The following is a 125,340-nucleotide window of genomic DNA, read 5'->3' on the forward strand; positions in this document are numbered from 1 at the left end:
TTTACTCAATTCTCTGTAATCATTGATACGAGGCACGGATCAGGACATCAACATTATATTCCAGAAATTCCTCTCCCAAATATACAAAAGAAAGAAGAAAGAAGAAAGAAGAAAGAGAAAAGGTCTTCCATACAAGCAAACTCTTGAAGGGGGAGGTCTAATGGAGAACTACATTCAGCAAGAACTCAATTTTCTTTGAGTTCTTTTTTATTTTATTATACCAGCTGTGCTCTTAATGAGGGTAAAAATATAGTAATACAGTGTTTATGCTTCTGAAAATAAACTACTCTTATGTATTTTTCAGCAATAGTACTCATGTTTTTACTCAATTCTCTGAAATCATTGATACGAGGCACGGATCGGGACATCAACATTATATTCCAGAAATTCCTCTCCCAAATATACAGAAGAAAGAAGAAAGAAGAAAGAGAAAAGGTCTTCCATACAAGCAAACTCTTGAAGGGGGAGGTCTAATGGAGAACTACATTCAGCAAGAACTCAATTTTCTTTGAGTTCTTTTTCATTTTATTATACCAGCTGTGCTCTTAATGAGGGTAAAAAATACAGTAATACGGTGTTTAAGCTTCTGAAAATAAACTACTCTTATAACGTTGATGTCCGTCTGAGGTGAAGAAGGGTATCTCTTCCAGAAAAGTAACATGGCGTGATATCCTAAGACGACGAGCATAAGTGTCATAACAACGATAACCTTTATGCTCAGGACTATATCCTAGAAAGATGCATTTAGCTGCTCGAGGGGATAACTTGTTACGTTCACCGGGAGGAAGAAGAACAAAGCACGTGCACCCAAAGATACGCAGATGACCATAGGATGGTGAAGTACCATGGAGACGCTCGTACGGGGTCACACCATCAAAGACTGAAGATGGAGTTCGATTGATTAGATAGAGAGCAGTAAGAAGAGCCTCAGCCCAATAAGAACGAGGAACAGAAGCCTCAAAGAGAAGAGCACGAGTGGTCTCAAGAAGATGACGATGCTTTCGTTCGACAACACCATTCTGAGCAGGGGTATAGGGACACGACTGCTGAGGTAGGGTGCCGGCAGAAGCATGAATAGAACGAAATTCAGAGGAAAGGTACTCCCGAGCACCGTCAGATCGGAAAATTTTAATGGATCGATCAAACTGAGTACGAACCATGGAAGAGAAATCACGATAGATTTGACATACTTCAGAGCGCTGACGCATGAGGTAAACCCAAGTGAAACGAGAGAAATCATCAATAAAACACACATAGTAGAGGAAACCAAGACCCGAAGACAACGGAGCTGGGCCCCAAATATCAGAGTGCACAATGTGAAAAGGGGAATCAGAGATATTTGCACTAAGAGGGAAAGGAAGGGCCCGGTGTTTTGCCAACCTGCAGCCAGTACAAGGGGACAAACAAGAAAAATGACTATTGCCTAAGCATCCAGACCGGGACAAGGTCTTGAGACGCTAACTCGATACATGACCTAGACGCCGATGCCACAGGTCTGAAAGAGGGAGAGGAGTGACTGGACAAGCACTGGGGCGAGGTGATGGCAAATGAAGCTGATCCAGGTAGTAAAGCCCGTGGATCCGACTACCGATCCCAATCCTCTGGCCTGTAGACGGGTCCTGCACAACACAAGAAGTAGAAGAGAAGGATACAGTATAACCAGAGTCAGAAAGCTGAGTAATAGAAATAAGACTCATGGTTAGGCGAGGAACAAGCCAAACATCAGATAAAGTAAGATGACTCGTGGGATCCGTGGTAGGGGTAATGTAGCCAATGTGAGAGATGGGATAATGGGTCCCATCAGCTGTGTGAACATGAGGAAGGGTCATAGGGGCAGGCGTGAGGCTAGTAAAGATGGAAGAGTCACCAGTCATATGATGTGAGGCGCCAGAATCAAAAATCCAGGGTTTGGTCATACCAGAAATAGCAGAGGCAGAAGTAGAGGCACCAGTGAAGCTGAAAGCTCCATGAATGAGTTGTTGAATCTGCTGGAGTTGCGCACTGCTGAAGGTGGGATTGCTGGAGTGATCAGATAAGCTCGTGCTTGGTACAGCGATCGAGGAAGGGCATTTAGGAAATCCATCAGATGATCCTCGTCACGGTGGCACCGAGCAGACACCGAGTCAGAGGGACAGAAAGTAGGCTCCATTGAGGTAAGCTCACGCCATATGTCAGTCATGCGGGCGTAAAAGTCCTGAATAGAGAGCTGACCCTGTCTGACCTCCTAAGCCTCGCGACGGAGCTGAAAGCGACGCATCAGACTCGACTGAACAAATCGGCGACTAAGATGGGCCCACATGGCCTGAGCAGAAGACAAGGTCTGAAGTTGAGGTCGAAACGATCGATCAACCTGCAAGATGAGGTAGGTGCAAACCTCCATGTCACGCAGGGCCCACTCATCATACTCCAGAGACGGAACCTCCGACTGAATAGCCTTGGGTGTATCAGATTCAGTAGAAGCTACAGTGGTGGCCTGGATGATAGTGCGAGAGGGAGCACACCCCGTAGAGATGTCATCGATGTGCCCGAGAAGACGTCGACCGCGGAGAACCGTCTCAATGGAAGAGGCCCATGTGGTCCAATCCCGCTGAGTCACAAGTAGAAAACCGACTAATGATACACTCTCACGATCGACCGGGACATAAGACGCCATTAGAAGGGACGACAATCTATCAAACACCTTGAAAGCGATTCAAGATTTCCAACTTGACCCCACTCAAGCCTTATGTCGAACACTTGGTGAGCATGACTTTTGAATAGTGCAGCAGAGAAAAAAAGAAGAAGGAAGGGGAGCTGTGGATACAATAAACCTTCACGTGGTGGGTACTAGTTAAGAAAATGCTGCTGTTGCAGAATCGAAAAACTGCAAAAGAAGAGGGCTGTGGAGACAAGGACTTTCGTCGAACACCTGGTGGGCACTAGCCCAAGAGAAAAAATTTTCTGCTGCTGCTTCTGGATTGAAGAAATAGTGGTCGAACTGCTGCTACTGCTGCTGAACACAGCGCTGCTGCTGCTGCTTAACGAAGAAGATGGTGAGAAGGCCGAAAAAAAAAAATACGTTATGCTGCTGTTGAAAACAGTGGCTGATTGCTGCTGCTGCGTCTGCAGCTGTGGTGGAGGCTGCGGCAGTGGCTACTGCAGCAGCAGACGAGCTCGAGGAGTGAGGGGGGCAGCTCTCGAGATCGAAAATGGTGAAAGAAAGAAGAAGAAGAAGAAGAAGAAGAAGAAGAAGAAGAAGAAGAAGAAGAAGAAGACACAATCGAAGAGGGAGATGGAGAGGGACTGTTGGAGAATGAGAGATCCAACAAGTGTCTCTAGAGATCGAGATTGCTCTGATACCATGTAACGTTATTAGGCTTGACCCTCGATTGGGTTGAGGGAGAAGAGAGAAGGAGAAGAGAAGAGTTGGGAGAAAAATGTTTTGTATTTTCCTATTGATGAAAGAGAGAGCCAAGACCCTATTTATACAAGGTCATGATAAAATAAGATAAATGAATAATATATAAATCTAATAACTCTAATACCAGAAATTCCTCTCCCAAATATACAGAAGAAAGAAGAAAGAAGAAAGAGAAAAGGTCTTCCATACAAGCAAACTCTTGAAGGGGGAGGTCTAATGGAGAACTACATTCAGCAAGAACTCAATTTTCTTTGGCTTTAAATAGTGTCTTGTATTGATCTTTAAGCTATTTTCTTTGTCAATCAAGAGTGGACAAAGGAAGTGGCCTTGGATCTTCTAAAGCAGCAGGCTGTACATATTTCCATGTCAGAAATTTTTGAGTTCTTTTTCATTTTATTATACCAGCTGTGCTCTTAACGAGGGTAAAAATACAGTAATACAATGTTTAAGCTTCTGAAAATAAACTACTCTTTTATATTTTTCAGCAATGGTACACAACAGGCTCACATTTTTCCTTTGTAAATTGTATCAGTGCCCTTCAGAAGTTTATATAATCTCAATGAATATTTTTTTATTATCTTGTGCTGGTATTTAGTCTGTGTCTGATTCTCAGAGAATATAAAGTGGTTCACATCATACCTCTCCAACTAAGAGATTTAATTATTTCTTCTAAAGTTAATTACACTCACTAGCCCATTTTATAAACCTCTTCTTTAATTTATTTTATTACACTTTGACCCCCACAGCTATATAATATTTATCATCTCTCTTAGTATAAATAGTAGAAACAAACAAATGAAAAAAAGAAAAGGAAGTTTTCAGAGTTTTTGACCAAACTTGCTTGTTTCAATTTATTTTCACTGAAATAGAATATCCCTCAAACTTATTATCAAATAGTTTTTAATTTACTGCGGCCCTAATAAAAATTCTAAGCTAATTAATGTTTTATCTCTAAGTAAAAATATTAATTAGTTTAGCGATTTTATTTGGTCCTAAAATACTGATTAGTTTAGCATTTTATATATATAAATCTTTTAACTTAATCTTTCAACGGTTAAAAAAAAAATTATCTAATAATAAAAACGCCAAACTGATTAACATTCTTAAAAACATTGATTAATATAATATTTTTATTAGGACTACTGTAAATTAGACTCTATTTAGTAATAAGTTTGAGATATAATTTATTTCGATAAAAAATAAAAAATAAAAAAATTCTAGTTTGGTCAAAAACTCAAGTCTTGAAGACAAGCATATTTCAAATAATAATAATAATAATAATAATAATAATAATAATAATAATAATAATAATAATAATAATAATACCAACAAAGTGGGGTTCAAAATGGAGGAGATACTAATGTGCCCCACATCCCAATGATGCACCTTCCTAAGATTCCATCCAGATTCCCTGCATAATTCTTTTTCTGGCTTTCTCCTTCACCAACCTTATCCAAAATATAAATAACTTAAGGTCATCTCGTAAATTGTACCAACTTCGAGGCCTTTTGCGTAGTGGCTTTCCATTCCGTAAGCAGGAATAAATAACGCGTTCGACCCCACCAATTGGGCGCTTCGCTTTAGTTTCCACTACTCCCCTGTTCCTCCCCAATTCTCCCCGGAACTCTCAGAATTACGTGCGAGCGAGAGAGAAGAGGAGGATGGCGTCGTGGAATTCTCTCTACTTGGAGGTCACGTACCAAGTCCTGGGATGGATCGCCTTCTTCTCCTGGTCCTTTAGCTTCTACCCGCAGGTCCTCCTCAATTACAGGAGGAAAAGGTACGGGCTTTCCTAAGTTTCCTTGGTCATGGAGCGGCTCCGATGTGAGGAAAGATTCGATTTTGATTGGATTTTCTGGGGTTTTATGGGATTTTGGTGTCTGGGTATCTTTTGGTTTGACTCGATTCATTTTGTGGTTTGAAGCGTGGTGGGTTTAAATTTTGATTTCTTGGTGCTCAACATGACGAAGCACTCATCGTATCTCATATACAACGCGGCGCTATTCTTTAGCCCCACGATTCAGAGGCAGTATCATGAGAAATATGGATTTGGAGAGGTTAGTTACCTTTTTTGGGGTTTAATTTCTTTTACAGTTTTAATTCTTTCCCTTTTATTAAGGTAGTTTGGGATGTTTTATATTTAATTTATTGAGGTAAGGTATTACCAAGTTCAGTTTGATGTTTATAGTACTAAGTACAAACAGGGCCCAAATTGGGGCCCTTCGCAGAAAATGTCAAGAGGGGTCATTTAAAATCATGTTTTCGTTTTCCTCTTTTTTTGATCTCTCACCCCCATGTACTAGATCCATTTCGTAGAGTAGTATCTTTGAAAAATCATATTGCAGGTAAGTTGTAAGATCAAAGAGAAAACATCAAGATTGGCGATATGTGGATATGCAATTGCGGAGGTTAAAGCTCATCTGATATAAATCAATGGAGAGGGCCTAAAAGAAGATACTTTAATTCTCTTTCGAATCTTCATAAGATAACCCGCATTTTTTTCTCCCTTATTTCGTTTTTCCTTTTCTTGGTTACCAGGTAACTTGTCTAAGACATGGTTGTGAAGGTACACATGCCTTGATAGTGTAATAATTATATGAAGTCTACCAGAACTTCGCCATTTCCAGACAGACCTGTTCATGCTATGTTTCTTTGTTAAAACAATGTGACCATGTTTAGTAACATGACAATATAGGTATCATTGGAGCGTTTTAGGTGTTTCTGAATTTCTTGCTCATTTTTGTGACTTTAATACAATATTCAAGACTAAAATCCTGTGCTGACATCCTGATAGGTGTTTCTGGCATCAGTTTAAATAATTTAGTTGTTTGAACTGCTTACCTATATTTTTCATGTCATAAAGTGGGGCTGTTGATGTAGATATTTTGTCAATATACTTAATGAGTGCTTGTTTTGGCAGATGATTCCTGTAGCTGCAAATGATGTTGCCTTTTCAATTCATGCTGTTGCATTAACGGCATTTACACTATACCAAGTATTGATATACGAAGTGAGTATTCCATCTTGTATCATGTGAAACCTCTTTATTTTCTGATTTGTACTATCTTATGCAACCCTTCTCCATCCCCTTAGGTGAACTTACATTTTATGGTTTCCTCTTAATTCTAATATACAGCGTGGCAGTCAGAAGGTCTCTAAGACTTGCATTGGAATCACCACAATAGCTTGGGCCTCTGCTATTGTTTGCGTGATTATAGCCTGGCCAAGTCATTCCTGGCTTTGGCTCATCTCTGCATTCAAGTAAGCCTTCCACGTTTTGAGTATAGTGAAAGCTCCAGCCTAATGATACTTACGGGAAGTAATCTTTTTGTCTTAATCTAATTATGAAGCATCTCAACGGGAAGAAAAATTAATCCCAAAGATATTTTTCTTTTATTAAATGGTTCACCTCTTGCAACTTCTTGTAATGTGGTTAACTTTTCCTTGTTGCTGTACATTTCAGCACAATTCAAGTTATTATGACAGCAATCAAGTACATCCCACAGGTAGGGATACTTCTTGTCTTTATAATGTTTATTTTTTATCCTTAGTTGATTTAAAATGTCAAAGAAATGCACATTCTGTATACAATTTTGTGCACGTGATGAGGATATATCTTTTACCTTGAAGTTATTGATAAAATACATAGTGTCAGTTTATCTAGTTGAACTTTGTACCAAAATTGTGGCGAGACATAAGAAGTTAAGGTTCTCTTTTCATATTGACAATGATACTGTCACATATACTGAAGCCCCTGAAATATCTTCCCCATTTGCATATTTCAGTATCTAAACACTAATAAATAATTTTGATATTCTCAATTTTCATACTGCTTGTATAAAACTCTTTCCAATACTCCAAAGACATAAGAAGTTTTTCTTCTAATCCCTGCATTGATAGCATAGTGAACCGTAACTTTGCTTAAGATGGAATATGGAAAATAGGAGGATGTCACTCGTAATTAGAATGAGACAGAATGGTGGTTCTCTAGAACAGAATCAAAATTGAATAGTTTTCTGCAAATCGTAGATCATGTAAAGATTCATTCTTTGCTGGGCAAAATGGAAGAAAAGGTAATTGTGAGGTTTTGTCCTATACTATAGGAACTGTATGTTTATTTCTTGAAAATGATTAACTGGAAAGATACTAGATAAAATGAAACTACATGCAGCTTAGGGTTTGGGACCAATTTGTAGAGCATTAGTGTCCCAAACTGTAAAATTCTCTATTGTTTGGATTTCTTTGATATGGATTGTCCTCTAGTTAACCTAATATTGTTTGGAGGATTGGACACGGTTTAAGCATTCATGTTATAATGATCTGATTGAGATCTGAGAAGTAATATTTAGAATTGTAAACCAAATGTAAACAATTACTACAGTTGAAATATACTAAGGATGGAGATTTCTTGGCATCATATAACCTTGATCCATTGATCCATAACCCCAAAGTACTTGTGCTGACAACAATCTTGATGCCTAGTCAACACCCTTGTATTGGACGCACATTGCTGTCACAAAAGATCTGGTCACACTACAACTCCATGCATAAGAACAATAATAGTAGACAGAGATCCCTGGTTTTCTGATTGTAGTGTTTTTAGAGAGTCAGCTGTCATGGATATCACAAATTTGAGGAAAAAAGATATTTCGTTGAACTTATAGAGCTTATGGAGTATGCTGTGGTGTTCATTGGGATTTGAATTTGTTTAATATGCCTTTGAATCTATTTGTCATCACTGCAATCTTGCTTTATGACTCATGTCCTCAATGAGAAGTCATGTGAAAACTAGTCGAACAAGTTGATTAAAGACAAATAGTTTATGAAATTTTATCTAAAGACTGATTAAAGGCAATTGAAAGGCTGGAAAAGCTAAATCTTATCAAGGAGGTGTTGAATTAAGTTTTCCAAGTTGAGCACATAAAGCTACTTCTTATTGGATATATTCAATGACTTTATCTACTGTAGAATCTTTGACATCTGTCAAGAAGAACAAAATTTAAGTAAAACAAGTAGTCTTGAAAGTATAATCAGGGACGTTTAAAGTTTTGAGGTTCGAAAATTTAAAAGTTTGTTACTAGAATAGTCATGCATCAAAAATATAATTCTAGTCTCCAATTTTTTAAGTAATATGATCTGTCTTAGTAAAGCATAGTAACTCAAAGTAGTTAAAATTGCTACCTAGTACCTACTTTCTGTCAGACCAGATCTGTTAGTTTCATCTATGTGATGTGAGATGTAGGGTGTCTTACTTCATCCATAGAGTTAACCCTGTTTATGGATTGCCTTGCTCCATTAATCCAGGCCTTCATGAATTTTAAGCGCAAGAGCACCGTAGGGTGGAGCATTGGCAACATCTTACTGGACTTGTTGGGAGGCTTGCTAAATTTCGGTCAGATGGGTGTGCAATCTATAGATCAGAGTGAGCTGCATTCTTTTTACGAATCCTTTTCCTTCTGACTTAATAATTATTTTTGTATTTTCCTGACCAAACCAACTCTCATGCAGATACATTGGTCAACTTCTACGGGAATATTGGAAAAACACTTCTTTCATTGGTAAGTGATACTGTTGACATCTTAAATCTTATCATCCTCCTGAAAAGATTAATTTTTCCTTTTGCTCGCCAACCATGTCTTAGGGTCATCTGTATGTTTCTTTGCGTGCCTTATGCGCTAATATATATTTGTAAATATAGATAAACAGATTACGAATGTGAGAAATGGAAGTTCAATACAGTTAATGTCAGAACGACCTAGTTTCCTCCATTGTGTGCCAACTATAAAAACAACAATGTCTAATGTTAATAATCCTTCTCATCTTATTATTGCTAGTCTTCCTCTTCGATTGTTAGTTCATGCCCACTCCTATCAATTTAATGGTTTAGGATGAAGGCTAATTAATTATGTGTCACATTTAAGGAAAATACAGAGTACCCTTTCTTTCTTTTATGTAAAACTTGCTCGCCGCCATAGGGTTACAGAGGTAGTTTTTGTCTCGGAATTTTCTTCAATGGCCACCATGTTCTGTGTTCATTCAGCATTGCACGAAGCCCTAATTAAAATGAAACAGCAAGTTTGTAGTATTCTTTTTTCTCATAGTGCTCCTATATCTACTTGCTTGACTGTAAAATGGAATGCTTCTATTGCAGGAAGTGGTATTCTTCGACCTTCTCTTCATATTCCAACACTATGCACTCTACCCTGTGAAGAACGAAGAAGGTGGCCCAACTATACTGTCCGAACAAATTGCCCCTCTGATCACTTCTTCAGATAAGCCTCAATCTGCAGATGTATGAGGGATTATTCACACTTCATTTATAATGTGGTAACATTTTTCACCCTATACAAGAATCATAAAGTTCTGTAAGATTGTAATGCATGAATGCTATATCTGTAAGTAATTGTTGATCAGGAGAAGTATTGGTTAAATTCGCCATGAGAGATGGTGGAAATTTATGGTGCCCCAATTAAATCACATACAGCCCAGAACTTCATGAAATGAACACTGATGTAAATGATAAATTTACAAAGTAAAATGGTTTCTACTATATGAGAACTTGGTGTAAGAGTATGGCTAAAATCTAAATTTGCTCCTTAATCAGCCCCTGTATATGTACAATCTGTCCTTTTCCACCTTTGGTATAACAAATCATTAAAATATTTTACAAGTTTCTTTCATCTATGTGATAAGCACCAATTGCTATTCCACTTTAATCTCCATTTGGAATCCTATGGTTAAAAATTCTCTTCCATTACGACACAATCTTTCTCCCTGTATGGTTGCAGTCATACAAGGCATGAAGTCTCTTTCCACTAGGGGAAGACAAACAATGAAACAAATGGTATCATTTAAAAAAACAAGAGAGTCAAAGGCTTTGAGGTTTCCTTGTTTCCTTCATACTTGAAACATATGATGGTGATACTGATATATGAAAATGATGCAAACCACTTTGTGGGCCATTATTAGACTGCTTCTAACTTAGTCAATCACTTTAGAATTTATTATGATCCTCTAGCAATCCATTTAGCCATTTTGGGGGATGCCTTGCTCCCCAAGGACAAGGACTTTCCCACCTTAACTTCCTCTCCAAGAATTCAAAGTAAAACAAGCAACTTAAAAATCAGCCAAGGAGTGTATATAAATGGCAACTGAATGCAATTGGCATTCATCATCCAAAACCAACAAGCCTTTCAGGAAATTCAAGAGATGCGGCGCGAGGGGCGACAACATGGTCTAGTTCGGACCCATATCATCCTCCCTGAACTATCTGACTTGAAGCCTAGGACTACAATTTCTGATCCTCCAACCGCCGGTATTTTCACTAGGGTGCCGTCGAAGCCCACCAACCATTCCAAATTCACCGGGCGGTGCTCGAAGGTCATGTGTTCATGTTGCCATGACCGACCGACATGCAAGGCAAAGGCAAAGGCCAAGGGAAATCATAAGATAAAGTCAGCTCATTTCGCCATGCATTGCGAGGATGAGCTAAGTTTAGTTGGCGAAATACGGGCATATAGGTCAATTGTCCATCAGTCTGTGGATGATGAAGTCGGTAACTTTGAAGAGTGCGAGGATGAGATTTCTTTGAATCACTGGGATATGAATTGCCATGAAAATGACGGTGCAAGTTGCTGAGAATTTTAGTTCCTAGTGGGGTATGTGATTGCTGAATCAAATGTGTTATGGTGATGCAACAAAGAGTGAACTTTACTCGAATTTTACTTTTGATTATGGAATAAAAGGCTGTACAAAAATCAGTAAAGCCTACCTTATGTTTTGACTTTTGATTGATCAATTGAGATGCTGCACATTTTTCTTATATTTTGTTTTCTATTAATGAAAATTTTAGGAATAAATTTAATGGAAGAATTAAGAGGGACTGGTGGGACCTTTAAAGAATATGTGGTTCATGATGAGATGATGCCAGGAAGAATACAAATGTATTTTTGCTACAAAAACTAGGATTTTCAGTTAAATTATTCTAATTTCTCATAGCTAATCTATGAACAAATCTGCTAAAAATTAAAGTCTTAAAAGAAAATTACAGAAATATAACAAAGAAAATAGACATTTTTGTTGTTGCAAAAATACTTTTCATAATGGTTTGCTGCAATAAAATAAAAAGAAAAGAGAACTTATTAGGAAGAGGAAATAAATAAGGGATAATAATAATTATTGCCCATTTTCATGTACACCATCATGAAAAATATTTGCAATAAACTATCATAGAACCTTATAAATGCCCCAGTGTTAGTTGTTCATTTATAATATCTATTGCATGATTAATTTTCAGCACTCTTACAACTATTTACATTTAATATTAAAAAAAAAGATAGAATTATGAGTAAAATAGTTATTTGATATTTTCTGAGGTAAGAGATATTAGATAATTGAGAGCGTCGAAGTGTTATAAAAAAATAAATAAAAAATTCTATATGAAAGTAAGCAATAGTTTATAAGAATCAAAGTGTAATTAACTTAATAAATAACTCAAGAAACCATCCTAAAACCTCCTAAATGACCCTTTTTAGTAGTTCATTTAATTTCTTTTTTGTTAAAAATATTGTGTGATTTATTTTAAGCGTTTTTAGAATCGTTTTACGCTAATATAGATGAAAGAAAGAAAGAGAAATTTGAGGTAATAGTTATTTGGTATTTTCTATCTATACTACTAGTGGGTATGAGATATTAGATAGTTGAGAGAGTTAAAAGTGTTATAGAAAATAAATGAGATGATTTATATAAAAATGAGCAATAGTTTCGAGAAATTATAATACAATGAACTCAATATATAATTCAAGACATGAATGTCACAATATGCTTCATTGATCCACATTTTTTGCTTTATATTCAAACATAATGAAAGAAAGTCAAATAGATGAATATATATATTGTTAGCTTCACCATTCATTCTCCTTGTCCATCATATGAATGAATTGATGATTAAATCAGTTGATTAATATATCAACGATGCACCAAGCAGTGCAAATCACAGATGAATCATGATGCATCAAGAGACCCAAATATTTGATTGAGTTATTTATATTATAGATAATTAGACTTCGTCTCCTAAACTATCACAGTTTTTATATATACATATGAACTTTATTATTCACATAGAATCTCTAAATTTATATATATATATATATATATATATATATATATATATATATATATAAACCACTCAACTAAGAAAGAAATGTATCTATATTGACTCTTTAATTTAAACTAAACTAAGAATTTCTTATGTTAAGGGTGCCTCTGTGGTTAAAGAAAAAGGGGATTAAATATATTTCACTATCTGTAATTATGCCTAAAATTATTTTATTTTCATGTACTTTAATTTTTTTTCTTAAATCAGTCTCTGTACTTATGACTAGAATTATACTGCTAGATTTTCTGTCCAATTTGACTAAGCACACCCAAATAATGTCCAAAATAATTTAACGGGCTCTATTTCTCATTTTTCTTATATTTTATAGACAAAAATATCCTCTCCTTATATAAGTCATTTTCCCTCTCGAGGATAGTCATTCCCTTTTCAACTATTTTTCTTTTAATGTTATTGGTAGATATTTAAGATCATGCTACTATTGTGTATGAAAAGTATGATTACACTTAAATTTTTATGGAGTTTACTAGTTATATCACATCTAATAGTACAATTTATAGGACAATAATACAAATTGTGGCTATTTTAAATAACTCAATCCATCGTTATGCTACCGTGGAAGAAAAGTACTACTAAGGATTAACAAATTGGATATAAAATTAGCTATAGTGCAAAATACTAAATTAGTGTGTATATCAGCATGATCAAATTATATAACCAAGTACATGCTTAAGTAAAATAACATATAGATTAACTATAATGGGGACTGTGGTTTTGTGATAACATATGCAATCAGTGAAAAGGACCATATGTTACTGAAATATTATATATAGCTTTCATCGATCCCAAACATAAACTAAAATATATCCCAAAGAGACATGTTCTTAACTATAAAACTAAAACCTCTCTAGTTGACACAGATGCAAAAGGGATTAAGGAATCCTAGCTTTACAATGTGAAATCTGGAAGAGGTGATTTTGCTTTGCCATTCTACGAGCAAAACCCAAAGATCTTACCTCTAGTAATGGGATGTTCAATGTCGACGATGTGAGATTTCGATGCCCGATCTCAAAAACCCTAACTATGAAGAAGAAGACAGGGATAGGTTAAACAAAAACTTGATCTTCAAAAACCATATATTTTGTCTAACAAATATGAGGGGGTATTTTGGTCATTTAGCTATGCTTAGTTAAGTTTGACGAGAAAACTAATAGTTTTATTTTAGTTATTAAGTATAAGAACTAATTTAAGACTTTTTTAAAGTATAAAAGGTAAAGTAATTCTGGGCATAAGTATGGAGAGCATATAAAATATAGTTAACTCTAAAAAACATTAGAGGATTTGTATGAAAAACAATGATAGTTCGTGGGATTAATTGTAATTAGCCATTTATATCGATTATTTGCTACTAATCTTGTTGAAATGTTATTAAGGACAATAGAGTAAATAACTAAATATGGTCAGATTATATATATAATTTAGGATAAAGAATACAAGCATTAAACCAACCTCAATCACAAGCAAAAAAATTAGGTCTCTTTTACTTCCAAATAAGACCAACTTTAGAATAGGTACTTATTCTCAAAATAAAGTCTTTATTCTAAGAATACTTATTGTTATGTTCACTTATATTTTAAAATAAATATATAATAATTGCTTTGATGTCATATAAAGTGAATAAAAATGTAAGAAAAAAGTGTTTTATTTTTAATAGAATTACCATCGATGCTCTTTAATTTAATATAAAGTAGATTGATGAGATAAATTTTAAGAATAAAATAGTAACTAGATAGCGTGGTATAAAATATAATTTTAATAAATAGTATTTATATTTAGAATATAGTTATTATATTATTTAGCTGTTATTGTTATTCTGAAATTAAGAGTTGTATTCTAAAATTAAAATAAATAAAAAGTTATTCCTAAAATAAACTAAGGTTTAGTTAAAAAAGAAGAAGAAGTATAATTAATGTCAATCCACCTTTGACTTGCCTCCCAAGCCTTCTACTAAAGAAGACTTGCTCTCCAAGTAGCAAACCACTTACAAATTCACTGCCTTCCAATTGATTCAGAGATCACAAAGAATTCTTAGAAAGAAATGGGAAGAGAGGAGAGGCAGCATGGCGTGGTTGTTTTCTATGAGATTCTTCCCGGATTTTCTAAGCATGGCTCTAGGAGATCGTTCAACACCGTCCCGACCGCCACCGGGACGGCGACCAGAGTGCCCACCAAGCCCACCAACCACTCGCGCTACACCGGCCGGTGCGGCGGGCGGCCCCGGTGCCGGGGATGCCACACGAGCCCGGTTTCGAAAGCCCGGCTCAAGGCCAAAGGGGCCCACAAGATCCGATACAACGACATGGTGTTCAACCATTGGGCGAGGTTCGCCGGCGCCTCGGCTGGTCGTGATATGCTCGGCTTTGATTACCATGATGATGGTGATGATAGCGACGATGATGTTTTTGGTTATTTTCCGCTGTCGGAATTATCAGAATTAATAGTTGAGGAAGAAGAAGAAGAAGAAGAAGAAGAAGAAGAAGACGTAAATTTCTGCCATGTTCAATTTGTGCACGAATTACGAGACGAGGATGGTTGGTGTCTGGTAGGAGGATGTTGATGCGAGTTCTGTAACGAGTCATTTTGTAGTGCAAAAAAATTGAAGAGTTAACCTTAAATTAAGTTATTTTAAATTGGCAATATAAAGATTAAGAAATGCCATGAGAAAGATTGATCACTAGTTTTTGCTAATCTACCTTGAGTTTTGTAGAGGATGAAGAGCTTGAGAGAGCTGAGCTTAATTGGACTCAGAGATGAGGAATATTTTAGATAACCTTATTAACATGGACTCGAGCTCAGCTTACCCAAGTATTAATCTAGTCCTCCCTCTTCAAGCTTGGCTTCACTAAGCTCCACCTTCTTCGGTTCTCCCTCTTCAAGCTTGGCTTCACTAAGCTCCACCTCCTTCGGTTCTCCCTCCTCGAGCTTCCTGTCACAGAGCTCCACCACCATCAGCACTCCGTCCGTCACCAAACTCCACTGTCATCACCCATCTATCGCTACACTAATGTAAATACAAATTTAGCTAAAAGACAGGATGTTATATACAAATTTCTCTTATATATAATTTGAATTAAATTATCTATTTATAGGTAATTTGATAGATACGATGTGCACGTACTCTCGGGCTCTTATTACAATATCCTCTTTAGAATAGGCTCTTCTTATAATCTTCTACAACTGGTCTAGTGGAGGAATGCTTTCTATTTTTCTCAATTGTTGTCCTTGTTTTGATCTTGTTTCTTCTGAGATGCTTGCTTAGAGTAGATGCTTCATAAACCTAATCACCTAAGGTTAATTAGAAGTGGGCCTTTATGTTGGTTGATTAGCAATTGATTTATTTTAATGTCTTTTTTTTTCTTTACTTCCTTAGTGGGTCATTCTCTTTTTTCAATGTCAGCACAGAAATGTTAAAATAACTACATACCAGATGCTCTTTCTCACAAAAAAAATTAAAAAAAAAGAAGTAGTAGATCTTCTTTAGGCCCTGTAACTATTAGTTTGTGACATTATTTGCACAAGCATGATATTTGAAGGTGTTAAACCTGAAGTATTTTCAAGTCATGAGATGACATCAATTATCTAAATCTGAGCATCATTTTCTTCTCAAATAAGGTGTTTCATGTATAATTTGTTTGTTGAGACTTATTGTTTAATAAGGAGATATATATATTTATTAATTCTTAATGATCTTCGGTTTACTTTAATAAGGTTCATATATAATTCTAGACTTTGTATTTGAATGTGTTATTTTCTTCTTATTGTTAATGATGTTTTTCCCTGGAACTCTTAGTCTTTTGTATTAAATGTGTCTAAAAACAGGCGATAATCCATTTACGATCCGATATGTATCTATATAAGATCCAATCAGTATCCGAAAATTATCTAATCCGTATTCAAAAACTATCCGTATCCATTTAGTTAGAATATATTTTTTAAATTTGCTATCCATCAAATATTCATATCCGAACTAAAAATATGAATTCGGATATGAATTAAGTACTATCCGATCCGTTTTCACTCCTAACCGCCAATTATCACTCATTTTGCAAATAAAGGGATAATAATTCTATGAACGAAGAGCTTGCTCACACGCATGTATAACATTTTTTTTCCCTTCCCCTTACGTATAAGAGATGATAACAAACTCTATATATATATTATTGTACGCCAAACAAGTCCAATTCTGCAAGTTAGCAAAAGTAGAATTTAATGGCCCTATTTAATGAAATTACTCAAATTAACTTGTTTTAATTCCTTCTCTTGCAAGTACCAAAATTTTGTATGCATATATATATATATATATATATATATATATATATATATATATATATATTAAAGCTTGGCATGTTTCATGGAAGTATTCTAATAGCTTGTTTAACCTTCTCACAGGGTATCATTGGCGTATATGGAAGCTTTTGACTTTTAATTGCCTACTTGTTCCACCTTCTTGATCTGAAAATTCTTAGCAACGGAGATGAAGAGAGAAGGGTGGAAGCATGGCATGGACAAAGGCGTCGACGTCCGACGTCGACGGTCTTTGTTTCATGCAAGAGCCAATTATAAGCCTGCTAAAGACCTGGAATCTTCTCCGGCGACCGGAGTACTCCAACCGCAGCTTCTGTTGAAGCCGACGAACAGTTCAAAATTTACCGGAAAATGTCGGAAGGCGAGGTGTAGATCGTGCCACTACCACCCTGTGTCTAAGTCTAGGGACAAGGCCAAGGGTGAATACAAGCTGAAGTCCTGCGATGTCGCGTTGAATCATCGGTTGGTTTCATGGAGGGTGGTTGATGAGGGAAGTATGCTGTCAGGCAATTGTCGGTATGATGATGCCGACGACGACGGCGAGGAGGAGGACGACAATGATCACGACATTGAATATGGAGGGCAGTCCATGGAGCCAGATAGTTTTTCCAATGAAGAAATCTTTCAAGAATCAGAGGTGGAATCTGAAGAACAACTCATGAAACCTGCAGAGGAAGATGAGCAGACTATGGAGGACAGTGATGATGAAGATGATGACATGAACTTCTACAAGGTTGGCATTGCATGGGAGTATACAGATGAAGATGATTGGCTTGTACTGCAGGAAATTTGAGAGTTCTCTTGAGCAAATAAAAGGAGAAGATCACACCATTTCTCATCTCTTGATGCTAATTTGAAGTCCTGTCTGTTGTTTCTTCTCTTGGCTTGGACATTAAACATTGTAAATTGTCACACACAATAATCCTGTCATCATCGATAGAAGAGAAGATGGCAAAATAGCTCTATGTATCATTGAAATAAATAGAGAAAAGACTAATTTATCTTTTCAATTCTACTACTACCTGTTCTTTTTTTTTGTTTTTGGTGCTTAATTTGAGCAGCACTTATTGCTATGCACATATTGAGTTTCAACAGTATAGCATGTCTGATTGCGAAATTGAGGTGAACCTTAATCTCAGATAACAAAGAAGGTCGAAGGGCGATCAGCTCAGGCTGGCAACTGTAAATAGAGTCTTGATTTGGAACTCGATCCAACAGCAGTATGCGACTGGATATTCATAACAATCTTCTAAATAGAAGACCCAACTCTAGCTTTTAGCTCATAACATCTGGTTGCACATTTTTAACGTGCTTCTGTCGCGGCGGCTATCAGGTCATCAGGCACCTACAAATCAAGGAAGAATTCCCCAAAGAGTATCACAATTTGGTAATGATACCAAACAAGAGCAGTATCACGCCAGTCCTGTAAACTAGGAAAGGAGTTTGATAAAAGAATTGTTTATTGACCGGTGAGAGTAGCATTAAGATGGGAGATTCAAACTGAAGGACGAAGAATTACAAATTTAGTTTCGACAAAAAAAACCCAAATCTTCAATGTTTTAAATGAGATATAATGCCCTTGTACTAATTTTGAGGTATCAATTGTGATCAAACATAAGAAAAAGGGGAAAGCTGTCTAGTTTGTCAATGTTTCGCTGAATCTGTCTAGTTTAAATATTTGGTGAAAGATCAGAATCACGAGATGTGATCCACTTAAAATAATCATCAGACTTTAATTGATGACACCGTGACTTACAGAGAAAAGTTTTCTCTATCAAGATCGGTAAGGTTTGCCAAGTATAGTCAAAATTGGAAAACTAAGGGCACTGATATTAGAGAATTTTTACTCTTACTAGAAGCTATGACTCCTCAACCTGATGGATATGAGCTATCCAGACTGCATGACAATGCAAAAATCAGGTAAGAGATGGGAAGCTTTATGGTGACGAAGAACTTACTAATTTAAGAGTCTCAGTTGAAAATTGCTCACGGAAAGGAGCAAAGGTAGACGAACTTGATGATGATTCAGGCATGCTCCTGTCCCCCCTTTCAATCTTTATTGCATCTTGAATGGCCAGCTCTACATCTTGCATACTTGGTCTTAGAATTCCATGCAGCTCAACACTAAGCACTGCAATTTCAGCTATTCTCCAGACAGATTCTACTTTGAATGCACCTAATAGGGAAGGATCTATGATGCTTGTTATGTCACCTTTGTGAATCAATGACCTGGCCTGCAATAGAACTTACTTCATCATCCATATTAAGTATACATCAAGTCAAAATCTTTGCAAATCACATAACCTTGGTTTAATGTGTTTAAGTAACTGCAAGATCAAGAGAGAAAAACAGGAATCGATTCAGAAACAAGCATGGGTAGAGACTTGCATTGGCATAAATGGATTCATATACTAGAAGGTATGGAAATTTGTTGGTAAATTGGAAAACAAAGAACAATAGATAGAAGGATATATTTATATGTTTCGACTCTACCAGATCATGGCTCCTCGCCCAACTCCCCCAATGAGGTGGTTTATTTTTCTTCTTAGGTGCTAAAAAAGATTCAGATCATGATAAATTCCCTTTGGCTATCATGGATCGATTTGTTGGCCAGTGGCATAGGCACATCCTAATCTTACTAACATGTACATCACCAACATGCTGCATGATGAAGCATACTGGCACAAGAAAAGCTCACTAAAGGGGTATATCCTGACTGCTGAGATCCTAGAATTTGAAACATAATATATTCTAAAGGAACTAACTAATTCGATGGTACAAGAAGGTGGAGTATTAAACTTCACATAATTCCATTATATAAAAATTCACAAATATTCTGCTCCTTCATCAAAATATCATATAGATATCAAGTACTATCTGTCTCGTTCCAGTTAAAGTCTTTTTCTTTCACATGATTCTATTATATAAAAAATGGAAAGATATTGTGCTTCATTTCCTCTATATCCAATATTAACAAAGTAAAGAAGATGCATACCCAGTGAACAATATTCTGCTCAGAACCATAATCTTCCACTGAGATAGGCTTTCTTCCTGAGATGAGCTCTAAGAGAACTACGCCAAAGCTATACACATCACTCTTATCTGTAAATTGATGATTAGCGCAGTACCTGCTTAAAGAATTTGTCATTTGACAAATGTAAAAAGAAATAGCAATATATTGTCTGCTGCATTCTCTTTGCACAAAAAAGTTAAACAAATTCGTACATAAAAAGATGATAATTCACATCCATTTATACTCTTTCCATGTTGAAGGATAATCAGGATGCTTGGTCCTTTAGTTGTGACTAATAATGTGCATATATTGGGTAGCAATCCATATAGACCTCTAAGAAAGCTAGTGTTCTTTCAAATTGAATCAGACAGGAGCATTTACAGAATGAAGTTTATCGCATAGTAGAGAAAATTATGTTGACTCATCTTAGAAGGCCATCTCACATGCTCTATAACTATGCAACATCTGAAGGGAAGGTTGGATGTACGATAACAATCAGGAAAAGAGAGCTTACTCAGGATCAAGGTAACCCACTGTTCCACGAGCAAAGCTTGATATATGGGTTACACTCTCACCAATTTGTCTGGAAAGACCAAAATCTGAAACCTTTGCCCTCATACTGATGTCAAGAAGAATATTGCTAGTCTTTATATCTCGATGAATAATAGGTGGATTGCACCCATTATGCAAATAGGAAATGCCTAGAGGATATGACATACACCCATCAGATGACTGAAATTGTACATTATAATGAATCAAAAGTTGATAGCAAACCTTTTGCAGCATCTTCAGCAATTATCAGACGAGATAGCCAGTCCAAATTTTTCTTCTTAATACAATCTGATTTCCAGATAAAACAATTGAGTCCAACAGAACAGGTTAATTATCTTGAATTAAGGATCTTCAAAAATCACATAATTAACATACCATGTAAGTGATTATGCAGGGTGCCATTGTGCATATACTCATAAACAAGGATTTGTTGAGATCCTTCTTCACAATACCCAATTAATGGAACCAAGTTTTTGTGATGAATCCTTGATAAAAGAGCAACCTAATATTGCAAACGAGTACAAAGTTAATAAAGTTTAAAAAAAGTGATACATTTATTTCCTCTATTTGTTGCATACTTGCATAACATCAAAATTTAAACTGTAATAATTCAGTATTCTGTGGTCAGGCATATAAAGAAATCATATTCTTGTACGTGCATAATTGCTTTTCCTATTGCTTATGCATCCAACCATATGAATGAAATCGTGAACTACACTGAAATCATGGCATGTTAACCAAGAAAGAAGAGGTGCCTACCAAGAAAGCAGCAAGCACTGTCAGGGAAAAAATTATTATAGCATGTTAACCAAGAAAGCAGAGGTGCCTAGCATAGGTCAGGCTCTTTAGCATAGAAACTTGCAAACAGGATTGCACATAAAAAGGGAGACAGAACTTTGAAATCAAATGCAGTAATTTAGCAGATTGTAGCATAAAGAAATGAAGAAACATGTATTAACTCTTCACTTTCGGCACATAGCAGGTTAAACAGCTTCTTGGAAATCTGTAGCCTCTATAAAAGAGGCATGACTAGAAGGACTAGACAAATTATGGTGGAGGTGTGTGTTTCAAAATGATCGATACCTAGCTACATCTGAGGAGCGCATCAAGAGTAAAGAAAGCAAACTATGCCACATTATTGCAGCATTAGAGGAGAGAATAATTCATCACGATAAATCTGGACTCTAGAGAGGTTACAGTTTGTTTTGATCTATTGCAAGGAGAACTTTACAGTGTTAACTTCACAACAAAGAAACCATGCCCAAGCTGTTATTTGAATTTCCCATAGCCTGGAATATTTGAGAAGTCCCAATAGCCAATTTACTTAAGCGGTTAAGCCATTCATATAATAAAGGTTCCGAATATCGGAATAGGGATTGAGATTGGTCGCCCAAAAAAATGATACTTATTGGCAGATCTAGTATCGGACTACTTTTCAATTACATTAAATTCTAAAAAAGATTTTAAAATGCAAGAAATTTTTTAAGTTTAGAAAATGTGACGAAAATAAAAAATACTCACAAATGAAACTAAAAAACAGTACTCACTCAAAATCATGATTAATTCTGTGCTGGATTTAAAAATTACTGCTACAGAAATAAGATGAAGAGAAATCTTCTATCTCTTCGCTATTGCTTTGTAGCATAAGAAAAGAGGAGATAAAGAGTGGGAGAGAAAGAGTGATAAGCAAAAGAGTGAGAGAGAAAAGAAAAAAAGCAAAGAGAGAAGAATTACTCCCCAAGTTCACTAGAGCACGAAGTAGTCGAAGGAGCTGGCAAGAAAAACTCCATGAAGTGAGGTGATGAGAGGAGAGTGTGTGAGAGAGAGAAAGTAAAAGCTAAAACTTGAAAAGAAGACAGTTGGAGATACTAATTACTGATGTCCCTTATGTCGGATCCATTATAGATCAAACCCAAATATTTAAAAAAACCTCATTCCAGCCAATACAACCTTCCCAATTTGGTGGATATGGCCAACATGGCCGAAACTAGAATAATGTATATAGCACATTCAGTAAAGATGCAGGTATCAATAATTATAAGATTCAATGCTAAATGTTTTTCTTGTTAACTCACAAACTACCTTAAAAGCTTTAAACATTTAGAGAACAGTGGTTTTTATGTTTTATATTCAAACACTCCTCATTTCTGGGCTTGAGAAATTTTGATAGAGCCTAAAAAGTGGACTTCAATTTAATTGGTGGAGGTTTTATCTTTTAAACAACAGATGTGCCTGATATGATTCGAACTTAGGATCCTTTTCTCTAATACTATATTTACTCACTAACTACTCTAAAAATTAGGTTGTAGAAAATGGTGGTTTTTATTTTTTCTATTCAAACACTCTCCCTTACTTCTGGGCTTAAGATATTTTGATAAGCCTAAAAAGTACACTTAAATTAAATAGGTGAAGATTTTATCTTTTAAATAGTAGATATGCTAATACTATATTTACTTGCCAATTACTCTAAAAGTTTAAACTGTTAGAGAATGGTTGTTTTCGTACTTTATATTCTAACAAAAACTCATTGCAACATGTTAGTTTTCAGAAATAAACTTCAATTTAAACCTTTAGGCAAATGACACCAAACAGAAAAGTAAATACCTCATTGATGAACTGCTGTGTTCCATGACAAGATGGATCAGCTGATACCTTAACTGCCACCTCTTCTCCATCCTTCATTTTTCCATAATAAACTGGTCCAAAACTTCCTTGACCAATTTTCTTAAAAAAGCTGTGTGTTGCTTCTTCTATCTCAGCAAGTGAGATCAAGTACCCTACTTCTTTACCTTCGTCAATAAACAAAGATGCACCTCGTTTGATGGAGAAGGGAATTGAATATTTAGACATGATGCGCAAAGAACTACCTGAATGGTACAGTTAGCCAAAATATGTGGTCCATCTGAGATCAGTAATTGGTTCAAAGTTTATAATCATAATTCTTACCATTTGAGGGCTTTCTTCGGTGACTCAGTAGCAACCATAAAAATCCAAGCAGCAGTAGTACAAAAACAGCAAATGCTCCAATGGCCATAACAAGTACAAATGTAAGACTCCTCCGATGCTGGCTGTTAGTCTCTAATTTGTTGTTTCCATCGTAGCTGAAAGTGAATGGGACATGGTTAAACATTTAATCTTATGATGTGTTGAGATACGAGAGAGCCAGAAATGCGTGTGTATCAAGGATTAGCATGTCGATTTCAAACAGTCGCATTAGAGTCCCTGAATTGAATATATTCTTCTTCTTTTTTCATTTTACAACAGACTCCAGAAAAATGGGAGAACAAGATAAAATATCACAGTTCAGTTTGCTTCAAAGACATGTTTCTAGATGATTATGTGATTAATCATGGCTGTGAAGAGATATGTAGCTAACAGAAAATGTGTTACTGATAAAGTCTATTTACAATTTTTTTCTCCCTTCCTTAATGTAATAGTTTGCCTATCAATCATATAGTTTGAATGTCAAGTTTTTTGATTTGAATGAGGAAAAGAAGGAAAGCAGTAGTTGGTAGGACATGCATTGATACACTCAAAGCTTGCTATGATTTAAATCACTAAAAGATCTACAACAAGATTTAAGTTCTTTCTCTGTCCTTGTGAAATAAGACTTTAAGGGGAATGAGGAACCTGGCTATTATTCTTTCGAAGAAGTTCACAAAATTTCCGGACAATAAATGTGAAAATTGACATTGAAAGTAATCTATAAGTGTGTAAACTTGAGGGTAAAAGAATTAAACAACTCCTTGTATACTCACTTAAATATGAGCTTTCCATCTAAGAGAGCTGGAGGTATGTGCCCACTTAAACAGTTGTTTTGAACATACCTGCAACAGTAAGTTCATTAGAAAGTGTATTATATCTAGAACATATTAAGCTAAATAACATAGTAAAGCAGGCAAAGGGGTTGATGTAAATAGTATAATCATAAAAGTTGATGGAAATAGAAAATCTAGCATTTCATGAATTAATACTACTGACAAAGATTGTATCATGAGAAAGGTTCATATATATCATAATATTACATACAATTCTCTTAATCTTGGCAATTCAGCAAAGTAAGATGGCAACTGACCAGACAGCTTGTTTTTCTCCAGATGCCTGTAGATTTCCAGAGTAAGGGTCATAGTGGAGGAATATAAATGTGCATGTATTACCTTTCTCTAATTTACTTCTATTTGTAGAACTTACACAATAGTTAAACTCATCAAACTGCTCATATCAGGAATGGGGCCAGTCAATGAATTACCATCAAGCCACCTGAGTCATCAGTAGTTCATTACCTATGGCATCCACGTTCAGAATTAAAAGATGGAAAAAGCAGTAATAACATTGTAGATGAACATACAACTCAGTTAACTGCTTCAATTCCTTTATTGCCTCTGGTATTGTGCCACTCAAATTCTTTCTGGAAAGAAATCTGTGAAGAAGTAGGCAAATTCATAATTCAGCAGAACTTTTCAGAAGATCCTTTTTGAATTCCATACATAAATGGTCTAAAATTTACATTTTTGTAATCTTCGGTGGCATGTCAGGGCTGCAATTTACCCATTCCCAAGGAGCCGGAGTACAAGGATCACCATCTTCATTCCTCCACTCTCCCTGAGAAGCCATTGCCTGGAAAGCATGCAAAACAGCAGCTTCCAACAACAACGGTCATATATTAATTAACTCTGATCAGAGATTGATTCCCTTTTAAATAAATAGCTTCACCTAAATAACCAAATAGAGGAAAAGAAGAAAAGAATTCCGGATCTAGCCAGTTCCTTTACGTTTAAAAGTTTAAGTAAATAACTGTATAGTACTTTCAAACTGCCATAATCATTTACATGAAGCTAATAATAAGAGAGATTTATACTTACCATCTTTGATATCAGTACTCAGAATAATTTGTACATATTTGCTGATTTCAATTGCATTCAGAAGTGGGCCACGAGTGGAGTCCTGAGTCTTGGAGAATTCGAATGATAGTACAAAATCCAATGATACATTCATATAGCTTGGTTCATAGAGGGCATAGCTTCCATTAGCATTCTCATTGATATTCACTATAATGTCATTATAGCCAGGCACATAAGGTTGTCTCATGGTAAATTTCCGGGTCTCATTCTTACCTAAATCCTCAATCTCAGCCAAATATGCATAAGCTCGAGCATTGGCAGGGAAGCCCTCTAGATTCAACCTGTAAGAGAGGATTCCCCTTGTTCCAACTACAGCTGTCTGCATGACTTTAACAGGTGGAAATTCTCGGATGTTTGCCTTTATGTTCTTACTGGTACTAATTCTTACTGTGCCAGGAGCCATCCCCACAAGATAATTCTGCCTTCTATCTAAATCAGATTGCCATATACGATCATAAGCGTCATCTGGGTACCTGATACATAATTGAAAGATGTCCCGTCATACAAATGGAAGTTCTTACAAATGTTATGGAAGAATTTATAACAGATCAAAGGGGGGCCTATAGTTATCTGATATGCATTATATGTATATAGTATATACTTAATATATACATATATACTTAACAAATATATATACACACACATGCACATCAATCATCAATCATAACAGATTGTTATACTTCACCTTCAAGCGTATTATCATTTAACCCTACAAACATATACTAGTTAGAATTTTCTGCAGACGACATTTTCTTCATATGTTACATTGCTGAAGAATATGTATAAAGACTAAGTAGTGAAATTTTAACAATATAACTGACCTAGGCTATAACTGTGCACAAGTATGCAACTATAGAACAAAAATCTAAGATAAATTCCAAGACTAGAAATACCATTATGTATGGCAGATACATATGTATGGAAATGGTAGAAGGAAGCGCAAGACTTATGCAGATATGCATATGTAGTGCTTACAGCGAGAGCCTACTGAAGATCAATTGAAAAAGAAAATTTAGGACCTTACGTACTGATTTCTGGTGGAATATAGATGTGCCCATCACACTCAAACATTTTTGTGTATTTATTTAAGCATTCCATCTCAAAGCCATATGACAAATCAATTGAGGCTTACTCATACCTAAAGAAGTTTATATAGGAATTAGTGACCATAATTTATTTTTGATCAAGAGAAACTTTCCAACTTCTGTAGAATTTAATAAAAAAATTTAGGCTCTAAGGGAGTAACTAACATACATGCATGACATATAATTATTAGTAAAAGACCTACAGCACATTAGGCAAAGAATGCACCTTCTAGCTCATTTAGCTTAATTACACATACCGAATGGGGTCACTACTGAGAGCACCAAAATTTACTCTTGCTGCAACTTTGAGGAAGAAATCATCTTCATAGTTCGTAGCATACATTGACAAGTTCAATGGCCTCAACTCAATAGTTGATATGAAGGGATAACTCGTTGATGCACAACATAGACAGACTTGAACAGAATCAGATGGTGCCCTGATTATCATCTCCTCAACAATTACTCTGGAAGAATCAGTAACTGTTATGGTGGCCCACTGAGTGCTATCAAGAAATAGTTGGAACATTGGGTAAGGGTTGCCAGAGTCAGATTCTCCATATAGAAATGTCGCTCGGACAATGTATCGCGTCCGTTCTATTGTTTTTAGAGTATAACAATATTTCTTGCTATCTGCAGGGAAGTATCTGTGAAACCTATACTGCATTCTAGTTTCATTTGAGGCGCCTACTTGTGCCACTTTACCGTGTCTGATGAGTCCAGCATCCGATACCCAAATCAAACCAGTACTTGGGTCAGTGTAGTTACTTGATCCACCACAATCTATACTTACAAAATCTGCACATTGAAGTCAGATTATATTAACTTAGTGTGATACAAATATTTAGTTACCTAAAGTAGATGACATCTAATTCAGAAACAGAAGATTAGTCAGCCCATTACAGTGCTTTAGAGAAAGAGAGACACAAACTAGATGTGGCATATAAACTATAAAGGATGATGCTATAAAATAATGGTTAACTTCCTTCAGAAAATTAGACCAAAAAAGTTCAAGGATGCCAATAGTCAATTAAATTAGTTGAGAAGATCAATTTCTTATATCTACCATTGGTTAAGTTTCTACTCATGCCAACTCCTGAAGAAATGATATCCCTAAATTTTTTTGAAGCAAATATGATATTCATTAGTGGCAGTAATGTAATCATATACCTATGGTTTCAGATATCAAGATTGGAATGTAATCTTGACCAGTCCTGTCGAGTTTCAGATTCAATAGTTTTGGGTATCGCCAATCTAGCTACTAATTTAGGTGTTCCATAAAATATCTACAAAGTTAGAACAAATTCAAAATAAAAAGGAAGCAGAAAAATTTCAAGAACGACATTGGACATTATTCTAAACAGAAAGTCTTTCTGGGTTCTTTATTTCCATTGTAGCAGATTTAGTGAGCAATCCTTAGCAGGAAAATTAGAAATCTAAACTATTTAAGATTATGGGAATAGAACCATATGGATCAAGATCTTTGGAACAAAACAAAAAGGACGAATAGTTATTTGGTGCAGACCACACTGTAAACATTTGCCTAAACAACTTAGTGCTCAGTGGATGACGAAAAGGAGAGAATAGGCAAGACAAATCAAAGCAGGTCACAGTATGTCCCAAGCCTAAAAATATCCATACATGAAATGGACAGAAGCCCCATCTCTAGGCGAAAATAAAAAAACAAAAACTTATTTATTTGTCTACACGAAGGAACAAAGGCGATTAAGGGCCATTCCACAAAGATGATCATTACCACTCTACCAGAAGGTAGCAACTAGGAAACCAAGCAAACCATAAGCATCATAGAGGGCATGAAAGGACATAACAGATGGTGTGTATCACTAGGCACAGTCCTTTTTGTGTTTATCATTAAGTGATTAGAGCAACAAACTATTTACTTTACATTGCACAATCCTCTTATCAAATTTGTAGATATTGTACTCTAAGGTTAAAATATGCTTGTATATAGAATCAATCACAGGGAATAAAGTTTCTAATAAGCACACCTGTAACTTGGCTAAGAACAGAGAAGAACAACTGCAGAAGCAAGCCCAGCAAAGGAAGGAAACAACCCATGGTATAATCTAGAGTTTAAAAAATATATATATCTCCCTGAGAGAATTGGTTTATAGTAGAAGTTTTAAAACCTTACACAACTACAACTCTACCTATATATAGGATCCACAACACTTTGCTACAAAGCCTACAACCCTGTCAAGAAATGCAACACAAATTGAATAAAAAAAGAAAAGAAAAAAGAAATGCAACACAAAGAATGGGGATGGGATTGTAGAGGGGTCCATCTTGCACTCACCAGTCACATTCCATTCTGGAATCTACTTTTCCAACCAGGGAAACTTTTCTCTGGAATCTTAGTAGTATACCTATGAATGGCTTGCGTGCCCATTATGCCTGGTGGTGCACTTCTAGCAGTAAAATCCAATTACTTCAACATTCCTCAGCTTTCATTTGATTAGGAGAAAACTTCTTTTAATCAAAAACAATTTGTTATCATTCCAATCCAACCATATAAGTATTTATTAGATTCAAAAGTAATAGAACATTCTCTCTAAAATTATCTTAAAATACTTTTTTGAGGCATTAAAAGTGGAATATATTTTTGTTAAATAAAACTTTATTTACTTTGTTCTAATTCGGTCAAGTGGGTCAGAGTTAAAGTGGACCTAGACTCCTGCACAAATTGAGCTGGGCTTAGGTCCATGCCATAGACCTGAACTGACCACTGAGTGGATCAGTGCTCAAAATGATTGGTTCAACTCCTAAATTTAAATTGAATAAAAATCTAAATTTCAAGAGGTAATATTTTTACCATCCAAGGATTTCCTTTTCGAGATGTGGCCCCTTTTGTTTTCATGTCCTTGTCTCAAAAACTTTGGTTAGGTTGTAGTATGAACAAGAGTGAACATGATACAACTTTATCCATGGAAAGTTCCTCAAAGGGATATCTTTAAATATGGGGGTGATGACAATGGGAAGGGAATAAAGGCTGGATTTAGTGGGGGAATGATATGTGTAATGTGTTTAAAAAGCCACCCTCCTTAGTAGGCTTTGATGGTCTTATTTGTCAACAATCCCCTAAATCAAAAGTGTGATAATGAGATGGATAAAATAGACGGGGATTCAGTGTGGATTAATATATCTAGACTTTTTAAAAGACGTTATAGGATTGGTTTGCGCATCGATCATATATATCTAACGACTATGATCATGCTGAAAAGTAAATACATGACTTCAAAATTTAACTTAATGTAATTAGAGTCGTCAGATGCATGTGACGATGAGTTGGCGCATAATCAATACACAGGATAATGATACATCATCATTTTTCATAAAATGTTTGTAAAGTGTTTATTGGTGAGACTTTATTAAAAATAAAATGTTACGAACCAGTCTGATCTGATCCGCAACGGTTCCGAAACTTAGATCCCAGCTTGATAGCCTTCCAATAGCTATATGAATGCTAGGGTTAGTTGTGGTGTAAAGGGGGAGAAGTTGTTGTGGAAAAGGGAGGTTATAAGTTAGAAGAAGCCAATCAAAGACTTGAGCAGTGGAAAAAGGGAGGTGGGAGAGAGCGTCAATGACTAGAATCAAGAGAGAAGGAGATGGGGCTAAAGTCAATTCCAATCCAGATAATCTCAATTAGGGTTGCCTCCACATATATATAGAGGCTCACCCTAAGAACTCCTTAATTAACATAAAAACACTCCAAACAACCCTAACAATTCCTAACTTAACCCACACTTTCGTCGCGATGCGTTTGAACACGCCTGATTGTGTTCCAACGCGAAATTTTCGTTCTCTGTCGATGCGAAAGTAATGCAGGCGTTCGAATGCGGTCTTTGCGTTCGAACGCATCCTGGTAAAAATTGGTTTTATTGCTTCTACATACTTAACTAGATAAATAGGCTTATTTCCGTGAACCCAACGTCACACGTGGAATTAATATGGATTGAATCGTATCATAAAAATAAAAGATTTCTCTCCGTGGTAGATAGTTTTACTATGTTTATGGATATTTGACATATATTTAATAGCTGTTAATAAAAATTTCTATTGTATCATATAATATACTCATAAATTATCCAAAAAATTACAAGAAAAGAAACATTTATCGTGATTATTGGATTCTTTTTTAGAATCTCAAAACGTACTAAATGGCTGAAAAAAGAAGAAATTTTACAATCTAACTCATATATATATATATATATATATATATATAGTCTATTTGCTATTACCACCTTGAAAGATGGTTATATTGTAGAAGATCCGAAAGCATTATGCATACTTTCATATTACCCCCTGCATTAATCATATATTCTCCAAGAACATCCTCCGCCATTAGTGATCATTCCGTGGTCTTTAAAGTAAAAACGGCTATTTGCAATATAAATGCATAATATGGGGGTAATAAAAATTGAAAATAATGCGGACGGATATTTTCCATGAGGATTTTTGCAATATTGTAACTATAATTTTGCGGAAACCCTCCTATGTTATTTATATTTGCATATTAACCCTCTAAATTGTTCGTTTATATTAGAAATGCCTCGCTATTTTGAACTAATTGTCTGATTAGTAACGAGAGGGGGTATTTGTAAAAATAAATGCTTAATGTGGGTGTAATTTGTAGATACACACAATGGTCGAATCATCCATCCACTTAGCTTCGTAGCCAGTGTTATATTTGCTAAAAATTCCTCCCTAATGTGATATTTTATAAAATAAATTATATATATATATATATAGATATTCATATTCATTTTCTAAAACTAGAGATATAATTATTGAAATATACAAGCAATCTGTAAGTAAATGTGAAAACTAAATTAAAATTTCATACAAAAATATATAAAAAAAATTATATTATATTTTAAACTAAATGAGACGTAAAATATTAATTATAATACTATTTTAAAACCTATATCAGGCAAAATTCATATACAAAACTGGACTGACTAGGTCAGACTTAATTCGACCCATATTATAGAACATCCTTAGAATCTACTTTCATTTACAAATATATATATATTTAGCGAAAGTGGTTTATTATCCTAAGTAAGATAGTGTTATAAACCGATAATAAGCTGTTGATGGAGAGACCACAACTTTGTTAAGGAATGGTTTACTTAAAAGTAAGTCTATGTGGCAGGTATTACTTAGAAAAAATTATAAGACCTAAAATCTAATCTAATTAATTTTTGGTTGCCAGTGAAGCCCAAGTAGGGTAGTAGTAGTAGTAGTAGTAGTAGTAGTAGGACATTCCTTTTAAGAGAAAGAGACAGAAAGGTAAACAAGAAGAGCCAGTTTGCTACTTGAATCTCGTGAGGAGGAGAAGTACGCTTAAGATGGGTCAAAAGTAATGGAGAAAATGACACCACCTGACTTAAAAGAAAGTAACTCCAATTCCTCTTTTTCTCCGAAATTAAAGGGTGGGATACGTTACCAACTCCTCCAAAGTCAAATGATATATAGATATATAGATTACTTTTATATGCAAACATTATAACATAAGCAATGATACAATGACAAACATCAGTGAATAATGTTTGTTTTCATAGCTTTGGTATAAGTAGTAGTAAATTAAAGTAAAAGCGGATTAACTATTGCAGGGATAATATAATAAGCTATCTATCCATGGACGGACTTATCCACCTCAAACTAGTGAGGCAGGTGGTGGTGTGATATCCGCACTAGTGGTGGTGGTGGTGGTGGTGGTGGTAGTAGCAGACACTTGATTATTTGCGTCATTCATCATCTTTCTGATCTTCGCTATCCACCTCCATAATTGGAGGATGTAATCGTACGAATGCAATGCGAGATAAATGCCGATGCCGGCGATGATTCCATAAGCAATGGAGAAGGTGAGCGGCATCAGCACCATGGTGAGGAACGCCGGGACCGCCTCCTTTGTCTCCGACCACTCGATCTCTTTTATCATCTTCATCGCTATCATCACCCCGACGAGCACCAGCGACGGCCCGACGGCCCAGGGCGGCACGTTTGTTAGCAGCGGGGTGAAGAAGAGGGACAGGAGGAACAAGAGACCGACGGTGATGGACGTTATCCCGGTCCGGCCGCCTTCTCGGATCCCGGCGGTCGACTCGATGTACGCGGTGACGGTGGTGGTGCCGAGGGCGGAGCTGATGACGGTGGAGCTGGCGTCGACGATGAAGGCCAAGTACTCGCCCTCGAACCCGCCTTTCTCGTCCGCGAAACCGGCGTACTCCGCCATGGAGTACATCGACCCGGTGGTGTCGAGAATGTCGACGTACAACAACGTGAGCAACGAGAACCACACTTGGCTTTTGTTGAATCCACGGAAGCTTATTTGCCCCGCCGTCTTCTTGATGAAGTGGAGATCGACCACCTTTTTGAAGTAGTCGTAATCGGAGTCACCGAGAGGGGTGTCCGGGAAGACGGTGACGCGCGTGCCGCGGATCCATGAGACTAAGGTGACGAAGACGATTCCGTAGATCATGCTCCCTTTGATGTTCTTCTGAAGGCAGGTGGTGGTGATCAAGAAGCCGACGGCGCCGAGCCAGAAGGTGGGGCTGCGCATGGTCCCACCTTGGCACTCGCCGGTACTGGGGTCAGTTGACGAGCAAGCGGAGAGGGTGACGAGAGTGGATTGACTCGGGCCCACGAGGCCGACGCCTTGGTGGGCTTGGAGGCCGGTGAAGGCGAGGAAGATCCCGATGCCCACGGCGGAGGATAGCCGGATGGAGCGGGGGATGATGCGGGCGATCTTGGCGCGCAACCCGACCGCGGAGAGGAGGAAGAAGAGGAGGCCTTCGACCATGATGGCGGCCAGGGCGGTTTGGTAGGGGATGGGGCCGGACCCGCCGAAGCCGACCATGTTGTAGGCGAAGAAGGCGTTGGCGCCCATGCCGGGGGCGAGGGCGAGGGGAAGGTTGGCGAGGAGGCCCATGGCGAGGGAGCCGATGGCGGCGGCGAGGGAGGTGGCAACAGTGAGGTCGTTCTTGACGTCAGAGAGGCAGGCGGGGGTCGGGGGGAGTTGGCAGGGGCCGCCGGAGTCGGAGACGATGGCGGCATTGACGGAGATGATGTATGCCATTGTGAGGAAGGTGGCGGCGCCGGCGCGGAGCTCGCGGGTGAAGCTGCTCTTGCGGAGGTCGAGCTTGAAGTAGCGGCCGGCACGGCCGGAGGCGACCAGACGGTTGAGAGTGGCCTCGGCATAGTTGATGGATTCCACGAGCTTCTTGCATGGTCCTTCTCCCTTCATCTCTTCTTCTTCTTCTTCTTCTTCTTCTTCTCTATCTGTCTCTCATGGAAGGTTTTGGGGTGTTAATATAGGAAGGAAGGGACGGGAGGACATGTTGGAGAAAAGTTACATTTCACACCTTACAATATAAGTTTATTTTAGTTTTCACCATATCGTTTTCTTAAAAGTCCAAAGGTGTTTATTATATATATTTTATGAAAAATCCTGGGGCCGATGTAAAAATGGAAAATGGAGGGTGCAAAGTGTAAGAAGTTCCTAAATAGAGTTGGAAAAAAGACTTTTATTTTAGGAGGAAAAAAAATATTTCGCACCTCCCTTTTACTGCTTATCCAATCCGACCCCCTATTTTTACAAATTATTAAAAAACACTTTAATCCATATTTAGCATGTTATAATAATATTAAATAAAAATATTTAGTCAAGATAACTCAAGAATGCTACAGTAGTGCTGAGATAAAGAAAACTAATGCAAGGGTGTTTTAGAGAAGGTTTTTTTTTTGTTGCATACTTGCCATTCAAAAAGTCCCGTATTTATTTATATACCCTTTTTATATTTACATATATACTCTTCAAAAAACACAATTTTTTACATATATACCCTTTAAGATTTTTTATGTTTTGCCCCTGAAGTTAACTAATAGTTAAAATTTAAACTATTTAGATATAAAAAAAATAAAACTATCCTTATTCTAGATTTCATTAAATTTTTTAGTTAAGGATATTTTTATTTTTTTCTATTAAATTATTAAGACTTAATTTGAAAAGTAACATATGTTCTGAGGGGTTTATATGTAAATATAAACCTCACAGGGGTATAAGTAAATAAAATATTTGTGAAGGGTATACATGCAAAAAAAACCCTTGAGATAGCAATTGAAACTTCCAACTTATCCTGAAAAGCAGGGTTCAAAATGTGAAATAAGGGGGAAAAGGGGTTGAAATAGAAATCTATTTATATTAAACAAAATTTTGGAAAAAGAAAAGGTCTGTTTTGCAAGTAGTGAAGATCCAGTGCGTGAAAGTAAAAGATTTTGTCTTGATATGATGGGATATGCCAAGTTAATGGTGTTTTTTTTCCTTTTAAATTCAGATATTTTACAAATCACGCCCCTGTCTTTGAGGAGTTTATAATTCAATCCCTCTTTTTATATATAATTTTTATTTAACACCCTAATATTATCTTAACTAATTCAAATTAACTAAATTGTTAAAAAAAATCCACAGCCTCCTGGCCATTTTTTTTTCATCTTCTTCTACCCACATTCTCTCCCGCCCGTCATCTTTGCCATCATTTTTGCTCGTCTCCCATTTCTCCTCTTCTTCTTCACTCTCCTCTTTTACCTATCCTTAGTTTGACAAGGAGTTCGACGGAGAAGATGAGCAAGCTGGGTATATCTCAATTGACTCCGATTTGAGGATCAAATAATTCAGCTTACACAGAACGAGGTGATAAGGATAATGAGAAAGATTGAAAAGAATGAGATGATTTTATAAACTATTTAGCATATTATACTGAAATATTTTTTTGCCGGTATCATTCAAGTTAATTATGGTTATAAAATTTTCAAAAAATAAGTGTGAATTATAAAATAGATAAAAGATAGGGTTTGATTTGTAAATTTTCCTTTCTTGACGAGGCGGTAAGGATAACGAAAAAGATTGGTAAAAGGATTTTATAAACTACTCAGTATATCATAACAAAATATATTTAACACCACAGTTCAAGTTAATTAAAAAGAGAGGTAAAACGAGTGTGAATTATAAAACAGATAAAAGATAGGGTCTGATTTGTAAACTTTCCTTTCTCTTATCCACGTTAATGGTGGCGTTACAATGCGACCGAGTTTACGTTATGCAAACAGAGATAGTAGGCATGATATAAATGGGAAGATATCAAATCTGACAAGCAAAAAAGGAAACTTGGAGTTATAGGCTTTTGTAGCCCAGCTCAGATAAAGGTTAAAAAGATGGGCGTCACTATATAACTCCCCTACTCCAAGCGATAACATAAACTAAAGGGGAAAGTTTTCAAATAACACCCTATACGTTTACTGATTCTTTTATCAACACCTTATCTTTCAAGATTTTATAATCAAAACCCTTACAGGGTATATATTACATATATGTAAAAAATTAGGGTGTTAAATGCAAATTTCTCTTTATCATAATTTTTAATATCCACCCCTAAATTTTTAATCAATTAAAAAACAAAAGGGTTTTTTTGGGAGATGGCCTCCAATTCCTTGGGGCCAATGCCTCACTCTTAGTACCCTCCAAAGCTCCAAGATTCCATCTTTGATTATATCACTCAATTAAGTTTTTCTCTACTACTCTAATGTCTCCCTGTACTTTGGGTACTAATCTAATCATGCAACTACTTTATTAAAGAGCTCAACCTCTTGCATGCGTAAGGAAGATTGAGTCCTCTTTTTTCTCCTATGGACCAAACTAGCCCTGTTCCAAATTTTATTTACCAATATAGACCGTCTTTTAAATTGATTACTAAAAGAGATCTATTTCATCGTCGACGCTGAACTCATATGCGTTTTATATATACTAAAAGTTTAAGTTAAGTAAAGCGCTGAACTGTTCGGCGACGGGATGAAAACATAAAAATACTTATGAATTGAGCGTTTTAGTTAAGGCTACGGTAAAATAGACCGCTCTTAGATAATAAATTTGAGGGCTAGTTTGGTCAATCATTGTTTAGGAAGAGTGGGTGTTTAGAATAACATTTATACTTGCTATTGAGCCACTGAAAAGTATTTCTCTTTTGAGGAGAAAGAAGTGGGAGTGGGGCCTCAAAAGGATGAGGATTAGAGATGCTCTTCAATGGCTAATTGTGAAATAATAATGTTGATATGATTGATTATATTTACATAAATTTATAAATATATATATTGCTTTTATTGCTTTATAAACATTTGAATGTTAGTATAGATTAACCAACACTTATCATATACTTAAGACAACAATGGCATGAGGTGATTCTATCAGACACTAAGTTTGATATCATTCTATATTGATAGCAGATTAATTATATATGCTCATATGTTTGTCTTAAAAGTCCCATGTCCTCTAAAGAGAGACTATAAGCTTTCTCTTCTTTTAAGGGGGGATTCTTTTAAGTATAGTATGTAGGTTTAAGACAATCATTTCACCCATTGGTTTTTAGGAGGGGAGATAAGATGAGCTTCATATCTTGGACCTGCAATTGCATGTGAGCACCATGTACTGCAAGTAGTAGACTTTAATGTTCAAATTCCATGAGATTCTGAATGCCAATCAAGGTTTTTGGGTCCAAATGGAAGCTGTCTGAAAGCCATTGCCCGTCAGGCTTTTGTAATTTAATTGTATTTAATTTTTTGATTAAGCATATAGAACTGAGTGCATATATTTTTTTATTAATTTAATTGCTTTTTTTTTTGCTTTGAATATCTATGCATGAGGAATTTACTAAAATACCCATGAAGAAAGAGTTTGACATTTTAAGCAAGGAGATTTTAGAAGGGAAAATGAGAAGGGCAAACAAGGGTAGCTTAAGTAGTTTTAATGTCAATTTTACTTTAGTAATAAGATTAATTCTAGAATAATTATTCCTTTTTTTTATTCTCAAAATAAGGTCTCGATATCATTCACTATCACATGCTTGCCGGCGAGGACTATTATAGAATGAGAAAGCCTGGAGAAGAAGGTATACTGGATTGCAAGAGGAGAGGAGAGGAGAGGGTATAGCATGCATACAATTATTATAGCATAGGGTGTTATTTAGAAATTGACCTAAAAGTCATTTTACACTACATGCAAACTAAGATCCTTTAATGGCCTATCAAGTTACACATGATTAACTCATTAGTAGTACTTGAGCAACAGTTCAAGGTGAACTTGATTGTAGGGCTTCAGGGTTAAGGGTTTGAGGTAGATTTGGGTCAGTAATCCACTATCCAGTGGACAAAATTCCTCTGCACTTAAGTGATATAATGACTGAACAGCTCTGTTACTATGTGACAATAATTTCCCTCAAAGTTCAAGCAATAAATAAAATATGCGCAATATCGTATACTAAGTATACCTTCTCTTATCTAAGAATTTCAGTAAGCACAAGCTTTGGTATGCAGTTATAATAAAAGATGAACAATTTCAAACATAGATCTTCCTGCTCTGTTGTTGCCCTGTGAAATGAACATATTTTAATTGATACATGTGTAATAATTAATCCTATATGCATGAAAAAAGAAAATTTGTCTCATAATGTCTCCAATTTCTCTGAGAATAGATTAATGTGGAAGCTTCTTGGAACATTCTGATAGCAGTTTATAGTTATGAAAAACAATAAAGGATGAGGGAATTATAATTATTTTCTTTCATTTGCAGAACAAATTATAATCCACTCTCCTTGTAAACATTTGAGATAAAAATTATATCAGCTAATGATCTCACACATTTACATTTAATTGTTTCTTAAACTTTAAAATGGATTCAAAACTCTTTCTTAGCAGTACTTGTATACTAAGATAAACACCATCCTTGCAAGAGAAATTGGTACATACCCACATGTAATATTAATTTGATTCAAAGAAATTACATAGAAAAAAAGTAACTTGCATAAGATATCTTCCAAATCATCAGATGCACAGTCATCCAAGTCCCTGGATTAGAATTCACTAAGAGACTTACTTCCTTATGCAATTAAATACAGTAGAGCTGTATGATTTGTATGTTGTCTCACACCTAAACTTTTCTCTTCTTATTATGGGTCAAGGAACAGATCATTTTTGAAGATATGAAACTGTACCATGCTATAAAGAATAAATTCATTTCCCTCTCAATTAATCCTAAATTAGCCTTCCTGAAGTAGTATTAGATCTTCATCTTAGTACAAGAAAATGTTATATTAACTGTGGTTTTTTGAAAAAGAATCTAAAGTTTGGTTTGTTCTTCCAAGACCCTTCATAACAAATGTGGATTTGCTGTTCTTGCAGAAAGGTTTCAAACCAGGTAGAGGACTGCGATCTAAGTTTGCTCTGGAATTGCTTTTCCTTCCAGGTATGGGAGATTGGGGATGCGGCGATATAATCTGCATGCATTTACAGAAACCTCAAATTAAAATGAAGAACAGAAATGAGGCGAGGGAAAATTTTAAATCAAAATTCTGAGACAATATGTTGATTTCAATGTCTTTATCATTACTAGATTGTTACTGTTTGTATCACTAAAATAACAAGGAAATAAACAGTAAACAGCTAAAAATGGAAAGATAAATTCAGTTGTCAAGATGCTATTATGATCCAGATGGATCTGAATTTGAAGTTTTGAAAGGTGCGCAAGGACCTAGCTTGCACATAAGTTAAAGAAAAGAAATGAATGAAGTTAATTTGATTTTATGGTTTTTCAAAATAACCTGACAGATTTTCAAAACAGAACCTAAGTGGCCCTTCTATGCTAAATCTTTGACAAAGAGTAAATTGATGTTGGTTGATGATTAAATCCCTACCTATGCTTCATTTGTAGGGCATTCAATTATGTTTAAAGTTTCAGGAGACATGGGACACTTTGTAGTCGTCGGTACTTTTGTTTTCTAATATTCTTTACATATAATTTAGTTGCCTAGACATAATGAATTTTCTCTATATTTTGTACTCCTCAATTGAAGATCCAAGTTCTCTCTCCTTGTTCATTATGTCCTCTTGCTCAGCTCAGTAATACTAAAACAAGCAACATGAATTATATCTTCCCTTTAATGTGTCAATAGGGTATTATTTTTATTGCTTTGGTATAGAATACCTCATTCTACAATAAGAATGCCCCCTCATTCACCAAATAAACTGATGTCCCTGTTCAAGAATCATGATCTTAAAATACATCTTCAGCCTCATGTTCAACTTTTCCTGATCCATTTTTTTGGGCCTTCAGGCTCATCATTTAAAAACCATTTGAAAGAAAATATTTAGGTTATGGCTGATAGTTAAAGTCCATGTGTTAGGAAAAAGAAAGAAGTACTGGAAGGTTGAAATTAAAAATGTTCCATGAGAAACAACAGCTATGCATGGCTGTCAAAATAATTGGCAAATTGACCCAACAAATGAGCTTTATATATAGGCACATTTCCATGTTCCTAACTATAAGATAGGATCTGAGAAATCATCTGAAAAGCTTCCAACTTTCAATTATAAATTGTTCTCTTAGTCCACACTGATTTAGCATGCTACTTCTGCACCTGTCTGTTTAGAATGTTAAGTATGAAGTGTCATTTTAGCACTACTAGTACATCCTTGAGATGTGACAGGGAACAAGGTTCAATGTATACATGATATATAATACCTTACCTTAGTATTTTTGTCCTTGTCTAAAACCATGAGTTCTAAACATGATCTTCTACTATCTCTCTTATTGGCACATCAAGATATCTTGAAAGAGGCCATATAATCTTCCAGGTTGCCTCCTTATGTGGTGCTTCAAGTTGAGATCAATGAGACATCATAATATGTAGTATGATCTTGGCTTCAAGACCTAATAGTCAGTTTCTCGACTAATTAAGATGCTAGGACTCTAAGCATTGAAGATAGACATTCTTATCATCTTGCCACTTGTTCCTTCATAATTTAATGTCTAGTTTAATGAGATGCTTGGTTCCTTTAGACAAAGTTGATCTTGGCTTCAAGAACTAACAGTCAGTTTCTCGACTAATTAAAATGCTAGGACTCTTAAGAGTTGAAGATAGACATTCTTATCATCTTGCCAATAGTTCCTTCATAATTTAATTTGTCTAGTTTAATGAGATGCTTGGTTCCTTTATACAAAGTCTCTCATATTTAAAGTAGAGCTGAAAAACTCCTAATTTAGATGAGCGGTAAAATTCTTCGGCACAATCCTATAGAAACTTCTATCTTCTTCAAGTTGTATTCATGATATTAACTACAGATAGACAGTCACCATTAATCCACATAAAATGAGAACTAAGAACAAGGGCTTTACCTTCTTATTCGCATCCTTTTCTGCTTCACTTTTGCAATAGAAATTAGGCAATGGCCTAGCTTTAAAGCAAAGGCTCTGACGGTATTCTCTTAATTCACTTTCAGCCTTGTCCTGTATAAAAAATGGTAATTAAGAGTTAATATGCCTAGGCACTTAATAAGTGCCTTTTAGAAGAATACATTTCCGAAGAGAGATAAAATGAACTGCGTAGCTGTTTAAGTTCAGTATTGTCATGAAAGACTCATGTTAAAAGCACAGCAGTTTTTGGTAAAACTGCAGCAATGAAAAAACAAAAATGTGTTTTTTTAATTATATTTTCGATTTGCCTCTTTGGTGCCATGTTCTGATTTCCAATTTAAAAAACCATGCATGTAATGGAAAATATATGAATTGTCCTCCTGACAATTGGTACAATCTAGGAAGTTCTGCAAACTGTTAGGGAAAATTAAAAACTTCTAACATCTGGGAAGCGTACACTCCAGTTTAAAAGTCTAATTGTATACTTGTGGCAAAATTGGAAATCCAAGAACTTCTGCAAACTAGTAATGGAAGATAAAAATTTCTAAGACCTAGTTACCAGACAATCCATTTAAACTTATCATAGAATTGAGGGCATAGTTGCACTCAATTAACTTATATTATGAATTATGTTCTTAAAAAGGTGAACAAGGAAGAAATTTATAATGATGGATAACTATTTACCTCCTTGCATTTTTCTGCAATTGCATCAGTTTTAGGGCGAATAAAAGGTGAGTTGACTTTGCTCTTCAATCTTCTTTCTGTAGTGCTCATAGATTTTGAGTAGCTATTACATGAACAAATATGCAATCAGTAAGTCAATTTCTTCCTCATCTTATTTGTATGATATTTCTAAGGGATCTGAGAAAGCACTATTTACTCAAATGAGAAAGTGTGTTGTTCTGCAGCTGCTGACTTTCTTCCAGAAAGTGTCAGTTCTGATAGTGGCCTACTCCTGAAATCAAGGAATACTCTGAGTAATTGCAATAAGTACATTACCAGTACTTCAGGGGTGCAACAAAATCTCTAGATGGCGTTCACAAGTTTCATCATTGCATGATGCACATTTAAGAATTTGAACCATTACCTTCCATGTCCTGATTCAGGTGTTCCCGGTACAGGCTTTGGTATTCCTTTCGAAGATGCCTGCAATCCAAAGGAAAGCTAATTTACCATTGAACACACACCATAATGAAGACTCTTATAGTAAGTAGGGAAGCACCATTGTTAATGTTTTGAGCTGAATATAGTTGTTCTTAAATGGTTTAGAAGGCTTGCTGGCAGCTTCGAATGCCTGAATCTTTGCAACAACTGATGAGCTCTTAGTTCTTGAGGGAGTGGAAGTGCCAACATGGGCACTTTTCAAATCGATAGACATGTGCATCAAATTTGGAGTTGATCTCATTTTCTCGTTCAGACTCTCTCCCCTCTTGCTTCTATTATTTGGAGTGGAGCTGTTATTTTTCATCCAATTCAAGGAAGATTGATGTTTAGATGCAGGAGAGTGTCTGTTAACTAGTGATGATTCCGAAATAGGGACTCTTCTTTTCTTCTCAACTTTATCACTGTGCTCTTGATTAGTAACAAAACTTTCCTGATAAGAGAGACAAACTTTGGATCACAAACTTCAAACAAAAAAATTAACTTCAATAAGCCCAAGATTGCTACTACCTTAAATGGTTGCTTCTCTGATGTGGGGATCCTTCCAGTCTCAACCTCGCAATTACTATTCTGGTTTTCAACATTGTCGACCATGTCCAATGATCCAACTTGCAGAGGCAAATCAATAGGATGGTCATCTTGTAGCTTCTCTACCTCTAATCCGTGGCTTTCTTCATTCAAATCACAAGAATTCGTACTAACAGCGGCGGCAACCTCGACATCTTGCACTTTATTGGCGTCTACCTCACTGCTTAATTCTTCAGATTCAACTTTTATATCAGAAGACTCCATGAAACTCTCATTTGTGATTGCATTCGCTTGTTCTTCCAATGCGGCGGCCTTGCGAGCAGCGATTTTCTTATAATGGGCTTCAAAGTAGGCTTTCTTCTGCGCAACCGAGCCCGGCCTCGAGTACTTCTCCACATCTTCCAAGTACTTGTTGTGATTGAAGGACGACCATTTTCCCCAATCCAACGACTCCGACAAGAATCTCCCAAAAGAGACCGAGTCCGCCAGTGCGGCCAGCGGATTCATCTGAGAAAATCCATCAAAGTTTCCTCAGTAGATTTCCAAGAACCCAAAACCTCCACACCATTCTTACACTCAAAATGGAAAGCGAGAAGAAGAGACCCAAAACAGAACCAAAACAAAAAACAAAGTGGGTTCACATCCTCTTATTACCTTCCTCTCACCATTGGAAGTCTCAGGAGCATGAGACGAGTCACGGAAGACACAAGCGGATTCTGCCATCTCCTCCCGCAGCAAAGAAACCTCTTCAGCTCTCACACCGCCTGCCTCCTCCCCTTCTTTCTCTTCCTAAAAATGGCGTCTGAGAGAAAAAAAAAAATTGGTTTGAAATTTGAACGAGGAGAAGAGGTAACGAGCTCTAAAACCCAAAAAGGAGGCGCCTTTTGATGAGTTCTCTTGTACGGTGTTAAATCCCAGGAGGGAGGTCTCCAAAAAGATGTCTCTTTTAGCTCAATGAACAGAATGGAAAGAAACCTTTTCTTTGGTATCTCTCCGTTGTGGATTTGCAACGTTCGAATTCCAACGTCTATGTTTTGGGTGGGAAACTTTTTCTTAATTTTAATTTAATTTCATTTGGGGAATGTGTTATATATTCCCATAAATATTATAGATGGGACCCCCTTTTTTCTTTTGATCTCAATTTTTTTATTGAGGAAACATGGTATGGATCAGGCTTACTTCTCAAATAAAATGAATTAATTTTAAAAAATTAGAAAAAATAAATGATATGGATCAAGATTTCACATCTACATGGATTTGGATGTAGATTTGCTTTGTTGGATTTGGATTAGGATCCATTATTTGGATAGTACCCCTGAATTACTACTTATTTTGAAGAGAGTTTTTGCCTAAACTAGTCTTGTTCTAATTTATTTTTACCAAAATAGATTACTCTTCGAACTTATAACCAAATTAAGTCTAATTTAATGTAGCTCTAATAAAAATACACACTAATCTGTTCAATATTTTTATCTAGTCTTAAAAAGCTAAGACTAACATTTTATATATATAAATCTTTTAACTTAATCTTTCAGCGGTTAAGAAAAAAAAAAAGTCGACGATACAAACACTAAATTGAGCCGTGTTTTAAAAAAATACTAATTAATTAGTATTTTTATTAAGACTACAGTGAAATGAATTAGGGTAAAACTCTTCAATTATATATCAAATAATCATTTTACCCTCAATTTGTTTTTCTTGGCTCACGTAATATTATTCTATAACTAAAAAATATTAACGGATAACCAAAGAAGGGGTTTCAAAATGACTAAAATTATCGATATTTTAGTAGCAAATTTTAACTATTTATGTAATTTAGGCTTATCTCCGAAATATTTTAGTAATTTAATTAATAGAAAAAAAAAGGGTAAGATAACAGATTATATATTTTTTATAATCACAAAATAGATAAAATATAGGGTGTAATTTAGAAATTTCCTCAGATATAACTCTTTGATTATAACAATATAAGATCTAAAAACAAAAGTCCACTCTTCCACATCCATCCTAATGTAATTAGATTGGCAAAATAACCATTTTAAAGTATAAAATTAAATTAATCCTACGACTACAAATAGAGAAGAAGCATTTAGAAAATATAAAATTCCACAACACTAGACCTGGATTTGATGCCAGGGATGGCAAACAGTCTCCAACCAAAATTGCTAATAACATGAACAAATATTCAGCTATAATAATTATGAACAAGGGGAAAGAACAAGACTACTTCTGTGGAATCTTCTGTTTGGTTTTCTTATTTCCCTTCTTTCTGGAACTTGTTTCTGCTGTTTCTTCTTCTTCAGCCTTTTGTTCTGCCTCCAGTATGGCAAGCTACAAACAAAGTGAAACAAATAACAGTAAACAAGCGTATCCATAATCAAACGATGCCTAGAGATCCAAAAATTTGTCACAAATAATCACCTCATCTAGAATCGGCTTAAGCTCCTTGTACCGAGCTTCAGCAAGATCGAAACCATCTTTCCGTAGTTCCTGGTATTCCAAAGTTAACATAAAGCAAATTTGTAGTCAAAATTCACATCCTTGCCCAAAAACCGGGCTCGCCACATATAGCAGAAGAGAAATTCTACGGTCATTCCTCATATGCTTAACTGTGGTACATTGGTAGAAAATAATAGATCACTTGTGTACCACTCATAAATATTATTCACAAATCAGGTTTGCTATTTCTTTCCCTTAATCATAAATTAAAAGGGCTTATGAATGGAAAGAAGTAGATAATAGGACAGTTGTGGCAAGTAGGTGGTAATACAATAATTGGCATAGGAACAAGTAGTTCGAGAGTAATTCAGGAGAGGGAACAATAGAGATGAAGTGTTGAGATGGCAACTCAGTGAGTTTATCATTTTCAGAGGAAGAGGTAAGTTTATTGATGAAGTGGCAGCCTTATACCATTTGAAGGATCAAAAGAATTTAAGTAAATCTAGAATGTATAATGATGATCAACTAGGAATGTAGTCATTATGATGGACTGAACGAAGAATAGGGACCTACCATTACCACATGATTATGTCGCAATTGCCATTACAGCCTTAAAAGGAGAAAAATATAGAAATGTGAATATGCTACCACTTTGAAATATAGTATTAGAAAGCTAAATGAAACCTAAGCAGAATATATTGATATATGCATGAGATATATGCATGAAGTGTAAACAAGTTTAAAGTTTAAACTGACCTTTCCAGTATGTTGAGTATGCTCATGAGCAGCCATCTGCCAGTATATATTTGTTCGTCTATAGAAATCTCTCAATGATTCTCCAGGCTTCGGATATTGAAAAATCAGAAGTTAGACAAGTTCATGAGCTGGATGAGTGGGTGATACACCCATATTAAACATCAGCAATCATATCAATAGTTCACAACTAAAGATTCTAATTAATGAGTTAACAACTATAGCACCAGATTCACAGTATTTTAATCATTGTACCTTCAAGCTTAAAGGCAGGTCATTGTTGAATAAAGATTAGGAAATACTTGCTCACACTTAAGACTGTTCTCCTAGTGCAAAACATCTAGCAGTATTGAGATCTCTCATCAGGGTCAAAAGCAGCTCCAATATCAACCAACCTTTATTCATTATCAATTTTTGCAGGGCGCTGTTTACTATAAAGCATAGGCATGAGGATATCTAATAACAATGGTGGTAGAAATAATCAAATAGCACAAATAATTTTGCCTTCTAGCTCAAAATGTCAAAGTTGTCAAGATAAGTAAATATGAACTTGTTTCTGCTTAATGTGAATATCAATAAATATTGAGCTATGCAAGAAAAACTAGTTCAAAGAAAAAGCTACTGTACTCAGTTGGCATATAGAAACACTTTTTGAGGAAAGGATGGGTTTGCTAGACACCAGTTAGAACGAGAATTAACAGAATCTTTTCAGATGAAAAAATCTGGAGAAATCAAGAATCTTGGATCTTAACTTTGGCAAGCTAGAAGTTTCTCAAAAATACTTTGGCATGCTAGAAAGGAAAAGACAAAAATGGAGTGACTATAATTCCAAATTACAATTGACCAAGGAATTATTCTAACATATAAAAGGCTAACGCATTTTCATTCTCAACGAATGAATAAAACTTCCAGAGAATCTGTTAAGAAAAGTTAAGATAGAAAAACATAAAATTAATATGATATGTTACAGTAATCCAGGAAATAGAATCACCATAGGAGTCCTTTGAGAATCTGAAAGGCCAAGAGTGACCCTGATCTGTTCTATCCTTGCACGTTTCTCTTTTCTGCGCAAATTCTTTTTCTCACCCTTTAATAAAGAAACAGCAGTGCCGATATCAAGAGCCCCTTCACCATCCTCCTCTGACTGTTATAGCAAGGCAACAAAAAGAACCAAATAAATAATTTGCTTAATAGGAGCACGAACAAAACATAGTTACAAGTTGCAACCGGAGGTTAGTTATCAGATACAGGAAATATGACTGGAAAAGCTCTTGCTCAAGAAAATGAGAAATAAGAAAAGATTCAATGAGTATAAGTAAGCAGCTCTAAAAGTTTCTTCCCAAGAATGTCTTGACTGTGTAGTGAAACATGAATCCTCAAACTTTAGCTGACTTGTACACATTTCAACACAGCTACAGGAAGATGAAGTGATTCTAAAACAACTCAAGTTATGTAGTAGGTGAAGAAAATTCAACTCACTACCTTCAATTAGAAGCATTGCCAACAACATTAGTTTCTCTCTATCACATATAACATCAGATCATCCATTTATAAACTTTTTTATAGTTTATATTACAATTTTATTCTACCCTTTCTTGTCATAACCCTACAATCAGCATATCCACTGTTCTGTTTGCTTGTGTTAGCAAGTACATATTTCTTCCTAATTCATTATGTTATGTATCAAACTGGAAAACGCAATCAGCGCATGACACTTCCACCTACACAGGATCTTGGGAGGGGAGCGGACATGTACACAACCTTATCCTCATTAAATTTCATCGATTGCTTTCTTAGCTTGTTATCTCTAAATGTTTCCAAAATTGCCATGTCCTCATATATTTACTACACTTTTAACATGATCTTTTCACTATAAATATCAATCTCTTATCCTTATGTTACATCTTCTAGTCTTTCTTCTCATACAATTATGATTTTGCTTATGTGCTTAACTGTAGGCCCAACAGAAATGTCCCGATTCATTTTGAGACGAAAAGATAGTGAACAGAAAACAATAAATCTTCATAAAAGGTTGTTGTAGCATGGATAGTTACATCAGCATTTTAGTTTAAAAATATCTTAATTTTTTCTTGTTTACTCTTAAAGGTTAAAAGACAAAAGCATTGTTTGTCTGAGCTACAGTTGAATTGTTCGTCTGAGCTACAGTTTTATTAATGGTAAAGTCGTTATTCTAAAACTACAATTCCATAATAAGATTCAATCATAAATACCTCCTAATTAGACATCTTCCCTCTTAAACCCCAGTTAGGCAGGAGCCTCATGCACTTGAACCCTCTATGTAATTATCTATGTACCAATATAATCTTATAGGGAATGGAGGTCTAGAGCTTTATTCCAATTCACTTAACAAAGAAGGTGACGCCAGGTAGCTAGTGGAGGAGGAAAGAATGTGGAATTGATGGACTCTCAGTCAAGCATTTAGACACCCTGATGAATTCATGGCCCTAAAGCAAAGTCTGCCAATGAGTTTAAACACCTCCTGTTTGTTTTCTTTCCTTATGTGAGTAATTCGATTGGGAGACTATTGATATGTTGTTTTACTTGACCTTGGCAAGCAATAAAGTATCTTCTCTTTCTCTCTTCTCTCAAGTTGGTCAAACTAGCTAGGGGGCTTCTCTTTTTGTCCATTAAACTACTATGGTATTGCTTGATATGACCCATCAGGTCAGAACCTATCACAATCTTTCCATATAACTTGATGCAAGCAGGGGCAAGGATCGGCATGCTAGTGAGATGAGTCGTCTCAATTAGGCATCTTCCCACCCTAAATCCTACACAGGCGGGAGCCTTCTGCACTCAAACACCACTTATGTAAGTACCCATGCATCCATATAATCTTCCCATGGATCTTGATTTAGGCAAAGGCGAGGATTGGCATGCTAGTGGGATGGATCTTAGTTAGGCATCCGCACAATATGCACAAAGCAGGACACCCACATGCCAAAAGATATGCATCAGTTCGAGACAGTTTAGCTCAAGTTGACACTGCATCAACAAGTCAATGTGGTTGGCACTGCTTCAAATGGAGCAGCATGAGGAGGAACATGGCAGCAATGTAATGATATAACCATGTATAAGAACACAAAGCACCAATACGATAGTACCTACATATGTTGCACAACCTAGGTAGGGGTGTCTTTCTTTCTTATTTTGACTACTAAACTAATTCTTCTTATAGAGCTAACAGAGAAACAAGGTCCATATAGTCGATCCCAAATATTTGGGATTCATAGCTTGTTTTTTTCTTTTGTGTGAATTTAGGTATACTTAGGGCTCTAGTAAATTCAGGACAGCTTCAGAAGGTTGTTAATTTATTTTGTAGCATTGGATAGTGATCCTTACAAACATGGTTCATAACCATTGGCAATCTATTGATCTATGCTTGTCGTACAATATCTTTAATTGATTTCTCCTTCATTAATTCAAGACAGTTCCTGAAGGTTGTTAAATTATTTTTAGTACTGGGCAGTGACTCTCATAAACATGGTTCATGACCGGTGATCTACTGATTTATGCTTCTCATGCAATATAGTTTACCTACTTTGCATAAGGAAACTGATACCTTCTTTATTAGGTAAAATTCAACCTCAAGAAAAGTGACCATGAAGAAAATAATGATACTGCCACCAAAAAAGCATTATAAGCATTGAATGTATAGGTTACCCCCTTATCGTCATCATCACTTTCATTACTACTGCTTCCACTGTTGCTTTCTTCATCTTCAGTATCATCATCATCATCCTCATCCTCAGAAACTTCTTGCCATTCAGATTCCGAGGCCTGCAAATTTAGTAGCTAGAGTTCAGATGTGGAAGAGCCTAAATAATAATACTGTAACTATAACAGAGGACGCATACTCTGATGTAGGAACAATGAAAACACTAGAAAGAAAAAGAAGTGTTATAACATGGAAAGCTCATATCTAAAAGAAATAAAAAGATTTCATCTGCAGCTATGTTCCCTGTTTCTGATGGTCCTGTTAGCAGTTTCCAACAAAGCTTTTTCCTAAAACTAATTCAAAGGCTAATAAATGGCAAAGTAATGGCACACAGTGTGAAGTTAATTGTGCAGTCTATCATCAAAAGGAGTTCTGACAAATTAAAATAATGCAACACATAGATCAATATAACATCTCAGACTATGCAAAGAACCTGTATTATGCACTTCCATTCATCTAGTTTACTCAGGTTCAATGAATAAAGATCATCAAGTGTAATCTCTCGGTCTTTAACTTCCATTGTTCCTCCATATAAGTAGAGCATATCTTTTCCAACGACCATGCAAGAATTGATGCGCCCGCAAGGTTTCACTGTCTATAGAGTTATTGAATGGTCAGTAGGAAGAAGAAAAAGATATAGATAAACCTTGAAAAAGTTTATACAGCAAACCTCTGATGACTTGCTTTCTTGCTTATTAGCCGAATCATCGATAAGCCCCTGAACCTTTGGATCAGAGACCTTGATTGATTCAACATGGTTAAAGGATAGATTCTTGCTCATGTGATGAGAAACTTCTTGAACACCACATTGCATGTCAACAACATCACAATCTATACTATCATCCCCTTCATTTGCTACAGACATCTCTATATCACCTTGACTATCCTTTGATGGTTCGCTTCTCTTCAATCCTTTTAACTATGAGTCAGTAACAAAACATTCAAAATTAGACTAAAGCAAAATACTACAAATCTTGTATTGAATGTTAAAATTAAAACTTCAAAGTACTTCAATAATAAAGGTAGCAAAATAATACACTAGATATTTTAAAAAACTGTTTTCAGATGTGTTAACTTTGATGGCCTTTGTTTAACCTAGGGTCTTCAGTAAGCACATTAGGAAATATGCATATTTGCAAATTGAACTCCACCAAGCATAGTCATTTGCATAAAAAATCAAAATGCCCAATAGCTTAACCTTTTATAGTAATGGCAAGTTAACATAAAAGCAAAACAAGCCTCATAAAATCTCTATTATTTAATATATATAGAACCTCCACCCATTTAACTCTATTCTACTTCTTGAGTTCATCAAAATATCTCAAGACTATAAATGAAGAGTGTTAGGATATAAAATATAAAAACCATCATCCTAAGTTTTTAAAGTAATTAAAAAGTTAACATCCTATAAGGAATAATAAGCTGCACAATTCTTATAATTATATGGCAGTGCCTAGAGTTCAACTCAAATTGGACAAGATTCCAACAAAAAAGTTGAATTTTAATCAACTGGCTATCGATCAGACATTAACCCACCCAAGGCTCTGAATATCAGTATCAACTACTAAAAACAATGATACATATCGACTGTATTAGCCATAAATACTAGCATTATCGATTGCTATAGGCTGTTATAACATCAAGCTCTTTTAAATCAAAGTTCTCAGTATTGGGATCAGGATAGGGATCAGTATCAACCGTTCGAAAAAACGATACGTATCAACCACTCGTATCGGATCGGACTATTTTTTAATTACGTAAAATTATAAATATTATTTATAAAAGCATAAAAATTTCTAAAAATTTTGAAAAAATGAGAGAAAATAAGAAAAATCAAAATTACTCATATATGAAGCCTAAAAACTTAAAAAATGTATTAACTTACTTAAAATTCAAAATTTTGATGAATATCGAGCTCTCTCTCCCCTCTCGCCTCTCAAAATTCAAAACTTACTCAAAAATTACTCACATTGACAAGGTTCTCATTTTTTCTTTATTTCTTCCCCCCTCTCTCTCCCTTTCCCCTCTCTCTCAGACTCTCAGCAATTGGTATTGTTGTTTCACCGCAACAACAATAGAGGTCATCAGATCTACTCAGTGCAAAAAGAGAAAAAAAGGGAATGAGAGGAATTAAAAACTAAAAAAAAATAATAATAACTCATCTGACGTTGTTGGATCTTCGTCGAAGAATGTCGTGGGAGGTCGAGGTCATGATAGATCTACTCGGTCACCAGTGGAAGTGAGAAAAAAGAGAAAAAAAGAAAGAAAAAGAGAGAGAAAGAAAAGAGAGAGAAAAGAGAGAAAGAGAGGCAGAAGGGGTCCGAGTCAGATCCCACCCATTCTCGCCAATTTCAGGTTGGATCAGCCGATCCCGTCCAAAACGGATCAGGTTTCAGCCAGGATCGAGATTGGCTGAAACTAGGAACCTTGTTTTAAATTAAATAAAAATGATATAAGGTATAGAAATTTTTTCTAAAATATAGTAAAATAATAGGAAAAATAAGAGACTTCAAATTACTCACTTAAAGTAGTGATCTTATGGAGAAAGTTAGATGCCGGCTCAGACCACCATCTGCCAGCAATGGTCGTAACCACATTTGCTTAGTAAAGGTAGTGTGAAGGTCCTACATGAAAAATCTAGAGAGGTGAGGAGCAAGGTTATAAAACTCGGTATTACAATCCGAATCAGTCGTTCGAAAAAACAATACATATAGGTCGTGTCGGCCACTCATATCGAATCGGACTATTTTTTAATTATGTAAATTCTAAATATTATTTAAAAATTTATAAAATTTAGAAATAATAAGGATTACTCACATATGAAGCCTAACTTAAAAATAATACCCCTCTCTAATTTTTTTTTAAATTTTTTTTTCTTCTATATTCCTTTCTCTTTCCCTCTCTTGAGATACAACTAAAAAGTATCCTATTTAAAATAAATAATTTTAATTATCCAATATGGTGGGATACAAGAGGGACGCGTTTTTGAATTATTTTGGTTAAACGGGTCGGGTATGCAATTAAAATTGGTTCAAAACCCATAAATCTGCTAACCAATCCGTTAACATTTAACTAATAACATTAATCTAAACCTAACCCGTGTTCATTAAGCTCTCTTGTTCCTCTCCCTCTCGTGACTTAGCCAGCAATTTTTGGTTGTCCTTCCTCCTACACACCGGCAATAAAGGCCTCCCCCCTCCCTCACGCGCCAGCGATGAAAGCTTCCTCCCTCTCACACGAGACGGCGACGACCTCCCTTCGTTCCTTCCGCACGTCAGTGACAAAAAACCTTTCTCCCTCCCTCATGTGCCAACAACGAAAAGCCTTCTTACCTCCTTCACGCACCGACAACAAAGGCCTTCCTCCCTCCCTCGTGCACTAGTGACGAAAGTTTCCTCCCATCGCACGCGACAGCTCCCTCACGCGACGGTGACTCCCTCGACAGTGACTCCCACATGCGATGGCAACTCCTAGTGACTGAGATACCCTACTTTATCTCATCTCTCACACACCAGTGACGAAATTTTTCTTTCTCTCTATCAAGTGATATTAGAATTTGCGGTTTTTAATTTTTTTCTCATATTGTTCTTAGGATGTAAAATTAGATCATTGTGATCCTAATTGCTACTAAATAACTAATTTAGGATGATTATGGTCACTGGTAAATGCTATTGATTTTTGTTTCTCTCCATCTTTGATATGAGAATTTGGGATTTTTTTTCTAAAGGAACTTATAATATCAAATTAGCTCACTATGATCCTAATTGCTACTAAATGACTAATTTAGGATGCTATTTAAGCATTTGTGCTCACTGCTCCAGTGCTCTGCCTCATTGCCATGTTTTAGAAATTAATTGATGTTTTCTTTGAGAAAGCATGTTGTATTAATGATCAATGTACTCACTGTGATACTGTGATCGTTGTTTTGTTTTATTGTTGTATTGTATCATTGTATTAAAAAAAATTCGGCTCAATTATCATAGAAAATGGCTAGTGCTAGTGCTTCTACTAACAGTATGAGTTCCACCAACAAAGTTATAGATGATAATTGTCCTATTTGGAAGTATGTGACCAAGTTGGAGAATATGGGAAAAAAAAAGAGGGCATACTAAATTTCAATGTAATTATTGTATGTGATTCATACAATAATTCTCATTTTAGGGGTGAAGCACATTTGTTGAGATTATCAGGGTGTGGAATCAAATCTTGCCCTAAAATTAATAGTAAACATCTTAATGAGATGAAATGAGTAATGAAAGAGGCTGAGTTGAGAATAAATTTTTTTATGGCTAGACTGATATCCTTATCATAATCAATTCGACCACCCTTATCATCTTTATGAGAGATTTTTGAACCTAGAAAAGTATGGCTACTAGAGACACATCTTTGGAGAAGTCTTTCAACTTAGTTACTCGCAATTAATTAAATTACAAAATTACTAGAATGTTTTATTCATGAGGATTACCTTTTCATTTTGCTAGAATCCATATTACATAAGGGTCATATCAGTTTGTAGCTAACAATAAAATATCTGATCTTTTATCTCCTGGATATAATTTATTGAGAACTACATTGCTCCTACAAGAGAGGGCAAACATTAAAAGATTGTTGGATTCTATCAAAAGCACTTGGATGAAAAAATGTGTTACCCTAAGTGTGATAGTTGGACAGATGCACACAAAAGGCCTCTTATTAACTTTTCGACTGTCCTTGAATATGGTCCTATGCTTTTGAAAGATGTTAACTATGAAGGGAAATATAAAGATAAATTTTATATCTAAATTGATCATCAATATAATTGAAGAGGTTGGTCATTCGATTTTAAAATATACTAAATTTAATGAATGACAGCTGGAAGGTCTTGCGCACCCACAAGATGCATACACTATACAATACCCTAGCCCTCCACATGTCATGATCGTCTTAAAACACTGACTATATTAAGAATATAGCTTAGCACATATCTTCATATGAACCTACATAATTTCCCAGTGATTTAACAATAAAAAAAAGTAGTAAAGAACTGACATGTGGATGCATTGGAAAAAATTATTTTTTTTCGAGGGAAGAAATAATACAACGGCCATATTGCTAATTTCTTCTCATTTCATCACCTTTATATATAGAAGTCTTGGATGTTTAGCAAAAGGATTAGCTATGAAGTAGGACTCATAAACGACATGCACCATAGTAGTATAGTTATGCAATAGTGCAAACATATGTGACAGCCACCAATTTTAATTTATGCATATAATCACATTTCAGGAACTAATTCCTCATACCACTTAAAGGTGAATTTAAGAGAATAAACCATTGACTTAAAGATTTTGTTCCTATGAACAAAGGGAATATTGTTTTGGGCACATGCATTCAAAATTGAAGTATTAGATAAGCTATGTACATCATAAAAAAAAAATCTAAATAAATTATCACATGCTAAAATAACAGTAGGCTCACTATATTACCTTGTCTTTGGTAGATTTATCCTTCCGCAGCTCCAAAGGATACCTAAGATTGCATACAAGAAAATAAGTTCATGTAAATAAACAGAATGCTGATATTTGCAAGAAGATGACACACGTTTCAAGTCATGTAACTCATAACCTCATATAGATATGAAACAACACAATAGTAGAAGCTTTTTCAAGTCATTAGTCTCTCATTTGTAGTATGGCGATTATCATTCCTTCACATCATTACTTTATTTACCATAGTTAATGTTTAAAAAATATGCATCAAATTTTCTTGTGCACATATTCAACTATATTATCACTTCATAGAATAGGTTAATGAGTGGTTGTGTTTTGCTATCATGTATTTACCGTATTTGGGCGACGTTTATCTCATGCCATAGAAAATTCATTTCTTATGTGCTATTCTCCATTATGACTGACTTTGTAAATAGGAAGGCATGTTCAGTTCTTTGCTAATACTTTTCTTCCCCTTCTCTTTTGAGAAACAATACCTCACTATCTCAAGATTTCTTCAACCACGTAATTCCTTTGGTATCATGTTTACTCCTATTATGATGATTTGGCTACTACAATGTACCCAACCACCACTGCCGTTTAGTTTCCTAGTAAAATATCACTGATCAATACATTTCCGCAAATTATCAACAAGATATTTTGAAGTTTGGTGGCTTTGTTTCAAGTAAATTTGACCATATATCTAGTCTATCGCAACCACAAAACCTGTACAAACTTTGGCAGCATAGGTATAGCCACAAGCATCAAGTTCATACTAGTTGTCAGCCTATTATAAATGATCCAAAATATTATGTAATCATGTTATAATATGTTTCGCAGGTTCACTAATCTAGCCAAGCTACCAGCTAAAACATCAGATACACTATTTAACTTCTATAATCATATCTTTAGCTCCACTATGTAAAAGATCTGTCTGTTTTGTGAGACTATTCCCAGGTAAAACTATAAAATTTAAAGTTCTCACAGACTGTAACCATGCAGGTGTTGAAATTGAGGGATAACAGTAGTTACACCTTTTTAGTGAACTAGGATAAATGATAAAAGTGACTTTTTTTGTTTTTTTAAGTACAGAAGTTTGCCCCTAGCCTATTTGTCCCAAAAAGTAAGTTTTTTGGAACTCTAGGAAATAAAAAGGGATAAAGCTACTATATAACCCCTTTCCAAACACAGCTAAGGAGTAGTCTAGATAACCCAAGGATAGTCGTGCCGGTTGGCAAGGACACCTTCCAAAACACAACCTAGTCTAGACAACCCAAGGATGGCCACACCGATGATGAAACGACACCCAGCATAGGGTGCACCCATGTTAGGTTATGCCGACTCGTGCTGCCCAGCATTAGTTGAGATTTAATGGACCACAATACATGCCACCTAAAACCCATTAAAGGTTAATATTGGCAGCCACTTTACCAAATAAAAAATGTTGAAATAAGAGAAGAGAGGAAAAAGAAAGAGAAATATAGGAGATTAAGTAGGAATTTAAGCTTTTTTTCCTCAAATCCCAATAAAAGATAAATTTTTCTTTCATTGTCTTAAGTATTTCCTATGTTTTACACTTAAAAAACTAATTTGGGGTGTAGAAATAATAAATCTACTTAAATTTGTTAGATCTATTATTTGTAAGATTAAGGAAAACAAATTTGTAAGATTTCTCTACATAGATCTAGCATTTTGGTGCTAGATCTATGAAAATTACTCTTGAAAATGTATGATCAAAAGAAAATTTTAATTTACCCCAATTTTACCCCAAATTTCAAAAAAAAAAAAATTAATATGTCAAATTCATTGAAATTGAATTGAAACTGGTATAAAATATTGATGTAAACCCAAAATTCATAACTTTTAGCTAAAATTTCAGCATAATTAGAAATTATTGCTTTTTCTTAAATTGCTTGAATTGTTTTCACAACCTACATGTGGCTATAGACCTGACAGGGTACTGGCATGTGCCAGTAACATAATAATCCTTGAGATAACCTAAATAAACCCAAGAAATCCCAAATTCAATTTTACCCAACATAAGTTGAAAGGCTGATGGAACCTAGTTTGACTTGATGTAGGTTAAACCAATTGTCCTTTCCACCAAATTAATCTATAGTTCAGTCCCATCATTGAGGCATTGAGTCAATTGAACCACATGTGGACCACATAAAATTGTTAGACAAATTTTACATGTACTAGTCAGCTTCTCAGTTATTTCATCCTATTACACAAAGAAATACATTGGAATGTCTGAAGTAAATGTACTGCTGTAAATGTTAACAAGTAGCTATTTTTTTATTGCTCCTTTCAATTATAATGCAGATGCACACTATTCTTTCTTTCAGTTGATGGCACCTTCATCCTTTTGGTTTGCATATCTTTTAAATATTTCCAGATAAAAGAAAACTGAAGTGCAGTACAGTAAAAGCAGAAATAGTTATCATAATCTGGTCAATTTTGAAATCTGGAAAGAAATATATGAGACAGAGCATACCATCGATGACTATCTAACTGGAAGCCGTATAACTCATTCATAAACAAACTCATCAGGAGATCGCCTGCAAAATAAAAGCAGGAGGTAAAAAAGAAACATAAACTATAGCAAGGAAACAGATATGAAGCACCAGCAAGAACCCACTGAATATTGAATATCAAGCACAAGAAGCTCGCTTGAAAGCATATTGAGCATTAATGGCAGTAGGCAGAAAGATTAATTGTCAATTGGGTTAAATGTATTGTGAAACTCACAATGTAGATTAGTGGTAAAATATTCGTAAACTAATTAAAATTTGAACTTCACTTTTTGCTCTGCACAACTACTGATAAAATATTTCCAAAACTACTTGGTTACACCAAACTCAGAACTCAAAACTCAATATATACCAAGATAACAGAATCACAAGTTTTTAACAATTATCACATGAAGGAAACAACTAAACAGAAAAGAGCACATCATCATTAAATTAACTTTGTGATTATAAAACAATGAATCAGTACAGTAAGACAACAAAGGCAACTTCACAGATGATCCTGAGGTCAATCTGCCTCGCCTACATAAGAATCTATCCAGATGTTTAATGAAATGATTTCAAGTTAGATGATATTCGTGTTTTTCTATTGTTAGATGTTGCCAAGAGGATAATAATTACTTGTGAAATCCAAGTTTCCATATTTAATGTTCCATTTTTTGGTTTTAGCTTTTCTGGTTGATTTTACATGGTCACTGATTTATATATTTGGTTTTTTACATATTTGGCATTAAAAACTTTGGATAATTATACTAAGACCTCATGAACTATTCATTTCCACATGCAACCCTTTATCCTTTTTTTGTATACTTTGACCCTGACGGTATTAACAAGAAAATGCTAAATTATCATTTTGCCCTCAACTTTCTATCTTTCTTTGCTCTAAAATAAGAGTAAAATGATCTCTATAGAGTCTAAAATTGGTCAATCATGTGACTCACATGTAATTTTTTGACAAAAAAATTTAATAAAAACCAATGAAAGGGGCATTTCAAAGTTTTTCATAGTTAAAGAGTTAATATGTCATGAAAAACAAATTAAGGGGCCTAGGGTCTATGTGGAATGGACAACAGTTCAGAGGTTTTAAGCAAGGTTCCGAATTTGGCTGCTCCCGATCCACCCTTAAACTAGTTTCAGTGGGGTATCAACTGAATTAGCCAATACCTGATCCAGATCGGCCAAAGCAACTCAATAAAAGACTCGTCTATCTCTCAAAGCACACCTTGACGAAGTCCTCCAATGCCGATTCGTCAAAATAGAAGTCCGGCAAGCTTTTCCCCCAACAGAACTAGTGACACCGCACTCAACCTTTTTCACTCTTTTCATTTTTGTTTATTTTTCTATATCTCCTCTCTCCGGCAACCTCCCCACTTCTCTCTCTCCCTCTCTCCTTTTCGCTCTTCCTCTTCTCTCTTCTTCTTTGCTCAGCAAGAGAGAGAGAGAGCTGGGGGGAAGAGAGTGTAAAAACCCAGAATTTCGAATACAAATAAGAAATTAGAGATAATCAATTAGATAATGATGTATTTAGTTTTATCCTTTATATTTTAGGATTTGGATTAATTTTTTTAGGTATATCTTTAACTAAGAAAGATATTAGAATCCTTATCCTAATAAGACTCTCATTATATTTTTTTTTAACTATAAAAAGGAGAGGCCTAGAAGAAAACCCGAAAGAGAGAGAGAGGAGTTGAGATAAAGGGTTGGGGACCGAGAGGAAAAAAAAGGAAAAAGGGCGTTGGTATTGTAGCACCGACGAATAAAAATATAAAATAGAAGGGTCATCTCCTACTTCCTCTTCTTAATATTTTCTACTTCCTTACCTTATCGAAGTCACCATCATCGGATCTAGACATTGAGGAGTCACGAGAGTGAGAGAACAATACCAAAAGCATCGCAGGTGGTGATTTTGCCTTTCTTAGCATATGGAGTAGAGATTGCAGTCATTTAATTTAGACTCAGATAAATAGGATCATTCACTTATTTATTTGATTTATTCCTCTTGTACTTCGTGCTTTTTATCAGATCACATAATTCAGTGTGCAAATACATTATTATATTTCTATGTGCAAAATGTTTGATTCAGTACATTGTTATAGTTCATGAAAATAGTAAACTTTAATAATTGTGAATATCAATGGAAAAACATAACGAATATTTGTTATCACTTTGTGAACAAACACAGGCTAGATATTCTTCGTGCATATCCCCATGTGACTCAAGTTTACCTTAAAGTCAAAAAAACAGACCTATACCTGATCAGCATATGATCCATTTAGGTGATCCTAGTGCGATTAAGAAACCTTGAAGTCTAAGGAATAGACATATACCTGATTAGTACATAATCCATTCAGGTGACTCTGACGTGATTAGATAACAATGTAGGGGACAGATCTATTCCTGATAAATATATGATCCATTTAAGTGACTCTAGCGCAGTTAAAGAACAGTCTCAAACTATATCAGAAATCTCTCTGAGGTAATTCTAATCTTTCTCTATAGTTAATGAAAGAGACAGGTTTCGTTTATCATATAGTAACACCTCTTGGTTACTCTTAGAGAAAAAGATAGGATGCGTTTATCACATAGTGACACCTTCTAGTGACCTTAACTGAATTAACTATAAAAAAATAACTTGAGCACATTTTATGGTAACTTTTAGTTGATATGGATCCTCGAACACAATCTTAATTGAGACATATGACATTAATATTAATATTGAGATAAATTCAGCATATTGACACGAAGCATGTTATCAATTATGATTTACGTTATTATTACCTATGCTGTTATTATTATTGTTGTTAAGAACATGCTTAATGAAATTATTATTTGATATCGCTGGATTTAGATTTTATTTGGCTTTTGAGTGGATTCTACTCATTAAGCTCATGGTATCCCTCTTCTAATTTTAAGTTCTGGTTAACGTGGCACTTGAGCGAGATGCACTGGGACCCACCTTCACTTAAGATTTTACTATTTTATCAATCGGCTATATTAGACATTTTATTCTAAACCATCTGTTATTTTAGTTTGATTAGAGACAAATTAGTAATGACATTGGTCTTTTTATTATTAAATTATATTTATTAGAGTTAGTTGTTCATAATTAAATTCTTGTCATTTTGAGACTTCAAAAAATATTAGTTAAGGCTTTTTGTATCTCATGTGTATTGAGATACATGACTAAATCGTGATTCTAATTTTGGATCGTGAGAGAGAGAGAGATAAGAAGAGTGGAAGAGAAGACTGTGAGAGACAGAGAGCGAAAGAGAGAAAGAGAGTGATATTTTTTTACACCTGTCAAAGAGAGGGTGTGAGTTTTTTTCTTTTAATTTTTAAACTTAATATTTGAGTAATTTCTTTTTTATTTTTGTTATTTTTAGTTTTCAAGATATTTTTCTGTTATTTAAATAATTTGTTAGACTTTTATGTAAAATATAGTCTAATACCGAAATACAATATTGGCGGCCAAAACAGACAATGCGTATCATTTTTCTTTTTTTTTCTTTTTCTTTGTACTCTTTTTTTTAACTTTTGGTGGCTGATCCCAATCCTAATCCTTATATTCCAAAACCTTGGTTTAAATGTAACTATCCCTAAAAACTATCAAATATCATGTTCCATTACACTCCTTAATATGTTATAATTGCTATGAAATTATTGAACCCTTTTTTAAATGCCAATATGGTTAATTTTACATGAAATATCAGGAAATATTCCTAATACAATCCTTAAAATCCCTAATAAAATATATTAATTAGAACCTTGTTCACATGGATGGCATTAAATTATTATATTTAACTACCTCAATCTCTGACCACTCACATACATGTCTACTAATCCAAATCAGCAAAACAGACTATCCTAAATACAATGTTTATGTCAACATTTGTAAAGCAATGACAAAAATACAAAGTACAGGAAAATGAAATGGAATGGAATCACATTAGGATGCAATATATCAAACAAAACGAAATGTGTAAGGCCAGAATATATACCAAAGACGATTTACTATAAAAGTAGCACATAGATCAGCAAAATGTGCAACTAACCTTCAGCTTCCATATCAACAACACCGCCAAAGAGGACAGCCCTTTTCTTATGGACACACATAGAAAAACCAGCACGGGGTCCAGGAGGCATTCCACTCTTCTTAACCTATTCATAAAAAGGAAGTAACATAGAAAAGCTTAAAGAGGAAAGCTAACGTAGAAAAGGTTAAAGAGGAAAGCAAATAGAGCACTCAGATAGGATGTAAGCCAAAATAAATAACAAAATCAATATTAAAATGGTTGAAGACCACTATGATTCATTGAGTATCTAACGAAGAACAACATGATATCAAAGTAAGAGGTCTTGAGCTCAAATCTAGTCAGGTCTACTTTGCCATTTAAGAAACAAAAAAAATCTCCACCCATTTACATCAAGTCCAATATTTGGGCCTATCAAAAAATGTCGCAAGCCTAAAAGTGAGAAAGACTATTATAAAATAAAAGATAAAAATCACCATTCTCTCACTTAAGTTTTTAGAGTAGCTAGTCAATTAACAGAAACCAAGAAAGACATCACGGAGGAAAATAGGTATGACTATTTATCTCAAGATTAGTCACCTCCAATATAAAAAGTGGAAACTTTAATATTCATATATTGCAAGACATGTAAAAGCACAAAGCAAGCATCAGAATACAAGGAAATATTGAGAAGCCCTTGATAAAGAAAAGAACACAGAGTCACTTATATGATGGAACATCAACAGAAAATTAAGCCTAATCTACTAATTCAAATTAGTGCGAACCATCAAAAGAAATGGTCACTTCCGAAGTTAAATTCTTGGAAATGAAATCTTCTATCATACATAAGTGAAACTTTAGGGAGGGAAGACCTTGTTCCATTCCCAATTACGAGGATCAAGAGACCACAAGTCTGAATGAACTATTCCTTTCTCTGACCCATTTTTATCAGATGCAACTTCTTTGGAATAGCCACCATATAGAAATATCTGCCCACGTTCAATGAAAGCAAATATAGTTTACTATCAGATAGTGCAAATTAGAACAATAACTGTAAAAATGAAAATGCAGAAGGTAACTTACTTCATCTTGGAAAACAAAAAGCTGAAAACCACTTCTAGCACTAGGCCAAAGGCATCCAGGCGTTGGTTTTATCTCTTGCCACTACAATTAGATGCACATATATTTAAATAAAAGAAGCAAACTAAGGGTAAACCAGAATTACCTAGTAGTGTAAGTTGGTAACACATATATAACAGTTATTTAATTCCTTTAGTATTACTAGAGGCAAGTATATGCTCACCTTGAACTGATCCAGGTCAAAAATATGTAGATCATTATAGTACCTGAAGAAAATAGTAAATAAGCCTATTATCTCATATATAATGAAAAAGTGAAGGAAAATTCTGTGCACCAAAGTGAAATAATTTCTCATAGTCAAATAAAATTCCTAAAAAATTGACACAGCTATAAAATAATAAAACCATCCAGTAAATGTCAAAGCCTTAGCCGTAATACACGTGCTGAGAAATCAGCCATGCATTGCTCTAGCCAGATTATACAAGCTCAATCATAAGGGAAGCAAGTACATACCACAACAGCTTTAGCAAATACAAATATGGGTATTCGACTACAAATATGGGTATTCGACTACATGTAAACATATACAGACACAGAAACACATCCATGCATATATATGGATGGATGGCAATGCATAAAAGCAAGAGATGAAAACTCTACAGCCAACTGAAGTATTCTTTGCATGAAAAAGAGACAAATTTATTTGCATGCGTACCAAGACATCTACTGTTGTAACTGTTAAACAAACTCTGCATGTCTGCAGGTAGTGTAATGAAGTTGAAGTCTCAACTACAATCTAGAGTCTAGACAATACGTTACCATGTTCTCTATAAATCAAGGACAAGGATACAGATACGGCATGATACGGGTACTCCGATGTAACAAATCTTGAAAAACAAGGATATAGTACACCAAAAATATGTAGTTTTTAACTTTTTATACATATGAGCCTAGAAACATGAAATATGCACTTGTTTATGCTTGTATTTCATTAGTGCAGGAATTGTTGTTTATAACAAGTGATAGAATCTATGCAAGCACATCTCCAACTTATTCATCAATAACACTAATCAATTTGAAATAAAGTGCTAGTTACTAATATCAAGAGCAAACAAGAGAATTAGATCTATGAGTAATGTGACAGCAAAGCTAACCAACTTATTCACATCAATTAGTTTATTATCTTGTCCTTTCTACGACCAATTGTTATCCAATATTTGCTTAGTAGCCTTGGATTGTGCTAGACAACCCATTGACCCAAACAAGGTCTGAAAAATTGGGATTAGGATTGAGATTGGTCTTCTGAAAAAACGATATGAATCAGCCGTATTGGCCGTTTGGATGGGATCGAACTTTTTTAATTACATAAATTCTAAATATTATTTTAAAATGCAGAAAAATTTCTTAAAATTTAGAAAAAAAATGATAAAAATAAGAAAATAAAGAAAAAAAACTATGGTGCAATAAAAACTAAAAAGAAGAAGAGATTAGAACGAAAGCGAGTGAAAGAAACCCAAACAAAAGAAAAAAAAAATAAGGTCTAGTGAAGAAGAAGAAGAAGAAGAAGAAGAAGAGAAGAAAATGAGATAGATGGAAGAAATGAAGAAATTAAGAGAGAAATAAAGAAATAAAATTAAAAAATTACATATCAGAGTTCATCGGAGTTAGAATTGCATCACCGGAGTTCACCAGAGCTAGATCTCCATAAGAAAAACAATGGCTATATAGTAAGGAGAGAAAGAGAGAAAGAAAGTAAAAGAGAGAGAGTGAGAAGGAGTGCAAGAGAGAATGAAAGAGACAGAGTTCAGATCGAGCCTAGATCAGGATCAGCCGATCCTACAAACGATGGACCAAAAAGCTTAAACTATTAAATAATGAATCAATAATGTATATCATAACTTTAGCACAACTCTTCATCTGTAGCATCTAACAATGTAAGTGGACAGATAATAAATAACAGGATATGCGGCCCCCCAAACCAAAATAGAATAAATATTAGAAAATAGGGAACAAAAACATATCGATGAGGTTTAAACTCATGACCTCTAGAAAAACTACTTTTGTTGCCATATTAGATAACCATTTGACCTAGAAGCTTATTGCTATTAAGCAATGGATCAATAATGCATATCATGTCTTGATTGCCTTAGTATTATGCTATCTACATTCAAATAAGGCTAGATAATGGAAGTATTTGTGCCTCTCAGTATGCTCTACCTTGTTGACCTAGAGAATATCTAGTACGATGGATTCTCCCTATAAGATTCTGGTGTCTTCTCAACTATATTTCTATTGTTTTCTGGTTTAGAAAATCAATTAAATAACATAATGTATCTACACTGGGCTTGTTCCATTTGTATCCATTTCATTCATCAGCATGTATACCTGCAAGAAAATATGGTGTCTAGGAAGATGTGAATAGCATTCAAACTAATGGCTACAATTCGTAAAAATGATCATAAACCATCCAACTTTAATTAGGTCAAATCAGATCACAAACCTTACTTCTCTTAGAGTGTCATAAAATCCACCAAAAACAATGATTTTATGCTTGTACAATACCTGACAACAGAAGAAGTTATAAGGGTGAGAATAACAACAAATGCAATAAGCTAAAATTTGCAATATTGGAAGCATTTACCGATTTACGAACATATATTCAAACTAGGGCTGTCAAAAAAGCTCGCCAAGCTTGTGAGCTCGACTCAAGCTAGCTCGAATAGGTTATATATATATATATGATACACTTTGCTGGAGTCTTTTCTTATTGTACTAGTTATTTATTTCAGAAAAAATAAGGTTTCTATATATCATGTTCGAACGCAGGAGGGGGCGTGCTCGAATGCAGGAGAGGGTGCGTTCGAACACCCTTGCGAATGTCTGCAAGCATTCACATCGACAGAGAACGCAAACTGTGCGTTTGAATATGCTCAGCCACGTTCGAACGCCTGCATACGTTCGCAACGACAAATAACGCAATTTGTGCGTTCGAACGCGATCGACCCCGTTCAAACGTGATCGACGAGAATCCACTATTTCTAGGATTAATAATTAACAATTTTTGTTTGTTTGGTTAGCCTCTTAAAGTATGGATAGCAACTAAAAATATTATAATGAATGAATCTTGATTTCTATCTCCTTCTATCTTCTTTACCCTAATCTTCCTTCCCCTTCCTTCAAGCCCTAGCCGTGCGCTATCTTGACGTCGGTATTCTTCTAACCTCTCTCATTTGTCGAGTCTTCCCTCCTTTTTGGGATCTCGGCCACTTCTCCCCCTTCATCCTTATCCCTTAAGCTTCATAAACCATCCACCCTCATCTCCACTATCATCCCTAACCTTATCATCACCTCCGCCCATCACCACCACCATCACCCCCACTCTTGCGTATTTTCATCCCAGTTGTGATCCGAACTATGAAGGGCGTAAACACCAAAAACGTAGATCAAAAAGTTACGGATCAACTACCCCTAGTTTCATAATTTTCTGACTACAAGAAAATACCTAGTGAATATTTTCCCTCAGTTGCGCAGACGGCTTTCCTACAACCGATCCAGATATTGAAGAGGATATTCCGTTCCTATCAATTGTATCAGAGCCCGACGGAGATGGTCAATGGAGGATGAGGAGGCCGACGTCAAGCCCAACGCCAATGGAGGTCGCCAAAAGAGATTGGAAGAGATGGTTGATGGAGGAGGAGGAGGAGGCCGACAGAGAGGAGGTGGCGGCGGCGGCTTGCTAATGGAGGCCAACGAAGAGGGAGGAGGTGACGACAGCTTGCCGATGGAGGCCGACGGAGAGGGAGAAGGTGGCAGCGGCTTGCCGATGGAGGCTGACGAAGAGGGAGATGGCAGTGGCTTGTCGATGGAGGCCGACGAAGAAGAGGTGGCAAGGGCTTGCCGATGGAGGCCGACAGAGAGGAGTTGGTCGGATGGGTGAGGGTGGGGTGAGGGCAGGAGCAATAGGTGAGGGTGGGCAGGTCGGGTGGGGTGAAGGCTATAGGTGGTGGTCTGGTGGATGAGGGTGAGGGTGATGTCCTGATGGGTGAGGGTGATGAGTGCCTATCGAGCTTATCAACCCTATCGAGCCTATCGAGCCGAGCCTAAGTGAGTCGACTCCAGCTCAAATTCAACTAGATATTAATTTCAAGCCGGTTTTAGCGGCTCGGGCTTGGCTCAGCTCTGACCAAGCCGAGCTGAACTCGAGCTTCAGCCGAGCCAAGCTCGAGCCAAGGCCAAGCCGCTCATCAAGCCTAATAGCCCTACATAGTTGTAAGACAGTTTTTACTAATCCAGCCGATCTGGGTTTGAATTCTACCAACTAAATGCTATTTTTTTCATAAAAACTCTTAGACGTTAGTCACATATTAGAACCAACCCATGTAAGCCCATTAAGCCTACGAGCTGTCGAGCCAAGCTCAAGCCTCGTTGAGCTGAAAACAAGACAAGCCAAGTCGAGCCGAACTTTTCCAACTCGAATCCAGCTCGAGCTTGAGCTGAGCTGAGATTTTCTTCCTCTCAAGCCGAGCCGAGCTAGGCCCAGCTCACTCAAGCTCGGCTCATTTACACCCAGTAATTCATATCATGGTAAAATAAATTGAATAGGAATACAAGGCATATATTTGCCAAAGGGGGTTGGTGTTTGAAGATATAAATCAAGCTAAAAATATACATACTAATGGACAGATATGCACAGATCATAATGAAAGACTATTGTGGAGTGTAATCTAAGCTTTAGTATATAACTGTATATGTATTATACAAAAACCAATATGTTCAGGAAGCATTTTGCATCACAATATTTTTTTTATCATTATCACCTAAACAACATATTTTGAGGCCAAAGAGGGTTCTGACAAAAGTTCACCACTGCCTTTTTCAAATTTTGTTTCTTTATCTTATTCCATTACTCTGTGCCAATTTCAAACATTGGGAATCGGACAAAGGTGAAAAAGAAACTCTTTTTTTTTCCTTTCATGGAATAGATTTTCTCTTGTAGCTAAGGTTTTAATGTCCCCTCTGCATCTTCGCCCCCATGAAAAGCTGCACCCAAACACATTTTTTATGTTTTGAATTCTAAACTCTGAAGGAAGCTGTACAGCATTTAATGAAACAATATGACAGCTTCAATCAAACACGGAAACAAATGAAGAGAAGTCAATGCAGAATAGACCCTTACTTTCTTAAGATCTATTTAAACCCTACATGCAACAAAAAGGAAAGAAATTCTTTCTACTCTTTTAGCAACTTTCTTTAAGGAGTAAACTTTCATTAATTTAATGTAAGAAATCATGCATACTAAACAAAGGCTAAATATATCAACTTATTCATGTTAAATTTAACATAAAACAGAGAAAATTGAAGATGAAATGGACAAATGGTACATATTCGGCATATAGTATATTTATTGGTTAGAGAAATATGTCTCAAGTAGCGATTGACATTTGATAACCGAATTTTACATTGACAGACCAACAAGAAAAACAATCAAATTACAGGCATTCAATTTCTCATGCATCAAACTTGAAAGTTGAAATATTTTGGTTTCTAAAAGCACTATCAAATATTAAAGTATTCAGTGTCTGGTATCACTTAATCAGTTCTACATTTTTTTCCTTTCCTCTAAATGATGCATTTGCTGAGTAGATGTGTGTGCATGGGTAGAGCCACATTACACCTAACAGGGAAGATGTCTTCCCTAGACATTAGAAATTAAACAAATATTAATTAAGGTTCCACTGTTTTTTACTATATTATTTGAGAGGAACAATAATTAGCCTCCTCTAGAGTTCACTTTGTAAGCTGCACACCATTTGCTCCCCAGTAAAAGGAAATTGTGGCTCTGCCCCAACTTCTATAGTTGTGTCCCTAATGTTAAATAGCTTGGTTTTCTAGACTTCAGATAGTCATATCCAGTATGCTCTATTTGTAGCTCGAAAATTAGCTGTAGATTCAACACCGACGAAATCTAGGATCTTCGACATACAAAATTGCATGGAGATCAAAAAAATTCTAGAGTACAAAATCTGTCATCTTTATGTATTCATAATTCATTACTATATAATTTTGAGACAAAAATATACAACATACCATCCGGTGTCCTGAACGTGCACTGGGACATCCTTTTATAAGTAGTTGTTCCCACTGATTTGTTTTGAGATCTAACATCCAAAAATCCTGAAATTTAATCAACAAGAACATTATGGTGGGGAGAAGAAGTCGTATCATAACCATTAACATTTAACAAACTACATAGATTTCATAAACAACTCATCATCACAATTCATAAATGGAACACCTTTCAAACAAGATAGACAGGTCCTCAATGAAAAGGTCAGTCAGAAAATGAGATGTAGTTATGTAGTTCTGTTATCAGAAATGATATCCAAGCTATCTTAGAATATCTAAAAATCAACAGAAGTGATTTCCCACAAGAACAAACTTATGCCATTTAACTTATTAGTTATTACCGTTCAATTCTTTCAATCAAAAGATTTAAATAACAAATATGAAATGTAATAAAATAGGGCTCATATAATACCTTGTACAAAATTTCATTACAAGCAGCTACAGTTACATGCAAACTCTAATTATGTTAATGCTATAAAATCACCTAGCTGCCCACCAGACCACCACAACTAAGCGCCTTACATGGTCAGCTGACTTGGGATGGGGGGGCTTTATAACTGTAACAATTACAATGGCTCAAGTTTGGTTGCATAGATACATACGCGATGGGCAATTAAGTAATTCTACAAGCATGTTTAGATTGATCTAACATATTACTACATATAAGTGATAAATGGAGTCTAGGTATCCTCAAGCTTACATTAAAATACACCTATTCCAATTGGAAATGGTTTATGGTTTAGTTTTAAAGGCTAGAACATGACAATTCTCAAAAGGGTCAAAATATAAACCATAAACTATTCCAGAAAGGATTGAACTACAACCTACATTAGTAATCAAGTACAAGTGTTGGCACAAAGAATGTTTCATCTAGTAATAAGTTATACTTCAAATACAAGACTTGTGTTCTATTACAAGACTGCATATGCAGTACTTTTTTCTTTATTCAAGAACAAATTTGGATGTAGTTGCCATTTCATGTTTTCCAGAAAACAATGATGACCAACCAAGCAATAGCAAAAAAATGAGGATGACAAAAATTAAAATAATGAGTCAGCGTTAGTACCTTATAATGATGGAAGCGTTCCTGATTTGGGGAAGTAAATTCACCTCCTAAAAGTTTAAGAAAACAATTAAGTATAATCCTTCATCAATGTGTAATAGTTACATAAAATGCATATAAACTAAGCTGAAGTTGCCTACCAAATATGTACAAATGATTTTTCCATGCAACTGCTTGGTGAGCACTACGAGGTGGTGGACTATTAGGGCTTGATATTAACTTCCACTCATTTTTTTCGACATCATAGCGATAAAGATCACCATAAACAAAAGTCTGCATAAACAAGCCTGTCAACTTCCATTTTTCAAGAATTCGAGCTATATAAGATTCAGGATAAGCGTAATTAGTTATAAATAGAGAAATTTGCAAAGATAAAATGATTAGTATCATCAGGAACAAATTAGCTATTTAGCCATAATCAATTAATCACCAAGGACATTGAGTCTTTGAGATTACTCAAAAGGCCAAAGCAGTCCAACCAATCAGAAGAAAAATACAGAACATATTATAGTTGAAGCATATTAAAGAAAAGTGAAGATTTATTCTTTGTCAAAATAAAGGAATGTAAATTGGTAGAAAAAAGATCTGCCTATACTAGGGAAGAAAACGGCAATTAAAAAGATACACCAACAAAAGCAAACAAATTATTCAACAAAATAATCAAGGATTATCATTCTCACCTTATTCCCATTGTAGAATTCTCCACCATATAGAATCAACTCAGAGTCTCTCAAAGGATTAATGGTAAGCTACAATGCAGAAAAGGTATTAGGTCTGACTGAAAAACATATCTCAACCTTAATACAACACACTACATTAGTTAATAGGAGCATAAGACTTTGTGCAAAAAGAAACAATTGCACAATGCCATCCACTCAAATCAACTTGAAGTGAATAAGCAGACTCAAGTTAAACTATCACACACACCTGACCGTAACAATACAAACTTCAGAACTACCACGTACTTACCAGAATTGTAATTCACCATACCCACAGCCCACCGAGAAAGATCAGAAAGATAAAGAAGAAAAGTTAATGTATTATAATCAATACTTTGCTTTCACTGCCAATCAGTCTCCAGATAGCATTCCCACTAAATCGATATATATATACGAACTATTACAAGTTGCTTCATTTAGCGTATTTAATTCTCTATGGGACAATTTACCGAACAGTTAGACCGCGGAGAAGGTGCTGGGACGTTTTCCTCGATGTGGATTTCCTTCTTCTTAGCCTCTTCTTTCTGGATACTTTTCTGCACCAACAAAAAAGAAAGCAACTTTAGCATCAGAAACGAGTGATTCATCAAGAAATCCAAAATTTAGGGAGTTGATAGATGAGAGATTACGAGGATGGCGTCGATGTCGTCCTCTTCGGAGACCTTCTTGCTCTCCCTTCGAGCTCTCTTTTCCTCGGCCTTGGCCGTCTTCCTCTCCGTCTTCTCCTTTCCCTTTCCGGGCTTCTTCGTCTTCTTCCCCATCTCCTCTTCGCTTCCCTCCTTCCAAGTGCCCTTCGCAACTCAAGGCGCCGTCTTCGGCCAACAGGAGAAAACGGCGTTGGTTTTCTTCGTGTGCTATTTTTTTCGGATTTTTGCGTATTACCACCTACTTATTTGATATTTTGCGAAAAGCACCTTTCTTTTCATATTTTGCAAATCGACCACACCTTGTCAAATAATTTGCAAATAAACCCTTTTTGTGTTACTATCCTCCATGAATAGGATCTAGACATGGTTCTGAATTGAATGGAAAGAGTTTCTTCTCAAAGAAAGATGGGAATGTTGATATTTAGTCTAAGTGCATTCAATCAATTCAATTCACCCTGATACAATGTGAATTCACTCTCAAAACTCAAAATATTACTGAACTCGGAAACTGCTATGAAGGTGAATATTACTGAATTGATAGGTGAGTTTACAAAATGAAAAAAAAAAAATTGACATTATGGGGATATAACACCAAATGCAATAGAAATCAACTCATTTGAGAGCAAGAAGCCATCTGGATCACTCAATCTAATGAATGCAACTCTTTCACCTATATCATAATCGCCACTTAAATGCAACTCGAAATCTTGGGGAGGCAATTCTCCTCCCTCGCCATCCATGGCAACCACAAGACCAGTCTCCACAAATGGCCTGAAGGCTTTGAGCAAAGAGAGGGTCAGAAATTGTCCAAAGAATCTACTGAAACTTTGTACATCTAGTCCTCTTGCTGTTCTAAGAGATAGCATCACAACATCCATTGCCTTATCCTTTGTTTCGACATTAGTTGTGTCAAGACTCACTGTTCCATCTTCCAGCCCCTGGACCCAGTCAGCGTACTCCTTCAATCTTCTCGGCCTCGAGAACCTGACACCACTGATGTAGCTCGCTGACCCAAGACCGAAGCCATAAAATGCTCTATTCTGCCAGTATGTGAGGTTGTGCTTGCACTCATAGCCATCCTTGCAGTAGCTACTGATCTCATAGTGGTTGTAACCAGCTCCCGAGAGCGTTTCAGAAGCCATCTTGTAGAAGCTCGCCGATTGGTCCTCAGTGGGAAGAGGAAATTCTCCTGGACTATACCTGTAAAAGCCAAGTTCAGTGAGCACTTTACGAAATCTCAGAGGTAGCAAGTATTTTCTTAGACCAGCAAAACTAGATAAGAAATCTTGAACACAACTGCTAACTTTTTTAGGATAAAAGATGTAAAGGTTTGCAGTATAATTATTTTAAAGTTGGCGATAAAAGGACCCCAAGAATAGCCTTCCATTGATCTGATAACATTTTTGACCAGTTAAAAATACTTGTTCTTTAAGTGTCTAGAGTCCAGCACTCTGAACCAGAAGAATATTGTCAGAAACTTTAAGAATAGAATTAATAACTTCAGTTGGATAAGGGATATATAATTTAAATAAGTCTAATGATTGTAACGCTTGGCACAAGAATGACTCTAAGAATATGTTTCCATTGATACAAAAGTTCTTGAATAGAAAAATAAGTTTGTCTTTTGAGTTGACACGTTAGAAAGCAGGAATGTAGCATTACTTACAGTTGGCCAAACTTGGTCCCTTGCTCCACCTGCAGATCATAAACAGAGACATGGGTAGGCTGAGCATCCGCGGCACACTTCAAGCTCTGCTCCCACATCTCTGTCGTCTGATGCGGCAGAGATGATATGAGGTCCATGCTCCAGTTCGTCAGCCCATCGCAATTGGACACAATCTCTATAGCTTCATGGACCTCTTTTAAACCATGAGCTCTCCCACAGGCCTGTAGCAGCATTTCTTGAAACGCCTGTACGCCAAGGGACACCCGGTTCACCCCCAGTGCCAGCAGTTCATTCAGCTTCCCCTTGTCGAATGTCCCTGGGTCCATTTCAATCGACATCTCCGGGTTTGCCGACATGCCAAACTTGGATCGCAGCGCATCAAGAACAGATGCAACGAGCCTCGGTGGCACGAGGGACGGTGTGCCGCCACCAAAGAAGATTGTCTCGAGAGGTGGGTAAGTGTCGAATTTTGGTTTGGTGGCCTCGATCTCGCGAAGCAAGAGTTGGATGTAATTGGAGATCCTGGGGTCCTCATCACTGTGCTTGGCCAAGGAGGAGGAGGAGGAGGAGGAGCCAAGAGCGACGATAGGGAAGTCGCAGTAGTGGCAACGTTTTCGGCAGAATGGAAGGTGGATGTAAGCGGAGGTGGGTGGAGTTGGTTTTGGAGTGCGGTCTGTGGAGGAGGAATATTTACAAACAGTTGGTGGGCGATGTGTAGCGGGGGAAAATGAGTGGCAGAGCTTAGCAACTCGAGGCCTTCTAAGGGGGATAGTGTAGGAGAATAGAGGGAAGGTGGATCTCAGCATTTTGATTTATATATTTGAGTATGGATTGGATGTTGGAAAGAGTACGCCGTGGTGAGTTTTATTGGAAGCTAAAGACAGTTGAGATGTTCATACATATAGTATAGTATTTATTGAGAGAAGAGAGCAGAGAATAAGGAGAAGTTAATTCAAGGATTTATTACATTTTTGACCCTCATTTTCACCTTCATTCCCTGGTCTTGTTTCCTCTATCCTTCTTAATTAATCAAAATTATCAAAAGTTGCAGGTGACAAAATGATTATTATACTCCTAAAATTTTACATTTCTTAGGTAATCCATTGAAATGGAACATTTTTTATCCATAGTAAATATTCACTCTCATGGCAAATCAATCACTACAATTGAAACTGTTATAGTCTAGAGGATCGTGTGGTTACAACGGTGGCGACAGCGATTGTGGGATTTATACTAGGCTCGAATTTTGAGAGAATGAGAAGAAGAGAACGAGAGGAAAAAAAGGTGGTTCATATGGCACAAAGAAGAGTAGGGGTGTAAACGAGCCGAGCTTGAGCGAGCCAGCTCTAGCTCAGGCTCGGCTCAGCTCAACTTGAGTCGAGCTCAAGGCGTGTAACAACCCAAGTAGGTTTAAAAATAAAAAAAAAAAACTAATGCTTGCTGGGCACAACGCAACCGGCCACGTTGTGGCCCGCCTCGTGCCCTGTGGTGCGGTGGGGGTGCCACGCACCTCCACCGAGCCACTCTTCTCCACACCGTTGTGACATGTGGAGGTGGGACCTGGCCCACCAGCCACTCCGCCGCCGCCGTGTGACCCACTCTTCCTCTCTCTAATAATCTCTCTCTCTCTTCCCCGCATTCTCTCTCTCTCTCCCTCTAGTCCGTAAACAATTACCGACCACCGGGAAGAGTCGCCGTTGGCCCTTCTGTTCGCTGGTGAGCCTCTCTCTCTTTCTCTCTTTCTCTCTCTCCTCTCTCCTCTCTCCTCTCTCTCTCTCTTTCTCTCTCTCTCTCTCTTGCTCTTGCTCTTCCTCTTTGTCAGTTGCCGTTCTAGACACCGAAGGTTTGAGCCGCCGGCGAGAGGCTGACCGCTGAGTGGCCACCAGCGGCCGTACCCCTCCCCTACGACCCAACCCTCTTCCCCGCTTTCTCCTTCTTCTTCTTCTTCTCCTCCTCCTCTTTCTTCCCTTCTTTCCTCTTAGATTGCACCCTACAAGTGGTGCTGGGCTCAACCCAGCACCCTGCTGTGCATGGTGCTGGGCTGAGCCCAGCCTGTGTATAGTTTATATATATGCATATTATTGATTTCTAATTATATCTGATTATGTTATTAATTATTCAATTAGTTTAGTTAATTTAATGTATTTAATTTGTATAAATTAAATATAATTATATCATAGTTAGTAATAATTCTAATTAAATCATGTTTAGCAAAACATCTGCAATATAAATTACTATTTTAATCCTAGATAGGTAATAGTAATTATTAGGGTTATGTACGTATATTCTTACGTAATTATTTGCAGTAACTTAATTCTTATTTTCTTAATTATCCAGGAGAATAATAGGCAGATAATTATGTTCTAAATACACTATTAAATAATATAATTATGGTTAATAAATAACAAAACAAATATAGAAATGAAGAATACATAATTACAACAAGAAACTATCTTTTTATCGGGTAAATTTTAATTAATAGAAAGACTGACATTATTTGTTATAAATAATTTCAGATCCCGACCCCCCTGTTCAAGACCTCGTGGACTTAGCTATCGAGGCTTAATCATTATCGTAGCAGCGTGAACGAGTGGTGGTTTGGTATTTGCAGTGGTGTGAGTAGTCTTATCTCCTAGACGTATTTCTTAAATTAGGTTATATTATATATTATGTACATGCATGTTTTGGCCTCTAGCATGATTATATGACTTAATCTATAAATGATTATAGTCGAGTATATTTTTATCATGCATAGAATTAGGCTAATCTTGGATATGAGTATGATGATAAATAGAGATGATTAGAGATGATTATACTATTATGATTTTATAAATAGAGATATTAGATACATGGTTGGAGTCTACATTGCATCATTTTTCTCTTGATTCCTATTTCACCTAAATTCTTGTTATGTATTGACTCGTTATTGTACTGGATATATACATGTGATCTAGCATTTAGAAGGAAAGCATGAAATGTGATTGATAAAATAGTTGATAGAAAGTGTGAGGATATCCGAGTAGGCGTCAGGGTTAGGGGTGCCTAGAGTGATGATTATGGTCGCTAATTTGCGATATCTCGTGGCCCATGTCCGAGGTCAGTTGAGTCTGTGCACATAGACAATCGGATACATACTGTTCGCCAATGCATATGTGACGAGTTATCCTCACGAGGTTTCTATCAACTATGTGGGTGCTCGGTTTGGATGGATGTTGATACTCTAGCAAGTGGTGGGGTATGATTATATTTGAGATACTCTTGCGGGTCACAGAGTATGCTCTGAGCCTTCGGACATGATATTGAGATCGGGTACCGGATGTTGATTGTGCACAGTGGTCTAGTGTGATGATGGTATACCGAGATGTCGGTGGTGATTATGATATGGAGAATTTCACCTGATTATTGAGTAATTATCATAATTTATACACCATTGCATTTGACATCATGACATAGTCGGCATGCATCATATGTCATATTTGAGAGAGAGTTATGATGATAGTATAACATGGAGATCTATTTATTCATTGTCGAGGATTATATACTTCTATCAGTTATGACATGTTATCTACTTTTCAATTATGTATTATTAAGAAACATTCATATACTCATTCATAACATAATACTCTTTCTGATTTATATTATCCAGTACTTGATTTATTCTCTATTTAGCTTCACTGATTCGGGGTAAGGTCTATTCATTGAGCCTTTAGCTCATAACTCTCTTTGTTTTCTCCTTTCCAAAAACCCAAATGAACGAGAGGAGCAAGATATTCCCTTAGAGGTCTTGCTGATGAGTGAAGAGTAGAGTGTGGTTAGTGTTATATGCCAGATGAGTTATCTTATCTGATGTATTAGTGGACATCCTCTAAAGTGTGTTTGTATTCTTGTCTTATATTTTAACAGGTGATTTTGTACTTGTGTAATTATGTATATACCATCGTTGTGTATATGTAGTTGTGAAAAGCTCTTGATGATGTGTTGTAGCCTATGTAGGGCCCAAGTAGGGTTATCTGTATGCTGTTGACAGTCAAACTTGAGTTATTATTAGTTCAAATATTGTGGATAAAATTATGATGTTGCTATAGGTTTATTTGATTTTTAGTAACTAACCAAATGGTCAGGTGCTACGCACGTGCCGTGTGGGCTCGTGCCATGCACGTGTTTAGGGCTTGGGTGTTACAAGGCGAGCCGAGCTTGATTAGAGAGGAGGTGACAGCGGCGAGGATGGTAGCTTACAGAAAGAGGAGGAGGAGAAGGATGGAGAAGGAGGAGGCCGAACGAAGACAGGGCAGTGACAACTTGCCGATGGAGGACGAGGAGGCCATATGAGGAGATGAAGGAGGAGAAAGATAAGGAAGTTGATGCCACCAATAGAAGAGGAGGCTGTCGGAAAAGGCTGAAGAAGTTGGTCAATGGAGGAGGGGGAAGAGGGTGATGTATGGATCTTGGTGATGTGGGGTGACCGCATCAAGGGCTTCTAAAGAGATAGAAAGAAGAGAGCGAGAAGTAGAAGAAATAGTTGCCCCTTGCTTTTATTTTTATTTTGTTTTTACTATGATATATTGATATCCACTGGTTCATCTCCTTGGCATGTGAAAATGTGTCTTGTATCTTGGACTTGTGACTACTCTTAGCAAATTAATCATTCTCTACCACGTGAATTAAGGGTTCCTCTTCTTTTCTTTCGGCATATCTTTGACTGTCCTCGATTTTGTGCGTTATTTATCTCAATTAGATACATTGTCAAGTTGGTGGGACCTGATATATCTATGACTTTATGATCTCGATTGGACATAGCAGGGGTAAACAAGTCTATTAAGTCAAGCCTAAGCGAGCCGGCTCCGACTCAAACTCGGCTCAAAATCAAATCGAGCCTTAAAATAAACTCAAGTTTGGCTCACCTTGAGCCAAGCCGAGTAGAGCCCTAGTTGCTTGTTTATTTTGACACCCCTAAAGAAGAAGGCCTTAGAAGTAAGTAATGTTAATAAATGGTGTGGTGGCCGCAACAGTTTTTAGAATAATGTTTAGGATTAAGATTTGAAAAAAAAAAAAACGACGAAGAGATGAGGTTAAAGATGAGGGGGTATTTTTTTGTCTATAAATAAATCATTAGGAACCTAACAACAGACTAATAGAATGACTTATTTGATATCACTCTAAACGAATGGTGATAAAGATTCTTTTTCCCAAGTATACAATGTCTTTTGATAAACATGAGTTATTCATGAACAAGCACCTAATTATTGACAAATAAATGAGAGTTATCTATGAATTAGCTCTTTCTAATTCATGATTATTTTTATCGTGAGCGCTGTCCAGTCTCTATATTTAAATATGATAAAAACCTAATTAACATGCCCAAAGGCTTCTTTATCTATGTTATTCTTTCATAGAGTTAAAGTTTGAAATTACATTTTGCCCACTATCCACTTCACAAATATTTTTTTTCCTTATTTTGTAATACAACTACTTATTTTAAAATAATATCTAAACATCATATAACTCTATTATAGAATATAAAAATTATTCATCAAAATCACATCTTATACACAGGCTAACTCAATTACTAATGTACCCTTAATATATATCTCATCAATCTACTAATATCAAATAAAAGAGTATTCATAATAATTTCATAAAAAATAAAAATATATTTTTCTTATCTTTTCCTTCATTTATATCACATTAAAGGTAATTTATACAATTTTATTTAGAATGCAAGTAAACATAAGAATAATTATTCCTAGAATAAAAGCCTTATTTTAAGAATAATAAAAAAATATACATATTCTCGAATTGAACTTATCCCTAAATTAGAAGAGATCCAAAAGATAGCGCATGTGATCCCTTAATTAATTCTCTTAGCGTAGCTTAGACCGGTGGCAAAGCTAGAAATTACAAAATTAATAAGTCATTTATATTTAAAATATTATTATATTAAAATATTTAAATGCTAAATTTATAATTGCATTAATATTAATCAAGTTTTCATTTATTCTTGGTTAATAAATAATAACATAATATATATTCCTCGTGACCTTGCATGATAAAAGTTTAAAAATGATCAATAATAATTAAGTAGCTTTAATATGAATATAAAGATATGAAATAGTTATATAAATTGTAAATGTCTCGATTGCTGTTCTTTTTATAGAATTTAATTAAAGTTTTGGCTATAATTTTGGGTCTTTTGCATGACAAATTAGTAAGTTTTTCTATTTTGCGGGATCAAACCGATTATTTCTTTCCCTTTGCAGAATTAACAAAATATATTATTTCGAAGAAAACAAAAGAATTAACAAAATCTAGGGATTAATATGACTTTATGTACAAATTTCTATAAATTTCTTAAAGGAAAATAAATTAGCAAATTAAAAAAAATAATTAAAAATCATTTGATTTTTAATGTAAATAATTCATACTCCTATAATATTATATAGATTTAAACCTCTCAACTAAATGGACATCATTTAATAATCAGAAGAAAATATACATAGCTTCTATGTCAATATTCTTTAACAAACGTTTCATGGGTCTAATTATTAAAAAATAATTAAATACTATATGTGGCTTATAGGTAGGGGTCAATTTGAAATAAAATTAAGGGAAATTTGTATATAATACTATGCTTTTTAATAAAATTATAGTTTACACCCTATTTTTTACTATTTGTAAATAGAGCCATATAATTTAGCGAATATGTGCAAAAAATACCTTAGGTAAATTTGAATTAATATCAAGAGAATATTCCGTTAAGTAGAGATATTTTATTTATAAAATAATTAAAATACCCGTATTTTTAAAATAATTAAAAAAAACCCTTAGTATGACTTAGTTAATGGTATTTTTATAATTTTCTTAGTATAGTTAACTTAACCTAGATGTTTGGTTAGGTTTAAGTAACAAACCTTAGAGTATTTTCTATACATATTCACTAAATTATGGAGCTCAATTTATAAATAGTAAATATATAGTGTAAACTATAATTTTATTAAAAGACAGAATGATATATGCAAATTTCCCTAAAATTAAGTTTGAGCTTATTATAAAATCAAACTTGAATTAAAGTAATTTTAATTTGAACCAATTTTGAGTGAGATTTGGAACATGGATCAATTTACGCTTAAATTGAGTCAAGCTTAATAGTGAGATATAAAATCTAATATAGTAATATTACGAGTCTTTAATGTTGATCTAAAGGTTCATATTTTTAAGATGCTATATTATATAATATTAAAATAGTATAGTATTATTTTCGAGCAATTTCGAGTGGAGCTCTTGGTACTCTTTTCAAATTAGACAAGCGTATATTTCTAAATCTAGATTAACTAATTTAGCTATTTCAAGGTGCACAACATATTATTCTAGTTGTTTTCTTTGTTATTATTCACTAGGTTTAGGTCCAAGAATTATAGATAAGTTGGATTATTTATGTTCTTAGTTTGATATTTCTAATTATGAAAAAAGATTAAACAATAGATGAGGCTTGTAGTTGTAGGTACAAGAATTCCCACCGCTTCGCCTATACTACTTTAAAAAATTTTAAATAAGTTCTTGTACTTACGACTAAAGTAAAGCCGTCAGTTTTTCTGTCAAAGTTAATGCCCCATCGCGTTTGTTTAGCAAAATAAATGGGTTTTTGATATGATTTTTTTTTAATCCATATTTGTCTTGTTTTTGGATATGATATAACCACTAAACCTTATAACAAATCAGGATTAATAAAATTTATTATATATTGACATTATCTAAAAAGTAAGAGAAGAAAATACGTATCTATATTTTTGAAGAGAAATAAATACTTTAATTTATTATAAATTTTTGTGCATACTTTATTAATTTGATAGAAAAGTTAACAGTATCACTTTAGTTATAAGTACATCGGTAAAGTGACTATAAGTAGGAGGGAAATAAAATATATTTAACCCTAAAAAGATTTATTATTAAATGTGAAGAAAATATACATACCTTCTTTATGCCAACGCATTTTGAAAAAAAAAATGGCTTCCGGATCCGTATCTGCAAGCAATAAAGATCCGCATCCGATTTCCTTCAAAAAGGAGGGAGGGAGGGGAGAGGAGACGATAGCGAGAGCGAGAGCGAGAGCGAGAGCTTGGAGAAGAAGAAAGGAAAGCAACAACGAAGCGGCGCCATGGAATCGCAGGAAGAAGGCAAGCAGCAAGCTCACCTCGCCCTCGCCAACAAGCTCTTCCTCCTCTCCCACCCCGACGTCGACGATATCGAGAAGGTCCGCCTCCGCGATGAAGTCCTCGACGCCGTCAAATCCGATGGTAACCCTCCTCCTCCTCCTCCTCCTCCTCCTACTCCCTTGTTCTATTACCGGAATGGCCATCAAGACTCATCGTATTCTCCTCATCGTTCCCTAGATATGGCCTCCCTCTACGAATCACTCGTTGCCGGTTCAGTGCTGGAGATGGACACGGAGCTGCTGGATTCCATGCGAGGGCGGATCGCGGACGAGATGAAGAAGCTCGATGAAAAGTGAGATATGTTCTTGATTCGAATTATCTTGTTTCTTCTCCTTCTATGGGTTGGTATTACTTGTTTTGGATCTGGAGTTCTCAAACCCCAAGAATTTGAGAAGGAAGAACAGCGCAGCAATCTTTAAGATCGGAGTCTTGTTGGTGTCGTAAGTTCTTGGTTGTCACGATTCTGGATGATACTCTTAGGTTCCTGTTCAACTCGAAAAGTATTAGAACCCCTAAAAGTTTAATATGTTCGCTGATAGTAATGTGTTCATTTCCACGGGTTAGTTTGAGCAAAAACTTTGAAAATACATTGTTTCTGATTTTTTTTTTTTATCATGAACCAAAATGGTTTGACTTTGTAGCCCAGCTTCAGGTGGCTATATAGGAAAGCAAAGCATTCCAATTAAAGTTTTACGAGTAACTTCAGACCATATGCAAGATTGGTATGGACTTCTAGTATCTTACAATGAAATATGAATCATGGAGTTCTTTTGAGCTATCTGGTTAGCTAGTTGATGTATAGGTAACAAGCACTTAGTAATATGCCCAGTCCTTATTGTAGAGGAGGATTTATATGGCTTTGAACTGTCTGATTGCTATTTGAGGTCCACATACTTGTTTATTAATTAATTGTATCTAGGCCTTGCTTCTTCTTGATATCTGTGCCCACCTTTTTTAATAACACCTCTTTGAGGGGATTAAGTCCTAAATTTTACACTCCAAATCAAGAATGTAATATATGAATTGTAATATATTTCCTTCAACAGAATCAGCATACTTATAATCATTTTGCTAACTTTGTCAATTTGTGAATGCTGGGCACTTCAAATAGCTATATGTGTGTAATGCATGCACCATTGTGAAGCTGCACAGATGGTTTTAAATACTAAGGGTACCCTGACGCTGTAGGTGTGAGGCAGGAGATATTACCTTTTCTACTTGAGTAACTGTCAGGCCTTTTTACTTTACTTTGTGTCAGTTTAGGTGTATATTGTGCTCAATTGAATCAAATTGAGATGCTTTAGTTGGTTTTGGTTCCAACTTCAGTTAATTTGGATCGATTTTTAGTTGATTATTTAATTGGATTAGCCACTTGTTAGTTTGGTATAGTCTAAGATGTGTGGTGTCTATGGGTTAGTTTAGGTTAGGATCTGTTCTTTGACTTCCAATTTGGGTTAACTTGAGATGCAAATAGATTTCCTAGGAGTAATTTGAGAATCCCGAATTATTCTGTCACAATGTTGTTGGTAGAAGTACTGTAGTCACTCACTTTTGTTAATTTAAAATAGAAACTGCCTCTCCATCCTTATCTTTTCCAGAAAACTATCACTTAGTTGATCATGAAAATCTAAAAGTAATTCCAAAGCATCATTGAGATACGAGTCTTAAAACATGGATTCCTTCTTTGACTCTAGTAGAGGCCCATATTATTCTGATTTATAAGAAAATATTATCTAATTAGTTACTAGACAGACTATCTTAAAACCTTGCCCCTTATGTTATCCATCTAGTCTTGTAGTATCATAAACAATACATATTTCATATGTAAAGGATTGCTGATGCTGAGGAGAACCTAGGAGAAAGTGAAGTACGCGAAGCTCATCTGGCAAAGTCCTTGCATTACATTCAGATCGGCGATAAGGTACTTGTGTATTCAGTTTTCCACCCTAGGACTGTCGTGCGAATTCTCGTTGCGATAATAATTACACATTGTTCGTCACCAACGAAACACAGGAAAAGGCACTGGAACAGCTTAAAATAACTGAGGGAAAAACAGTTGCTGTTGGTCAAAAGATGGACCTTGTTTTCTACACACTACAACTTGGCTTTTTCTACTTGGACTTCGATCTCATTTCCAAATCTATTGATAAGGCTAAGAAGTAAGTTATAACTTATAAGATACTAAATACTTACTGGTCCTACTCCATTACTCTATAATTAGTTATGCATGATGCTGAAACCTTTTGCTGGATGTGATTAAAGCTTATTTGAAGAGGGAGGTGATTGGGAGAGGAAGAATCGCTTGAAAGTGTATGAAGGCTTATATTGCATGTCCACAAGGAACTTTAAGAGAGCAGCCAATTTATTTTTGGATTCCATTTCAACTTTCACAACTTATGAGTTATTTCCTTATGATACCTTCATCTTTTACACTGTCCTCGCAAGCATTATCTCCTTGGACAGAGTCTCAGTCAAGAAAAAGGTACTAAAAGAAAACCAGTGTGATTCTGTTTTGTAGAATGATCTATATTCTAATGGTAAATTTGGCAGGTTGTGGATGCACCAGAAATTCTTGCTGTGATTGGGAAAGTACCCCATCTCTCTGAGTTTCTGAATTCTCTTTATAATTGCCAGTACAATTCATTTTTCTCTGCATTCTGTAAGTACTAAACGTCTGTTTTTCCTTTCTTGCAATAATTTGTAGTTCACATAATACTTATTGAATTGAGTTCTAAGTTTCACTTGATTTTTTTGGTTTAGTCAGTAGCTACATATAATGTTACCATGGTTACCTGACCGATTAGACATCATAATAGAGTATGAATGTATGCCTCCATTTCAGCTTTAATCTGTATTAAATCTGCTGCTAGTTCATTTCAATATTATCTGTTAAGTGTTTATCTTGCATATATTAGGTTCTAAAAACTAACAATCGGAGAGCAACTTCCGTTTGTCTTTAAACAATTGATATTTTTGCATCATCTTTTACTGCCATCGTGCCATCTATCTATTAAGCAGCTTCTTTATGTTTCCACCTAACATGTTCCATTTAACTTAGTCCTCCCTTTTTTATCTTCTTGCTCTATGTTGCTTGAATGCTTCATTTGCTATTAATATACTGATGTATGCTGTATATAGTATAGTTTTGTTGAAATTTCTATTTTATGCAATGGAAATTTAGCTGAGCAAATCTTTTGCATGAATCATTTTCAGCTGGCTTGACCGAACAGATCAAATTAGACCGCTATTTACATCCTCATTTTCGTTTTTACATGAGGGAAATTCGTGCAGTTGTTTATTCTCAGTTCCTTGAATCATACAAGAGCGTAAAGATGGAGGCAATGGCAACAGCATTTGGTGTCACTGTAGATTTCATAGATCAGTAAGTACTTCTGGATTGGCTTTACTTATAATCATATCAAGTCCTTATGGTCAAACTTTTTTATGTTCTTTGATGTTTCTCCATATTTTATATCCTAATAATATGATGAGGACTTAAAATATTTCTAATACTTCTTGCCGCATAGAATATTGATATCCAAGCTTTCCCACTTTTCAGGGAACTATCTCGCTTCATAGCAGCTGGGAAACTTCATTGTAAGATCGACAAAGTTGCTGGTGTTCTGGAGACTAACAGACCTGATGCAAAAAATGCACTCTATCAAGCAACTATCAAACAAGGAGATTTCTTGCTGAATCGAATCCAGAAGCTTTCGCGGGTGATAGATTTGTAATTTTTGTTTGAATGCCTACACGATGGATTATTTCATCCATTTTCTGTCAGAGCTCCTCAAATCAATACTAAGATTGTTACTCCATGTAGACTCGACTTTTGTCTTGACCTATCTAAAATTGCCATTAGTCTTTAACGCTTTGATATCTTATTTGTGGTAGCACGTTATGTTTTATTTGGGGTTTCTGGGAGATCTGAGGGAGGTCATAAAATTAATGGCTGTTAAAGGATAGTATGATGCAGTTTTACACGGTGTTATGAGAGTATAGAAAAACAAGGATTATTGTGTTGAAGGCGCAAACTGGTCCTAGGTCGGCACAGGCGTGCTAGTGGAATACACTGACACATCTTTTAACACACATCTAATATATTGGGGTTAATTATGCTGACTCTCGTAAAGTATACTTGATATTTGTAGAAATTCTCTAAATTTTTTTAGGTTACAATGTTATCCTTTAACTTTGGGGCAAAGCGAAACGAATAAAAGTGGTGATAAAAAATATGTAATGACTAACTATACCCCTAATAAGTTAATGAGGTCATCAATTTAGCCAGCAAAAATAAATTAATTTATAAAATTATTTAAATACCCTTAACTAACTTATGCAAGTTTTTAAAATAATTTATCCTACTGCCATTCCCTCACTGCCCATTGTTCATCTCCCCACCTTCCCCTCCTCCCCCAGCTCTTGCCTCACTAGCAGCATGACGATGATTGTGCCACCGATGAGATCTTCTCCGACGATTGATGCCACTGACGAAGAGTTGAAGTCATCGATCACATCGGTGACGATGATAAGCATGCGTTGGCCTATGCGGACGGTGAAGATGGGCCATATTAGATGCATAGGTCACGGGCCACGTACATGAACGGGCATCGCTAGAGGATCACTTGGAAGAGGTTGCCCACTATTGGCCACCCTAAGGGAAGTTTGTCATTGCTCACTTTCGAGTAGTGGCGCCACTAGAGGTTGATTAATATGGTGGCGGAGGCAAGGAAGAAAGAGGTCACTGAGATCCTTAGATAGAGTTTTGCTGGAGACATACTAAGTGTGGACCCTCGGATTGGTGCTGTAGAGGAGGGCGAGGACCATGACCACAACCGAGGCGCCGCCTCGAATCTCATGCCTTGATTCAACCACTGCCCAATTCGCAAGTGCGTCGAGGAGGCCAATGGTGAAGTCGAGTTGCGTAGAGAGGGCAGGACAAGAGGGAAAGAAGCAATGGAGACCCTCATCGTGGACCTCGTTGGCAAGCAAGCCGTGGGTGGTAGAATCGTTGGGAGGGAGAGAATATAAGGAATAAGGGAACAGGGAGGGAAGATAAGTGTAACACCCACCTCCAAATACAGGTGCTCATATAATTTATACATAATATATAGGATAAACCTAATATTTTCACAAAAAAAAGCTAATGGAGTTTAAATTACTATAGGCCACAACAAGCCCTAAAATATGTATCCCTATACCTCATCAAGACAATGTCCACGCTGGGGTTACAATTCATATAATTTATTTTACAATACCAAAACAAATAAAGAAAAATATAATCAAATCTTCACCAGCTCCTTCATAGACTCAGAGTCATTTACTGATCTAAAAAATATTTCTACCAAAAGGTGGTGAGCATAAAGCCCAGCAAGTATACATCTTTACGGTCTAAAAATAGGATAACGAATGATGTCATATGATACATATGTATGCCAACATGATTATAGTAATGCATCTATGCAGCATATTCATATCAATAGCTCACATATATTAAATAAAGAAAACACATGACATGTATCATTTAAATTATCAAATCATTTATATCAAGCTCACAAATCATTTATACCAAGCTTACAAATTATTATAACATGCTCAAAGAGTTATCTATCACATAATAAATATAGGTTCAGACATCATCTCAAACATCGAGGAAGGGGGCAAACAACTAGCGGTAATACCGCCCGTACATGTCTGGCGACGCTATATATAACTGGTTATCTGTGGCCACCGTACTAAGGACCCAGTCATAGGCCCATCATCATCAATATCGTCACCGCTCTAATAAATCATCGCATAGAGTAGAATTATTATTTGTAGCTGAATCATTGCACATAGCAAAATCATTGCATATAGCGAAAAAGAGCTCACAGCAAATTTAAGTATGTATGATATGCGATGAACTCATAAATAAAATATTATTTTAATATTACACTATTCCTAGACTACAATGAATTCACTTGTTTGTCAATGCTTCCAAGTTAATCAACTCCAACTGCCTCACTGATCATCCTCGCACGATAATGAATCTACCTCGATAATAAAAATAATATACATAAGCACAAGGCTACCTAAATTAATTAATTAATTAATCCGGATAGCTATTACGGGTTTGAGATATGTTCATCTAAGAATCCTTACATTTATTAATCACGTAGAGTTAGTATATTAATTTTGACACTATGACACACTATTAAGAATTATTAAATATAATTATCATCACATTTACCGTTTCACCCATTATTGTCAATTTAAAGTAAAAGAAATAGATCACATTCAATTACCTATATTGAATATAAAGGTACCTCTAATATAGTTACTAAACTCCAATTAGAAATAAATTCCAATTAAAAGCAGATTCATAGCGGTAATCTTATGGTAATGACTCATTTATCAATATTGATTTATAGCAATTATTATGACTAACTAATTTATCCTTGAAAGATGATTAATAATTAAGTCTTTAGCTGATAACAATAATTAAATACGATGACTAACATAAATTTAAATAATTAGAGTGTTACCAACCTGCTTGGACTAGCTCAAGGCCAAGAACAAAGCCCCTAAGATTGGGCCTGAAGCCCTGAGGCAACTAGGCCTAAAAGTCTTTTAGGCTAGGCCGCAACCTAACCCACTAAATCACCAGAGCTGAGCTGGGCCGCACCCAACACAACTCACCACAGTTGGGCTGGGCCACACATAGCCCAACCCACCAGAGCTGGGTTGGGTTGTACCCAACCCAACTCCCCCAACACTCCCCTCCCTTCCTCCAAGCCAATCCAAACACAAGAAAGGCAGCCAATGGTGAGGAGGGGAGCACACCGGCGAAATGCCAAGGGAAATCGGAGAAAGAAAATGAGTCCAAAGAACATAGGGGTCAATGGCAAATCGCTGGTTAGCTAAGATGATTGGCGGCAACGAGGGACCCTTTCCATGGCCGGCGGCTATGGAGGTTGCCTTCACACCTCACTAAGCCACGAGGGCCTCAAAAGTCGACTGCCCAAGCTCCTATGGAAGGAGAGGGAACTACCAAGGCTGACACGGGGTAGCATAAGGCCATTGGCTGACCAATCACCCGACTAGAGCGGCGACGGAAAGGAAAAGGTAGGGGGGAAGACATTTTAGGCTAAATTAAATACAGAAATAACTTCGCAATATGGGAGAGGACTCACTGATGAGTATGTCCGTGGCGATGGCAGGCTCAGGCACGCGGGAAGGGGAAGAGGAGAGCGGCGGCTGCGAGGTGAGGGAGAAAGGAAAGAAAAGAAGAAGAGAGCGGGGAAATGAGAACGACGTAGGGGAAGAATGGGGCACGTGCCCCGCACATGCAATTTTTTTAATAAATTTATTATTATTATTATAAAAATTATATGGGATGTTACAATAAGGGTATAATCATCATTATTGTTAGACTAAAATAAAATTAGCTTCCCTCTAACAAGCGCATCTAGGTTATTTTACATTTGAAATGACTGCCGCATAAGTTAACTTCCCCCCAATTGACTAACAGAAGTATGACATTGAAATTTTTCTAAAGCTTATGAGTGACATTATAACATAAAAAAGTTTAGGGAGTCTTCGTGAAAACTAGGTATACTTCAGGGGGTGTTAGCATAGTTAACCTAATATATTATTTAGAGTATTTGGATAAGGTTTTAATTTGAATATATGTATTAATAGTTTTTATCCTTGGATAATATTGTAAATGACTTATTTTATTAAAAATATAACAATAGTAAAGTAAAAATAAAACTCAACACATAATATAATTAAATATATTTATTAATTGATAATAATTTAATAACTAAAATTAAAAATCTAATTGGAAATAGAATGACGAAAATGATCAAAAACTTCATTTATTGGCAGAAGAATAACATGAGAATTTTATGTTACATATTATCGATAATTTTCAAAATTCATTCCTTGATACTAATACTTGATGTAAATAGGAAAATTTTGATGATATTACAAAAGGTATGACTATACTAGATTATTAAGGTGCTGGACCTAAATTGCACTTAGGAGAAATGTGATTACACACAGAAGGCTAGTAATTTTGCAGTTTTGGATTTTATTTGTCTTGTGTTTTGTAAACTGACTGATGTTAATTTGGATTGAGTCTAATCAATACAATTTCCAGCTCACTAATGTCGATGCTCACAAATCACTCAAAAATTCTCTTATTCTCTTATACTTCAGGGGGTGTTAGCATAGTTAACCTAATATATTATTTAGAGTATTTGGATAAGGTTTTAATTTGAATATATGTATTAATAGTTTTTATCCTTGGATAATATTGTAAATGACTTATTTTATTAAAAATATAACAATAGTAAAGTAAAAATAAAACTCAACACATAATATAATTAAATATATTTATTAATTGATAATAATTTAATAACTAAAATTAAAAATCTAATTGGAAATAGAATGACGAAAATGATCAAAAACTTCATTTATTGGCAGAAGAATAACATGAGAATTTTATGTTACATATTATCGATAATTTTCAAAATTCATTCCTTGATACTAATACTTGATGTAAATAGGAAAATTTTGATGATATTACAAAAGGTATGACTATACTAGATTATTAAGGTGCTGGACCTAAATTGCACTTAGGAGAAATGTGATTACACACAGAAGGCTAGTAATTTTGCAGTTTTGGATTTTATTTGTCTTGTGTTTTGTAAACTGACTGATGTTAATTTGGATTGAGTCTAATCAATACAATTTCCAGCTCACTAATGTCGATGCTCACAAATCACTCAAAAATTCTCTTATTATGTGTAACTTTCAAAAATTACGATGTTTGGTGAAATGCTAATATCCTACTCTGACTGTCTTATTTTGTACTCAGCCTATGCATGTGTGATCATGCAATTGAAGATGATCAATTTTGTCTTCAACTATTTACTGATAGCTTTTAAGGGGAAACTGGTAATTGTGCCCTTTTTGACAAACACGTTCTCAGCGTTCTCCGGGAGAGGCAAACACTGTGGGTTGCTATTGCGAGGCACAAATATGGACATTCGATCGTAGGTGATTAGGCTGAGACCAGGTTATTCGTGGCTCTAGAGGGTAGTGTGTCAAGCGGCGAATGCGATGAAAGAGAAGCTAAGGGTGAGTGAAAGAGGAGCTAAGGGTGAGTGTTGGCAACGAGGGAAGGACCTCTCTTAGAGGACATTTGGCTTGGTGCGATGCCGCTCGGAAGGTGGCCATGCCTCATCAACGTGCACTATTTTAATGAATCCTCACGTGTGGCTGACCTTATGCAGCATGGAGAGTGGTATAACAACAAGCTTATGAGAGGCTTTAACGATGACATTGCTTTCTCAACAGCCGTGGAGGTGAGAATGCAGACAATTGGGTGTGGGCCTTAGATGCGAGGGGGGAAGCTAAGACTAAGTCAATTTACAACTATCTAAGGAATCCCACGGGTTGTAGATGGGATGGGTAAAAGCAGTTGTGGCGGATCCAAACTGTGCCTCGCATCAAAACCTTCCTATGGCTAGTGTTCTAGAATAGGGTGCCTACAAGGGTGTACCTATATGGGATAGGCTAGGTCGGATAGCAGCTGCAAGTTGTGTGGATTGCTCCAAGAGACAACAACTCATCTATTCTTCCACTATCGATTCGCTCTAGAGGTCTGGACTTGGGCTGCGCAGCTAGCAAGTTTGGATAGGCTTATGGGGGACTAGATGGACAAGGAATATATAATTAGAACTTGGGGATAGGATTCAAATGGGGATGCTTGGGCCAAGGTGGTAGTGGCAGCCACAATGTGGGGCATTTAAAAGGAGCGCAATAAAAGAATCTTTTGTTCCGTGAAGACAACTCTAAGAGTGGTGGTGATTAAAACGCTTCAACTAACATAGGAGTATAGGTGCCAGCTAAAAGAAGATCACTGCCGGAGTGGTTCGAAGGAAGAAGTGACAACCTCCCCCAAAAGGATGGGTCAAAATTAGCACTGTTGGGTACTTTATGGGGAGTGACTATCAAGGTGGTGCAAGTTTTTAAGTGAAGGATACGTTGGGTAAGGTTAAATTGGCAGGATTGGAGCCTATTTCTAAAACTCTACTAAACTCTATGAGGTCAAAATTGTACAGATATCACTTTTGGAGGCACGGGGGAAATTGGATAAGAATATAGTGGAGATAGATGCTCAGACCATGGTCCAAATGTTTCAAGACGGCAAAAGTGTGCAGTGGCGCCTTAGAGGCTTGGTGAATGGCTGCCTCTCACTTTGGCGTCGTTCGCGAATGTTGTGTTTACTCACATGTATAGGAGTGGCAATAGAGCTATGGACTAGTTGGCAAAGGCTGGTCGGAGGCTAGCGGGAGGCCGAAGGTGGGGCTCGTTGGATACCTAGCCTAAGGAGTTTTTTGATATTATTGTATTTGATAGCTAAAAGAGTGACTCGGCTTGATGTAAGCACCGACAACTCTTTTCAATAAAATGATAGCTCTTTTAAGCAAGTGCATTTCTATTGTGATCAGTATCAAATGCTATTCCTTTGTGTGACATGGAGAAAAAGAAGATTAATTGTATTGCTACCATGTCTTAATTAATTGACTGTTTGGTTAGATAGAATAAGTGTCTTATTTCTAAACAAATCATATTTATTCCAAAAATTTCATGCCAAAAACAATATAATATTTTAGAATAGATAAATAGGTTTTATTTGGTATAAAATTTTTAAAATAACTCATCGCTTATTCTAAAACGTAAATGACGATTTTGCCCTCTTTAGTACTAAAATCCATCACTCCCCCCCCCCCCCCCCCCCCTTTTTTTCCTATTTCGTTCCTTTACCATCTCCACATTAACAACCCAAAACCTCCTCCGATTTGGCGATCCTTCTAGTTTTGCAGACCACCGACAACCCAAAACCTTGATTGATCCAACGATCCATTGACTCTTGTGCACCACCGACAACCAAAAATCTCCATTGATCCGATGGTCCATCGAGTTTTGTGCACTACCAACCATCTATAACTTCCACTAATTAGACAGTCTATTGAGTTATGTGCCCACCGACAATCCAAAACCTCTATCGATTTGGTAATCGATTTGAGTTCTACACACCACTAGCAACCCAAAACCTCCACCAACCTAACAATCCATCGAGCTTTGCGCACCATAAACAACCAAAAATCTCCATTCGTCTGGTGATCCATCGAATTCTAGTATCTCTAATAATTGGAACTCCATTGATCCCATAATCCATCGAGTGTGCACTACCGACAACCCAAAATCTTCATTGATTTGGTGATATATCGAGTTCTATTAACCACTGATAACCCAAAATCTCCACCAATTTAGTGATTTATCGAATTTTTTGCACAACTGACAACCTAGAACCTTCATCGATCTAGTGATCCATAGTGTCTTGTGCACCACTGACAACCCAAAACCTCCACTGATCTAGCGATCCAACAAGTTTTGCACACTACAAACATCACAAAACCTCTACAAATCTGGCAGTCCATCGGGTTCTATGACCTACCAATAACATAAAACCTCCACCAGATCAACAATCTATCAAATTCTGTGCACCCTCATAACCTAAAACCTCCATCAATCCAACAAATTATCTAGTTCTGTGCATCATCGACAATCCAAAACCTCCAACAATTTGCGATCCATCACCATGGATAACTCCAAACCTCCACTAATTCAATGATACACCGAGTTATGCACATCATTGATAACTAAAACCTTCACAAATCTAACAGTCAATTGAGTTATGTGCATCAATGACAACCTAAAACCTCCACTGATCCGACAATCCATCGAGTTATATGCATCACTAAGAACGCAAAAGTTTTACTGATCCATTGAGTCTTGCGCACCACTAACATATGAAAACCTATTGAGTGATCTGTCAAGTTCTATGCAGCATCGATAACCCAAAACCTTCATCGATACAACAATCCATCAAGTTCTATATGCCATTGACAATCCAAAATTCCACTGATTTGATGATCAAATATTCTATGAATTACTAATATTTCAATCTATGATTTATGTCTCTTGATTTAGTTATGATATTCCAACATTTCAGCCTTAAATTTGAAAATATTGAACCCTTTAGAGTTTTATAATGAAAATAATATGCTTGATTTTTTTTTTTTCGAATGAACATTCAACATTTTATGATAGTAAACTTACCAAATTGTTCTGCAGTTTATCTTTTATACAAATTGCTGAATAATTTAGTGGTATTTTAAGCGACTCATAATATAACAGCCAAGCCAATTAAAACAATCCCGGTAATAAATTTGGTGAATGAACTAAAAAGGTTAAAAAAAATACTCCATGAAGAATCAGTTTGGTTAAAAACTCGGCTTGCTTCTATAGAGATCATTTGGAAAGCACGAATACTCTAATATTAGTGGAGTATCCGATACGTATCAGATTCGGATAATTGTTAGATACGATTTGACTATGCATTGAATATGTTTTTGAAGCATTCAGTTTAAATAACTTAATTTAATTTCTGGATGTGGCTAGGATACGGCTGGATTTGCTTTGGATATGTTTTGAATAAGCTTTGTATAAGATTTAGTCTTATTGGGTATATATCGGCCGGGTATTGCGTAGATATAATATTTTAAACCCGTTAAGCCATCGTCCTTTACCCGTTAATTAAACTGAGAGAAAGAGGAGAAAAAAAAATGGGGTATCGATCTCCCAATCTCCCTTCGTTCTCTCTCGATAGCGACGACGGCGACGACGTCCTAGATCTCTTGACAGGGTTCTTCTACTCTCGACGGCGGCGCGAACCCTTTCCTCTCTCTACGACGTTCTTCCCCGTTCTTCCTTTCCCGACGCTGGGCTTCTCATAGAAGGTATCCCTCTTCTTCTCCTCCCTTGGCTTCTCCTGTCCATTTCTCCTTTCTCCGCTCCTTACATGGAATTTTCCTTTTGTTTTCTCTATTTATTTTTTTCTTTTTCCTGTTTTCTTCTCTGTTCTGTTGAATTGCATCGGACCCTCATCTCTTCCATGGATTTTCTCTTCTGAATTGCATCAGTCCCTTCTCTGTTTTATTTTCTTCTATTGCATTTGTCCTTGCTTATGTTAAATTGCCGTTTGAATGGTTAGTGGAATGTTGTTAGAATGCTTATCTTAAATAGAACCATTCTATTGATCAAATAGAATGCTCAGTAGATTTGCATCGGTATCTGTTTTATGCTATTAATTGCTTATGTAGATAATAGATATATTGAATGCAATCTCATGTGTTTTTTATTTTACATATCTATGTTGTCTTTTACTTTATGCACATATACATGTATATATTGTCATTAGAATTATAAATATTTATCTATTCTTGTATACTAGATGTATTATATCCTTCTTTTTTAGGATTTTTCTGTGTCTGTGCTTCGTAGGAGACCACGATATTCTTCTTCGATTGGAACCTCGTTAGATCTCCTAGTCCACCATGGCTGCAATCTATAGCCTCTTCATCATCAACAAATCCGGCGGCCTAATATTCTACAAGGTTAGCTCCCTTGGAAACCCTATCATCTGTCCCTGAAGTTTTACAATATCATCTTTCTCTTGCTCATAACTAAATTGGTGACAACTTTCGAATAAAGGATTATGGATCTGCGGGTCGGATGGACACCAACGATAGCTTGCGATTGGCGAGTTTGTGGCATTCGATGCACGCAATCTCACAGCAGCTATCACCCACCGTTGGATGCACTGGGATCGAGCTCCTCCAAGCCGATACCTTCGATCTCCACTGCTTCCAATCCCTCACTGGTATTCCTCTTTACAGTAAAAAAAACGGCATTTTTAAACTTATTTAGTTCATTTGTTAGGCTTTGCTTTGTTAGTGTTGATTACTTCTGGAATAGTAGAATTTGATTGGTTCTGGAAATAACCCAATGATTTTATTCTTTTAATGTCATAGTATATCAGCATTTTACGTGGAAAAAAAATCCTCAGGCAATTGCAAAATTGGCCTTTTTTTATTGAAAACTGTTGAACATGCTATCAGCTTTAACTGAGAATAATCAGGCTTAAATTCTCATGAGTTGTACGCTTCCTCACCTAAGTTGATGGCTATCTGGTCTAAATTTGTTTCTAGGCCCCATGTGGTCAATTTCTTAAGCTTTTAGATTTCAAACTTCATCAAAACAACACAAGTTTGGAACAATCATGATAACATTTCACCATGGTAATGTGATGACATCAAACTATAATGCCCCAGAGAAAACTTCTACTGAAAATATCCAAATAGGGCCTCTGTTGCATAGGTCATACCATGGCCTTAAGCAAATAGGCATGAGATGTATAGGTGGATAGGCATCTTTGATGGAGAATGGTAGATTATTAAGTTGAACTGCAACTGGGCATAATTCTTAATCTGAAAAGGATTACTAGGGTTAAGTGGGCTGGAGAATTGTTGAGATCTTCCTGTTTTGGAGGATTTGTTGGCCCTAGCCTTTATTTGTTGAGGAGAAATTAATCATATTCGAAGTTGTTGATGTTTATATTACTTTACTAGTCGATCATAGAATAAAAATAAATTCATATTCTCTTGGCCTGTTTTGTCCTCTGCTGCTTGCATTGCTGTCTCTTGAAGTCTTAATAATCTCATGGTTTCTGTTTGAGGAACAAGTCTACTAGCCATAGGATTGTTAGTTTAAGTATTCTAACTCGGAACTGAGTCCCTTAATTTGAAGTGCAGAGGTGCCTGGATGGTAATAAAATGCTAAGGCAGAAATGATCAAAAGTATTTGCAATTCGAACCTCCTTTTCGGTTTTGAGATTATGGAGCTAACTAATAAAGAGATATTTAGAAACCCTATGTTCATACTATGTTGCAGTTCTGCCTTCCACCTCTTTGTTGATAAATATGTAATGTATTAAAAGTATCTATATCATCCAGTTCAAATTTCTTACGAATAATGTGGCTATAGAATAGATTAGATTTATACTCTACTCTAATATAAAGGTACTTCTTTATGTACTTAAAATTGGGAATAAGATGCCAGAACGAGGATTTCTCAATGCTTTGTTACTAATACAACTGTGGTGATTTATTTCCAACAGGAACAAAATTCTTTGTTGTTTGCGAGCCTGGCACGCAAAATATGGAACTTCTACTTAAAGTCATCTATGAGTTATACACGGATTATGTGTTGAAGAACCCCTTTTATGAATTGGAGATGCCGATCCGGTGTGAACTTTTTGACCTCAACCTTTCTCAAGCAGTTCAGAAAGACCGCGTTGTGCTTCTGGGTCGGTGAACTTATAGAACTAACTTTTTATCTACTCTGTGATTGTTCTCAAAACCTTCCTTATTTTCTATGGTATCAATTGCAGAGATTTATTACTATTTCAATTTCCAAGTACTTTTGTTTACGTTGAGTAAATGCACGCTATCAGTTTTCTTTTATGTACTTTGTGTTATGCATCAAGCTCCTTTGAAGAGTTATAGAAGTAATTTTCCTTTATATTTTCCTCTTATTATGTTCAAGGTGGATAGGCAATCTATTATCTTGGATTGGATCTTTTTTTTCTCCATCAGCTCATAAAGCATAAAGTTTAGTAATACCTAATTCTATCCTCTCATTATTTTAGACCAAGTTAAACCAAATTAATAAAGAATCATTTTTGCCTTTGGAAAAATATTATCTTAATTAACTATCATTTCAATCTTTTTCTCTCTCCTCACAAAACTTTTAATAGAATTTTTTTTTTTGAAATTATTGGTAAATTTTTTCATGTCAAATCAAAATAATAATGATATCACTCATATTTACCTTTCAGAAAATACCACTTTAATTAGTTGTCATTTTAGTCTTTCTCTTACTCTCTCTTCTCTCAAGCTTTTCAACAAAATATCTTCTAAATCCATCAGTATGCTTACAATTTAAGTCTTTTTTGAACTGAAAGTTTCAAAATTGTTTTGAACTCGGTGTTTTCCTCCATTCTGCTTATCACTGGCCTTGTGCACCAAAATATTATGGCAAATACTTCAATACCCCTTTAAAAATTATAATATTAATCTAACGCTATAATAGCCAGTTTTCATACCTAGTACTTGGCCTAACTTTCTAATTTTCCTATTATACCTTTGAAGTATGCCTAACTTCCCGATTTTTCTATTATACCCTTGAAGATCTTAGTCGTTAGATCTCCATCAAACTGACTGAAAAATAATTAACTTTATGGTACGGAAGAACCGCTCTAAACATTTTTTTTTTTGCCGTTTAAGATTTCTCTCTTAAATATAATTATACTTTAATTATAGAATATATTATTTAATATTAAATAATTTAAATTTAATTATTTGGAGATAAATTTCAATTTAAATTTAATTATCTATCTTTATCTATTAAAATTTAATTTGAATCAATCTTAAACTAATAAGAGATATATGTAAATAATAAAAAATAATTAAAGTGATAAAACATAATTAAATTTTCATCAAGTTAACTATAAAAGACATCAAAAAATAATACCCTTATTTTGATATATATATATATATATATATATATATATATATATATATATATACATATATATATATATATATATACATTACTCTATATATATGTCTTTTACTTGATAACATATTAAGATAATATAATTGTCAAAAAATAATATGCAAGATTATATATTAAAAAATAATAATTACCTATTGAACCGGTAATATCTTTCATTCTTATTATACCCATGAAGATCTTAACCGTTAGATCTTCATCAAACTGATTAATAAAGAATTAACTCTATGGAATGGAAGAAACGCTCAAATATTATTAGAATCACAAAAAAAGGATGACAGGTTCTCTCTAAATTTAAATTTAATGCCCGGTAACTTTATGTTAATTCAACTATTTTAATAATATAATATGTAATTATCTCATTGAGAGCATCCCAATAGTTTCCATCATAACTTGAACAGATAAAAATATGATAAAAATATAACGCAAAATACTACTTTCAATCAATGATTTATTTTATTGTTTGTAGCCATGATATTCCAATGTTTCAGTTTTTAATTTAAAAATAGTGAATCTTTCAGTTTTTTATATTGAAAACAGTATGCTTGTTTTTTTTTAATGAATTCTTAAACTATTTATGTTTTATGTAACAGTGAAATTGATGACCCTTTGGTAGTAATTTTAGTGGGTGAACCAAAACTGTTTAAAAAATGTCATTTGTTAATTTACCCTCTTTAGTACTAAACACTTGTGATGGTATTTATATTGTCTAAATTATGATTAATTAAGCCAAATTATTTTTAGCCAACAATTGTAAAGATAACCATGAGAAGATAAATTGTAAAATAAATTATAAATTATATTTAGTTTTAAATATATTTTCTATCTTTCGAGAGAAGAAATAATGAATATCTATTTACATTAAACTAAATAATGAGTAATAAGGTCAATTCAATCATTTATATCCCTTATTTCTAACTATCACAACCAAATATCATTTTATCCCATATTTTTATTCCAACACTTGCCCCTTTCTTTTGCAACCAAACACCCAACAAAAAATTAAAATAAAGAATTCCTTTATATTTTGGAATAACTCAACATTGTCTTCTAATTTTATTTTTTCCTTATTCCTCAACCATACTGGTACTCTGAGCTATCAAAATAATAATAATGCTCAAATTCTGACATTCAATTGATACTTCTAATCCTTTGCCAAGACTACAGAACGATTAGGTGAAATAGGTTTGAACAATCTTTTGTTCATGGTTTGCAGCTCATCCATTCTAAAAGCATATGATTTAGTCAAACAATATCATGTGAGAAAGATATATTAGTCAAACAATATCATGGTATTGGAACAATTATAATTCCATTGAGACAATTAGAGTGTTGTTTTGGTTTTGGCTCATCATCTGTTTAGAGAGCAACCAAGCTGACCACTTGATACAACAAATGAAATGTTCTGAACATTCTTCTCTAATCTTTACCAAAGTGAAGACAGACTAAAATTTTATATAAAACAAATATCGGTAGTGCTAAATCGGTCGGCTTCGAGTGCGAATATGAATAGCTCTGGAGGCCATTGCTCTTAGATTAGCTCGAGTAGACTGCAATGCATTTCGCTGTTGCTCACGAGTAGTCTGAAATGCTACCATAAATTCTTCTCTCTGCAACCTATAAGCCAATGCAACATCCTCGGATTGGCTTGGTACTGCTGCTGCTCTTCTTCTGATGTTTTGATCCCTCCTATCAACCATTCGAGAAACCTGAGTGAAACTTCTTGTATTGATGCTTCTACTATCGCTATGCGTGTTACTACTGCTTCTCTCAAGGCTTTGATCCCGGGCTCCACTACGCCGTGGAGTTGCATCAACTGAATTCTTTCTTGCCTCTACTTCTTCAGGAAATAGGAGTTGAATGGTGTTCCAAAGGACTGTATTCACAGTGCAAGATCTCCCATTGCTGCAAGAGTTATAGAGCCATTAGCTTCAACTCTTTTATGGGATTAATCCTTGAACTCATAACGGGCGCAGGCGAGATTTACCTGATCAGCTGCCTACATTTCGGACAACGTTTTCCACATTTCGCTGCAGAATGTTTCAGGCATTTCATGCAGAAGCTGTAACAAGAACAAAAGTATGATGGTTGTTAATCCCCTAAGAGGCTGAAACAATGGAACAAGATGGACTAACTAGTGATGATAACATCAATAGTCATGTTTATCTTTTACTGGTCACAATAGAATTCATATTTCAATAGGCAAATTGCTAGCTGGAAACAGAGATGTTCACATTGGATTCAAAAGAAGAGGACAGTATATACTAAGTAATTTATCTTTTCCTCCTTTTAAATGCATTTTTTTTTCTGAACAAAAACGAAGTTTTTCACCTGTGCCCACATGGAGTAGTGCTTGGCTCGAAACAGATCTCCAAACAAATCTAGTAAATTTCGAAAGTAAGTCAGTCAAGATCAATCCAGAGTCCAAAATCAAAGAAAAAAAAGAAAAGAAAAGACTATCAACTCCATCTCCTTACAGCGCAAGAGAGCTCTTCCTTCAGCCGATCCATACACGGCAATGCATTGCTCGATGATTTCTCCTCCTCCAAAGACCCTTTGTCTGATAGCTTCTTCTCTTCGTCAACAACATCACCACGAGAATCTACAAATCAAAACCCAAGAAAAAGAAAGAATGAGAAGCCATTACGAGTACATAAATCGTAGGTTAAAAAAAGTAGACACCTTTTGCAGCATCTTGTAACTGTTCATCGTCATCGAGAGCAAGAACCAGTGGGGGAATCAAATTATCTGATCGCCTTCGAGACCTTCGCTTCCTACAGCAATGGAAAAACCCCATTAATCGGCAACGAACACCAAACGGCGATTTGGGTCATCGTGATTCGATGAGAACCTATTGGAATTGGTGGTCGGAGGTGATTTGAACTGGAGATTGGAACGTTTCTTGTGGCGCGAATCCCTCACAGGGGTGTCTTCGACGACGAGGCTGGCGACGAGGAGCGCTTCCTCGTCCCACCCGGCCATTTCGGCGGCCGACCGGAACCCGGGGCTTAGGATGCTCTCCTTGGCCATGGAAGTTGGGGCCTGCGAGGCTCTTCTTGGTGGATTCCGGGGATTGGTCGGGCTCTTGATTTCCTTGTCTTCCATTTCTTTTTCGCTTATGGGAGAACAGGAGAGAGATAAGCGAGAAGAGAGAGAGAGAGAGAGAGAGAGTTAACGGTCGAATTTTTGAAATGGAGGATGACTAGCTTACTAATAAAACTTTTTAAAGTAGGATTAATTACACTTAACCCTCTAAACTATCACCGTTTTCTTATCGTATGACACACTCGGAGGAATCTATATAAATATTTTTCTTAATTTAAAAATTTTATATAAAATCATAAGATATAATAATTATCGCTATACTTTCTACGTATAAAGTAGTATTTCTAAATTGACAAAAATACTCTCATATGATATAACAACGTAGAGAGTCTAATATACGTATAATAATCATTTCAAATTACTTTTGCTCGAATATTATGTCCCATTTCTAATATATATAATTTTGAATGAATATCCATAGAAAATTCCTAAAATGTTGCTCAATAAAAATTAAAGAAATACACGTAAATGACTAAATACGCTCATTTTTAAATTTAAAATTTAAAAAATATATTTTTTTCATGCATAAAAGATATTTTATTCATGTGCTATAATATCGGCTAATACAAGATTTGGTCTTTTCTTAATATAAATATAATTGTAATTGTAATTAGTTAGATTTAACTAATAAAATAATAACCAATTTTGAATGAAATCTCAATGATATTTTGAGGAATATAATTATAATAAATAGTTATGATATTTTGAAAAGTTTTCTTTGGCAATAATGTAAATATTCCTGCACCCAAATGCAAGAATAATAATAATATAATATAATATAACAGTTCCTGATGCTGCCACGTGTCACCCACATTCAATCACAGCCGTCCAAGATTTATCTCTTGAGTTATATATCCCTTGTTGGCCAGTGTGCATAAGTATAATTCAATGGGGTTTAATCAAAACCCTAGTTAGATTAGAGGAGGCAATCCTTCTCCTATCTATATATAATTACAGGAGAAATTCCACATAGAAAATTAGTTTTTATTATCCATATGGGATAAAGGCAATTAAAATTTAAAAGATAAGAATGCTATAAATATGAGGGATAGAAGCAATTATATAAGTAATATTTGATAAATAGACTTACACTTTCTGAACTATTATTATTTTTTATATAAATTCTTTAAATCATTAAAAATATCTTAAACATCTCTTCAATTAAGTTTTCATTAACTTTTCATCCATAAATTATTACGTGCAAGTCATCTGAGCAGCTACATTTTCTTTTCAAAGGGATATTTTGTTTACGGCGTCGAAGATGTGAGATAATTTTAATAATTTGAAGAGTCTATGTGCCACAAAAATATTCAGACGAGGTATGTGAGAAAAAACGATAGTTATTCTAAAAAATATTTAAGTATATTGAGCGAGTACATTGTTTAATCTTAAAGCTGACTTAGACTCTTAATACATAATAACACAAGGATTGGATAAATTACAAATTACACCCATTTGGTTAAAATTAAATTATTTTTCTAAACTTTTATTTGTATCACTTTTTCTCTACGCGGTTTAGATTAATATAAAAACTAACTAGCCGTTAATATAGCCATGAAATAACTATAATAATATCCATGTGATATTAATAGTCTCATTAGTTGAGCAACTATGAGATAATTAAGATATTTTATCCTATGATCATATATTTAAATGGAGATGCATATTAATTGAGAGAGAACTAAGATTAGAGACTTACAGTCTTTAAAGGAGCGAATAAGAAAATACATTTTTATTTTAAACTCAAAGAATAAAATATGTGAGTAAATTTTGTACCTCTGGATGTCCATTCATGTAGGAAAAATCTCTTCTTTTAATATTTCTATAGTTTTAATGTTAATTTTGATGAAATATATAATAGTTTCATATTAATCTATTATACTTTTGTCTCAAAAATTTAGATACGTTTTTTATTGCACTCTTCCTAATTATATTTCTATTACAAAGTCCCTATTTTCACTATTTTTTGATTGATTTGCCCTTGCCTTATATTTTAAAAGTTTCTAATAATTTTGTATTAATAAGACGTGTTTTTCATTCATACGCAAAATATAGAGTATTTTAGATATAAAAAAACTCTTCTTTTGATGTGAGATTTGGTGCGAGGAAAAAGCCGTCACCATTTTTTAAGCTATCCATCCTCGTTCCCCTCCTCCTCCATATCATATGATACTGTATGGATCTTTTTAATATGAACATTGATCGATATTTTTTATATGCGTTGAAAATTTTATTTATTTTATTATGAACTAACACTGTAAGATTATTCTATTAAGTAGAGATATTTTATTTTTAAAATAACTAAAATGCTCTTATTTCTAAAATAACTAAAATACCCTTAATGTGACTTAGTTGATAGTATTTTTATTTTTAGTATAGTTAACTAAACTCAGAGATTAGTTAAGTTTAACTAACATATCTGACAACAGAATGTTTTCTCTACATATTCGTTAAATTATAGAGCTCAATTTATAAATAGTAAAAATATAGAATTTCGTTAAAAGATAAGATGTTATATGTAAATTTTCCAAAATATAAATTTATCGATTTGAATAATTAAATTATATTTCATTCATTATTTATGTCATATATTTCTCATAAAAACTTCGATGTTTTTTTATATACGTCAAAAAGTCCTATGCAATTTTTCTCTAATGGGTATTTTCAAATCTAATCATGTTTAAAATTTAAAATTTAAAATGATCAATTTGAATAATATCTTTCTTGCAACAATTTTGACTGACATATTTTATATGCACCGGAATGCTTATTCAATCATTTGTAACTTTATATGTGACGAGTATTTTCAATTCAACTATTTCAGAGGTTTAAAATTTTTAATCTGAGTAATATATTTCATTCACCCATATTATCATATTCTTTTCATAAGAATTCTGAATTATATTATTTTATATGCGTCTAAAATTTTATTTAATGCTCTAAAATTTTATCACTACTAAGTATTTTCAAAAATATGAATAAAATGGTGATTTTTTTTTAATTTTATTATTTAAATAGTTAAATTTGAAGATACTTATTAGATACAAAATTATAAAGAAATAAATAAGCTTTCCAACACATAAAATAATATCAATTGGGATTATTATAAGAAAGATATGAACAAAGGAGAGAGAAAAAAAAAGTTAATTTTATTATATAAACGATCGAATATAAAAATACTCATTAGAGATTAAATTTTAGAGAATTAAATAAGTTTTCTAATGCATGTAAAATAATACTAATCAGAGTTCATATTAGAAAAATCCTGATACTATCATAGTATGGAGATAAACAAAGACTTCAATAATTGCACTGCGAACAAGTTTTTAAAATGATACGAAGGAGGGACGAGGACGAGAATAAAGAGCTCAAAAAATAATTCTTATCCCTCGCAGCTTTCCCTCACACCAAGTCTCACATAATAAGAAAGAGTTCTTCCTTTCAAAATTAAATAAAATTTAATTTTAATAAATGACTTGAAATGTATCAAAACGTTTGTTAAATTTTATTATTTATTTATTCTTCTTATTTTTTTTATTTTTTTATTTTTGGTCCAACTCGTAGTAGTTGGATATCATATAAACTTCAAGTCAAAACCTTTGAAGAACATTATAACACTTGTATAGAAGTTCATTGCATAGTTGGAATATGAAAAGGTCTAAGTTCCCTCTCACACGCATACAAAGAGTTTTGGTGGCTTCAAATCTACTCTACTCAACTCTATTGCAATATAATTGTCCTCTTTGGTCAACATTATTATTGAGGGCAATTTTAGGTATTTAATTTTTGTTTTAAATGATGGAATATTCTCTAGTCATCAGCAAGTATTAAGCTAAATTTACCTCAAGGTGTTTTTCAATATAACAAAAAATAAATTCCACAAGTAAAATAATACATAAAATATTCTATCAAAGATATTCTTAGCTTATAAGCTATTTATAAACTAAACAAAGAGACTCGACTTCCTATATATATATATTAGACAGCTATGCGAGCCTATAAAAAAAAACGAGACTCAATATGTGGGTATATACCACTGCGATGAGAAAACCAAAATCTCAATATCTATCAGGGAAGTGAACCCCCTCACCTTTGTTGTCAGCTGATAGGATTCGACCATCGGGATACAGCGGTGGTCTTGAAACACAGTATTAACATTTTGTTAGAAATTTAAGAGGACAAAGGATAAAATGTCATCTTCACATTGCCTTTCATTAACCACCTTCCGTGTGTATGTGTATGTCTTCCAATTTGAGTGACTAACATAATAATATTAGTAGCTTATTTGATCATTCCTCTTCATATTTCTCTCCTAATTAATTTTCTAACCTAATTTGTATAAGTTGAGGATTTGGTATGACAAAAGAGAAGCTTCCTCAAACTTTCTTATGCATATTTGAGTGTGAACTAAGATTATTTTTTTCTTTAATTTTCTTTAGCTTTTTTTCTAGCAGTTCTTTTGAGTGGGATTAGAGCCAAGATTACAATTTAATGGCTTCTTAGTCCAAGTAGTCTGCATATATATAAGATTGAGAAAAAGTCTACCCATTTAAAAAGACTTATGAATCCATAATAAACTATTAATTTAGCAGTAGATGATAATGATCACTTGGATCTTTAATTATGTCTACCACTCTACATCATGGTGATCAATTGCTTTCGTTATGCAGTAGTAAACGATGATGGAAAGTATTAATTGCCATGATCCTCCTAATCAGACAATTAGGATTAGTAGAAGGGTTTTCTTGCATCTAATTCATTCTTATCAAAAGACCCATGCAAGTCTTGGTCATTTATTTGGAGTATTTATTATTAAAGAAACTTTTTCCACGAGTGATTTTTAATGAATTTTAAAAGGGGTGTACAAATAAATAAGTGATTTTTAAAGGGTATAGATGTAAAAGAGACCTAAAAAGCTTAGGTAAGAAAAATTGCATATAACTCCCTCCTGTCTTTTAAAGATATTCTGGTTTACACCCTATACTTTTACTATTTATAAATCGAGTCCTATGATTTAGCGGATATGTGTAAAAAATACTCTGCCGTTAGATCGGTTAGTTAAATTTAATCAAATCTCTGAGTTAAGTTAACTAAACTAAAAAAATTATTAATTTTTTTTCAATCAAGTCGTACTAAGGACATTTTAGTCATTTTAAAAATAAGAGCATTTTAGTTATTTTAAATATAAAATATCTTTACTTAACAAAATATTCTGACGGTGTAAGTTCAAATCTAACCTAAAATATTTTCTACACATATAAATAGTAAAGATATAGGGTGTAAACTATAATTACGTTATAAAATAAGGTGTTATATACAAATTTTTCTAAGAAAATAAAAATTAAAAATTACTTCTATCTTCTATAACTTCCATCAAAATTATGATAACGGTTAAAAAAAAATTTATGATAACAATATGATATTTATTTATATGTATATTAGTGTGTGATATTTCAAAAGACATTCATTCTTCTTCAAAGGTTAGGTGTGTGTGTGTGTGGACCCAGCGAACTGCCGTGCAAGCTTACGAGGTGGTTGATGAATTGCCAGACAAAGTTCTTTGGTTTTTTAATCTCATCTTCTTCTTTTATTTTATCTCTCATACGATCGAAACTTGCTAGAAAAAAGAAAAGAAAAGATTAGTTGAAATGGAGACTTCATCACACGGCTTCCGTCTGTAGCTCAATCGTAGAAGCTTCTTTTCCCGGCCTTTCGTTAGGTCTACCTTGACTTGATTATCATAATCTACACGGCAACGGGCAGCGGGCAGCCCCGGGCGGCTGCCCTAATTTGGTAGTATGTATTATATGATGAACAGTGCTAATCGGAACGAGACAGCTGTCTTGCCGGCTGCTTACTTGGCAAGCTTCGATTCGTCGTTTGGTGGGCTGTATGTTTGGAGCCAGACAGCTCAACTTTCTTGAATACATTAAGCAACGACCAGCTCTCCTCCCATGCAATGTTATAAAGGGAAATAGAGAGCACTGCATTGTTGTCACACAGACAATTGAAACAAGATCTCTCTCTCTCTCTCTCGATCGATCTTAGTTCTAGTGATGGCTGCAATCAAACCCTCGTCAGTCGCCGTTGTCGTCTTCCTCATCGTAGCTCTGATGAGCGTGTCAGCAATGGGAGCCGATGCCCCTGTGCCGCCACCGACCGGCGGTGACGATGGCAGTAACTCCATCCGCGAGCTTCCTTCGCTTGTCTCAGCTGCCTTCGCTGCAGTCACGCTCGCAGTCTCGGTCTTCTACTAGGCTGGAGAAGGGAGGCTCTACTTTGATGTCTTTGTGGTGTGCCTTGTTGTTTCATTCATACGGGTGGAGATCTGGTTCTCCTGCTTCCTTTGTATTACTGTTTGATTGGTTACTTTGATGCCTACATTTATGGAGATATTTATATAGTTAGCATACGAATCTGGGTTTCTACTTTCAAGTTCATAGCAGTACAATTTAGCTGAGCCAAATTTACTTACTCATGGAGAGTAATTCAGGAAAAAAGCATAAATTATTCACCTGCTAGTTTGATATATTATACAAGACTAAGATGATGATGTAACCGTCTAAAATTGCACTACTATGCCCATGAATTTGATTGACAAAAAATACCACCACCTAAGTCGCACCAACAAATGCATTAATTCTCTCTCGCTCATTTTCAAGATCTCTCTCTTTAGATCTCTTAATTTCCTGCCACTGATTCATCATTAGCTGCGGCAGTCGTTGAAGGTACACCCCATTCGAGAGGGGGGATGCCTTCACATTCCGTAACTTGGGAAGTTGGGAAGACAATGAACTCTCCTTCCAGATTGAAAATAATTTCAACGTCCTGCAGATTATGATGCTGGATCTAATACGACAGCTCATGGCCGCGAGTAGAAATATACTTCTTGACCCAGATTGCAATATCTTCAGTGCAGGCCAGAGCTTGTGGTGTCTTGAGGAGGATGTCAAGAGTTGCAAACTCGTGAACTGCATCCTTGTACTCAAGAACTGGAGCATCGACATTGACCTTCCGGAGAGCTTCAGAGTAGGCAATTGCTCGGTCCTTCATCCAGTCGTGCTCAGCGACCACTGTTAAGGTTGGAGGCATACTCTTCAACGGAGGCCCCTTTCCAGGTACGAGAGGGTTTGCAGCTGGATGGTCTAAGCTGAACTCTTCCTCAGGTAGGAATAGTTTCCAGGCGAGCAGGCACATCGTCTTGTCATAGAAGTAAGAGTTTGCTAGCTTTATTTCAGATCGTGTTGGCGCACTGCCCATGAAGAACGGGTACATAAGGACCTGTGCGACCACCTTGACAGGATCTAACAAATTTCCAGCCTCAACTGCCTTCCGCGCCACAAAATCTGCAATGTTTGCTCCACAGCTTGCACCAAGGAGAACACACCTGTTTCATCATGGTAGATCGAACTATCAGTAAATTGTTGTAGAGATCCAACCAATGAAACAAAAACTACAGGTTAAAAAACAGAAAACTGTATCATTTTCTTATTCTGCAGGAAGAAATTGTTTATTATTTATCATAAGTGGAAGATGGAAAACTGAAGTACAAGGAAGACAAAGCGCATTTTATTAATCAAACATTGACACAGTAATAAGCTATCTAAAGGTTGCTATACACAAGGTGAAATGAATATTGTTTTAGTTGGACCTTGGATAGGGCTACATTTGGAGAGACCTTGCTGCAGGGAGATAACACAACTATCGGCTCCCTGCTTTTAAATATTAACGGTTTGTTGTTCTTCCACTTCCATCCCAGTTATAGTAGAGAACAAAATTAGCATGTGGTTAAAGTAAAAGGTATGTTATTTCTTTAATCAATCTTTGCCCTTTTTTTCCACATTCTGTGTTAATACATAAAACACAATGCTAGCATACTTAATACAACTTTATGTGCATCTGCAAGAAAGATTGTTGTGCCAGTCTATGCAGGTCAGCACTAGTTGGCATATGACATGCCAGCAATTCACAGCATGCTGCCCAAAATAGTTGTACATTTCATGGAAATACTTAGATTCAAATTGTATGTCAAGATTTTGAAACAGTAACACTGGCTTATTACTTTTGAGAATTTTTCATTTATAAGCACTAAAAAAACTAGGAAGTCCTGAAAACATTAATCACTGAATAGAAGGATAACAATACATGCCTCGCATTAAACAACCTAGTTTCTCAATCTCCTACTTTGGTTCAAAGATATTTGAAGATTATAACCCAAGATGAACAAACTCTCAATGATCCTTTTATTGCCAATTGTGAAAAAAAGTAAGAACTAGGGGGATATTCAATGAACCATGTCATAATTCTTGATTGCCAAAACAATGGGATGAAGAACTACATTGAAGTTTGATTAACAGGAGGAAAACATTCTTTACTTGCTTGTTTTCACATTTTGGACAGTTGAGTCTGTGACAGCTAAGTCTTGTATGAAACCAATAGGAGTGAAACTAACAATTCAACTGTAATAATAGGAGGCTAAGAAAAGGCGCTGCATGGATCGCATTTTTGAATAGAATGGAGAAGTCATTCACACTTGGAAAAATTTGAGCTCAATTTTCACTGTTGGGGTCATGTTCTCGTTGGATAACTGGCCACAGATTGAGAAATGGGTTTGTAGACATAGAAGGTGATGAATTATAACCAATATATATAGCAAATCCAATCGGCCATGATGGGGATTAGTTATAAAATTATGGGTGAGGATTAGGATTATCTAGTAACGTATACCATATAACAAGAAACTGAATAGATAACTAATCTTGCATATCGAGAGAGAAGAAATGAGTTCACAGTAATTTGCATAATATGGTGTGCTAATAACATTTGATGATGTTATGAAGTGGTAAAATGTTTGTAAAATATTACGGTCTTGTTTAGCTTGAAGCTAAGCTCCGAACTTAATTAGTTGGTTCTTATTTCTTAGTCTTAATTTTTTGAAGAGTGAACTTGGTTAGGTATAAAAAGGATAAAAATATATTTGATTATTGAACCAAATTATGGATCCCTGAACTAATTTAGAGACCTTCTCTGAACACAAACCTAACAAGCCCTAAGATACCAAGTGATCTGTGGTTGAGACTAGAAAAAAACAACATTGCGTGCTTAGTTTGACCAACATTTTGTTTCCATTATGAAAAGGACAATTCAGAATATCAACCTTAACTATGGCCCTTTAGAGGTCTTCGTTTGACACAGGTTGAAAACAGAAAAATCCTAAGTAGCATAAATGTTGAATGCATTAGGTAACTATGGCTCTTTAGAGGTCTTTGTTTGACACTGAGATTGAAAACGGAAAAATCCTAAGAAGCATGAATGTTGTTGTGTCCATTGAAAAGATATAGCATACTAGTACCCTTTAAAATGTAATTAGTACTCTCCTAAATTTCTAGCATTCTGTTTAGTAAGAAGATAGATATATTCTTTACCTTTTTACTGGTGGAAAAATGTATCACCTTTACTTCTTTTAACTTTTCTTACCTGATGCAGAAACCTACATGAATATAAAGGACAAAGTTTCTGCAGATATTTCTCTCTTATACCACATTTTTCTCTCCATAATTTGTTATTTCTTTGTCTTCCTTCCCTTCTTTTTCTTTGTCCAAAATCACATCATCTTTGGTTCAAGTACTATATCAGGATGCAAAACCAAAACTAAATCTTCTAAAATCAACTATAGAGAGTCAGTTAACCATATATCCATTTTAAAGATAAGTAATTCCAAGTTGTAACTTAATGTGATGCTCTGCTGCCTTTCCCTTGGATTGAAGCTGCAAATTGAAATGTGGATTCTAGAAAAGCATGGACAGGCACTACAAATCTCTTCAAAATCATAACAAGAAAGCCCTTGAGAATAGTAATCATTAAGAACAATTTAAGATTTTTCATTTATGTTATGTTTCACTGTCCAAACAGATATTCAGAATAGCAAGCACAAAACAGGCTTATAAAACTTGATTATTTAATTCTGTATCATGCTAGTTCTTCTACATGATTATGTCATGGTGTCAAGTCCTAGACCAATCCGTCGGTTTTCAGTTACACCACCACAATTGCCTGTACATGAGTCCAAGAGCCATGTGGTTCTTAAATTGCAAATAGTATAGTAGATTATTTGCAAAGTATGATAAGAAAGAAGTAAAACCCCATGAATTGTCCATTTGTGCACCAAGAGACAAGTTAAGCAGATTAGAGTTTTTGAATATCAATGGAAGTGGAATATCCAAGTATGGCCCATGATATTACATTTCTAATATATGATAAATTACTTCATCTTTTCTTTTCTAACTCCAACTGTATGTATTCTTCTGGTGGATAGGCTGCACACTCCAGTGAATCTCTAACATCTAAATGTATGTCGAATGATGCCATAAGAACAAGAAGGTGGAGTAACATATGAGTACATGATTACAATTAAATAGCATCAACAAGATTAAAGGATGGAAGTGTGCATTGATATGGAGTTATTAACGACACTATAGAACATGAGATGCTCCAAGCATCCAACATGCAAAGTAGACCTTATTGAGGTGAACTAAATGAAAGGGAAAAAAAGGAACTGCAAACCTCTATGGTTATGGTTATCACACAAAAATACAGCACAAACTAACTGTTGGCAATGAGAATGAAAAATTCAGAAGTTGACCGGATAAAAGGTCTTTTATTAAATATAAAGGAGATATATGATTAAAATGAAAAAGTGATGAACTCTTTATGGCCTAGGTGGCTAGGTGAAATGCCCACACAACTAGGATGGTGATTGCCTTGGAGTTTGCATAACAAGCATGCAGGCCTTTGCAAGTTTGCAGATTTGCACATATTGTGAAAGTACCTTATGGATACCAATACATTAGCAGGAATGCAGGATCTTTCTAAAACCCTGTATAAGGGCATCAATTTGTGTCAATAAATGCCATGAGCCAAAAGGTTGGCTGATCCCATTCCAGGCTCGATCCCAGTCAATAGATTGGGACCACGTGGGATCGGCTAATTTGGGTCAACCTAGTTAGATCAATAAGTGATGTTCCCATTCCCATTGCCTTCCTCTCTCCTTTCAATTTTTCTTTCCTTTTCTCCCTACCAAAGCCATTGCTTCTCCGATGCAGAGATTCAGTTCTAGCAAGCCCTAACTACCTTGGGTATGTGATTTATTATTTTATTTTATTTATTTCTCTCACTCTCTTCTCTTTTTCTTCGCTGCATCTTTTTTTCTTTTTAGTTTCTTCTCTCTCTCTCTCTCTCTCCGTCTTGATTGTAACCAAATTTTTAACGAAAGCTAGCTCGGTATTTATTAAAGTTTTGAGTATGTTTAGTACTTTTTTTAGTTTTTAGACTTCATATGCGAGTGATTATTATTTTTTTATGTTTCGACATTTTTACTAAATTTTTAGAAATGTTCCTATTTTTTAAAATAGTATTTAGAATTTTATATAATTAGAAATAATCTGATCCAATACGGTTGATATACATCGTTCTTTTTGGCAGCTGATCCAAATCCCGAGTTTCCAAACCTTGATAAATGTTTGTCAAGCACTAGAGTCAATGTATGTGTGCTCATGAATGGTGAACCAACCCATGTTGATCTATGCCAGTAAGCATGTGCCATGTGCCCATCTTGAAATCGCTTTAGCAAAAAGGCTTTCCGTAATAAGCCAATCCTTGTCGACATAATATAGAAGAAGGTTAAATTACAAATTACCCTCCTATGGTTATGCCTATAATCAAACCATCCCCCCTAAAATTTTATTTGTATTATTTTGCCCTCCTATAGTTTAGATTAATGTGAAATTATTGAGTTTTTAATCCAAACTTAGCAAAATAAGTACTATTAATTTTAAAAAGAAAATCTAAGGGAGATTTTTCTTGCCAAAATGGACATCAAAATGTCAAAATTTCCCTTCTTCTATTATATTTACTCACCATATCCATTCTTCAAACTTACAACAAAATACATTTTTCTCTCTTCTATCCCTTCTCCTTCTATTACAATTTTCATTATCATCTCTCTATTACTATGTAACTACCTTCAAATACATGATTATGAAATAAAATGTCTCAATCATCTTAAAAATATTAGTAGTAGATTTATAGTTGCTCAAACAATGAGATAATTACTATCATAGGGGTATTACAGTAATTTGTCGGCTCCATTAACAACTATCCAGTTTTTCACATTAGTGTTAACCACAAGAGGCAAAGTGATACAGATGAAAATTTAGAGAGATAGTTTAATTTTAAGCATTACCACATAAGGGTCATTTGTAATTTATCCATGCAAGAACATTCATGGAAAGTATTATTAAAAAAGTAACACTAAATGACGAAGAAACAATCATAGAAGGATTGCACTATAATGAAAAGCATCTAAGACATGCCAGAACTGATCCCACATAGTTGGATAAAGGCATGAAGGATGATGCAAGTTACGGAATAATTCCAACATTACACTAAAGCTTTGAAAGCATCAATAGGTATCAAGAACAATAATCACATAAGGAAATGCTCTGTGAAGAGTCAAAATATTATTAATAGCAAAAGCATAGTATATAAGGAAAAAAAGAAGATAAAGCAAAACATAAAGGTCTGAAATTATGTATGCAAATGAATAAAAGAGCAATCACAGAGTGAGTTGCCCCATGAGATGATCAAATTCATGGAAAAGAGCACAAGTGCATTGATCCCAAAACAAGTAAAGAGCACCTATCAAAATACATGCAGTACATACAGAAAGAAACCTAGCAATCAGTTAATAGTTCTAACGTGTTTAATTTAAAGAAACTTCCAAATCAAATTCATCATCGGAGAGCTCACACAAAACTCATCATAAAGGAAACTAGAATCAAATCATCTTCTCCAAAATAACTCCTCTTAGATCTGAATCTCATATTGCACTAGCAGCCAACGGTGAGTTACTTCTCATAATCTACTATGAGCAAATAAGAGTAGCTCATATGATATATCACAATTCTCCAATGCTATCCTACAATTTAACAGTGAGTTACTTCTCAAGATTCACCACTCATCAATCAAAGACAATGATAGGGCATATCCAAGTGTTCTTTCTCCAACTACCCTCATGCTAGAAGAATTTTGTACCCAACATACTATTCCCCAGCTCATAATCAAATATAGAATCCTACAGGGAATTTCGTCCATTGGAAATCAAGTGCTTCCTCACTCTATTTCATACTCTCAACATACAAAAACTTTCCTATCCTTGAAAACATGTCTGGTACAGTGTAACACCCATTTGAAAGAGCTGTGGTTTCTTATCTGATGGCTAAATTAGCTCTTAGAACATTACCGATAGCAGTGTTGATCACTCTTTTGAAGCAATGCAAAGGTCGAAACCAAGAATAGATAGATGAAGAAGACACAGGTAAAGAACCTGGAAGGATCGGCATGGGCTGCGAGCCATGGCTCAACCATCGACGCCCCGAAGGTATCAACAATCCGCCTGTGGCCATTCTCCGCAGCCGCACCCCCTCCTCCTTTCCCCATCGACTTCCTACACTCCGCCAGATTCGCCTGCTTCGCGATCCAATTCACCACCTTCACCCCGTCTTCGAACGCCGCCGGATACCGGCTCTCCGGCGCAAGCCGGTACCCCACAGCCACCACGATCACCTCGCACATCTTCGCGATCCTCCGGCAGAACAGGTCATTCGCCACCGAGTCGCAGCTCCCGGCAACGAACGCCCCTCCGTGGAACTGGATCACGACCGGCAGCCTCGCCCTCCGAGCTCCTGCGGCGGGGAGGTACCCGCGGTATGAGGCGGCCGAGTCGAGATTCGCCGCGAAGCTGTTGCGGCGGGAGGGGGAGGGGGAGGGGGGAGCAGGGTGTTGGTGGTTGGAAGGGAAGCTATTGCGGCGGAGAGGGAGGGGAGGGAGGGGAGGAGGAGAGGAGGAGAGGAGGGAGGGGTTGGGCAGGAAGATGCGGATAGAGAGGGAGGTGAGAGGGTCGATGTGGATGTCCTTAGTGGCGACGCCGTCGGTGGAGAAGGAAGGGTTGGCAGCGGCGGTGGACTCGTCGGGGCGGGAGGCGACGCCGAAGGGATCGTCGGAGGAGGACGACGACGACGACGAGGAGAGGGATTGGAGGCGGTGGCGGAGGAGGAGCTTGAAGAAGAGGCTGTAGAGCTTTAAGCCGACGGTCGGCATTTCCTGGAGTTAGGTTTAGAGTGGGGAAGATGGAGATCTAGGCGGTGGAGTGAGAAGGGGGGAAAGAGATGGAGATGCGTTGGAGGATGGGGCCATTGGAAGGAAGCAAGGACAGAGAGAGATAGAGAGAGAGAGAGAGAGTGAAGGGGGGAAAGGGGGTGAAGAGGAGTGGCTTTTGTTGGCATGCAAGGGTGCCAGCTTTTTCTATCTGAGACCTTTCTGAATGTTTATTTATTAATTTGTTTTATAAGTAAAGGATTTTAATATAATTACCACTGAAAAACTTTCAAATTATCAGTATTAATTATTATTAAGGAATCTTTTTGTTATTTACAAATAAAACCTTCTATTTGCTAAAATACTGGACAACACCCTGAATTAGGTGAAATTTAAATTACTTTTATATTATCTAAATTACTTTTATCTCACTTCCCTAAGTATGGTATTTGATCTATTAATCGTTTAACGGATGCGATTAGAGGCTTTATTTAATCTATTTCTATTAAATTTTGATATTTTAATTTGTTCTTCGAGCTATTTTAGAGGTTTAATTTGGTTCATCGAGTTAAATTATATCTCTCAATCAAAAAGTAAGATGTGACTCGGCACTTTTGTAGCGAATAGAGGGGTTCACTTGTAAATAATAAAAAGAGAGGGCTTTATTTATAAAATAGTCAATAGGGTGTAAAATGCTTGTACTCCCTCTTTTTTTTTATCAAATTAGGCGTCTTTTAAATTTTAAAATATATTATATATTAAACTTAATATTAAAAAATTTGTTTCACGTAACTTGTTAATATATAAGTCACTGATTTAATTAGCATTTACATGTGACAATTAAAAAAACTAATACAGATGTAATTAAATTTGTCAGCATTTTATCTAAAAAAACTTAAATAGGTAAAAAATTAGGACAAAATTAATTGAATCTATCAATATTTCATCTAAATTTTTTAAATAAATTTAGTGAAAACAAATATGTAATATATTTTGGAAAGAAGTAAAAAAGAGGGCTAGTTTGATTAAAAACCCCTCTTTTGTAGTGGTAGTTTATAACTATGTATTTCTTAACAAATATGACTTTAGTAAAATTTGTAAAAAAAACCACTAAATTATTAGCTTTCATGGTTTGAACCCTACCTAATGGCTTCTTTTTTAAAAAAAAATGCCCCAATCTTTTGTACCAAAAATATTCTCTCACATTAGCCTGATATTCTATTTTATTTAAATTAATATTTTTTAAAATTTTAAAAAATTATCTTCATGGTGAGGATAAATTTAGAATTTAAAAAACAATATTAGTTTAAATAAATACAATAATTTTGTAATGTGAGTTTAAGTTAAACTCAGAGTTTTTTAAAAATATTTTCAGTAAACGAGAGGGTTCTTTTGGGAAAAGAGATAAGGTAGGGTTTGAACCACAAAAAGGTCATAATGAAGGGGCTCTTTAGTTATCTTTCTCATGTCTTGCAATCTTACTCTTATTGTCTCACCTACTAGCAAAGTATGTTGGCAATATTTCATTAATAATGTTAGAGAGTGACAAAGTCTGAGACTGAGGAAATATTGAGAGAAGTCTCGAGCTTGCCAATAACACAACTATATAGAAAGAGTTATCAAACCCTAACATTTTAGAAATACAATCATAATACCTAACAACTAATAAAAACAAGAGGACAATAATCCCTTAAACAAGTCTAACAACTTAGGTAAAATATATATATATTGCAATATTAAAACATGATATTAAGCTTAAACGAGCACTAAACATGAGCAAATATCTAGCCCCAATAATTGTATTCACTGGCCTACCGTAGAGAGAAAATAATAGATAAAACAACACTCATGATAACATGCAAGGAAAGTAAAGATAAGCTCTGAGTCTCTAAAGTCGAAGACTGACGTGAGAAAGGTGAGGTCTCGACCATTGCCAAAGTGATGGGAGACGACAATAAAAATCTCTAAATCCTCTGTTCACTCAAAGCTAACTCAAACTGGCAATTAGATCCGACAGAAAAGCGGCAAAGAGCTCATGCAACCTTCTACCTCCCTCCATGGAGGGGAAGAAAGATGTGGATAGCTCATGTGCCCTCTCTAGCACCTAGCTACGCCTGCTGCAACCGACTAAGAGGGGCGATCGAGCACAAAAAGGGTGAGGAGGAGAAACAAGAAAGAGATTGATAATGAGTAAGAGAGTCGATTGCCCAAGCACTTTAACTCTCATTGGACTCCGATGGCATCTCTCAATCAAGCTAGAGAGGAAAAAAGAAGAGGAAAAGATAAGAATGAGAGAAGAGGAAACAAGCCTCACATTTACGACGAGGAGGGGGCAGGGACGAACAAAGAAAACCTAGCGAAAGGTCACTACTGATTTCCTATAGTAGTGAGATATTGCTTTTAAATTGCACACTCAAGAAAAGATAGAGACTTTTCTCTTAAAAACTCGTGATACATTTCTGGTTGCACTTCTCCTTATTTTATGTCTCTATTGCAAATTTTTCTTATTTTTCTATTTTTAACTGATTTATCTTTGCCTTACCTTTTAAAAGTTTTTGATAACTTTGTTTTTCATTTAATAAAGCACAGAGAAATGACAAAGATATGTTACTCATTCATACGCAAAATAAAAATATTTTAGAAAGAAAACTCTTCTTTATTAAAAAGGTTACGAGGAAAGAGTTGTGACCATTTTTTTAACTCTTTGCTCTCGTAACCCCTCCTCCCTATCAATTGAAAAAAAAATTGCAATGCAATTTTTGAAGTCTATGTTCATCTCCCTACTATATAACATTATGATTTTTCAATATGAACTCCGATCGACATTATTTATATACGTTAAAAAGCTTATTTAATTCTCTATAATTTCATATCTCACGAGGTATCTTCAAATTCGATCATTTTGAAGGTTTAAATTTAAATTTTATCAATTTCAATAATAAAATTATTTTTCATTCTCTTTTTGTTATATATGCGTTAGAAATCGTATTCAACCATTTACAACTTCATCATTAATGAGTATTTTTAAATTTGAGCATTTCGTAGGCTTATAATTATTTAAGTTGGTATCTATGTAATTTCACAGGTACATATACAATTAACTTGTATTCACTATTTTGCTTATATTTTTTTATATAAACTTTGATCGATATTATTTTATATATATTGAAAAGCTTATTTGGTCTTCTATAATTTTATATCTCATGAGTATCTTAAAATTCAACTAGGATGTTTGAAATTTAAATTTGTTAATTTGAATAATAAAATTACTTTTTATTCACTCTCTTTATCATATCTTTCTCATAAGAACTTTGATAGACATTATGTTATATGAGTTGAGAAGCTTAGTCAGTCCTCCACAACTTTATCTTTAATAAGTATCTTCAATTTCGATTATTTCAAAGACTTAAAATTTACTTATGTTGATACCTATGTGATTTCATAGATACCTACATAATTTTCATTAGTGAGTAACATGATTAACTTTTATATAATATTCATATCTTTTTCATATGAACTCATTTATATTATTTTATATGTGTTGGAAATCGTATTTATTCTTATAGAATATCATTTCTCAAGAGTATTTTCAAATTCGACTATTTTAGAATTTTAAATTATAAATTTATCAATTTGAATAATAAAATTATCTTTCGCTCATTCTTTTTTATCATATCTTTCTCATAAGAATTATGATCAATGTTATTTTATATGCGTTAGAGAGCTTATTCATTTATTTACAACTTCATCTCTAAATTTAAAAAATACTCGTTAGAAATAAAGTTGTAGATGACTAAATAAGCTTCCATCAAAGCATATAAAATAACGGTGATCAAAGTACTTATAAGAAAGATATGACGAAAAGAGTGAATGGAATATAATTTTATTATTTAAATTAGCAAAGTTAAATTATAAACCTCTTAAAATGTCAAATTTTAAGATACTCGTTGCATATAAAGCAGTAGAATAATGAATAAGCTTTCTAAGAAATATAAAATAATATCTGTGAGAGTTCATATGAAAAAAGATACGAGTAAAATAGTGAATAAAATTTAATTATGCTACTTAGTGATGAAATTACATAGGTACCAAAGTAAGTGAATTTTAAGTCTCCAAATTGATAAAATTTGAACATACTCATTAGAAATGAAATTGTAGAGAAATGAATAAGCTTTCAACGCATATAAAATAATATTGAGCGGAGTTTTTATAAGAAAGATATGACAAAAATAGTGAATAAAAGATAATTTTATTATTTAAATTTTAAACATCTAAAATGATCTAATTTGAAAATACTCATTAGAGATAACGCGTATGAAATAATATCAATCAGAATTGATATTAGAATAATCCTATGCTATCGTAGTAAAAAGATGAATCTTCTTCTTTCCTCGCACTGAGTCTCTTCTAATTAAATAATCTATATTTTACATATGAATGAAGAACAAGTCTTATTATTTTGTTATAGTTTATGAAATAAAAAGTAGAGTTATAAAAAACTTTAAAAAGTAAGGCCAAGGCAAATCGGTAAAAAAAATAATAAAATAAGGAGAATTTATAATAAAAAATATAAAATGGGGGAGAAAGTGTACCTTAAAACATATCTAGGATTTTCAAAGCAAAAGTATGATAAACAAGATCTATATAATAAAATGTGAATAATAATTAAAGCAAAATGCAGGGGTGTTTTTGATAAACTTTCCTAATATACCATTTTCTAATGCCTGCTTGACTGCTTGTGCTATGATGTATGTAGAATTGTACATATAGAGGCGAGATGAGTTGGGAGGAGGGTGATTGATAGAATGGTAGTTGGGTTTAGAAATCAAATCATTTGTAGGACAACGGTAGGTGGGTTGAACAGGTGGTGGTCCCACAATCCAACCAGAAGGCGGGCCCGGCCGCGTCGACGGTCCCGCAAGTAACACCTCGATGACGCCCCCGAAGCCTTGGAGGTATAGTGGGGGAGCTTCGTGTCCCGTGTTTGCTTGGCCACACGCTGATACGCCTGAGTAATAACGACCGACGTTGGAATTGAATAATGTAAATAGGATATGTATGTATATATATGTCAAGGTGATTTCTCCAAAAAAAAACCAATCCATTTACCTTGGGCGGTGAAGAGAGAGAAGTATGGTTGTGCTTTTAATGCAATCTGCCTTTCTTTTAGTATTATGTCACTTTTGCCTCTATGCGAACATTAAATACAAAGTACGAAACAGAAATTGTATGCATTCAATAAGTGTAATAATTGTGATATTGCATAAAACATTTATGAAAAAGAATATACAAGTGTTTGATAACTGTGAAATATGTAATAAACTTGTGAAACAGAAAATAGAATAATATAATAATCACAAAATCTGTAATAAATTATAAAACATAATTAATTTCTTTTAATTAAACTCATTGATTCCAAACGCATTCACATAAAGGTGTCAAAATAAATGAGCAGCTCGGGCTCGACTCAATTTGGCTTTAGTCGAACTGAGCCGAGCCTAAGCTGGAGCTGGCTCGCTAAGGCTTGGCTCGCTTGGCTTGTTTAAATATAATATTTATTAGTATTATATATATATATATATTTATAACCATTAGATCAAAAATCTAATGGCTATTATTATCCTATCCTTATTTAATCCAAATTCTATATCTAATAAAAATTCTCTCGAACAAACCCAACACTCTCTCCTCATCATTTCCACCTCCTCCTCAGCCTAGCGCGCCACTCACTTGCCAAGGATCCGCTGAATGGCCGGTGGACCTCGAGGGCGATGAAGCAACAAAATCGTGAGTTGAAGTTGATGGCTCTTGCCGGTTTGCACACAATTTCATGCTGGATTCCTTCTTCCTCAAGAAATCGCGACAGTTGCTATCGTCGGTGGAGTGACCGGTTGCTGCCAGGGCACCGTCTATCCTCCAGATGTGGTGGGAGCTTGAGGATGTGTCCACCACCAGGGAGTGAATGGCCACAACATCTGTTTCCAGCAATCCAAGCAATGCGGAGAGGCAGCAAACGCTGCCATGGTGCCACCTCGTCCTCTTTCGGTGCTCGTCCTCCTTCGCCAAGCCGTCGTCGTAGTGCCGCCTCATCCTCCTTCGCCAAGCCACTGCTGTGCTGCCTCCATTTTCTTCGGCAACAGTAAGCCGCCATGGTGCTGACAAATCTCTAGCTAACCGAGGTGGATCAGCACCTCTACCAGGCAGCTTTCCGACAGGTCCCCCAGCGCCATCTCGTAGGCCTTGATCTTCTTCTTCTTATGGCTTGGCTTGGGCTTAATCTAGCTCGGTCCAGCTCGATCTGGCTCGGCTTGATGATAGGCTCATTTCAGGCTCGAGCTCAACTTGGTCTCGGCTTGAGTTAAGTTGAGTCGAGCCTAAGCCCAATTCTAAGGCTCAAAATTAATTTCGAGCCAAGCCTAAGCCCCCTAACACATGCCACCTCCTTTATTAGGTCGAGGTGAGGGAGGGGCAGGCCAGCCCCCTTACACATGCCACCGACAACATGCATGGTGGTCGGGCCTTGGGTAGTGGGCCGTCACCCGTTTCTCCCCTCTCTATTTCTTCACATCCTCTCTCAGTTCACTATCTCCGCATCTCTTCTCCTTATTACACCACTTCCTTCCCCCTCACTATTCGACTATTGCCGCTATTGCCATTGTCATGGCTAGAGATGGTGAACCCATCATCATCGGTGAGTCTTCCTCCCTCGCTCTCTTATTTCAATAACTAGTGGTTAGTGTGGCTTTTCAGGCGCGTTACTCCTTCCTCTTTCCTATTCCGTCTGCGGTGGTTCAACCTCAAATGGGGGGTGGTGTCAAGCAGGGAGGTGGAAGAGCCCTGCGGAGCCAACCCGAGCGTGTTGGGGTAGGCTAGGTTGAGTACGCCGTGTCGAGCCGAGTGGTGCTAGCTCGAGAGCACTCGGGCTTGGCTTGGCCCAGACTAGATTAAGCCCTTTGGTTTCGAACTAGGCTTGGCTTGGCCTAAGCTCTTTTTGAAATTGGGCTAGGCATGACCCAAGCCCGATTTTCATTAGCAGAGTCCATGCTTTTTGTAGGCATTTTCTTCCATTGTTTTCCTTTTTTATTTGTTTCCTCTTTCACTATCCATTTAAACATCGAAATAAGTGTTGACCAAGTAACTCTATTGCGGAGCTCCCTAGGACCAAAGCTCGCTCCAAAATAGGTTATGATTAGTGATATTGCTTATTGCCATGGAACTTTAGTGAATCTAGGCAAGTGGTATATCAACTTCTGTTATTATTGCTTGATGTGATATATGATAACATAAGCATCTATAATATGCTAGTCTGTTAATCATAGTAGCACATATTTGTTTAGCATGCTGCCTGACATAACTACTATTATTTTGATTGTTATGTGCGTTCATCAACATGTTTAGATATGATAATCCCTTTTACGATTATATTTTGCTAGTCATATTTTATCTTATCATACCACTAGAACACGAGCATAACCATAAAGGGAATGATTTCTACGCATTGCTAATACTCTATTATTACATAGTAGAGTACACACCTTAGGTCTTAGTATGTGGAACTCAGACAATCAGGCAGTCATTTTACCGGGCAATGGACGATTACTATCAATTGACATGAGTCAACTTTTTAGGGTATTTAAGTTAGAGAGAAAATGTTAGAATGACGTAGACCTAGCAATACAAATGACATAGGGTTAGGGCGTTTGTGAGCAATTGCTTATGAGTTTTTAGACTGTTGCGTTGATATAGAGCCAAGAACTCAGATAGTTATATAGATGTGTGATATTGACTTATTTGATGGGCTTATGATTGGAATTTCTAGTCTGTGGTGGCAGATGACCGATCATGTTGCTCGTTAGGTGAGGGGTGCGATTCTATCACTAGGGTCTATACTCCCTTAGGGACCGTTATGGTTGTCGAGCACGGTGTTGGTGGCCGAGGGCCTATGGAAGGCATGCCATATGTAAATGGTGGATAGGGTTAGTGATAGTTTAGTTAGACTATGCTAGCCAAATACATGACATAAATGTTTCATTTTATATCATGATGATCAGTTGTATAGTTACACATTCATTTTCCATACTAGGCATATTATTATCCATAATATTTAACTAGTGATAGTGCCACTTGCTGAACATTAGGCTCATTCCGTATTGATATATGATATAGATTAATCAATACCTTAGCTGAATGCTTGACATCAATTTACCTTGTAAGGTGGTAGGCCCCCTTTTCTTTCATACTTTTATATACTATTTGTATAAGAGGGGTATGTTGTCCTCTTGTTGTATCTTACTTTTAGCATGTAATTTTATAAGTGTTTCACCATTTCTAATGTATTTAGATGGATTTGTTGTATCTTATAGGCCTATTTCTGCTTTCATTTTATTTTTGGGTCTCTTCGTTCTTGATGATATGTTGTTACGTGCCTAATCCTCACATGAAGCTCATGGGGAAGAGAAAACACTCATGAGAGTCACGTGGCGGGAATGAGTTATTACAAGAAAAGTAAACTTTAAAAAAAAAAGGAAAAAATCTCACTTGCAAAGAAAAATCAAAATGGATATAAGTGATAAAACTGAAAACCATGTGCTTTTAGTACATATATGTGTCGCTTAGGCCAAACAAGAACTCAAAATATATCAGATATTGAGTTGGGCAACTAGGCAGCCCTCTTATTAATTGTCACATAGAATCCCACATCACCATTGCACCAAGCTAAATTTCTAAGTCATTATGCTGCCAAACCATTCCTCTGAGTCGATGTTTTAAATCGTCGCACTATCAAGACAACATATCGCTTAGCTACCGCCTGCATCAAATTTATCTTTTTGACATAGTGATTGCCAGAAGTCAACTTTGCGACTTGGGTGGTGTGCTCTCTAATATACTACATGGATCTTTTTATATAGCGAATTAGGTTCTTTATCAAATTTATTAGAGGAATAATTATGCCATCTAGTATGCTCTCTCTTGTATTATATGGTACTTGAATTCTACATGCATGCAGAAAAAAACAAATTCTGTTGAAAAAGCAGAAAAATCAAGTTGGTTTTTTGCTAAGAACAAGTTCCTTTAGGCATATTTAATAAATAGAGTCTACTCCTCTAATAAATTTAAAGTTCACCTTAAATTCCCTCAAAGAAATATGATATAAGTCGGGCAACAATTATTAGAGAGAAATAAAATTTTAGATGAGCCTACTTAATCACATCCAATTGATGTTATAAATGTGACTTTATTTGTTAATTAGGTATGAAGCATTCTAAATAGAGGACCCCTTGGAACTTCCTTTTCCCTATGTTGTGGGGGCTTTATTGCTCTTTCATGACATGGATCATGGAAACATCTCACCAAACAAAAGTTTAGGATTTGGGTCTAGGATTTCAACATACATACATGCCCTAAAAGAGGAAGCTAAATTAGGGCTCAGTCCTCGAGCTCGAAGTTGGGCAGCAATTTTTCGACCTAAAACTAGCTCCGCCTGTGAGCACCCCTTATTTGACCCTACTTTTTTTTAGAGAAATGAAAGAGATATTTTCATAACTTTTGTTGAAGAGCTTTCATTTGAATCTAAAATGAATATTATTCTGAGTAAAAAGCTCTATAGAATAATGTGTGAAAAATAATTACGACGTATACATTAAGAAAACTAATATAATTTGTTATATCTGAAATTTCTTGTAACTGTTATCTATTTGAATTCAAATTCTATGAATTGAACTTTTTTGTAGCCACCTTTGGGCTATGACAAATATTTAGGCCTTGACCCAAAATTGAAGTACGCTATTCATCCTCATAAGTCATGATATAGTTGGGCGTTTGTTATAAATAAGCTTAAACCCAATACAAGAACGAGTTAAACTAATGTTTTTGGTATTTGAATCCGAAAACACTTGTACATTACATCTGAGCATAAAGGTGATCATTATGTGGGTCTGGCCAAGCTTTTTGGGCCAAATGGGCTTTAGCCTTTGTTCGCAACCCAGCCCATTAATCACTTGTGTGTGTATATATATAACTTATCTCCAAAGGAGTTGTATGAGTGTGAGAATTTTAGGAAAGACTTAGAGAGCTTTGTTGAGAGAAATAGAGAGAAGAATGTAAAAGTTTTTGCTTGATTGCTTGAGCTACAACTAAAGATGATCTAGTAACATCAGAAGGAGCTAAATGTTTATTGATATCAAACACATCGATGCCTATGCTTTTGCGCGGATTAACTTGTCGCTTGGATGCCTATCAAAGGTAGATGACACAAGAAGAGTTCATCACGCGATTCATATTTAAGAGATTGCTTAAACATTATAATGTTGAGGTATTAGAAGGGTTATATATAAGTTCTGTTCTTTTTAGTGAAATAAGATTGATCGATTTTAGGGAGATATATATATTTTCTCCTCTCCCTGCGAGAGAGAGGTTTTTGCTATCTAAAATACGGTGTCTTGTTTAGCCATGCTTTTTTTTTCCTATCCATTTTTCGCTTTTGATTTGTTTACTTGTACTCATTTTTTTCGCACATCAACTTAAGTTTGGTTTTCGTTATTAGCGTAGAATTCGAAATAATATGAGTTTTTCTTTCCAACTAAAAAGGTTAGGACTTAGGTTTAACTTTTTTTATTATGAAGAATTGCCCCAAGTAAAGATACCCTGGCTTATTTCTATGGAATGATTGACTACCATAAAATAATTTCCAATAAATTGGATTCTGATAGTTGAAAATCTT

At 35.4% G+C, this 125,340-nt stretch overlaps 12 protein-coding genes across 19 annotated transcripts; 4 read left to right on the forward strand and 8 right to left on the reverse strand.

The window, feature by feature from the left end:
- Window positions 1–240: 240 nt before the first annotated feature.
- Window positions 241–3,420, reverse strand: LOC140758188 (uncharacterized). Its single transcript, XM_073094275.1, has 2 exons — window positions 1,919–3,420; window positions 241–1,619 (listed from the first exon to the last, which is right to left on the reverse strand). The coding sequence occupies exons 1-2, from the start codon at window positions 2,177–2,179 to the stop codon at window positions 1,458–1,460; spliced, it is 423 nt and encodes a 140-aa protein (XP_072950376.1). The 5' UTR covers window positions 2,180–3,420; the 3' UTR covers window positions 241–1,457.
- A 1,558-nt stretch (window positions 3,421–4,978) lies between these two features.
- LOC140758413 (cystinosin homolog) lies at window positions 4,979–9,949 on the forward strand. Its single transcript, XM_073094563.1, has 8 exons — window positions 4,979–5,180; window positions 5,325–5,457; window positions 6,321–6,410; window positions 6,537–6,661; window positions 6,864–6,906; window positions 8,705–8,822; window positions 8,909–8,958; window positions 9,552–9,949. Exons 1-8 carry the CDS (start codon window positions 5,062–5,064, stop codon window positions 9,696–9,698), a joined length of 825 nt encoding a protein of 274 aa, XP_072950664.1. The 5' UTR covers window positions 4,979–5,061; the 3' UTR covers window positions 9,699–9,949.
- A 6,951-nt stretch (window positions 9,950–16,900) lies between these two features.
- Window positions 16,901–17,894, forward strand: LOC140780087 (uncharacterized). The gene has a single exon (XM_073125413.1). It carries the CDS (start codon window positions 17,050–17,052, stop codon window positions 17,671–17,673), a length of 624 nt encoding a protein of 207 aa, XP_072981514.1. The 5' UTR covers window positions 16,901–17,049; the 3' UTR covers window positions 17,674–17,894.
- LOC140780086 (probable LRR receptor-like serine/threonine-protein kinase At1g67720) lies at window positions 17,649–28,637 on the reverse strand. Of its 4 annotated transcripts, XR_012107452.1 has the most exons (17): window positions 28,438–28,634; window positions 26,689–27,226; window positions 25,308–25,819; window positions 24,953–25,085; window positions 24,794–24,865; window positions 24,637–24,705; window positions 24,475–24,546; window positions 24,204–24,272; window positions 23,392–23,546; window positions 23,050–23,312; window positions 20,821–20,947; window positions 20,668–20,733; window positions 20,408–20,594; window positions 19,876–20,011; window positions 18,839–19,114; window positions 17,903–18,225; window positions 17,649–17,804 (listed from the first exon to the last, which is right to left on the reverse strand). XR_012107452.1 is itself a non-coding variant. In XM_073125409.1 (16 exons), exons 1-16 carry the CDS (start codon window positions 28,505–28,507, stop codon window positions 18,184–18,186), a joined length of 2,787 nt encoding a protein of 928 aa, XP_072981510.1. In that variant the 5' UTR covers window positions 28,508–28,634; the 3' UTR covers window positions 17,830–18,183. The 4 variants fall into 4 exon arrangements, 3 of the variants coding, with proteins under 3 accessions (XP_072981510.1, XP_072981511.1, XP_072981512.1); XM_073125409.1 differs by lacking the exon at window positions 17,649–17,804 and having other exon boundaries at window positions 17,830–18,225; XM_073125410.1 differs by lacking the exon at window positions 17,649–17,804 and having other exon boundaries at window positions 17,830–18,225; window positions 19,876–20,008; window positions 28,438–28,632.
- Window positions 28,638–31,893: 3,256 nt separating this feature from the next.
- LOC140758218 (adenine/guanine permease AZG2) lies at window positions 31,894–33,720 on the reverse strand. The gene has a single exon (XM_073094306.1). The coding sequence runs from the start codon at window positions 33,693–33,695 to the stop codon at window positions 32,106–32,108; it is 1,590 nt and encodes a 529-aa protein (XP_072950407.1). The 5' UTR covers window positions 33,696–33,720; the 3' UTR covers window positions 31,894–32,105.
- A 4,502-nt stretch (window positions 33,721–38,222) lies between these two features.
- LOC140758179 (uncharacterized) lies at window positions 38,223–43,339 on the reverse strand. Its single transcript, XM_073094266.1, has 8 exons — window positions 43,032–43,339; window positions 42,360–42,884; window positions 41,911–42,282; window positions 41,776–41,834; window positions 41,569–41,643; window positions 41,373–41,475; window positions 40,671–40,781; window positions 38,223–38,772 (listed from the first exon to the last, which is right to left on the reverse strand). Exons 1-8 carry the CDS (start codon window positions 43,098–43,100, stop codon window positions 38,590–38,592), a joined length of 1,497 nt encoding a protein of 498 aa, XP_072950367.1. The 5' UTR covers window positions 43,101–43,339; the 3' UTR covers window positions 38,223–38,589.
- A 1,039-nt stretch (window positions 43,340–44,378) lies between these two features.
- Window positions 44,379–71,146, reverse strand: LOC140780185 (uncharacterized). Of its 2 annotated transcripts, XM_073125585.1 has the most exons (20): window positions 70,935–71,146; window positions 70,755–70,841; window positions 70,267–70,335; window positions 69,727–69,859; window positions 69,590–69,636; window positions 68,485–68,571; window positions 64,898–64,959; window positions 62,621–62,663; window positions 62,401–62,481; window positions 62,190–62,306; window positions 61,360–61,465; window positions 57,274–57,337; window positions 54,774–54,816; window positions 49,979–50,227; window positions 49,742–49,903; window positions 49,254–49,370; window positions 46,561–46,713; window positions 45,573–45,659; window positions 44,799–44,867; window positions 44,379–44,708 (listed from the first exon to the last, which is right to left on the reverse strand). In XM_073125585.1, the coding sequence occupies exons 1-20, from the start codon at window positions 71,064–71,066 to the stop codon at window positions 44,601–44,603; spliced, it is 2,016 nt and encodes a 671-aa protein (XP_072981686.1). In that variant the 5' UTR covers window positions 71,067–71,146; the 3' UTR covers window positions 44,379–44,600. The 2 variants fall into 2 exon arrangements, with proteins under 2 accessions (XP_072981686.1, XP_072981687.1); XM_073125586.1 differs by lacking the exons at window positions 49,742–49,903; window positions 49,979–50,227.
- Window positions 71,147–71,412: 266 nt separating this feature from the next.
- LOC140758097 (uncharacterized) lies at window positions 71,413–73,485 on the reverse strand. The gene is made up of 2 exons (XM_073094126.1): window positions 72,619–73,485; window positions 71,413–72,152 (listed from the first exon to the last, which is right to left on the reverse strand). Exons 1-2 carry the CDS (start codon window positions 73,422–73,424, stop codon window positions 71,528–71,530), a joined length of 1,431 nt encoding a protein of 476 aa, XP_072950227.1. The 5' UTR covers window positions 73,425–73,485; the 3' UTR covers window positions 71,413–71,527.
- A 7,216-nt stretch (window positions 73,486–80,701) lies between these two features.
- On the forward strand, window positions 80,702–84,697 carry LOC140758072 (26S proteasome non-ATPase regulatory subunit 6-like). Of its 2 annotated transcripts, none has more exons than XM_073094086.1 (8): window positions 80,702–80,909; window positions 81,006–81,120; window positions 82,659–82,749; window positions 82,842–82,987; window positions 83,091–83,310; window positions 83,379–83,487; window positions 84,042–84,210; window positions 84,388–84,697. In XM_073094086.1, the coding sequence occupies exons 1-8, from the start codon at window positions 80,771–80,773 to the stop codon at window positions 84,560–84,562; spliced, it is 1,164 nt and encodes a 387-aa protein (XP_072950187.1). In that variant the 5' UTR covers window positions 80,702–80,770; the 3' UTR covers window positions 84,563–84,697. The 2 variants fall into 2 exon arrangements, with proteins under 2 accessions (XP_072950187.1, XP_072950188.1); XM_073094087.1 differs by having other exon boundaries at window positions 84,120–84,210.
- An 8,815-nt stretch (window positions 84,698–93,512) lies between these two features.
- Window positions 93,513–96,308, forward strand: LOC140758068 (uncharacterized). 3 transcript variants are annotated; one of them, XM_073094081.1, is made up of 4 exons: window positions 93,513–93,685; window positions 94,204–94,342; window positions 94,440–94,608; window positions 95,905–96,308. In XM_073094081.1, exons 2-4 carry the CDS (start codon window positions 94,283–94,285, stop codon window positions 96,099–96,101), a joined length of 426 nt encoding a protein of 141 aa, XP_072950182.1. In that variant the 5' UTR covers window positions 93,513–93,685; window positions 94,204–94,282; the 3' UTR covers window positions 96,102–96,308. The 3 variants fall into 3 exon arrangements, with proteins under 3 accessions (XP_072950182.1, XP_072950181.1, XP_072950183.1); XM_073094080.1 differs by having other exon boundaries at window positions 94,230–94,342; XM_073094082.1 differs by having other exon boundaries at window positions 94,233–94,342.
- A 2,349-nt stretch (window positions 96,309–98,657) lies between these two features.
- On the reverse strand, window positions 98,658–100,521 carry LOC140758295 (uncharacterized). Its single transcript, XM_073094395.1, has 6 exons — window positions 100,213–100,521; window positions 100,044–100,135; window positions 99,839–99,963; window positions 99,693–99,742; window positions 99,349–99,423; window positions 98,658–99,266 (listed from the first exon to the last, which is right to left on the reverse strand). The coding sequence occupies exons 1-6, from the start codon at window positions 100,464–100,466 to the stop codon at window positions 98,840–98,842; spliced, it is 1,023 nt and encodes a 340-aa protein (XP_072950496.1). The 5' UTR covers window positions 100,467–100,521; the 3' UTR covers window positions 98,658–98,839.
- Window positions 100,522–106,310: 5,789 nt separating this feature from the next.
- On the reverse strand, window positions 106,311–114,774 carry LOC140780250 (probable carboxylesterase 16). Its single transcript, XM_073125666.1, has 2 exons — window positions 113,851–114,774; window positions 106,311–107,853 (listed from the first exon to the last, which is right to left on the reverse strand). The coding sequence occupies exons 1-2, from the start codon at window positions 114,621–114,623 to the stop codon at window positions 107,316–107,318; spliced, it is 1,311 nt and encodes a 436-aa protein (XP_072981767.1). The 5' UTR covers window positions 114,624–114,774; the 3' UTR covers window positions 106,311–107,315.
- Window positions 114,775–125,340: the final 10,566 nt, after the last annotated feature.

This window comes from Typha angustifolia, chromosome 3 (assembly GCF_048772165.1).
Source record: "Typha angustifolia cultivar Huaian chromosome 3, ASM4877216v1, whole genome shotgun sequence".
In the NCBI taxonomy this organism is placed as follows: domain Eukaryota; kingdom Viridiplantae; phylum Streptophyta; class Magnoliopsida; order Poales; family Typhaceae; genus Typha; species Typha angustifolia.

What these genes read in the sequence shown, in the direction of transcription:
- LOC140758188 (XM_073094275.1), bottom strand. Translation starts at nt 2,179, where the DNA reads ATGACTGACATATGGCGTGAGCTTACCTCAATGGAGCCTACTTTCTGT. An exon ending in TTCTGCCTCTGCTATTTCTG is followed by an intron (nt 1,620 to 1,918) that starts GTATGACCAAAC and finishes TGTGTTGTGCAG; the next exon opens with GACCCGTCTACAGGCCAGAG.
- LOC140758413 (XM_073094563.1), top strand. Translation starts at nt 5,062, where the DNA reads ATGGCGTCGTGGAATTCTCTCTACTTGGAGGTCACGTACCAAGTCCTG. An exon ending in ACCAAGTATTGATATACGAA is followed by an intron (nt 6,411 to 6,536) that starts GTGAGTATTCCA and finishes TCTAATATACAG; the next exon opens with CGTGGCAGTCAGAAGGTCTC. An exon ending in CAATCAAGTACATCCCACAG is followed by an intron (nt 6,907 to 8,704) that starts GTAGGGATACTT and finishes CCATTAATCCAG; the next exon opens with GCCTTCATGAATTTTAAGCG.
- LOC140780087 (XM_073125413.1), top strand. Translation starts at nt 17,050, where the DNA reads ATGAAGAGAGAAGGGTGGAAGCATGGCATGGACAAAGGCGTCGACGTC.
- LOC140780086 (XM_073125409.1), bottom strand. Translation starts at nt 28,507, where the DNA reads ATGGGTTGTTTCCTTCCTTTGCTGGGCTTGCTTCTGCAGTTGTTCTTC. An exon ending in GAGTACTGATATCAAAGATG is followed by an intron (nt 25,086 to 25,307) that starts GTAAGTATAAAT and finishes TGTTGTTGGAAG; the next exon opens with CTGCTGTTTTGCATGCTTTC. An exon ending in CCACCGAAGATTACAAAAAT is followed by an intron (nt 24,866 to 24,952) that starts GTAAATTTTAGA and finishes ACTTCTTCACAG; the next exon opens with ATTTCTTTCCAGAAAGAATT.
- LOC140758218 (XM_073094306.1), bottom strand. Translation starts at nt 33,695, where the DNA reads ATGAAGGGAGAAGGACCATGCAAGAAGCTCGTGGAATCCATCAACTAT.
- LOC140758179 (XM_073094266.1), bottom strand. Translation starts at nt 43,100, where the DNA reads ATGGCAGAATCCGCTTGTGTCTTCCGTGACTCGTCTCATGCTCCTGAG. An exon ending in CTTCCAATGGTGAGAGGAAG is followed by an intron (nt 42,885 to 43,031) that starts GTAATAAGAGGA and finishes GGATTTTCTCAG; the next exon opens with ATGAATCCGCTGGCCGCACT. An exon ending in TTGCAGAAAAATGCAAGGAG is followed by an intron (nt 40,782 to 41,372) that starts GTAAATAGTTAT and finishes TTTTTTATACAG; the next exon opens with GACAAGGCTGAAAGTGAATT.
- LOC140780185 (XM_073125585.1), bottom strand. Translation starts at nt 71,066, where the DNA reads ATGGGGAAGAAGACGAAGAAGCCCGGAAAGGGAAAGGAGAAGACGGAG. An exon ending in CACGTTCAGGACACCGGATG is followed by an intron (nt 64,960 to 68,484) that starts GTATGTTGTATA and finishes TTCTGTTGTCAG; the next exon opens with GTATTGTACAAGCATAAAAT. An exon ending in ATACTCAACATACTGGAAAG is followed by an intron (nt 44,868 to 45,572) that starts GTCAGTTTAAAC and finishes TTGGAATACCAG; the next exon opens with GAACTACGGAAAGATGGTTT.
- LOC140758097 (XM_073094126.1), bottom strand. Translation starts at nt 73,424, where the DNA reads ATGCTGAGATCCACCTTCCCTCTATTCTCCTACACTATCCCCCTTAGA. An exon ending in GGGACCAAGTTTGGCCAACT is followed by an intron (nt 72,153 to 72,618) that starts GTAAGTAATGCT and finishes TGGCTTTTACAG; the next exon opens with GTATAGTCCAGGAGAATTTC.
- LOC140758072 (XM_073094086.1), top strand. Translation starts at nt 80,771, where the DNA reads ATGGAATCGCAGGAAGAAGGCAAGCAGCAAGCTCACCTCGCCCTCGCC. An exon ending in TCTATTGATAAGGCTAAGAA is followed by an intron (nt 82,988 to 83,090) that starts GTAAGTTATAAC and finishes ATGTGATTAAAG; the next exon opens with CTTATTTGAAGAGGGAGGTG. An exon ending in TTCATTTTTCTCTGCATTCT is followed by an intron (nt 83,488 to 84,041) that starts GTAAGTACTAAA and finishes AATCATTTTCAG; the next exon opens with CTGGCTTGACCGAACAGATC.
- LOC140758068 (XM_073094081.1), top strand. Translation starts at nt 94,283, where the DNA reads ATGGCTGCAATCTATAGCCTCTTCATCATCAACAAATCCGGCGGCCTA. An exon ending in GCGGCCTAATATTCTACAAG is followed by an intron (nt 94,343 to 94,439) that starts GTTAGCTCCCTT and finishes TTTCGAATAAAG; the next exon opens with GATTATGGATCTGCGGGTCG. An exon ending in CTGCTTCCAATCCCTCACTG is followed by an intron (nt 94,609 to 95,904) that starts GTATTCCTCTTT and finishes TATTTCCAACAG; the next exon opens with GAACAAAATTCTTTGTTGTT.
- LOC140758295 (XM_073094395.1), bottom strand. Translation starts at nt 100,466, where the DNA reads ATGGAAGACAAGGAAATCAAGAGCCCGACCAATCCCCGGAATCCACCA. An exon ending in ACTACTCCATGTGGGCACAG is followed by an intron (nt 99,424 to 99,692) that starts GTGAAAAACTTC and finishes TTCTTGTTACAG; the next exon opens with CTTCTGCATGAAATGCCTGA. An exon ending in AAATGTAGGCAGCTGATCAG is followed by an intron (nt 99,267 to 99,348) that starts GTAAATCTCGCC and finishes TAACTCTTGCAG; the next exon opens with CAATGGGAGATCTTGCACTG.
- LOC140780250 (XM_073125666.1), bottom strand. Translation starts at nt 114,623, where the DNA reads ATGCCGACCGTCGGCTTAAAGCTCTACAGCCTCTTCTTCAAGCTCCTC. An exon ending in GCCCATGCCGATCCTTCCAG is followed by an intron (nt 107,854 to 113,850) that starts GTTCTTTACCTG and finishes ATGATGAAACAG; the next exon opens with GTGTGTTCTCCTTGGTGCAA.